Source organism: Lissotriton vulgaris, chromosome 3_1, assembly GCF_964263255.1.
Source record: "Lissotriton vulgaris chromosome 3_1, aLisVul1.2, whole genome shotgun sequence".
Classification (NCBI taxonomy): Eukaryota; Metazoa; Chordata; class Amphibia; order Caudata; family Salamandridae; genus Lissotriton; species Lissotriton vulgaris.
The window spans coordinates 257,065,979-257,210,157 of record NC_141689.1 but is presented as its reverse complement, the minus strand read 5'-3'; positions in this window follow the sequence as shown (position 1 = coordinate 257,210,157).

Here is a 144,179-nt window from a genome sequence, read left to right as displayed (position 1 = left end):
ATTGTTAGTACAAGTATTGCCAAGGTTATTAGCAACTAAAAAGGAGGATTGGGATGCAATCTCAGCCTGTAAACAGAAACCCGATGAAGACACTAGTGATTTTTATTCCCGATTTGAGAAATGTTTTATTATTAATAGTGGCCTGAAAGCAAGTAGCGAGTCATACCCACACCTTTTTGTATCTAAACTAGTCGAAAATTCTCTGCCCCAGGTTAAGAATCGTGTACTGAAAGTCGAGAGCACATGGCAAGCAAATACGCCTTCACAAATGTTACAAATGTTACAGTACCACCAGAACAGAATTAGAGAAGAACATGATCACGAACAAAGACGTATGAAAGACACGAAAATGAAAATGCTAGTTGCTCAGTCAGTTCCAGCTGACGGTCAGAAAAAGGGTATGCCACAGTCCAATAATTCAGCAGCTCCTGTTAAAGGGATATGCAACTATTGTAAACAGCCAGGTCACTACGTAAACGATTGTGCAGTTTTGAAACACAATATATCTACAGGTAAAACTAAAGAAAGACCACGTCAACCTAGACAGGACCAGGCCCAACAACACGTTCCACAGAATGTACAGCCTATGCATGCTCAACAACAGACAGTACAGACCGTAGCGGTACCACAGCCACAACCGATTGACGCAACACAACAGGCAACTCAGCAGATGTACCAGTATGCACAAACTGATTATCCCGATTATCAGCGAAACACATGAAACAGCCTAGAGAGGGAGGTTGGCTTGCCTCTTATTGAGGTTCCTGTAGATCAAGAGGGTCCTTATGTACATAGTCAAGTATTAGGAAAAGATAGAAAGTTTTTGATTGACACAGGGGCAAGCAGAACAACAATCAGTCACGACGAGGTTCCAGGGGCACCCCTCTCAGGCTCACAGAATGTTTCCCTTGGATTTTCAGGCAAGCCTATTGTAAATGAAGTATCGAAACCAGTACCCCTTTTAGTTGGTCCATTGTCTCGCACTACAGATTTATTGCTCACGAAATCATGTCCAGAAAACTTGTTAGGTATCAAAACACTGAAAGCTCTAGGAGCTGTAATTTGCTGTTCTCCGGAAGGAGTAAGATTGTTTTTGCGTGACTTTAAGGGTCACTATGTGTTGAGAGATATTGATCCCAGATTACAGAATGTTCCTGCACATTTATGGGCACAAGGCCCCACTGATGTAGGTTGTATGCACATCACTCCATATCGCGTCACACTCAAGCCAGGAGTAGTACTACCACGAATCCGACAATACAAGTTACCCCCAGATGCTGTAGTGGCTTTACTGAAAATCATTGACGAGCTCATTGCACAAGGAGTGGTTGTAGAAACCGACTCGAATCTATGTAATTCTCCTATCATTCCAATTCTTAAACATACTGATCCAAATGCACCTCCAGTTTATCGATTAGTGATCGATTTACGAGAATTGAACAAATGCATTGTCCCACAGTACCCTGTGGTTCCAGACATCTCTTCATTATTGACAGCTATTGATTCAGAGGCAACGTTCTTTACTGTAATTGATCTGAAGAACGCCTTCTTTGTGTCCCAATCGACCCGGAAAGCCAATATCTTTTCGGATTCTGTTTAAGTGGCCGAAGCTTCAAATTTGCACGCGCACCTCAAGGATTCACAGAAAGCCCCAGCATCTATAGCCAAGCACTGAAAAGACAACTTGACAGTATTCACATGCCTGATAACACTGCCCTACTGCAGTATGTCGATGATCTATTGATCACCGCCCGAAGTGAACCAGAATGTGAGCAAGCATCACTGACGGTTTTGCATTTCTTGGCTGACAAGGGACACAAGGTGTCTCCTTCGAAGCTGCAATTCTGTGTTCAGCAAGTGGTTTACCTTGGGCACTTGCTGTCCAAAGGGGGGAGACGGCTAACGCCTGACCGTATCCAGTTAATTGTAAACATGTCACAGCCCAAGACACAAAAGGAGGTACGAGCCTTTATAGGCCTCACTTCTTACTGTAGACAATGGATTCCTCAGTATGCATTTCTAGCAAAGCCACTCATACAGTTGACAACCCAGGAGGCAGCGTCTTCGACTGTCCTCCCTTGGACTCAGGAACATACACAAGCTTTTGACGAATTAAAGAAAGCCTTATGTCAAGCACCTGTTTTAGCGACACCATGTTACAGTAAGCCTTTTACACTTTTTGTCACAGAACGTGAAGGTACCGCATTGTCAGTACTCACCCAGGATCAAGCAGGTTCACACAAACCGTGTGCTTATTTGTCTAGTACATTAGACCCAGTAGCCCAGGCTCTGCCTGCGTGCTTGAAATCTGTGGCAGCAACAGCTCTAGCAATCAGACAAAGTGATTCCATAGTGTTAGGACACCAATTGACAGTACAAGTTCCACATTCCGTGGAAGTCCTTTTAAACCGAACACAGACTCAGCACTTGACTATAGCACGACTGACAGGTTATGAATTGACATTGTTTCAGCCACACATAGAAATCAGACGTTGCAATACATTGAACCCTGCTACACTTCTGCCATTAAGTGAGACAGACCCTTTGGCACATGATTGTATTGAAGTCATTACCATTACGACGAAACCCAGACAAGACTTGACAGACACTGCATTACTAGATCCAGACCTGACACTTTATGTGGATGGGTCATGTATGAGAACAAGTACAGGAGAGTTAGTGGCCACATATGCAGTCACGACAGAAACTGAAGTCATAGAAACAAATTGTATTGACACTCTGTCAGCCCAAGCAGCAGAGCTCACCTCTCTGACTCAAGCCTGTATTCGAGCAAAGAACAAGAGAGTTAACATATACACAGATTCACGTTATGCTTTCGGAGTCGTACACGACTTCGGTGTACTCTGGCGAGAGAGAGGTTTCTTGACCTCTCACGGAGCCAAGATCCAACACGGTCCCCTCATTCAAGCTCTGTTAGACGCAATACATTTGCCTACAGCGATATCCATCATGAAGTGCAAGGCACATACGAAAGTCACAGATACCATTTCCCAGGGTAACGACCTGGCAGACCGAACAGCCAAGCATACAGCTCAGACTTAGACTCACGCAACTGATCTGACAAAGACAATAGTCCAGACACCGACACATTGCATGACAGTTAGGGATCCCGCCCTAGATGTAATTGACATACAGACACATGCTACACCAGATGAAATTAAGAAATGGATTGAACTAGGAGGGATTCAGACAGAACAGGGATGGATGACGAAGGGGAAAGCCACATGGTTTCTCCCCGACTCTATGGTTCAAGTTATCATTAACACAGTACACAGTCCTGCACATTTAGGAGAAAAAGCCATGTTAGACAGTATTCAAAACCTTTGGTTCAATAAACATTTACGAGCAGCAGCCAAACAGAAAGTGCGTACTTGCATGATCTGTTGTCAGTTCAACCCAGGTAAAAGCATTTCCGTAGAGCAAGGTGGATTTCATCCTCCCGATCACCCTTTTGAAGTCCTCCAGATGGATTATATCCAGATGGAACGTTGTCGAGGATTCAAATATGTCCTCGTAGTTGTATGTGCACTCTCCCGTTGGACAGAAGCATATCCAGTCCCAGATTACACTGCTCCGACCACTGCCAAGCAGTTGGTTCGTGAATTCTTCCCCAGGTATGGCTTGCCCCGTATCGTATACTCAGATAATGGCCAGCCATTCTCGTCCGAGCTTATGAAGCAGGTATCACTCCTGCTAGGTTATCAATGGAAATTTCACTGTGTCCGACATCCCGAGGCAGCAGGTCTCGTGGAACGTCATAATCAGACCCTGAAAATTCGCCTTGCCAAGATCTGTAGAGAGAAAGGCGTTGACTGGATAGTAGCTTTACCAGTTGCACTCTTTTACATGAGAATGATAGCGCATTCAAGAACAGGGCTATCCCCGTATGAGGTGGTCTTTGGTAGGCCACCGAATATGTGGGGGACGCCTCTGCCTCGTAAAATCACAGATGTTGACTGTAATATGCTGACAGATTACCTTGCCTCCTTGATGTCTGCACTACAATCATGTCGTTCACAGGTAGCTGCAGCCTTTCCCGACAACACCGAGGTGAAGCCCCACAAGATCGTCCCTGGTGACCTGGTCCTTGTACGGAATTTCGACAGGAGGAGTCCGCTGGAGCCCCGTTGGCAGGCGCCGAAGCTCGTGTTATTAACAACAAGGACCACGGTCAAGGTGGAGGGCCGCAAGGGCTGGCTCCACTCGAGTCACGTGAAAAGACACTATGGACTGCCTACGAAACTAGACTCCCAGCCCTGCCCCCTTCCAGAGACTGATACTAAACTTCCCCCGGTAGAGAAAACTCCTTCCCAGGAATTTCGCATGAAGTTGAGGTCTAGCAAGTCAGACAGTTTAATTGTTTAAGTCCTCCCCTAGGTGAATCGGTTAGACAAGTTTCTGACATGTACCCGCTAAACCCCAATAGAGAGAGAGATAGACAGAAACAGATCAAGAAACATGAATATTGTAAATCTCTCCGTAGTCACTGCATTGTGACATTATTGATTATGTTTTTTCTGAGTCTTTTGATTATTGCTGCAAGTATACTGTTACATATATATTTTCCTATTTTCAAACGTGCACATTCTTCTTCCAATATCACTGCCGAGCATACTTTCAGTGAACTGCCCCCGCACGAGTTATCTTACCGACTTGCGCTGCGCAACAATACATTCATCAGTATGTTACATCATTCCCATCAGACCAGCAATGCTACCAATTGTTGGATATGTGGCCGACTCCCTCCCTATCAGAAATACAAGGGAGTTCTGCCCCTCTTTCCGTACCCGTTCACACACAATGGTTCCTGTGGTGCATGGTTTAGTTTAATGAACTCTTTAGATTCTGATTCCATAGTTTACCAGGGCAATTGGGTATGGGGAAATCTGAACACAGTTCTGCATGAAGTATGTTTCCCTGACAAGGAGGGTCTTCCCCAAAGGACAGGGACTGATCTAGAAAATGAAGTATATGGATTAGGTAACTTTACACTTAACCTCGTGATTCTGAATGTCCAGTCCGAAGCCGAACCAGTCTTGCCCGCTATGTCCGTATTACCAGTCAAAGGTGAATTATGTGTCAGAAAGAATGGTTCAGTACACCTGGGTCATAGTAGATGTACTACTGTGATCGAATTCAGTGATAAAGGCAAGTCTACATTTAAAGCTTCCCGTCATTCCCATTTCATTTGTGGTCATACAGCATATATACGCTTACCTCTAGATTGGGATGGTACTTGTTACATTGCATTCCTTCTGCCACCTGTTTTCCTAGCCCCTCCTGATTATCATAGGGACTCCCATCTAGTACACAATAGACCACAGAGAGATCTCCCGATTGTCGACTACACTGAAACGGCATGGGAGCAGTATACAGACTTCAATAAAGGTTTCTTTCCCTATTTAGGTGCTGTCTTTAACCCCTTCAGTGCTGATGACAAAGCCAGCTCGTCATGGGTTTTACCTGCGCTGTGCTTATGACGAGTTGGCTTTGTCATGAACAATGGGAATCTCAAGAATGCAGCACAGGATTGGAAAACCCCCTAGCAGCCAAGGTGTTAATAGTAAACTGATACGTAAATTAACCAGAACACTCGAAGCAGTAGTGAATGAAACTACTTCCGCCCTAGGCAACTTAACGGAGGAGCAGTCTGCTATGCGGATTGTTGTTCTTCAAAATCGTCTTATCCTTGACGTCATCCTGGCCGATAGGGGCGGAGCTTGTAGAGTCATCGGATCGAGTTGCTGTGTTTTCATTCCAGAAAACGCACCATCAGTATATAGAGCCATAACCCGTCTCCACAAGATTGCAAGTCAGATACACCAGAATCCAGACACCTGGACTTGGTCCGGTTGGTTCTGGAGCGTGCTATCAGCCTGGGGATGGAAAGTCCTATCCTTCGGAATAGCCCTTCTCATAGTATTCAGTTGTTGCCTATGTTTACAATGTGGGCCAGCAATTTGCGGCTAGTGCGCCACATCATGTATTCCCCATTCAAGTCCACGTTCAAAATCCCGCTAGAAAAAGGAAGAGCAAATGATGTTATATGAACAAATTGATAGACTAATGAAGATCGATATATCATGAAGGGTCCGTAGGGGACAAGGAGGGAATGAGGTAATATGAATTTTTATGGTCAATTGTGTCCCCTAACGTAGACCCCAACGGCTCCATGTACGTGCTTCAAGTACATGTATGTTCCCTCCACTTCCAGCTATGAAGACGCAAATACATTTGCGTCCAACGTTAACATGTCCTCTTTCAGATCCACCATGAATGGGTCGATAATTCTGTTCCTAAGTATGCCGTGCCACCGTCTTTACATGGTGCACTTTCACGTTTTTCTGGCTCTGGCGAGTTAGGCCCTGATTCCTGCCATCGAGCCCTTTCTGCCTTCTGTCTCTGAAAAGCTGCAACCTGGATCTGCATCCATGACCCTAACCCTACTCCCTGCGCGGCTAGCGGTGCCTGGCTCGGCCTGCTTGCCTGCCAAGACTGTATTTTGCCTTCAAGTTATCTGCTCCGCTCCTCGAAAATACATTCCTGTCTAGTGATTTAGGAAAACATCTCCCCAGCTGCAGAGCAAAGGGCCCGGCCTTTCTGTCTCCGTGCAAGTAATTCATTGCTCCTGTTACCATGGTAGGCCCATGGCCCCTCGCATCTCACGTAGACACGTAGACACATATGCACGCACTAGCAGTCAGTATAGAATAGCCTCTGCCCGAGAGACCTTTCCTTCTAGATAATACAGTTCCTCAAACACAAGATATTAGATATGATTTGGGTTTAGGTTGTTCTGATACGCCAGACTTCTGTCTCCACGTATAGTGCTAAATGTCAAGTCCCCTTCACCCTCCAGTTCCACGTCAATCACACGTCATGCTGCTGCGCGCGCATCTCTGCCATATATTTCTGCTGACACTGCAGGATTCCTCTATGGATCCACCCACCTGTGACACTTTCATGTGACGTTGTCTAGCACACACCTCCGTGTACGCCCTCGTGCACGCCTTCTGTTACGTACATGTGTTCTTATCTCTTTTCTCTCAGCTGTTAAGCCTTCTGTGTCCATCACCATTAAATGCATTTACTATTATATTGTACTCTGTTAATAAAGCATTGTCTCTCCCTTCCTGAACCTTCGTGGTGATGGAACATGATACCTGGTTCGAACCAATTCCTTTTTAAGGAATAAAACCCTTATAAACTCAGATGCCACGGACTCTGCCTCTCATTTTTTATTGAGTTATTCTTATTGAACTTTACCGCATAGAAATTCAGCATAGGTAAATTATATTTACCACAGCTATGGGCCGATAATTTTTTAGCTCGTCCTTATCCAGGAGTGTTTTTTTTAAGAGTGGTTTTAATAAGGTCTTTTTCAGTATGTCGGGGTAAGTCCCTGATCTAAACATGGAGTTACAAACTTGTGTAATAACCATGACAAGAGAGTCCATCACCGGGGGCAGGACTTTAAAAGGAGAGGGGTCCAGGGCAGATCCGGTTTTAATGGATGTAATAATATCCATTATTTGATCATCCGTGAGATCAGTGAACTGCGTCAACAGAGAGTGAGGGGGGATGTTACAGGTAGAGTTTAAGATGACATCTGCTTTGGAGGAGAAAGCTAGATATATATCATTTACTTTTGTGAAAAAGAAATTTGCGAGTGCGTCACAAAGTGATTGGGACAGTGGTGGTGCTAAATCAAGAGCATTTCCAGCAAGCTGCTTTGTGATCTCATAGAGTTGCTTACTGGAGTTTTTTGCCTTCTCAATTTGTTCGGTGAAGAACTTCTTCTTTGCCTCTGCAATCATGGATTTATAGATTGCGAGCATTTCCTTGTTACTAGCTTTACTCTCTAAGTTGTAGGATTTCCGCCAATACCTTTCCCTGTTCCTACAGAGTTGTTTCTGTTTCCTTAAGTCATCAGTAAACCATGGAGCCGAGGGAGTGGCCCTATTTCTTGACAATGTTTTAGTGGGTACTAGTGAGTGTGTCGCATGCCCTAGCCTGTCCTGGTATTGATGAGTGGCAGTGTTTGGATCAGTGGATAGGGTAGGGCGAGTACTGTCCAATAGCTCTTTTAAGTCTGCCTTGTTTATATCTTTCCAGACCTCTCATTGATTCTTGGAGACTCTCCAACCCTGACTCCTTGGACTTCTCTTTTTTTCTCTCCCCCCCCACACTTCTCTTTCTCACTTGGACTATATCTTTCTTTCTCAACCCTTATCCCAAAATCTTCTCTGTTCCTCTACAGAGCCTATTGTTATTTCTGACCATGCCCCAATAGTAACTGATGTAGATTTGCTCCCTCCACATCCCAAATTATCTAGTTGGCGGTTTAACAACTCTCTCCTCTTAGATCCTCTCTTCTCTTCTTCCTTTCATTCATTTGCAATTAAATTATTTGATCTTAATTGTACACCCAACTTATCTCGACATATCATATGGGACTCCTTTAAAGCTACTGCAAGAGGCTTCATCATTGATTTTGTCTCAAAAAAGAAGAATCGCTTTCTTCAGCAACTTAAAACCACCTTGGCACTATCAAACTTTTAGAACACAAATTTTACACTTCCTTCGAAACATTCGGTTCTTCCAGAACTCATCCTAGATAAATTTGCTTTTAATAAAACCACTACTGACAACTCGTCCTCTGTGCTTTTGCGTAGCTGCGCTCGCTATTATGGTGGTCATAACAAAGCAGGGAAGCTTTTGGCAAATTATCTCAAAACACGTAAAGACCGCACCCTCATAGATGCTATTTTTTCCTCCAACAACTCTCTTTCACACAAAGATCAAGAAATACTTAATGAATTCAAACTCTTATATTAAAATCTGTACACCCCTGAATCTCCTCCGTCTTCTTCTAGCATTCAGGAATATCTTAAGAAAATTCCTCCCCCCTCTTCATCCCATCTTAATCTTCTTGCTCTTGAATCAGACTTGTCCCTTACAGAATTATCCAACGCCCTAAATTCTCTTACTAAAGGGAAGACTTCTGGCCCAGATGGTTTTTCTGTTGAATTTTATTTACACTTTTCCGATCTTTTACTGCCAAAACTTTTAGCACTTTGTCATTCCTTTTTTTTAGCTGGTAAGACGGAAGGTACCTTTCAAGATGCAACAATTTGTTTAATTCATAAAGAGGGTCGAGATCTGAAATATTGCAAGAATTATCGCCCGATATCGTTGGTAAAAGTTGATTATAAGTTGTTTGCTAAACTGCTTGCTCTGCGTCTAGACCCTATCATGCCCCACCTTATTGGGAAAGAACAGTGTCGGTTTGTCAAAGGTAGGCACACTCTGAAAGCTCTAGACTTTTTCTTAATGTCCTAAACAAACTTCCCTCTATCTCTACTTCTCTAGCAGCTATATCAGTTGATGCCGAGACTGGTCCTTCTTATTTGCCTCGTTACAGTGGCATGGCTTTGGTCCCAAATTAATTTCACTTATCTCTCTTTTATATTCTGCACCCAAGGCCTGAGTATTAGTTAATGGTTCTATTTCATCCTATTTTCCTCTTCAACGCGGAGTTTGTCAAGGTTGCCCTTTATTTTTTGTATTCTATCCGTAATAATGACTCTATTTATGATTTGTATTTTGGGGACCAGCAACTTAAACTTTCCGCATATGTGGATGATATCCTTTTGTTTTTATCTGAACCTGACACCTCTGTCCCTCCTGTGCTTCATGAATTTGACTTTTTTTCCAAGGTCTCTGGTTACAAGATCAACTCGGACAAAACAGAAATCCTTCCCCTTACTAAATTTTGTCTTCCCCATTTTCGTCCACCAGTTTTGCCTGGAATGATTAAAAAATTAAATATTTAGGTATTTTGCCTCTTTGATTAAGTTAAACATGACTGCTGTTCTATCTCGTATTGATAAATTACTCTTCATGTAATTTCTTTGTTGGTGGGGTCGATTAGATTCAATTAAAATGATGATTGCCCCTATTTTAATTGATATACTCTCTATGCTTCCCCTCCACATTCCCGCCATATATATTAAACATATTGATTCTTGTCTTTCTAAGTTTCTTTGGAAGAATAAAAAAGCTAGAATTGCCCTTTCTTGTCTTCGAAGGACCAAATCTAATGGTGGCGTGAATTTTCCAGATTTTCGCCTTTATCATAAATCCTTTTCTCTTCATCAAGCCTCACAGTGGCTCATATCTGAGCATTCTCCTTTTACCCCTCCTTGGCTATCCATTGAGCAAACCTTATTACTAGCATTCTCTTTTAAGGAAGTAATAACATTTTCTGTTAAAACTTCTCATACATCCTTCCCCCTCTTAAGACATACGTGTCCCCTTCTGAAGCCTTTAGTTTTACCTAATCCCCTTTCTCATGAGGACTTCTTGGATTCTCATATCTCGCATAATTCTCTTATTCTTCTCAAATAACAGACCCATTTTCTGGAATTCTTGGAGGGCAAAGAACATCATTTGGGTTAAACCTCTTTTCAATGGCCTTTCGCCAAGCTCTTTTCCCTAATTTCAAGCCTTATTCCACTGTCCTCATTCCTTCTTACAGAAGTTTACCACTCTTATGACAATTATTCTAGATGTATACTATTCTCTTCCCCCTTCATCTCCTACTGAAGCCCAAAACGTGCTTCTTAATCTTCTCCTCTCCCTTTCCAAAGCTTCCATTATATATAAATATTTCTTAGCCCCTAACCCATATCGAGTCAAATCTAAATTGGAACTTTCCTGGGAGTCTGAACTGGGATGTGAATGGACTATCTGCTTCTGGGACAAACTTTGGTCTAGATCTTTAAAAAACCGCTCGCTCTGCTTCTCTTACTCAATCTATGTTTTTTCTCTATCATAGGCTTTATCTTACTCCAGTCTCCATTGCCCGTTTTTCTCCTGATTCAGATTCTAACTGTTGGTCCTGTGGTTCTGCTAATGCTAACCTTATGCATCTTCTTTTTCTCTGTTCCTCAGTTTCCAATTTTTGGAGATGGTCTTATCTTTCTCGTATCTTTCATCTCTCTATCTCTTTTTCAATACAGCTATTGTTTACTGGAAGCCTCGCTGACTGTTTATCTATACCCTCTCATAATCATGGTCTTTTTGATCTCATTCTCGCTTTAGGCTTTCAGCTCATCACCCTCAATTGGAAATCCTTCAATAATCTCTCTACACAACACTGGTGAAATATACGTTGCCACTTTCATAGACTGATGTTGCCTTCGCCTCCTCCTATAAACCAATACTTAATAGAGAGCTTTTTTGGTTACCTCTTACAACTTATTTAGATCAGATTGTTTTTAAACATAACTCTCCCTTAATTCTGAAAATGTTAAACCTCCTTGAATATCTTATCTCTGTTCTCTTTCCATATCATCCAAGATAAGTTGATGTATGTTGTTCATTGACTAATGGCCTGTTCATATTTCGTTGTGCATGCAATGTATATTATGCATTCTTCTTATATATCAATATGATAATATTTCCCCCCTCCTCCTTCCTTCCCTTCACTTCTTCCCATCCCTTCTCCATATAAAACCTTAAAATAGTTTTTATTTCCTTTATTGTACTAGCCATATATCTAGTTATCACTATGTCTCAATATTTGAATCTGTTGCTGGTATTTTTGTCTACTTCTCTGTTTACTCAATAAAGCTTTTCAAACATAAAAAAGTGTTTAGTTAGGGAAGGACTTAACACACAAAAAGGGCCATCTGCTTGACACAATATTTACAAATATATCAAATATATATATGAAAACCACCCTTCCGGTGTTATGGTCAGTCCATTATATAGTTCCTTTCCTCCTTGCTAGGGAAGGGAGGATGAATTCTCCCTTCCAGTCACAGAAACTAGGTCGCTGCTGGTCTAAATTGATTGCTACTAACTGTTAAACACCGCCTTGAATTCTATACAGAAAGTAAAGATGGAACTATCAGAGATAATTTCAACATTCAATGATTAGATTAAGACCTGTTTAAATAAGCTCATGTCTATGAGGATTCACATAACAGACCGATCGACGAACCGGGCCCCCTCCTTCAATATGTTTCTGTCAGAACTAAAAAAGAATGTTAAAGGATGGAAAGGAAGAGGAGAAGAAATTAGGATGCGACTAGTAAACTAAATTATAAGCAAGCAGTAAAAAGATATCACTATGCCATTAGGGAAGCGCTCCCCATCTACTTTGCCACTCAGATTAATATTGCCTCAAACTCAGCAAGAGAGCTTTTAAAAATAGTTAGGTTTTTCATAATTCCTGCTGAAATGCGCACTACAACCACCTCCCTCTCACTCCCCTGTAATAAATTGGCTAGGTTTTATCTCGAAAAAGTTAATGACATCTATGTCACCTTTTGCAGCTGAAGCAGAGGACTGCAAGTCTTTTGATTGAATCCTTCACAACAGTGCATTCAATGATGATCTATTGGCCTTCCCCCTGTGATGAAGGAAGATGTGGAAGGGTTGTTAAAGACAGTGAAATCGGGCTCCCGGTTGGACCAAGCCCCTCTTGCTGTACTTATGTAAGGGGAATATGTTATCTATCCTGTATTAGTAGATATTTTTAATTTACCTCTTCAAAGCGACATGGTGCCGCCATCTTGAAAACACTCTGTTGTGGGCCTCTGTTAAAGAACCGTTTGTTGGACCTGGCAATAGCTGAAAACTATAGGCCAATATCCACGCTTCTGGGTATAAGCAAAGTGTTGGAAACATTTGTTCACCAACAGTTGTCGTCGTTCTTGGAAAAACGTATGGTATTTCCCTACACCCAAACACGTCTCCATCCAGGATGTGACAGGGAGACAGCAATTTTAGCTGTTAGGGAAGAGCTGAGAAAAATTCTTGACTAAGGCGGGTCAGCTTCAGTGATATCATTAGATCTCTGCGCAGCTTTTGATACATTATCTCACCTCATCGTATTACACAGACTAGAGCAGGCTGAAGTGATTAGCCTAGTCTTGAAATGGCTGGTCTCTTTTCTTGATGGCAGAAGTTTCCAGGTCTAGTGGAACCTTTGTATTCAGAATCACATCCTCTAAAATGTGGATTACCCCAGGACTCGTGATTAAGTTCTACTTTATTCAATTTGTATGTCCATCCTTTGACAGGGATTGTGCATCCACACGGGTTCTCGATAGGGTCTCCTATGCAGATGACACGAGAGTGTCATTTTGTTTAGGCCTGACACAGCAGCAGATTCTAACAGGCTGAAATCCTGCTTGAATAAGGTGGCAGAATGGATCTCAGCCAGTTGTCTAAACCTTAATGAAGACAAAACTGAGGTATTAGTTGTCGAAAACAACCTTACTCATTGTTCCTTAATGCAATGGCCAGACTCTTTAGGAGACCATCCTATCCCAAATCAGTTGTAAATTGTTGGGAATATGGATTGATAATAAGCTTATCCTGGAGATACAAGCTAGAAAGCTAGTTGGTTTGGTCTGTTGAGGATACTCAGGAAAATTATGGAATTGTTACCTACTTCTGCACAGGAAGTGGTGAGGCAGGCATAGGTGTTATTGCGATTAGACTATGGTAACTCGCTTTACCTTGGAAGCTGTCAGTATGTCGTTAGAAGACTTCAAGTGGTACAAAATGTAACGCATTTTATGAAGTTACCTAAACATAATTCTGTCTCTGCTGCCTTAGCCACTTTTTACTGGCTGCCTGTTTCTAAGAGGATACTGTTCACGGTTCTATGCATGGCCCATCGGTTTCTACATAACAAGGACCCACCCACAGCTATTACAAAACCTGGGTTGTCCCCACGTCCCCAAGGAACATTACGTTCCTCTGCTTCTTGTTTATTAACAGTTTCCAAAATGTAAAAAAAATCAAGAAGTGGCGGAAAATCTTTTGCTTAACTGGTTCCTAAATTATGGAACTCCCTGCCTATAGAGTTGAGGAGGACTAAATGTGAGTTAAGCTTCAGGAAGCAGCTAAAGATTTTGTTGTTTATTTAAGGGTATGGGAATGATTTATTAGCGCTGGGAGGCCAAATGGGTAGCCAATGCACTTTAGAAATGACAAGAATGCCCAGCACTAGCTAATGGATGAGAATGACTCCAGGGCACACCTTAATCAATGAAGTGTAAGTTACCAGGGAAACTCTACCCACTTTTGCAGCAGCTCCTGAAGGCCGTACTGTAGGCACACCCAAAATGCCACATGTCAGGGCATTTTAAGGGTATCAAAAATCTTTGGCCATACTCAACTTGTGTTCTGAGGGCTGTGGGTATGTATGAGGAGTGTACCGTGATATTCCTAGTGTCCTCGCATAACTAATGCTAAAATTCAGTCTGAGGCAGGCACTGAACCCACAACAAACTCAGAGACAGAAGTCTGGTAGGACTAAAGCAGCTCCTCCAGCAACCAGACATTGAATACACAAGAACTGTATTGGCATCCAGTTTCCTCCCTTTCTAATGTGCCCCAAATGTTACATGTGGCTCAACTGACCTGTCAAGGAGGATTTGACATTGCATTGCCAAAAAGGATTCCAAACAGCCACCACCTTGCACATTCTGTGAAGTTCAGACATCAACTCTGTTCATTAAGAGCACTTTTAACACTTTTTACACTCCTATTAAAGCTGAGCACAGACTGAGAGCTGGCAGAGACAGCCTTCTGACAGTTCAGGTAGCTAAAGAGTACCTTTCTAAAAGTTAATTTTCTTTAATATTTAAAATAATCGGCCCTCACTATAGAACTGTTTTTTTTGTTTACTATTAGACATAGTAGTTTCATTATTTTTGTAGCTGGTCCCAAAATCAAGATACCCCTTTATTATTATAACTAGCAGCCCGTCCCGACGTTGTCCGGGTATGAATTGCTGCCGGCCAGTAGTATATTGTTTTGTAGGATGTCCTTTTGATAGCATTTCTTATCTGTGACAGGCCTGTGAAACGCTCCGAATCACAGTGCACTGCTGATGCACTTAAGAGTGCGCGTTCAGTAGTGTCTGAACTCGAGTTTCCCTACTTTATTTTTCCTTGCAATATTATATAGCGCGAACTCGACAACATGGCATGAGCACAATTTACATTACAGAAGAACACATTCATTTGTGGTAGGCACGGGGAGACAAAGCTATTTGCCTGGAATTACAGGATGTTGAGCTGATGCCGAGATTCGAACGTAGCTCCCCAGCTCTAAAGTTTGCAATTCTAGAACTTGTGGCGGAAGGTGTGTCTAAAACTGTATGTTGGTGCTGGCCATCAATGAGAGAGACCTGTGCATTTTTCAAATGGGTGATGAAAAAATATGAGTATGTTGCTGGAGATGTGGGCCGCCGTGCTACCAATGTACTTACCGGGGGAGGGTAACACCCATTATTCCGCAGCTTTCTTTCCGCATACCATCACTCCGCATAGTTTCCTCCCTTTCTAATGTGCCCCAAATGTTACATGTGGCTCAACTGACCTGTCAAGGAGGATTTGACATTGCATTGCCAAAAAGGATTCCAAACAGCCACCACCTTGCACATTCTGTGAAGTTCAGACATCAATTCTGTTCATTAAGAGCACTTTTAACACTTTTTACACTCCTATTAAAGCTGAGCACAGACTGAGAGCTGGCAGAGACAGCCTTCTGACAGTTCAGGTAGCTAAAGAGTACCTTTCTAAAAGTTAATTTTCTTTAATATTTAAAATAATCGGCCGTCACTATAGAACTGGTTTTTTTTGTTTACTATTAGACATAGTAGTTTCATTATTTTTGTAGCTGGTCCCAAAATCAAGATACCCCTTTATTATTATAACTAGCAGCCCGTCCCGACGTTGTCCGGGTATGAATTGCTGCCGGCCAGTAGTATATTGTTTTGTAGGATGTCCTTTTGATAGCATTTCTTATCTGTGACAGGCCTGTCAAACGCTCCGAATCACAGTGCACTGCTGATGTACTTAAGAGTGCGCGTTCAGTAGTGTGTGAACTCGAGTTTCCCTACTTTATTTTTCCTTGCAATATTATATAGCGCGAACTCGACAACATGGCATGAGCACAATTTACATTACAGAAGAACACATTCATTTGTGGTAGGCACGGGGAGACAAAGCGATTTGCCTGGAATTACAGGATGTTGAGCTGATGCCGAGATTCGAACGTAGCTCCCCAGCTCTAAAGTTCGCAATTCTAGAACTTGTGGCGGAAGGTGTGTCTAAAACTGTATGTTGGTGCTGGCCATCAATGAGAGAGACCTGTGCATTTTTCAAATGGGTGATGAAAAAATATGAGTATGTTGCTGGAGATGTGGGCCGCCGTGCTACCAATGTACTTACCGGGGGAGGGTAACACCCATTATTCCGCAGCTTTCTTTCCGCATACCATCACTCCGCATACTTTCATTACGAAAGTACCATGACTCCGCAATGCCATTATAACGCATGGCATTACATTTGATATGCTTTTACCACGCATACATTTACAACAAAATTAGTTGTAAATGCATGAATGGTAAAAGCATGTTTTTTTTATGTTTGGATAAGGTAAGTATGGGTATAGGGGTATATGTTTTGGGGTACTGAGGTAAATGTTTTGGGGGGTTTGGGTATTTTAAGGGTTCAGATATAGTTTTGGGTTATGGGGTGCAGGGGTATTTTTAGGGTTTAGGGATAGGTTTGGGTTTTGGGGTACAGGGTATATTTATAGGGTTAAGATGGGTTAGTGTTTAAGGGTGTTGGGGTATTTTAAGGAGTAAGGGTAGGTTATGATTATGGGGTGCAGGGGTATTTAAAGGGAGCAGGGTGGGATTAGCACATGATATGAGACATGGCATGAAGGGCGGAACGTACCACACGCCCCCAGCGTTTGTCACGCCCCCAGCACACGCCCACAGCACAACACAGACACGCCCACAAAGGACTACTTAGCTGGCACGGTTCTTTTACCTTTTAAATGTATATGGTGGGCGCCTGCATAGTCTATGTCCTTCTGCTGCAACTGCCCTTTCCAACGCTTTATTGGGTTTTGTGATTGGTGCTGTGGTTCCTGAGATTACCCGCCTCAAAGGTTTGGGCTCTCTCTTTATTATATTAGTATCGATATAGATATAGATTTGTACTCTGGTTTTCTACATAGAACAGCTACACTGTGAAAATATATTTCAGAGCCTTGTCACTGAAGGGAGATGGTAACATGAACTTTCTACATGCTCAAGTTTTAAATAACATGCAGCATACCTTGTGACCAACAAGGTATACAGAGGGGTGACTTACTAATTGTGGTCACTAGCACATATACGATGCTCAGGCCGGAAGGTTAGCATGGATACTTGTTTAATGAGAAGGAACACTGTCACAATGAAGTCACATGAAGAAAAGAGAAGGGGGAGGTGCAGACAATAAAAATAACGACAGTGCAAAGGGGGTCTATGAGGGGGGACTGGCAATACCGGATGTCCCTAGCTACTACTGGATGGCCCAACTAGTGACGGTGAACGGATGGATATTTGCAGAACGATCGGAACTGGCCTACAGAGTGAAATGACTCGCCATGAGTAAGGGAGGTCCCAAGTCACTACTCTACGCCACACGTTGGGCGAGCAATACACCGCACCACACCCGGACAGTAGCATTGGTTTGGCAGGCGGCAGCGAAGGTTCTAGGATGGGAACAGAAGCCGACGGTAATGACCCAACTCTGGGTGGGTGCTGGGCTGAAATCAGTGAGCAAATTGAAGCGTTTTGCAAAATGGGAGCTCCTGGGAATTGAAACCCTTGGGGACATATGGAGTGGCAAAGAATACATTACATTCGCTACCTTGCAAAATGAGTATGACATGAATAATGGGGAGTGGTGGCTAAGATACCTCCAGCTAGGTCACGCCATATGTACCCACATCGGGGAGGGGGAAGTGCTGGCAGAAACTGCGCCCCTAGAGGACAGAATATTGACCGAGCCATTTACTAAAAAGGCCATCTCCCTGATATACTAAAAAATTATCAATAATGCTCCAGAGAGACTGACTTTCTTGAGGGCAGCCTGGGATACAGACCTGGGCCAGCTTGAGGACGAAGAATGGACAGATGCGTTACAAGACCCCAGGAGGTGGCGATAATAGCAAGTTTCAGATTAATACATTTGAAGGTGCTACACCAAGTGTATTACACTAGCGTTGTGTAACATTTTAGGACCCTATAGTAATTTTCCCGATTCATGCCCTTATTTAGGTATAAATCACCATATCCTTATGTAGACATAAGAATCATTACCATATTTAGACATAGCTCATGCAGTCCAAATAATGCAGGGCTACTTCCACTAGTTCCGAAAATCTACAACGATTTTTTGGAAAACTCGGCTTCAGCAGCTAGGGACTTCCCCTTGCTTGAATTCTGACTTGTCCAAGAACTCATGGAGTTTTCAAAGAACTGAGACTCTTTGATGGCGTTATTATGCCCACCTTTACGTCAATCTCGGCACCTTCAAGGGATAAATATGCCCACACTTGCCTTAGCAAACACACAGTGGTTTGGAGCAGTTCAACTATCTACTTGCCCGACGCGCCCTGCTACTGCAAGTGCCGAAGGAAGCCGACCCTCCAGCAGATGCACTGAGAGAGACGCTGTCTTTTCTCCTGCCGAGAAATCCAGCTCCAGTGTTTCCAAGCTACCCTTGCAGGTTATTGGGAAATCGAGTCCTGAGCCTAACCTTCTTCATTCCAAATCAAGGTACGGAGCTGATTAGACCCTAAAAGAAACCTTAGACAGATTCTTGGCAATTGAATACTACATTTATGCTACACCTCACTTACTTCTTCCCTCGTACTAAGCTTAGGTTAGGTACATCAGTGTAGGCGTATTTTAGAAGCACCAGTCGAGTACTTTTAACCTTCGTTATTTATGTATGTATTTATCTATGGTTTAGGAACCATACAATGCTCTTACAGTATTATTTTATTCTACTCTTTTTACTGTATGCATTATATTTTGCAACCAGTCTTACGATTGTAGCAGTTCATTTCTTATGCTTGAGAAAGAAGACTGTTCAATAAATTCTTTTATTGAAAACGCCCGTCTATCTATTTCTCTGCACCTCTGGTGAAACGAAGCATGCACGATTGACTGAGTGAAATATCTATCTATTGTTACTTTGAAGATCAGTTTATTCTTGGGGAAACAAAGTTGTCATGTTTATGCGATTGTCAGAAAACGAATCCCTTCTTGTGAACTCGAGAAAGTTTCTAGTGACCTCTGAGCTAGCTGGCACTCACAATTAAGTTTCATATATTCGATAGAGACCCATTCGACATAAGTCCTACGTCACATCTGTAGGATATATTATTCCAATGCGCAGCGCCTATTGGGAATATAGGAACTACACTACATGGCGCCCAATGTTTGGTAAGGCACTAATTTAATGCTAGATACTAGAGTAACTCAGTCGTGCTTTTCACAGAGACCCCTTTATCCCGTAAAAACTCCAATAGACGTCTGGAGTGGGTTAAAGGATAAAATATCCCCCATAGCTAAGTAGGACGAAAAATCCTATGTATTAGTTTTTAGTTTTGTTCAACGTTGAAGGATACAGTGTTCCAAAAACCTTCTCTTTATTTCTTTGAAACTTTCTCTGCAAGACTTTCAACAAAATGTGGAATAGCGACACAGAGAACTGTGAAGCTGCAGGAACTGCAGCCCGACCGTGTTAGGACACCACAGGGTTTAATGAAGATGACGTGGATGGTATAATCATACAGGAAAATGTGCAGAAAGCCATAGCTATAAAGCTTATAGAAAATTTCCTATCACCAAGAGGTGGTAGAGTCATATTTGTCATAGAGGCACATGAATATCAGCAGACCGAGGTATTCTATTCATGGATTATCTTTCCACAAGCAAATCCGACAACACCTGTGTTCCACTTCTACAAGATGGAGGAACCTCCAGCGGAAAACGCTCCTTTCGAGGAAGTTGAAATTCCACTAACTTACCAAGAGCATCAGCTCTGGTTTAAAGGCGCCCTACAACATCAAAATCACATTACCAGGCTTGGTAACTAGGTAGACCAGGAGCAACATGGCCGGTACTAGCTAGCCATACACCACATCCTGCCATAGAACAAATGACAAGTCCAGAACTGTTAGCTCAACTAAAACAATTAATCAAAATACATAGACAATTGGTACAATATGTCATTCGGACTTTAGCAGTCCAACCTGCTATAAGAATTCCACAGCACATCCCTCATCAGGGGAACACAAACAAAATTACACCACAGACTATACAATCATTCATTGGTAAATTGCCCGCAAAAAGGGAACAAATTCCATTCTCGTTTCTCAAAAATTACTCAAATAGAGGCAGTATCTCCGGATAGTACACCTCATGAGAAACACAGGATTTTAACAATCTGTGTACCAATGGGGATCGCACCACACGTGGAGGACTGTGACAATTGGGGTAGAGTCTTTGCTTCAATCTACACAAAAACACATGGTGTTCTGTCTATGGCGGTAATACCTGACATCCTGAAACAGATTCAAAATGAATACGGACCAGAACCTGCCTTGAATCTTAGGATGAAATTACTAAAAGATTACAAACAGGTATCGGCTATATTATTAGCTAACATTAAAGGTGAAGCAGCATCCGTGACAATCCGCCAAAAACTAAAAAAACTTGATGTAACTGAGCAACCACATGAACTTGCCAGAATAATAGAAAAATCCTATGAAGAACTAGGTAGAGATAGTTTGGGAGGGAACCCAGTAAAGCCCGAACTAACAGAACATCCTGAAAAGGTTTGTATTAAAAACAATCTCACCACTCCCAAAAAGAAATGGAAAAATAGTAGACAGTCACTTCCTAAAGAGAAGCGTTCTCAGTCCAGAGTTAGAACTCCTCAAAAGGAGCACTCTAAAAAGAGGTATAACCTTAGAAACAGGATCATTTGAGAAAACCTGATAGATATCAAGATACTGATACACGTTCCTCTCGTACCTTCAGACTTCCTCGCAGAAATCCGAAAGAAGAGGACGATCAGAACACAAAGAAGAATGCGTGAAGTCCAAAGACGATCAACACGTTCCAAAAAATAAGAAAACTCAATTCCCCAAAAAGAAGGTAGCAAGTATTAAAATCGGACATGTAGAGGATCTTGAGGACGCAACTCAAGAATGGGGAGTGGGCACAGACAATGCTGGACAGTGCAGCAGAGGTCACCATAGCTCGCAGGATCCTGAAGGTTCATCTGGAGACAGTGGATCTGAATGAATGCATTCAAGTTGAAACAGCAGATACCAGGGTTAGTGTACCACAAAAGTTATATGAAATCACACTCCGAATAGAGGGGGACATAACTAGGAAAATAAAAGCACTCTTTTGGGAAAAACTATCAAAGGGTCGTACCATTCTTCTGGCTGAAAAAAGACTGGCCACCTGAATTTGTCAGGAAGTGCCCACATGGCAAAGAGATCATTATGCCAGCCTTCTCAAATCATATTCCTATTAATAAAAAATACTCCTATGCCAGAAAATGGGCTGTGGCTCAGGCTCCAGCATTATATAAAAATCATGTGGGATGGGATGAGGACTCTCCTCACCAAAAGATCCAGTTAAAAAATCAACCAACTGCTCAGAGGCAGTATCCAGTTAAGCAGGAAGCTAGTAAACAGGTCAGAGAGATCTTAGATCAACTTGAATACCAAGGGGTGATTGAAACATGCACCTCATCCATGAAAAATCCTTTGTTTCCTGTCTCCAAAGCAGACAATACATATTGTCTAGTCTTGGATTACAGACATTTAAACTCCTGCTGCAAAACGTTTGCAGTACAAAATTCACAGAGGGCAGCACTAATGAATAACATTGTTCGCAAAAAACATAAAACGACATTAGACATTTCAAACGGTTTCTTCTGTCAAAACATTGCACCTGAAAGCAGGTATTGGACCGCTTTCTCAATAATGGGGACACAACATCACTTTTGTCGTCTCCCCCAGGGATTCAAGAACAGTCCTGGATTATTTACAGCCAGAGTAACAGAGTTACTACAAACGTATGATGATGAGGCATTATCTTATGTCTATGTCGATGACATCTATCTTACAGATGATGATTTGAACAGGTACTTGACCAGGGTGAACACCATAATACTTGGATTCGCCGCTGAAGGGTATAAATTCAACTTTAAAAAATCAAGAATTGCCCACATCAACCTCCTATTCATAGGATACGGACTTCCAAGTGAAGGCAAGAGCGTGGCAGCCAACTTTTTAGAAAAATGTGCGCTGTTCCAACCTCCAAAAACGCGGAAAAACTTACAGTCAGTTCTAGGATTCCTGAATTTCGGAAGAACTTACATTCTAAACTACGCAGAGAGGGTTAAACCTCTACGAATTAATCAAACCCAATTTCAAACAAACTAATTGGACACAAAAACACACAAAAATTTTGCGTTCAGTGCAAACAGACATGTTAGCAACAAAACATTTGCAAACACGCGACAACGTACGCAACCATGTAATCCGAATCATCCCAGGAAGATGCGGATTCACAAACCTAACCTTTAATGAAGGTGAAAAGGTAGCAATAGCTTACAAATCACACGTGTACACATAAGCTGAAATGAAATTCACTTCAACAGAAAAAATTCTGACAGCGGTTCAGACTGCGGTGGCAAGAGAAAGAGCACTCGCACAGGGAAAACGCATAAAGATCGTTACTCCTGTACCTGACTTAGAGGCAGTAACAAAGGCAAGCATTCCGAATGCAAAAGCTTTACATCCAAGATGGATACAATGGGTTAATTCTCTTGCTGCAACAGACGTTGAATATGTTTTTGATCCTCACTTGAAGACACAAGAATGTCTCCAATACGAACAAGAATGTCCTCTGCCTCTAGAACATTACGGCTGTATAATATATACAGACGGATCAGCACAGCCCGCAGTTGGGGGAAAACAAGCTTATAGTGCAGCGTGCGTGATTGTTAAAGGTCGCTGGCGCGATGGTAAATTCCGACCTATGGTCACAAAAACTCAATCACTAGGAGACCGTACAGCTCAGGGAGCTGAACTCCAAGCTTTCAAGATTGCGCTGGAAAATACCGATCGCAACTTCCCCACACTCATAGTTTGCGATTCGTATTACTGCGTCCAGTCTTATAATGAATATTTGCAGAACTGGCTTCAAAATGGTTTTAAAGACTCAAAAGGTGGCACAATCAAGCATAAAATGCTTTGGGAACAAGTAGTTCTATTACAGAAAGAACTACAAAAGACTCACGTGATCCATACACTGAGTCATCAGCTTGATGGTGTTCACGTTTAAGGGAATTCATTGTCTGATGAAGCCGCGAAGGCAGCTATGTAAACGGCTTCCGTAGCTGCAATCACTCATTCAAAAACAAAAATAGACAGTGAAACCATGCTCGCTGTCAATGCCACGAGCAAAGGCAGGGGAGCTGCATTACCTCTAAATTATCCACTCGAGTATACATACATAATTGATGCAAACTGTGTTCCTTTTGCTCGAATCTCTGGAGTGGGGGATAGGGTAATTCCAAACAGGAACCGGAGAGGTGCTCTGATTCACGAAGCACATATGGGAGAGGGTCTGATACATCAAGAGATCTCAAAATCTCTATTAGAATTAGAAGAGATGTAGTGGTGGCCAGGGATGAAAGCTCACATATACGAATTCGGAATTAATTGCGATGACTGTTACAGAGATCACAGCTTGGAGCGCCACCAGATTCCTGACTACAGTATAGCCAGCCCAGTACAGACATCGTTGTTAGATAGCATTAGACTATCTGCGCTCAGACGTCCCCATGGACAAAAGCGGTCCCACAAATATTAGGACGAGATTCATTTGGATGTGGCCTCAGCACTGGGCTGACGCCCGAACTGTTATAAAAGATTTGCGAGTCTTTATCGGCACATACACAATCGGCACGCTACATTCATACCAGGGTCCTGCGTTTAGATCTAGGACTAACAAAGAGGCCATGGCCAGCCTGCATTGTGGTTTTCGAGTCCATTCCATCCTGAGGGAAATTTGGTTGTGGAGAGAAAAAACTGTGACATAAAGCAATCTATAACAGCTAGGGTATTAGGTTTGGGTGATGGGTGGGTTAAACATCTAATAAATGTCCAACGTAGTCTTAGTAACCTGCCAAGAAATTCTCTGGGTGGAATCCCTCCATATGAAATCCTTTTTGGTACTAGAATGTTGGTTAAAGACCTCGATCGTCATACTTCAGTGGTGGAACAAAAACCCTTTGATGTCAAAGATCGTTTGGCTGTTTTACAGGACTTAAATAAAACTAGAAGAAGTCTAAGCATGGGCGAATTTTGCGAATCTGGCGTTCGCAAATTTGCGTATTTGCGAACTCGCAATCCGCAAAATCCGCGAATTTGCAGATTTTTTTTCGTGTTCGCAAGGGTTTCTGCCAGTTCGCGAGGGTTTTGTACCAGTTCGCAATTGCGAACTTACTTGTCGGCTCGCAACGGTCGCGACTATGTTGTTTCTACGTCTGGTTCATCATCACAGGTTCACAGCACCCTCTGTTTCACCACTGCCACCCTGTTTCACCCATGCCACCCTCTGGTACATCAATGCCACCCTCTGGTTTATCACTGTAGATTATGGGGGGGGGAAAGCAAGCACACCTGCCCTGCTTCAACTGACATGAATTAATTTGGGGTTGATTTATTAATGTGTCACTGTTTTAAAATTCCAGTCTGGCACCTGCTTCCTTATCTGTAATTTGCTTTCTGTTGCAGTGCAATTTTTTTTTCCAGGACCTTTGTGGCCTACTTGTAGCTATTCTATGAGCCTGCTGTGAGGGTCAGAGCAGGGTCATAGAATTGTTGCAACTAGCAACTGAACACTGGAGGGGCCCCAGTCAGGAAGCACTACAGGGAATGGTTACTAATGATGAGTTTGAACTTTTGCACCCGCTGAGTTCTTTCAGTTTTGCAAAACTCGTTTTTCTGCAGAACAGCAACTGTAATGCCCCAAACAAACATAGGCAACTGAACTCTGGAAGGGCCCCTCAGGAAGTACTACAGGGAATGGTTACTAATGATGAGTGAACTTTTGCACCTGCTGAGTGCTTTCAGTTTTGCAAAACTCGTTTTTCTGCAGAACAGCAACTGTAATGCCCCAAACAAACTTACTTGTGAAAGTTGATTTCTAATCCAAAAGTGATCCAAAGAAAGTCAAAGGGCCTCAAATCCAAAAAGTGCAGGCAAATGTCAACCTGAGGAGTTATTCTGATAAAAATCATCATTTCCAGAAGGTCTATGCTGCTTCCTAGTGGATTTCTTGTGCAGAATTGCAAATTTTGTAATTTCACGAGTGCGAGATTGTTGCTGCCCGCCGCACCTACATGTTCCCAATTGCGAACTCTCGTGATGCGTCGCCAAACTCCCGCGGGATCCCGCAGCAAGATCCAAAATGGCGCAGCACTCGCAAAATATCGAGAAAAACAACTCGGCAAACGCTGAATGACGGTAAGTGAACGCCGCACGCCGCAATATTGAATCACCAAGAAAAAAAATCCGCTGCGTGCGAGTTTGCGGATTTTTGGTAAATTCACGAGAGTTCGCGGATTGCGAATTTACCAAAAATCCGCAAAATCCGCGAGCGGAACGGATTTTCCGCCCATGCTTAAAGAAGTCTAAGCAACACTATCGAAAAGCCAACGGCCACTGAAGAAAAACCACCTGTCCCAGCAAGACCTGTCTGGATTTCAAAGATTGGGGATTTGGTCAGAGAGAAAATAGCGGATAAGAAGGATTTTGGACCTTCTTACAGAAAACCAGTACATGTACTAGCAGTCCACGGATCAAGAACAGTGTTACTACCGCCCCTTGCTGGAAGAAAGGAGAACCGGTCCGTATCAATTGACCTGGCAAAACCACAGCATGTGGCCAATAATAAGTACTAGGCCCAGTGGACTCCCAAAATGTAGCAGACAACCAAATCTTGCAACTATCCAAGAGGTTCAAACTGAAAGACTCATCACCTTTGAAGATTCTGCAGTAAGAAAAGAAAGACTATGCAATAAAGCCATGGAACTTGTGCCTCTTGAAACCCAAAGTACAGTTTGTGAAGAAACTCCCGTCTACAATGAAGTAGCATCTGACTATACTAACATGTCAAAGAACCAAGCAGCTCCAGCGATTTCAAATAATCCAGATGCAATACCAACAATTGACAGAACTGCCTCTGGCTATTTCATCAACTTTGATACATTTTCTGAGGATTCCAGTGAGCCCGAAACGACGCCAGCAAATAAAACATTCACGGAACAATTAACGGAACTTTGTCACCAGCTTGCAAATACATATCTGGGTTCACCATGGGTTGAATTTTGGATTGGGTTAGGTGTATTTTATCTCCTGCTATGGCTCATTCTTCTTTTAAAATTGGGAAACTGATAGATGGAAAACACATTAAAATGGACACAGCAAGTAAGAACATCAACTTGCTCCTGAAACCACACAAATCATCTCATCGTGAACACCGAGACCTGTCATCAGTAAACATCACAGCGGTTCCTCTACCTGTTGGAATAGCACGGGATAGAACTGATTATGGCATTTATGGCCCTGACGAGCTGCTGAAAATTCCACACCAATGTAAGGTTTCATTGACTGATTTTGTTTCACCTAGTACATTTTCTGATGATTGGGACTTTGAAACTTTTAATAACATGATGGCAGATTTAGAAATGTCAGCAAAATTTGCAAAACATGAATACTTAGAAGGTTCATCAAATTATAAAGAAATGTATTGTTTTATTCATTTTGGTCATCATTATTTGCACAAATCTGCAAACCCTAGAAATGTTTTAACTTATAATCAATGGGAACATTGTCCAATACCTCTAAAAGGTAGCTCTAAAGCAGTTATAGAAAATTTCCATATTTTACAGGTTTTAATGTTACAAACCCAGAAAGTTTTTACTTCAAGAATGTTAATAAGACAGGCATGAAAAGTATGTTGACAAATACTAAACAGATTTATTCTGTGGCATTTTATGTTCCATTAGCCACATTAGGTTTTAACTTTTGGAAAGAAAACATTGAGACAAAAACTGTTTGAGGCACAAAAGACTGGCAGGTACAAGGTTTAGAAGCATTGTTCAGAGCCTGCATCATCCCAGAGCAAATAATGTTCTTAAATGAAACTGTTGAACAGACATCTTGTCTTGGCCTGGCTAAGATAAAAGATTTAAACAAACTGTCCATACCTAAGCCCACACCTGAAAGTAATTTAACTTCAGATGAGGAGGTAGGCATAAATTATATTCTTCTACAAAACAGAACAAATCCTAAATGGAAAAAATGTTTAATCTGGCCCACAGACACGAATATCTGTCAAGATAGATTCCTGAACAAGACACAACGGTTTACAGTAACACGGCCAGATCCAAGATATATCCAGAGACAACATCCAGGGATAATAACAACTTACAGTGTAGGAAAACTGTGCCTTGAATGGTTACAAAAATCTACACTTCCGGAGATAAAACAACACTTAACTTTACTTAAAGATGACGTTGATTTACGAGAATTCTTACTTGGTCTTCGCAAACCACGTCATAAACGGTTCTTATACGCCGGTATATACGCTGCTTACAATGAAGCATGGAAAGTCACGCAAATGGAAACAGCTGAAAGAATACGAGAAATTGATCGTATTCATTTAGAGAAAGCACTCTGTAGTTAACAATGGGTTTGCAACTCTGTCGTCCAGAATTTATTCTTTGGACAGCATTGTATCATCTGCCATAGACATAATGGAACAGGACTTGCTAATGTTACAACATGGTGAGTCTCAATATTTTCTATAATGCTGTTAAGCTGGACGTTACAAAACCTTTGTTCTGGCTATGTGCCTTGGAGTCTAATCAACACTCCGTCATTGTTTACTGTATTTAACCTTACAACAAATCTCTTTGGCACAGAGGGGAGCAGACTATACGGTGCTGAGCATAGAAAAACTGGAGAGATTACCATAGACCGTTTCTGAGAAACCATCAGTTGAATGGATAATACATGGCACCATCACAATAACAGTGACGATTTTCCAGTTTAAAGTTTGTCTAAATATATGCCAGCAGGCCTGTATGAAAGGTTGGGTGAAGATTACATAAAGTCGACATGGGAATTACCATTCACACACAAATGTTGGAGTGGGGAAAAAGAGGTATTTCTTAGTGGAAAAACTGTAAAACCACACTAAGCGGTACACTTCTGTGTCAATGCATTCATTTACATGGAGCCTGTGAGGGTTCATCAAACAACTTATCATGCCACCTGCAGGGTTCCCCGACAGCGGTGATAGATCCAATTTTTAGGCAGCTTTCCAATGGAAGCTACATAATGCTCAATGATCACAGCTGTTGAGGAATGATGGCAGGGACAGCATATCTGGTTAGTGTGTCAGCCAGGGTCACTTGTTGTATGCAAGTATTGTTTCCAAAAACTAAGACAGACGGAGAGTCACCGCTATGTCCTTCACTGAACATCTCTTCTATACGAGTTGATACTTTAAACGGAATGAAAGCCACTCTTTTACAAAAATTGTGCCACTGGCCACATCCAGAGAGACAAGTTGCAAGGTCCTCTGCAGAAATACATGTATTATTATCAACAAACTGCCCAATACATTTAGCAGAAATGTTAGGTCATATCTTAAACATGTCTGATACCAGCGGTATTGTACATGTATTTAAGATGATTGTTTCGGGACTGTTAGCACCATTTGAAGCAGTCCTGGGCATTTTTCCTAACTTTGTGCACTCTGTGTTCAGCAGCCTGCCTCTCATCTTGGGACTCGTAGCAGGGATCATATTTGTATTCCTCCTGCTCCGTTATGGCAAATCCGGCCACCAGCAGTACCCAAATTACCATGGAGAATGCTCTCCTGGCCATGCAGTATCGTGACAGAATAACACAGATCCTTGGCTTGGCTCGTTTGAGAGATCTGAATACCACATGGTGCCTGTCATTTAGACCAATCTGGCAAGATTGCATCTTACCTGTTCTACGATGCCTGCTTTGTGGAGAGGAATGCGTGTTACATGGCTGTCTAACACTTCCATTTGCAATGCCAACTGATGTTGACGCTTTACTGAGTCCGGTGACGGCTCATGTACTGTGTTGCCCCAACGGCTACCGATCCTGATGATGGCATTCATTGAGATCTCACCGGTAATTACAACTGAAGGTGAGATGCGCGGACCAACAGGCACACAGGTACCATCTGCTGCGAACATTGTTAATGCGACTGACGCTGACGGCGATGTTTCACATCTGTGTACAATTGAACTTCCTAATGAAGTGGTTCAACTTTCATCTACTGTGGTAGACGATTTCTTTGTCAGCCTTGACGACTTAATGTTTTCTCCTGACACCTAGAATAACTTTTGAAGGTAGCACACAGCATTCTTTGAATTCTGAAATTCGACCTTCACTTTTTTCAAAACAAAAGCTTCTAACTTTGGAACTGTATTTTTTCTGTGATTTAATTTGACTTTTTTCCAAAACACAATGAACTTTGGCACGATCTGCTTAAAGTAGAACTATACTTTATTTTGCCATTTTAACCGGCGCTCCGCCGAATTTAGCGCAGAGGCGCGCTTTTAACCTATGAACTTTTCATCTTGTCCTAAACTCCTTTCCGGATCCTGAGCACTACAGGACGCTCACCTGCGCACTCCTCCTGAGAGCACCGGCGGCCGGCTGGGTGCTGATCGCTTCGGCGGGCTCTCAGCGGCCGGGGGCGCCATCTTGGGCTGGGTTGCTCAAGCGAGGCGAGTGACCTCATCGCCACACCCCCCAAGTTCAGCCCCTACATAAACGGTCCCTCATGTGTCAGCGCAGCGGACAAGCGCAGCGGGCGCGACGAAGGCGCGCCGGAGTTGCGCCTGAGTTAAGCCCGTCTGCGCCCGTCCACGGCCGACCGTGACCCGGGCCCACTCCCCCTGGCCAATTTCTCAGGTACTCATCTTTGGAATTACAAACCCTGCGTTCCCACACACCCCTTGCACCTTGCCTTTATTCCTTGCCCCCGCACACATTGACACGTATCCAACAGTTAGGTCTTTCCTCCCTCCCTTTTCCGGCGGACGACGCTCAGTCTATCTCGCCATCGAATCCTGAGCGTCGGTCTGCACCTACAACAATTCACAATCTGTGTTGTTACTATCTTAACACCCGGTCCCTGATTAAAAACCAGGTCGACATTTTTCTATTCTTGAAGGATGTAAAACCTGACATCCTTTTACTATCTGAAACCTGGTTAACCCCTCACTCCCTCCCCGACATTCTTGCTGCACTTCCCTAAGAATATTATATTTTGACAGCCAATCGCACATCCGGGAAGGCGAGAGGTGGCGTAGCAGCTATCATCCTCAAGTCCCTTCACTTCAGGGAATTACCCTCTCTGACCCTCCCGGACACGGAGAATCTGGTGATCAAGTTGGACACTGAAAGTGGGGCCCTTATCCTGGTCTTGATATACCGCCCCCCCCCCCCAATATATGGCCAACTATCCATCTCTTTTGGCAGAGCAGCTGGCCTCACATGTAGTCAGCTACTCTAAAACCATTCTAATTGGGGACTTAAACTATTGGTTCGATAGCATAGATACAGACACTCAAGCTGCAGAATTAAGAGACCTGTTCACAGATCTTAATTTAACCCAGCATATCTATTCACCTACCCACCAAAAAGGTCATAGCCTTGACCAAATTTGGACACACAACATACCACTACCTAACCCTGTTATCAGTCCATGTGTTTGGTCAGACCACTTTGTCATTCAGTTCACGTTAGAAATACGAGGGAATGTCAAGGCCAGATCACTCATGGGCAAAGAATTCCGTAAATGGAAATCTATGGATCTTCCTGGATTCATTGATGTATTAAGTAAATGCATACCTTTGCCACATGACGACCTGGACTATGGCGAAAAGTTATTGTCAAACTGGCTACGCCACGCAGCTGACCTTTTTGCCCCCCTTGTACAGGTCTCTAGTATTAGAGGGAACGATGTCCATAAATGGTTCACCCAAGAACTGAGAACTCTTAAATTAGGGGTATGACAAAAGGAACGCAAGTGGAGAGTAAACTACTCCCCACAAGACATAGAAGTGTACTGCGCTGCTAGGAAGGAGTTCCAAAAAATCTTGCACCAACATAAAACTAACTACTTTTCTCAGAAAATTTTAACCTCATCCAATAAAACTAAAGATATATTTAACATAGTTAAGGAGCTTTGTGACGATGATAGGACAGCCCCTTCAATAGTCCCCACTCAGAAGTTGTGTAACTCTCTGAATGAATATTTCAGAGAAAAAATTGTCATGAAAAAAACGCAACATTGCGAGCTCCCCTACATCATCTCCCTTGGATGATATTTTTAACAAGCCTGTCACGTTAGACGCCTTCCCGGCTATAGACTCTAAAACCTTTTCCGCACTCCTGGCACGTGTCAAGTCTGGTTCACCCGACGACATTTGTCCACCCCACATCTTTATAGAAATAGGGCAAACTATACCTCAAGGGATCCTTCCACTGCTAAATGATTCACTGGATCAGGGAAAGGTACCTGTAGGTTTTAAACATGCTCTACGTATTCCCTTGATCAAAAAACCTGGCCTGGACCCCCACGATCCATCAAATTATCGTCCAATATCCTTGTTACCATTTCTTTCAAAAATTCTGGAGGCACATGCTTATAACTGTCTCTCTAGCTTTGTTGAATCCACAGGATATTTGGAACCTAATCAAGCCGGGTTTCGACCAGGCCACTCTACCGAGATGGTGACACTGGCGGTCCAGGATGTACTTAGATGCAATGCGGATAAGGATATTCATCAAGCACTAGTACTTCTGGACCTGTCGGCCGCGTTCGACACGGTCGACCACACCATCTTGGTCGACCGTGTCGAGCAGGCGGGCCTCAGAGGCTCGGCCTTGGGATGGCTGAAATTATTTATTTTGGACCGCACCCAGGCAGTGAGACTGGGAACCTTTACAGCCCCTAAAATTAAAAATGAATGCGGAGTCCCTCAGGGATCATCCTTGTCCCCACTTTTATTTAATTTGTATCTACGGCCCCTGTTGTATTCGCTGAGGAAGTTTAAAGCTTTAATTTTTAACTACGCTGATGACTTGCAATTGATTTTCCGCCTGGATTCCCCTGGCGCTGCCACCGAATTTCGGGAGGCCATGGTTCACATCCAGAGATGGATGAGTCTTAATCATCTAAAACTAAACCCAGGCAAAACTGAATTGATTTTGCCTGGGAAGATAGAACTTCACTGGGGGCCACATTTTTGGCCTCCAGAAATGGGAAATCCCCCGGCCAAGTCTCATACAGTGAAAAGCCTAGGGGTTACTTTTAATGAAGAGCTCTCTCTTAAAAGTCAGGTAGGGACGGTGGTATCCTCAAGCTTTTTCCAACTCCGTAAGATCAGGAAAATTGCCCACCTGTTAACTTACTCTGCTCTGATCCAAGTTGTGATCGCTCTCGTGCTGTCCCGACTGGACTACTCCAATAGCTTGTATTTGGGTCTTCCAGTCGGGCAGCTCAAGAGACTACAGCTGGTTCAGAACCAAGCGGCCAGGCTGATCTGCAAGCTACCCAAGTGGCAGTCCATCAGGCCGGGTCTTGCTAGTCTCCACTGGTTGCCAGTAGCGCAGAGAGCAACCTTTAAAGCTGGATGCATTATCTTTAGGGCTCTACAAGGTAAGGGCCCCGGATTTATTAGCAGCCTGCTTGTTAGGTATACCCCCTCACGTGCTCTTCGCTCGGGTCACAAGAGCTTGTTAGTTGTGCCTCGCATTAGGAAACAACGTCAGGGAGGCAGCTCTTTTCACTTTCTAGCTGCCTCCCTGTGGAACTCTCTGCCACTGACACTGAGACTCCATGAAGACATTCTGGCTTTTAGACAAGCCTTTAAAACTTGGCTTTTTAGGCAAGCCTATCCATAGTTAATTCTGTCTTTTCTTTTGTTGTGTTATGTCTCTGCAAATCTTCCAATGGCGGCATGAAGCCTACGGGCGTACGTGCGCTCAATAAATTTTATTTAACATAACATAACATAACTTAGAGAACAAGAATTCTTTGAATACTTCCTAGGAACGATATTGACCTAATCCACAGACCAAAAATAGCTTGTATATTCTGCAATGGGATGGTCTCAATTTTTTTTCCTTCTGTAACTAAGAGCCATTTCATTAATGTATTTTTCGTGATTCATTCGGTTAGCATTGCTAATATCATATCATATGCTTACAATGAAATGATTGCTTTTAAACGCGTACTGTACAAATGCTCGTTTTCTGTACACAACCATTTTTTTATGCATTTTATGTATTTTTGGGTGGTATTGTAAACACATGCTCTAGATTATATGTTTTAGTACTTGAACTTAGATGAACGTGATAACGTAGAATGGGTGTTGTGTAACATTTTAGGACCCTATTGTAATTTTCCCGATTCATGCCTTTACATAGGTATAAATCACCATATCCTTATATAGGCATAAGAATCATTACCACATTTAGACATAGCTCATGCAGTCCAAATAATGCAGGGCTACTTCCACTAGTTCCGAAAATCTACAACGATTTCTTGGAAAACTCGGCTTCAGCAGCTAGGGACTTCCCCTTGCTTGAATTCTGACTTGTCCAAGAACTCATGGAGTTTTCAAAGAACTGAGACTCTTTGATGGCGTTATTATGTCCACCTTTACGTCAATCTCGGCACCTTCAAGGGATAAGTATGCCCACACTTGCCTTAGCAAACACACAGTGGTTTGGAGCAGTTCAACTATCTACTTGCCCGACGCGCCCTGCTACTGCAAGTGCTGAAGGAAGCCGACCCTCCAGCAGACGCACTGAGAGAGACGCTGTCTTTTCTCCTGCCGAGAAATCCAGCTCCACTGTTTCAAAGCTTCCCCTGCGGGATGTTGGAAAATCGAATCCTGAGTCTGACCTTCTTCATTCTAAATCAAGGTACGGAGCTGATTAGACCCTAAGAGAAATCTTGGACAGATTCTTGGCAAAAGAATACTACATTTATGCTACACATTACTTACTTCTTCCCTCGTACTAAGCTTAGGTTAGGTACATCGGGGTAGACGTATTTTAGAAGCACCAGTTGAGTACTTTCAGCCTCTGTTATTTATGTATGTATTTATCTATGGTTTAGAAACTATACAATGCTCTTACGGTATTATTTTATTCTACTCTTTTTACTGCATGCATTATATTTTGCAACCAGCATTACGATTGTAGCAGTTCATTTCTTATGCTTGAGAAAGAAGACTGTTCAATAAATCCTTTTATTGAAAACGCTCGTCTATCTATTTCTCTTCACCTCTGGTGAAACGAAGCATGCACGATTGACTGAGTGAAATATCTATCTATTGTTTCCACGACTCTGAAGATCAGTTTATTCTTGGGGAAACAAAGTTGTCATGTTTATGCGATTGTCAGAAAATAATCCCTTCTTGTGAACTCGAGAAAGTTTCTAGTGACCTCTGAGCTAGCTGGCACTCACAATTAAGTTTAATATATTCGATAGAGACCTAGTCGACATAAGTCCTACGTCACATCTATAGGATATATTATTCCAATGTGCAGAGCCTATTGGGAATATAGGAACTACACTACACTAGAACAGCGCTGCTCCATATGAAGAGATGTGATGATGCAAATTGTCAAAGGGGCTCTTGAATGGAAGGCACATTCTACCATCTTATCTGGGATTGCCCAAAATTGAAAGCATTCTGGAAGAAAATTGGGGGGGTCCTAGCAGCGGTTATAGGAGTGAAGGTTCACCTATCGCCAAAATAGGTGCTTCTTATGATAGCCGGAGAGGAAGACTGGCATAGACGCTCAAGACAATGGGTGACACTAGCGATAGGGGTAGCAAAGTGGAACGTAGCGAGGAAATGAGGAGCGATAGAGCTACAACAAAGGAATGGAAAACCAATCTAGAATGGTGTAGACAGGTGCAACAGACAATATATAAAAGCAGGAGGTGTCCGAAGAAGTGGGAAAAAATATGGGGGGCCTGGCAGATCTACGGAAGCCTATAAGCAGGGTGGGGGAGAAACAGAATAGGTAGAGATTGCGCTGCAAACAGTACATTTATCTGTGTTCATTTGCTTGCACTGTGATATACTGTGATGCAATATAACTATCTACGGATGAATATATTGACTAAGTTGTTGTTAATAAAAAGAATTTATAAAAAAGATAACAGTCTCTTCACTATTGTTTCTGTCAGTTTTCTTCCCTCATGTAATACTCAACTTTTGAAGGGGCTTGTCTTCATGTCCAGGTCCCACCTGACAGAAGGGGGTGTCCCTCGAAACAAAAAGAATGTAACGAGAATTAAACTATAGTGAATGGCACAATAGGTGCTGCAGTCCACTAGAGGTATTTAATTTCCAGACCCTTGGATTCAATTTGTACAATATACTACAGGCTTATAGGTTAGTGAAATATGCCATAAAGAGTATGGCAATTCGTCCAGGTTTAATGGGGGAGCGCAGGTTCAGAAAGGGTAAAGTGCACAGAGTTCTAATGCCAGCAAAGCTGTAGGGCTTAGCAAAAGATCAATCAATACAATCCGAGGTGACCATACAGAAAAGGTATACTTCCTACAGAGACCATCCAGTCACTCCATTACAGGGCAGGCAAAATCAGGGCCAACACAAGCATTTTGAGTGTGTCCTTCCATATGCAGGAGGAAATAGCGAGAGTAGCAACTCTGTCCTATTTCAGAGCCCAGAGGCCACTCAATGGCTCCTTTCGTGAGTAAAACTTGCACCACTTGCAACAGAATTAGCATGTTTTGCTTTGAGAATCTCTCTGATGATGGGGCGATGGGGAATTCAGTGGGATGGAAACAAAGGGTAGTTCATAGCCACAACAAAAGATTTGAAGGACCCATCTGTCAGACAAGATGGATCGCTACCCCAGGACAAAGTATTGGATCCTGCCTCCCACAGGGTGGTTGTGTGCCACTAAGGGCAAGCACAAGCAGCTTGGTGGCTGTTGCTGCAAAAGAAGAAAACTGAGATAACTGGTTCCCTTGATGGCCTGTTTAATCCACGTTCCTAGTCTCTAAAAGATTTGGATGATTGCAACAAAGTCTGGGGAGGTTAATGCAGTTTATACACCCCTAGGTAGCCTCTGAATTCCTAAAACGTTCCATAGCAGAATCAGCTTTCCGTTGAACATGTGTGAACCATCAAAAGGCATATCCATGAAAGAGGCCTGCACATCTCCAGAGAATCCAGTGGACTCACGGTGGCAGATCACAAAACTAGTACCAACTGCCCATCCCAGACAATCAGCAGTATAAAGTACAGCAAGAATCACATATGTGTCTGCATCTTCACCATCCTGAATGGTTTGAGCCAGTGATGCCCTAAAGTCTTCGAGGACCACTGGGAAGATTTTGCTAGCCATCTATCAGATGGGTTGACTATATGTGACCAACAAACAAACTGCATTGATTGACTTCAATGTTAGGCTACCCAAAGAGAACATTTGTTTTCCAGGCGTTTCAATCCTTTTGGAGGGTAACTGTAGGTCCAAGATATCAGCTGCACTTCGAATTACCACTGCAAAGAAAGCACTTTCTTTCATTGGAGAACCAAACGGCAAATTCAAATCATTGGCCTCCTGCAAGTTTCTATAAAAATTATCATTATCATATCGAGGGGAGGAATCATCACCATTTCCATTTCTTTTTTTTTTATATATATATATTTTTTGTTTTTTTTCAACAATGACATACAATCAAGGTTTCAGCAGGTGCAGCGGATACACAGCCATATCGTGGACAGTAATACAATATCATAAATCAAAAGACACCAGTAATAAGAAGCAAAAGTGACAGCAATCAATGAGAAAAAAAGCACATTGTCAGAGATCAATCAGGAGGCATATGGAAGAGTAAGGAAGCAGTTCATAGAGTCTCCAGGACGAGCACCAGTATATGAGGGATATCAGGGGGATCGAGCACAGGTTACCTGGGGGTTGGAGAAGAGAGGGCGTGACCCACGAGGCCAGCACAAGCAAGGGCCACAGTGGGCACAAATGTGAATAAGTCAGAGGGGCAGTGTGAGCAGGTCTCAGGACCCGGCCATAGAATTGAGCAGGTGTTCTAGCAGGTATGTCTGTAACGGGCCCCAGATGTCGCGGGGACGTGAGGGAGTAATTCAGCATATGTACAGAGTTGGTCCTGCCAGAGAATCAGGTCTCCCAGCCAGTCCTTAAATTTAGGTGCCCCGGCCCCATCTGCAGGCCACTGGCTGCTTAGCTAGCACAAGGCAAAAGGACACGAATTTCCAATGTTTGGCAGGAATATGTTCAGTGTATCCAAGGAGAGTTATGAGTGGTGACCGGGAGATAGGTGCAGACGTCAGAGTCCAGGGCAGTGAGGACCTGTCCCCAATAGGGAAGTACCTCAGGACATCCCCAAGCAAGGTGTAGAAAATTGCATGTTCTGCTTTGCATCCATCGCATCTGTGTGTCCCCGTAAACCAAGATTGTGGAGCCTAACTGGAGTGTAATAACTGCGGTGCAGGAATCGATAATGAATAATACGGAGTCTGCTATTGGAGGAGTCCTGCTCCGTCTGTTTGCAGCAAAATAACCACTGTTTATCAGTAAGGTTTTGACCGAATTCCACCGCCCACTTAGCATGGGCTGTGCTCAGTGGATAGACAGCTTCCATATACAAAGCATGATAGAGTGTGGAAACTTATTAAGGAATAAGTATAAGAATTTGGGAAGTATGACCATTTTGATAAGGTATATACGACCAGCCATGATTACGGGAGTGTTAAACATCGATTGATGCAGCCTGTGACATGTTCCATTTCACACCATTGAGTTACATCAGCTACTCTCGGTCCACCACCATTTCCATCTCTGGGTGGTGGCAAACTTTGGTCAGAATCAGAGACGAAAAGATAATGGAGCATCTGAAGGCACATACACTCCAGTAGGGTAGAGATTGTGAATGAGCCTGTATGGTGACCAGTTGCGATTTAGTAATTTCATAGTGTGAGGGTTAGTTTGGGGGTTAGATATCAGAACCAGCAAGATCCTCCACTAGAGTCAGCAGAATTTGTACTGGCATTGATGAGGTTGTACGCCATAGTGGAAGTCTCTACCTGTGCTAGTACAGACCCCACTATGGATTCAGGGGGTCAGATGGTGCAGAGGATGGATTTTCTGGTGTTATCTCGACTGACAGACACACACATTTACAAGACACACACTGATGGCCCTGGCAGATTTGTTTGGCCCAAAGACACATTCAGCGACAGCCAAAAGAAGGCCAAATATCCGTAGCATGATCTCCTTAAAGGCTTTGTTCTGCTGCAGCATCATTGACCTCCCTGAGAATTCAGGGCACACTGGCACAAACTGAAGGATCGGCTGCACAACTAGAGATCCAGAAAGGGTCCATCTGACAATGTGATGCCATTGCACCTTCTCGTTGAAAAGAGAGTGCTCATTTTAGTCAAGTTCAACTATGCCTTCTTGTGTTATGTTTGGACTCCGACTTAGTAGAGGACTTAAAGCACAAAGTTGACCTATTGTACGAATACCGCAAGGGAACCCTTCCTGGCTTTCCCTGTGAAGTGTCCACTCCTGGGCACCCCCATGGTGCAGACCAGGCATCCCTCGCGTTGTGGGGGCCGTTGTGGAGACTAAGCAAGCTATTGCCCAGAGTTGCAGCGTGGGACCCATGATCAGAATAGGCACTGAGGCGAGAATATCCGGTCAGGGGAATTAATGAGCCCGAGACCCGCGGGGCAGGAATCGAACCCTGGTCCCTGGCCAGAGCTGTTGTACATGAGGCCCAATACAACTTCTTCTGTTCACCAATGTACAGCTTCTCTTCCCACTCCATGGTTGCCTTTGGGTGCATGAGAGTGCATTTGTCACAAAACATTGTGTAATTTTTTGAGCTTGAGCTGCTTCCTGATCATCTAAGGCCCTTACCTTACACAACAGTGACAATGAGATGAGCATGGTAGCCATGGGATGCCATGGAAGCTCTCACTTCAGAGGATTCAGGCATGCAGACAACTATGTATGTAAGAAGTCCCAAACTTATGATGGTGTCTGCGGTGCCTATATACATTGCGTGCACGATCACCCACCATACTTTTCTCCTTTAGTCCCAGCATCCTGAGTGCAGTGACCATATTGGACAGTTCCCACTATAGAAGTGGCTCTGACAGGATTCAATGTTCACTAGTCCAAAAAACTACACTACTTGGAGCCAACCACCAGTGTGCTTCTTGGGAATCTGGTAAGGGGCACCTAAGCCTAAGAATTAATAGTGATTGTGTTTTTGCTTAAGAAAGAATTTGAACTGTAAGGCTTGAGAGATATTTAGGCAATCCAGATCCACTATTTTGAACTATGTGTAATATTGCATGTTGCAGGTAAGGTGGACTAATTAGGAAACAAAGGAGTTGAGTCAAGGAACAATTTTAATGCCTGGCTTTTAATTAATTAATCACGGTTTTTAAAACATGCTACATGCGCCTTGAGGCCCATGAGGGTCTCAAGGCGCTGTGAGTGCAGACAGCTCCATAGGTAATTCTAAGAGCCAGGTCTTGAGGTCCCTTCTGAATTAGTGCAGTGTCGGTCTTGGGTCTTGGTTGCGAGGTAGGAGAAAGATCTGTCACCCGCTTTGGCCCTGTGGCTGCAGGGGACCATTGGTAGGATGAGGTCGGCAGAGCTGAGGTTTCTCTTGGGGGCGTGGGAGGAGATTTGTTCATTGAGGTATTGGGGTCCGGTGTTATGGAGGGGTTTGTAGTCATGTGTGAGCAGTTTGAAGGTTATTCTTCTTTCGACGGAGAGCCAGTGGAGGTCGCAGAGGTGTCGGGTGATGTGGTCATGTTGTGGGATGTCGAGGAAAAGTCCGGATGCGGAGTTCTGGATGGTCTGGAGTTTGCAGAGGAGTTTTTTTGCTGATTCTGGCATAGAGGGTGTTTTGGAAGTCCAGCCTGCTGGTGAAGAGTGCGTGGGTGATGGTCTTCCTGGCATCGGGGGATTCATTTGAAAGTCTTGCGAAGTATGCAGAGGGTGTTTAAGCAAGTGGAGGACACAGCATTGATCTGGTGATTCATGGTGAATGAAGAGTCGAGTATGATGCTGAGGTTGCGAGCGTGGTTCTTTTGGGTGGGTGGGTTTCTGAGGGTGGAGGGCCACCAGGTGTTGTCCCATGTGGAGGGGGTGGAGCCGAGGATGAGGACTTCTGTTTTCTAGAAGTTCAGCTTCAGGCAGCTGCTGCTCATCCAGGTTGCAACGTCTTTCATCCCTTCTTGGAAACTGCACCTGGTGATGTCGGGCTCCTTGGTGAGGGAGAGGATGAGCTGGGTGTCGTCGGCATATGAGACTATGTCCGTGCTTTCCGACGATGTTTGCGAGGAGGGCCATGTAGACGTTGAAGAGAGTGGGGCTAAGGGAGGATCCTTGGGATTCTCTGCATCTGATCTCTTTTGGTTTGGAGAGGAAGGGCGTGAGTCCTATCCTTTGTACTCTGACTGAGAGGAAAGATCAAATTCAGTGTAAGACTGTTCCCTGGATGCCAGTGTCGTGGAGTATGGTGGCTAGTGTGTGGTGGGAGATGGTGTCGAAGGCTGCTGAAAGGTCTAGGAGGATGAGGGCTGCTGTTTGGCCTTGGTTGAGGAGGGCATGGATCTCATCGGTGGTGGCTAAGAGGGCGGACTCAGTGCTGTGGTTGCTGCGGAATCTGAATTGAGAGGTGCCTTGGATGTTGTTAGTTTCTATGTAGAGTGCTAGCTGGATGTTGACTACTTTCTCGATTACTTTGTCGGTGAAAGGGAGTCGTGAGATGGGCCTGAAGTTGTTGAGATCAGCCGGATCTGCAGAGGGCTTCTTGAGGAGGGGTTTGACTTCGGCACATTTCCAGTAGTGGGGAATGTGGCGGTCTCTAGGGAACAGTTGATAGTTCGGCGTAGTTTGGGTACAGTGGTGGTGGCGGCCCTCTGGAAGATGGGAGACGGGCAGGGCTCAGTGGGTACTCCTGAGTGGATGCTTTTCATTGTCTTTGCGGTGTCTTCTGTGGTGAGAGGGGTTCAAGCAAGGAGGGTCTATTGGATGGTGTTGCTGGGTGGGGTGTTGGGGCTGTCCTGAGGTCTTGGCCGTTGAAGTTGTCGTAGAGCATCTTGATCTTGTGTTGTGTTAGATTTGGGGGTCTCTAGTTGGCAAAGGTTGGTACTTGTGACAAATGGGGACCCTCCCCTCTAGTCAGGATAAGGGGATTACACTCCTAAAATAACCCCAGCTCACCCCCTTGGTAGCTTGGCATGAGCAAAAGGGCTTTACTTCAGAGGCGTTGTAAGTTAAGCAATTGTAACCACATACAGTAACCCAGTGACAACACTACAAATTGACACCACAGAGGTTGTATATAAAAAAATAAGTAGACTTTATATAGAGTTACCACAATACCATAAATGACAAAAATACACACTATGTTTACTTTAAGATGGTAGATTTAAGCTTAGTTCAGTTCAGTTCAGTTCTTAGATGCAACACTCTGCGTCAATGTACCTTAAGTTGCGTTGTGCTTCCACAACAAGCAATGTCCCAGCGATGGGAAATGCGACAAAGTTCAGATACAAAGAAATAAAGACGTGAAGATCTTCCAGATGCGAGAAGTTCTGGGTTCGATGCGTGGACTGCAGCGGCGACACCCCTACGATGCAACAGTAACAGCTCCAGCGGCGACGCTCTTCTCCCACGATGCATAAAGTTTCCGCTCGATGCGACAACTACAGCGGCGACATCCAAGATGCGATGGCAGCAGCTCTGACGGTTGCGCGCTTCCAGGGGATGCAAGGTGCTATTGGTCGATGCGGTGCAGTGAGACAGTTCCAGCGCTGACACCCTCCTTCGGAATTGCCACAGCAGCGACGGCGACAAGCTTCCTCTTCGTTGCGTTGCCACTTCCAGCTCCTTGCGATACGCAGTTCCTCAGAAGGCCCAAAACAGCAGCAGGCACTTCCAAAAGAACTCAGGGAAGTGAAGTCTGTTGTCCCTGAGACTTCAGCAGGAGTCAAGCTCTTTTCCAAGCCCTTGGAGATCCTTCACAAGTTGAAAGCAAAGTACACAAAGTTCCTTTCTCCTTCCTCTGAAGACCAATCCCCCAAGCAGCACTTCAGCTTGGGAATAGTCTCTCCTCAGTTTCTGCAAGTTCCTCTTCTCAGTAAAGGTTTCTTCTTGTAGTCCAAAGCAATCTAATTTCATGGGATAAGGGTCCCAATATTTATACCCCAAAATCATTTGTTCTCTGAGGGGAGAGGGGCCTTTGCCCAGTCCAAACCAGTTCTGAAGCACTCTGTTTACTAGACTTCTCCTTTCCTTTCACAGTGCAGGGCAGGCACATCAGACGCCCCACAGGAGGAGGAGCCAGTTTTGTGGAAGGCAAGTACAGTCCTGGAGCACTTTGTTTACAGGACTCCTTCTCTTCTTTCAGTTGGCAGGGCAGAGACATCAGCTGCTCCCCAGGGGGTGGAGCTAGCATTGTGGAAGGCAAGCACAGGCCTATTCAAGGTTCTGGTGCAACTCCTCCCTCCCATCTAGATGCAGATCTCTCTATTCACCACTGGGTGACTCAGCCTGTCTCATGGAATTCCCCAGCCCTGTCACTCACAAAACCAGACAAAGGAATACACAACCTAGCAGAGGCAGGTTTGAATGGTTAGACAGCAAATACCTACTTTCTAAAAGTGGTATTTGCAAACACAGAATATTAAATCCAACTTCACTTAAATATGTATTTTATTATTCTGAGTTCAGAATGAAATGAAATGAAAGTGAGTTTTATAAAGCGCATTACTACCCGAAGGCCTCGTAGGGCTGTGGATGCGTGTCTCGGGGATTCTACTGACTTACTTAGAGAAGAGGAAGGTTTTAAGGGTTTTGCGGAATTTTAGATGATTGGACTCGCTGCGAAGCGTGGAGGGTAAAGAGTTCCAGGCCGTGGGAGCATTCAGGGAGAAGGAGCGTCCGCCCCACCTGGCTCGTTTGATCTTATATATTGTTCAGGCATACTAAACTCGGATCTCTACCATGTTCCATGGGACAGTTAGGATTATAAAATGTAATAACTCTAACAGCCCATTCTGGCCTATCGAGAACAGGTAGCCTTGCAATAGTGAAAAACGAAAATGGCTCTAATTCACTATTAGAACATGCCACACACATCAGGGATTGTCCTAACTTATACTTACAATGCACCCTGCCCTTGGGCCTACCATAGGGGTGACTGATATGGAGAAAAGGGAAGGTTTAGGGACTGGCAAGTGGAGCACTTGCCCAGTCAGCATATACCACTATTAAAGGAGAGAGAGAGGACTAGGTAGCTAGTCCGTATCCCTGGGGTTTTATATGTGAGATCAAAAAGGACTAGCCTATTTGTGAATTTACATAGACTCAAGACTGTAAGGCAGGGTACAAACCCTTTTGGTTGTTCATGAAGCCCTCAGCCACCAACCTGGTTGGTGGCATGCTTCATCATCGGGCCCACCCAGTGACACCGAGTGTGTCCCGGGTGTGCTTCGACGCCTAAATACATCGGACCAGTTATGTTTCTGAGTGTGCAGTGTAGTGACGTGAAAATTTAAAAGCTATACAGGGATCCCAGTACCCGAGGGTAAATTATATTTTAATAACTGGGTCACTGTTAGCAGTAAAAAAGGCTGTTGGATGTTATAGGAGTGTTAATTAGGGTCTCCTACATCCAGGTGTGGTCTACATGTTTCAGCCAGGCCTTTATGATGAAAACTGGCTTTCCTCAGGACCAAAGTGTGTAGGTGCAAAGTACTTAATTTTAAGTGATTGTGTAATTTTGAAAAATGTGTAGCACTCGCTAAGGTGCTTTACATGTGTGAGGGGGATTCCCTCTTAGAGCATTAGTTGGCTTGTTGCTAAATTTGCCCCATGGAGTAGTCCGGCAGAGGAGTGGACCGAAACTTTCGGTCAGTGTCTGCGTTGAACCTCTTGTCTCTGCGGCCTCCGTTCAGTACCAGACTGCACACAGGCTCTGCAATGGCAGACCTTATACAAATTTTACAAGGCTGCTTCTGTGGGTGGTACAACCAGTGCTGCAGGCCCACCAGCAGCATTTGGATTTACATGCCCTGGGCACACTCAGTGCACTAGACTAGGGTCTGATAAGTAAACCAAATAGCCAAACATGGAACCACTGATTAATACATCAATTTACAATAGGGAGCACTTGCACTGTGGCACTGGATAGCAGTGGCACAGTGCCCAAAGCATCTAACACCAACAAAAATGCATGAGGCAAACAGCAAAAAAATGGAACAGAGACCAACGCCAATGCTGCCAGGTCTAGCATGTTGGAAGAAGGAGCTAAGTTTGTTGCAGAGGATTTGGCAGGTGGTACGTCGGTTGTTTCGCTGTTGGGTCTGGTGAATTATTGTATGATGGCGAAGAGTTCCGTGGAGTTGGAGAGGATTCTTTCTTAGATGAAGTTTCTCTTTGTTGATTTGATGAGTTGGTGGTGTGCCGTGGTGGTGGCTTTGTAGGCAGAGAATGCTACCGGGGTACTGCTGTTTCTCCACATTTTCTCCAGTCATTGGCAAGTGTGCTTGGATTCTTGGAGGTCTGTGGTGGTGTTCCGGAGGGGGGCAAGAGTGTTGGTGCAGTTGGCGATCCAATGGTAGAGGTTACTTGCTGATTTATTATTGTTTATCGCAGTAGGCGGAGGAGTTCAGCTGAGGGCAGAGGTGAGGTGTTCTTTGGAGACTTTGTTCCAATTTCTGTGTGGGAGGCGGGGCGTGAGCTTGTGTGACGCGGGTTTCAAGGAGGAAAAATGGATGCAATGGTAGCCTGTCCAGAGCGGTTCTGTGGTGTGGCTAAAGCAAATGTTGTTTCCTCCGGTGAAGATGTGGTTGAGTGTGTGTCCTGCAGTAAGTGTGGGGGTGGGGACAAGTTCCTTCAGTACTATCTTGGAGAGGTTCTCCAGGAGGGCGGTGGTGTTGGGATCGCTGAGGTTGTCTAGGTGGAAGTTCAGCTCTCTGAGCAGTATGTAGCCCATGGAGGCGAGGGCGTGGGAAGCGATGAAGTCTGCAATGAAGTTGGTAAAAGGGGAGCAGGGTCCAGGAGGTCTGTAGGCAAGTGTTCCGCGGAGCGTTGTTCTAGGGTTGGGATGGTTCTGGAAGTGAATGTGTTCCATGAGGGGTGAGGCGTCGTCTGAGTTGGTGGTTGTTAGTCAGAGGGATCTTTTATGGACAATGGCAAGGCCTCCTCCTGGGAGGTCTTTCCTCAGGATCTTGCATCCCTTTGGGATGGCCGTTGCGATGTCTGGAGCGGAGCTGGCATTGGTCCAGGTCTCTGTGAGGAAGGCAACGTTGGTCGAGTGATTCCCAGATTTCTATGGCGTGTTTGTGTATGGAGCGTACGTTGAGGAGGATGCAGCTCAGGGGCTTGTGTGCAGTGGTGTCCGATGGGTTGGGGGTGGCTGCCTGGGTACAGGGGTGGGTGAAGGTGCAGAGGCAGTGTTGGCAGGAGATCAGGCCATGGGTGTTGTTTGGTGTTGAGAGCTGGCAGTTGTTGTTGCTTCCAGGGTTGAGAGCATGGAGTGTGTTGGGGTTGTAGTGGTGGGGGGAGTCAGGGAACCAAGGTCCCTAAGGCTGGTAGATGTTGGGTCATGGACAGGGACAGCCGGGCTTGTGCTTGGTATGCCTTAGGTGCGCCTGTGTCGCTGTCACATAGCGGAGCGCCATTAAGTAGGGGTCAAGGGATCATGAGTAGCAGGGAGGTGGGAGCGGGGACATGCTGAAGGTGAAGGGCCGCAGGGCCAGGGCAGAAAGAGAAAAAGGTAAAGGAGAAAAAGGAGGAAAAAGGCAGAAAAGAAAGGCAAAAGAGAAAAGGCAAAACAGAAAAGGCTGACACCCACCGAGCAGACTAGCAGAAGAGCAGGCTCTTCCACTAGACCACCAGGGATGAGGCGCAGGCAGGAGCCTGCGGGTGGAGGAGGGCCTCTAACACCTACATGGGTCACAAGAAGGCACTAAGGGCAGTGCCTTAACGGCAGAGCTGTGCGAGGGGAAAGCAGTTACTCTGACTAGATCAGAGGTCTTGCTCTCCTTGGCACGAAGCTGTCACATTAAGTAGGGGTCGGGGAGGGTGAGCAGCTGGGAGACGGGAACATGCTCAATGGGAGGGGCTGTAGGGGTAGGGAAAAAAAGAGAACGGAAAAGGAGGCAAAAAGAGAAAAGGCAAAGGAAAAAAAGGGTAGAAGAGAAAGGCAAAACAGAAAAACAGAAAAGGCTGACACCCACCGAGAAGACTAGCAGAAGAGCAGGCTGTTCCACTAGACCACCAGGGATGAGGCACAGGCAGGAGTCTGCGGGTGGAGGAGGGCCTCAAACACCTACCTGGGTCACAAGAAGGCGCTAAGTGCAGTGCCTTAATGGCGGCGCTGCGCGCAGGTAGAGCAGTTACTCTCACCATGTTGGTGTAGCTGGAATATTATTTTCCTATGTGAAAGAAAGAAAACTTGAGAAAGCCAAGGATAACACAAGCGAAATGCTACTAAGAAAAGAAAAAGGGGTTCATGACTTTCATGATCCGTGGGGAGTAAACAGAGGGTTCTTTTATTGTTGTTAACCACCTCTTTATGCAGGGTGTTGGAAAGAGGTGGTGAAGCTTCGAAAGGCCTAGACATAGTATGCTATTGTTTACAGTCTTGCATATTTAGAACAACAAGCAGGTTTGGAAATAATCTTGTGATCTGGTTAATCTGGGTCTAAGTCATAAATGGAAAAGAATCCATAATCCCTCAGTACTAGCAGTTCCAAAAGCAATAGTTTGAAAGCTCTTAAATGGTTATAATCCAAAGGTTTGAAAGCGGTGAGAGAGTTATTTAACATAAGCAAGAAGAGAAGTGCTAACTTCTCTGTTACATTTCGGGTCTCCTTGCCCTTGCTTGGCCACTCAAACAGTCCATACTACTGTGGCCAAGTGCCAAGATGTGGGCCTTAAGCGAATTGTGCTGATCATGAGGGTATATGCTCCTGACAAAATAGTGAGCCCACCAAAATGTATCCTCCCGGTCGGCACAGTCTTTAATGGTGACTTTAGATGACGTTGTCAAGTCCTTAAGATTGGTTGAGAAAGAACTGGCCGATTCCAAAGCAATCACTGCAGCCTTAGTGGACAAGGTAGTTTAGCTTCAGGTGAAAAGTGGCTCAGGGGTCAAAAGAGGATTACAAGGATGTCCTGGCCCAGACAGGTCTCCAGCCACCCACCTGCAGAGATCTGATAAATCTAACACTAGATCTCAATCATAGGTTAGTGGTGATGAGAAAAAATGAGAACGAGTGGGCCCTCATTTTGACAGCTTGAAATCTCAAAAGTCCTGACTGAGCACAGTAACAAATGGAGATCAGATCCATTAAGTCTCAACTAACAAAAGAAAGGACTTGAGGCCATATGCACGACCATATTTTGCATTCGCTAACAGGAATCGGCACGTTTGCGACCGCAAAATTGGGCTGACCCATGTACAAACCCTATTTTGTAATACGGTAATCAATTACCGACTTAAATAAATAGGGTATGTGACTCAATAATATGAAGGGGTGTGCAGAGGGCTTCCCTTACTAATAGCGGGTACAAATGGTATGAACCATTGCTTTGCGACCGCAATTGCGGTTGCAAAACACTCGCAGAATACTACCTATTTCAAGTAGGTGGTAAGCTACTTGAAAACGGGTCACCAGGGAACCCCCTCCCCTTTGGGAATGAGTGTGAAAGTATGTTTTTAAAGTGGGCAGTGGTCCCGGATACCTCTGCCTGCCCTTCAAAAATGAAACTGAAAAGTTTCATATTTCTTTTTTAAATGCATCCCATTTTCCTTAAAGAAAAGCATTTTAAAAAAAACTTAAAAAGCAGTCACAGACATGGTGGTCTACTTACCTAGCAGGCCGACATCCCTGGGAGTGCTAGCCATTCCCAACGATGTCGCAAATTGCACCTGCCTAATGAATAATAATGAGGCATGCAATTTACGACCCCATTAGGAATTGCACACAGTGTCAGAGACATTCCATTTTGCGAGTTGCAAATTGCAAGAGGTAATTCAGCGCACTTTTTTACTCGCAAAATGGAATGGTCGTACATCTGGCCACAGTAGGCATAGGGGGCAATGCCACTATTGCAAGACTAAGTGGTGTTTTGTTAAGGTGTGCCTAATCAAGCCCAAAGGAAAAAGGAAACACAGTTATTACCGAAAAGACGGTCACTAACATAGAAAGGTCATCGGAAAACTAGAACGCTCTAGAGAAAAAGAAGGGCACCACCTGAGTGAATTGAGACCCTCCGCTTCTGAGCTTCTGATAAACCAACACAAAGATTCCACTCATTTGAAGTTCTCAATGACATTAATTATAGAGTAAGTCAGAAAACCCATCTAGGTAATAACTGACTCCGTAGCCACTGAGAACTTCATTTATAAGGACTAATCAAAGCCATGAGAATGATCTGCAGAAAGAAAATTGCACCAGAAGTAGATGCACCTGTAGATTGTAGTCCACTGCCCTCTAGGTCATTCAATTCGGAACTGCAATATAGATTTAAAGAAGGAGTACAACTAAAACCATAAGGCTCAATGTCATTAATCATCCTAAATAGGGATTCATCATAGGAATGCTCTGACTAGTTAGGCATAACCCTACCATAGACTGTTGGCAATGACATATTAACTTTGACTCAGTTTTTTATTAACCACAATGCAGTTCTCACAGTCCTGCATACCTTTTGGCTGTAGTCCGTCTAGTGGTCACTGCTAAAGACAAATATACCATCCACCCTTCACAATATCTAGACTTTGTTGATGTTCTTAGCAAACTGCAGGTTGAAATTGTGTCCCCTCACAGACCACATGCTCGCCAGATTGATCTAGAGCCCTTTTGCTGAGTTGTTGCATTTATGCCTTGTCCGAGACTGAAAATGCCCATTAATGACAATATCTTGATATAAAATCTTATTTAATGGCTTTATTCTATCATCAAGATCCCCCTTTTGCATCACCTTTTTTTTGTTCCAAAAGCTAAGGGTGAACTCAGGGATTGAATTGATTATCATACTCTTAACAATTTAACGATTAAAAAAAAGTACCCACTCCAACATATTCCTGTGTTATTGAATCGAGTGGAAAAGGCTGCTATTTACAACAAAGCAAAACTAAAGTGAGCCTATCTTTTGTTTAAAATGCAGTAGGGGGATGAGTGTAAGACAGGCTTCAAGACCAGATATGGCTTAAGTACACCATTATGCCTTTCGGCAATATAATGCTCCTGCAGCATTTCAATTCTTCATTAATGATTTTCTGCATGATTATTTGGTTCCTTTCATCATTGCATATATAGATGACATCCTGATCTACTCTGAAATTGAAAAGAACCACGAGATTCATGTTAAACTGTACTCTTGGCATTATGACAAAAAAATATATTTTCCTAAATAAGCAAGTGTGAATTTAATTTTCCAAAGGTAGACTTTTTATCTCCAGGGGACCTGCAAATGGCTGACAAAAAGGTTAAAGCAATGGCAGTATGGCCAGCTCCAAAGATATTGTGTGATGTTCAATGTTTTCTGGAGTCGCAAGCTGTTACTATTGATTCAGCAATCATTTTTTCTCCTGATAGTATAACCAATTATTAAAGTACTGAGGAAAAATACTCCCTTTTTGTGTTTATCTGATGCATTTGAGCCTCTCTTTGTTTTTCTTAAAAGGGCAATTTCATCAACTCCTGCTCTGGCACACCCGAATACAAAGCAACCATTCATTGTACAGGCAGATGCCTCTGATATTGCAATAGATGTTATTCTGTCTCAACGATATGTGCAAACTGGACAACTGCCCTTCCAGCGTTCCTGTTATGGAATCTAAATGAAGCTAAACAGAAGTAGACTATTGAACAAAAAACAGCTGCAGACTACCAGGTATGCCTTTGAGGAATGGACCCATTGCCTCTGCAGAGCCCGGTACACCATCACAGCGTATATGCATCATAGAAACTTGCAATGTAAGAGTTCAGCATGAATCCCTTCAATGCGACAGTAGAGGTGGATGAAATTATTTGCTGATTACTATTTTATCGTGACCTTTAGCCCAGAAACTGAAAATCGAATACTAATGCTTAAAACTTCAAGACATTAGCTGTTCTCCACAACCAAGTCAATTGCAGGCCATTATAGATGCCAGTAACGTAGTCTTGGGACTCACTACAACACAATATTTTCTAGAAATGGTCAAAAGAGAATTTCCTGTCGCAAAACTGCAAGCCTTAATTCTGGAAGGAAAGAAACTAAAGATTGTACAAGAATTACAGATACAACAAACGTTATGTCTCACATAATGAGCTACATCAGATAGTGTACCAATGATGCCATGATAATCCAAGTGCAGGCCATCTAGGAATCAAAATGACAATTGAATTAATACAGGAAAAGTTCTGGAGGCTTACATAAAAAGGCATAGAACAACTTATTAAACACAGAGACATATGTGTGAATGCAACATAAAAAGATGATGGATGATGGGCAGAATGTTGAACATTGTCAAACATTCACCCCTAGTCACAGATCTGGGTTTAATCCATTGTTATATTGCTCGCCACACCATTCCAGTTTGGACTCAGCCATATGCAAATCAGACTTGGCCCTGTGCCCCATGGGAACAATCCAGCCCGAACTGACAGGCCAGGTGCTCCCTGGAAAAGCAAACAAGCATCCTGGGATCGGTTTCAGGGCATCACCCCTCATCAGCCAGGCTACCTTGAAACCGGTGGCTTAGTGAGCATGGTACCTACGTCTGGGCATACCCTTCCCACTTAGAGTGAAAATGCAACACAAAAAGATGATGGACGGAATGTTGAACATTGTCAAACATTCACCCCCAGTCACAGATCTGGGTTTAATCCATCGTTATTTTGCTCTCAACGCAATTCCAGTTTGGACCCAGCCATATGTAACTCAGCCTTGACCCTGTGCCCTATCGGGACAGTCCAGCCTGAACTTCCAGGCCAGGTCCTCCCTGGACTGGCAAACAAGCATCCCGGGACCGGTTTCAGGGCATCACCCCTCATCAGCCAGGCTAGCTTGAAACCGGTGGGATAGAGAGCACAGTCCCACGTCTGGGCATACCCTCCACACTTAGGGTGAAAATGCAACACAAAATGATGATGGACGGAATGTTGAACTTTTTCAAACATTCACCCCTAGTCACAGATCTGGGTTTAATCCATCGTTATTTTGCTCGCTACACCATTCCGTCCATCATCTCCTTGGGATTGATTTGTTAGCCCTAGGTTGGCAGGGTATGCCCTGACTTGGGTCCCTTGCTCACTTTGCCACTGGATTCAAGATCGCCTGGCTGAAGAGGGGTGTTCCCCGAAACCGGTCCCAGGATGCTTATTTCCGGCTCAGGGAAGACATGGCTTAGCAGTTCGAGCTGGACTGTTCTCAAGAGGTACAGGGTCAAAACTGATCTGCATATACCTGGGTCTGCCCAGAGGTGGTTGACAGAAGATTTTAAATCCCCAAAACTAGCCCTACGCCATACTGAAGGTACTTGGAGAAGGAATTACTCCCCCGAAAAGAAAGATATCTATCAAGCTCAACTTAAACAATCTAAATATTCTATTCCACAAACTTAAGCCACCTATTTCCTAAATAAGGTTTTATATTCTACAAATAAATCAAAATACATATTTGCGATTGTGACCAAGTTATCCAACAAAGATAGAGTCACAGCAAAATTAGTACCCACCCATACACTGTGCAACTCTCTGAACAACTTTTTTATTGACAAATTCAGCACCATTAAAGCAAGTATACCTGCAAATCCCTCCATTGGTGACCAGTATGTGATATCCATGAACCCTCACTTTTTACATCAGTTCCCGGTAATTAGCAGAGAAGCCTTCCCAGACCTGCTGGCCAAAGTTAAATCTGGCTCCCCTGTGGACTGCTGGCCCCCTCATATTTGGAGAGAAGTCTTCCTTGCATGCCCCAACCCTGCCCTCTCTTAAATGACTTGTTAACTCAGGGCGCGGTCCCCAAATCCTTCTAAGAAGCTATTATAGTCCCATTAATCAAGGAAATAGGTGCAGACTCTTCGTTCCCTCGAATTATCATCCCATCTCACTGCTCCCCTACCTGGCTAAGATACTGGAAGCCCATGTTGCCAACTGTCTCTGCTCTTTTATCGAACAGTCGCAATCTCTACACTCTCACCATGCAGGTTTCCGCCCCTTTCATTCTACTGAGGCTGTAATTCTGACTATATTAAATGAAATGAGGAACGAAGCAGACAAAGGCACGACCCAGGACTTAGTGCTCCTCCATCTCTCAGCGGCTTTTGACACGGTTGGCCATGACATTTTGGTGGACCGTGTCAGGGATTCAGGGACTTGCCCTTCAGTGGCTGATGTCCTTTTTTAGATGATCGCTTCCGATTAGTCAATCTTCCCAATTCAAGGCTCCCAGAGTTAAATTAATTTGTGGCGTTCCACAAGGTTCTTCCTTGTCCCTGCACTTGTTCAATTTGTACCTCCTTCCACTTAGTCAGTCCTTGGTGAAAGAAAGGTGTGTACCTTTAACTACACAGATGATCTGCAATTGAGTTTTACCATCAATAACACTCTTGATTCTATCCTAAGTTCCAAGACCACTATGCTACACACACGCAACTGGATGAATAATAATCACTTCAAACTAAATCCTGATAAAACACAACTGATCCTAATCGGCGGCTCTCGAAATCCTTGGAACTCTAATTTCTGAACGGCCGAGCTGGGAGTGCCACCACTTCCATCTTCCTCAGCCAAGAGTCTTGGTGTCAAAATGTATAGCTGCCTCACATTGAAGACCCAGATCGGGACAATAGTCTCTACCTGCTTTTTGCCAACTCCAGAAGATCAGGAAAATCAGCGGATTCCTTACGACGGAAGCTGTTATTCAGGTTGATCTTTCTTTGGTCATTTCCCATATTGACTATGCTAATTCTAGTTACTTTGGCCTCCCAGGGGACTTAATAAAAAAGATTACAAATAGAGCAAGATCAGGCGACGAGACTGATCTATCACCAGCTGAGATGGCACCATGCCCCTCCTCTCATGAGGAAGCTTCCTGTAACACAATGCTGTGCATTTAAGATCTGATGCCTCATTTTCAATCCCTCCACGGCACATGCCTGGTATTTATTTCCACTCTTATACAGAGGTATGTCTGTACCCGGAACCTGAGGTCATCCCATCAGAAATTTCGGGTCATCCCCACTTTTAAATGGAAAAGACTAGGCAGGTCCTGATTTTGGAATTTACATCCGTTTAACATCAGATCCTCAACAAGTTACTCTCAGTTCAGGAGACTACTAAAAACTTGGTTGTTCTCCTAGGCCTATGAATGAATAAATGATCTAACGACCAGCAGGCTACCTCTTATCACACAGCGCCAGGAAACCGTACGGTGAACGTGCGCTCTATAAATAGTTTTAACATACCGTAACAGAACATAACCCTGTATGTCACACTACACTCCTAAAACTAGCTAAATCAAGTTCAAGTTCAAGAATTTCTATAGCGCACTACTCACCCTGAGGGTCTCAAGGCGCTTGAGGGGATGAACAGTGCATTACTTAGCGAAAAGCCAGGTTTTTAGCTGTTTTCTGAAAGAGAGGTGGTTCTGTGTAGAATGGAGGTGAGTGGGGAGAGAATTCCAAGTCTTGGCCGCTAAGTAGGAGAAGGATCTTCCTCCCAGGGTGGATCTATGGATGCGCGGAATTGCGGCGAGGGCTTGATTGGATGATCGTAGTTGGCTGGTGGGTGTGTAGAAGGATAGTTGTTTGTTGAGGCATTCTGGTCCTAGGTCGTAGAGGGCTTTGTGTGCGTGGGTGAGGAGACGGAATGTGATTCTCTTGTTTACGGGAAGCCAATGGAGGTCTTTCAGGTGACCGGAAATGTGGGTATGACGGGGGATGTCCAGTATGAGTCTGGCTGAGGCGTTTTGGATGCGTTGGAGTTTGTTCTGTAGTTTGGCTGTGGTTCCGGTGTAAAGGGTATTTCCATAGTCCAGTCGGCTGGTGACCAGTGCGTGGGTGACTGTCTTTCTTGTTTCGGTAGGGATCCAACGGAATATTTTTTGAGCATGCGTAGGATGTTGAAGCATGAGGATGAGATGGCACCATGCCCCTCCTCTCATGAGGAAGCTTCCTGTAACACAATGCTGTGCATTTAAGATCTGATGCCTCATTTTCAATCCCTCCACGGCACATGCCTGGTATTTATTTCCACTCTTATACAGAGGTATGTCTGTACCCGGAACCTGAGGTCATCCCATCAGAAATTTCGGGTCATCCCCACTTTTAAATGGAAAAGACTAGGCAGATCCTGATTTTGGAATTTACATCCGTTTAACATCAGATCCTCAACAAGTTACTCTCAGTTCAGGAGACTACTAAAAACTTGGTTGTTCTCCTAGGCCTATGAATGAATAAATGATCTAACGACCAGCAGGCTACCTCTTATCACACAGCGCCAGGAAACCGTACGGTGAACGTGCGCTCTATAAATAGTTTTAACATACCGTAACAGAACATAACCCTGTATGTCACACTACACTCCTAAAACTAGCTAAATCAAGTTCAAGTTCAAGAATTTCTATAGCGCACTACTCACCCTGAGGGTCTCAAGGCGCTTGAGGGGATGAACAGTGCATTACTTAGCGAAAAGCCAGGTTTTTAGCTGTTTTCTGAAAGAGAGGTGGTTCTGTGTAGAATGGAGGTGAGTGGGGAGAGAATTCCAAGTCTTGGCCGCTAAGTAGGAGAAGGATCTTCCTCCCAGGGTGGATCTATGGATGTGCGGATTTGCGGCGAGGGCTTGATTGGATGATCGTAGTTGGCTGGTGGGTGTGTAGAAGGATAGTTGTTTGTTGAGGCATTCTGGTCCTAGGTCGTAGAGGGCTTTGTGTGCGTGGGTGAGGAGACGGAATGTGATTCTCTTGTTTACGGGAAGCCAATGGAGGTCTTTCAGGTGACCGGAAATGTGGGTATGACGGGGGATGTCCAGTATGAGTCTGGCTGAGGCGTTTTGGATGCGTTGGAGTTTGTTCTGTAGTTTGGCTGTGGTTCCGGTGTAAAGGGTATTTCCATAGTCCAGTCGGCTGGTGACCAGTGCGTGGGTGACTGTCTTTCTTGTTTCGGTAGGGATCCAACGGAATATTTTTTGAGCATGCGTAGGATGTTGAAGCATGAGGATGAGACGGCGTTGACTTGTCTGGTCATCGAGAGGGAGGAGTCCAGGATGAAGCCCAGGTTACGTGCGTGATCAGTAGGTATGGGTGTTGTTCCCAGGGCTGGAGGCCACCATTAATCGTCCCAGGCAGACGGGGATGATCCTAAAATGAGGACTTCCGTTTTGTCCGAGTTTAGTTTTGAACGGCTGTTCTTCATCCACTCGGCTACTTCTTTCATTCCTTCGTGTAGATTGGTTTTGGCGGTGTTAGGGTCTTTGGTGAGGGAGAGTATCAGCTGGGTGTCGTCTGCGTAGGAGATGATGTTGAGGTTGTGTTGTCGCGCGATGGATGCGAGGGGGCTCATGTATACCTTGAAGAGAGTGGGACTGAGCGATGATCCATGTGGTACGCCACAGATGACTTTGGTGGCCTCTGATTTGAATGGGGGGAGGCGGACTCTTTGGGTTCTTCCTGCGAGGAACGAGATGATCCAGTCCAGAGCTTTTCCTTGTATTCCGACGTTGCTGAGGCGTTGTATGAGGGTGCTATGACAGACTGTGTCGAAGGCTGCTGAGAGGTCAAGTAAGATGAGGGCAACTGTTTCTCCGTTGTCCGGTAGTGTTCGTATGTCGTCTGTAGCTGCGATAAGTGCGGTTTCGGTGCTGTGTTTGGCTCAGAAGCCGGATTGTGATGGGTCAAGTGATTTGTTGGATTCGAGGAAGGCGGTGAGCTGATTATTGACGGCTTTCTCAATGACTTTGGCCGGGAAAGGGAGGAGTGAGATGGGGCGGTAGTTCTTAAGTTCCGAGGGGTCTGCTGTGGGTTTCTTCAGGAGGGCGCTGAGTTCGGCATGTTTCCAGCTTTCCGGGAAGGTTGCGGAGTTGAGGGAGCAGTTGATGACATCGCGGAGATGGGGTGCGATGATGGAGTCTGCTTTGTTGAAGATGTGGTGGGGACATGGGTCGGTTGGTGAGCCTGAGTGGATGGAGTTCATCAGGCGGATGGTGTCTTCTGTAGTGATTGGGTTCCAGGCGTAAAGGTTGTGAGAGAGCTGTTCTGGTTCGGAGGTGGGTGGAGTGGTTTGTTGGTCGGTCTGGTTTCTGAAGCTGGTATGTATGTCGGCGATTTTGTTGTAGAAGAAAGAGGATAAAGAGTCGCAGAGGTCTTGGAAGGGAGTGATGTGGTTGGAGCCGGCGGTGGGGTTGGTAAATTCTTTGACGATGTTGAATAGTTCCTTGCTGTTGTGGGCGTTGTTTTCGAGTCGATCCTTGAATGAGGGTTTCTTGGAGGATCGGATCAATTGGTGGTGTTTGCGGGTGGCGTCTTTGAAGGTGGTCAGGTTGTCAGTGTTGGGTTTTTTCTCCAGGTTTTCTCGAGGGTACGGCATAACTTTTTGGATTTCTTAAGGTCATCGTTGAACCAGGGGGCATTTTTGCTACCGTGTTTGATGTGGTGGTTTTTCAAGGGTGCTAATTCATCAGCGGTGAGGGTGATCCATTGTGTGAGTTTGGTGGCAGCTTGGTTTGGGTCCGATGATATGGCAGGAGGGTTTTGGATAAGTGATGTGAAGAGTTGGTCGGTGGTGATTTTGTTCCAGTTTCTTCGAGGAATAGGTTGTGGGGGGTTGTGGGTCGAGGTCTTTTTGTAGCTGAAGTGGACGCAGCTGTGGTCCGTCCAGTGGAGAGTTGTGGTGTGATCGAAGGAGATGTGTTTGCTGGTGGTGAAGATAGGGTCGAGCGTGTGCCCGGCGTAGTGGGTGGGGGTGTCTACAAGTTGTTTGAGTCCGATGTTGGCGAGGTTGTCCTGAAGGGTGGTAGAGTTGCTGTCGTTGCTCTTTTCCAGGTGGAAATTGAGGTCACCTAGTAGGATGTATTCCTCGGAGGGGAGGGCGTGTGGGGTGATGAAGTCAATGATGTCTTCGCTGAATTGTGTGCGGGGTCCTGGTGGCCTGTAGAGGAGGGTGCCTCTGAGTGTGGTCTTGGGGTTGGTGTGGATCTGGAAGTGAAGGTGTTTGGCGATAGCGAGGTTATCGTCGGAACAGGTCGTGACGCTGATGGAGTTCTTATGGACGATGGCGATGCCTCCTCCTGTTTGGTTGGTGCGGTCCTTTCGGATGATCTTGTAGCCGTCCGGGATGGCTATGGTGATGTTGGGAGCTGAGGAGGCGTTCATCCAGGTTTCTGTTAGTAATGCGACATCAGGAGATGTGGTGTCAAGTAGGTTCCAAAGTTCAATGGCGTGTTTGTGAACCGAGCGGGTGTTGAGTAGGAAGCATTTTAGGTGGTTAGTGTCGGAGCTCTGTTTGGGGTTAGTGGATTTGGTGTGGGTCCTGATGCAGTCGGACTTGCAGAAGTGGCAGGTGAATGGTCCATGGGTGTGCCCTGGGGCGGCTTGGTGGCAGTTTGGTGGGCGGCTGGGGTTAAGGGCTGAGAGGGTTGCGGCATCGTATGTGATGCGGGTGGTGATGGGTTTGCAAGGACCAGGGGGTCTGGCACTGGGCGCGGTCCAAGCGCGGACGGGCGTAGACGGGCTTACCTTTAGCACGCCTTCGGCGCGCAATGGGCGCGTCCGCTGCGCGTGGACGCTGCACGTGGGGTGCATCTGTCATAAATGGGGAGTGGAGGGGGGCGGAGCGTAGGAGGGGCAGCTGGGAGGCCGGAGCGTGGGGGTCGGGCTGGAGGCACAACACAAAATGGCAGCAAACAACAACAGAGGTAAACAGGACGAGATTGGGGCACGATGCGCAATAAGCGCTACAGCAGCTGAGCAGGCACAAATCAAGCAGGCAAATAAATTCTACAAAACGCAGGATCGATTTTGGCAGCAGAGCTAGCGCTATGATACCCAGAGGCAGGGAGGCAGGGAGGAGCGACCGGGTCTGCAGGAGTCAGGCTGGTCAGAGGGCTTCACCGGACGGGACGTTCCAGATAGCCAGTGGGTAGGAGGGGCAGCTGGGAGGCGGGAGCGTGGGGGACGGGCTGGAGGCACAAGACAAAATGGCAGCAAACAACAACAGAGGCAAACAGGACGAGATTGGGGCACGATGCGCAATAAGCGCTACAGCAGCTGAGCAGGCACAAATTAAGCAGGCAAATAAATTCTACAAAGTATAGGATCGATTTTGGCAGCAGAGCTAGTGCTACGATACCCAGAGGCAGGGAGGCAGGGAAGAGCGACCGGGTCTGCAGGAGTCAGGCTGGTCACAGGGCTTCACCGGATGGGACGTTCCAGATAGCCAGAGTGTAGGAGGGGCAGCAGAGAGGCGGGAACGTGGGGGACGGGCTGGAGGCACAACACAAAATGGCAGCAAACAACAGAGGCAAACAGGACGAGATTGGGGCACGATGCGCAATAAGCGCTACAACAGCTGAGCAGGCACAAATTAAGCAGGCAAATAAATTCTACAAAGCACAGGATCGATTTTGGCAGCAGAGCTAGCACTACGATACCCAGAGGCAGGGAGGCAGGGAGGAGCGACCGGGCCCAGCTCCCGCCCTAGTCAAGGGAGAACAGGAGTTTGAGGTCTATAGGTTTCTGGATTCCATGCTTACCAGTGTCAGTTTGTGGTATTTTGTATTATGGAACAGGTATGGGCTAGAAGAGGATTCTTGAGTGCCTGAATCACAGTCAGGGCGAAGCCACATGGCACCACTTAGTGGTGCACACAAATATTGCTGAAATGTTTCCAGATCCCATCTGATGTTTTGGGAATATTCTAAAGTTGACGAATCTGTTAGAAGTATTCATCGGAAATATAATCTTCTTCTAAAGACTTAGAAGAGAACAATCACAGGGACAAAAAACACTAGTAGCGCCATTTAAAAGGCAACAATATATCATCTCCACTTAGTACAAGCTTACTCATCTTTATGACAATTTAACGACGAAATTGGGACAGTAGAACAAGGAATTGTGCAGTAATGGTGTCAAAGGCTTTGTAGTCTCATTTTACTTTGACTGGTTGTAATCATATATGCATACATTCCTTAGCTGTTTATTCATGTGTAGTATGTGCCAGTTGAAGCCCAAGTTCTGACCTGACTGCTGAAAGTTGCTATGTTTATCTCTCGGCAGCTTGGTATAACTTTCATTTGGTCTGTGACAATGGGCAGCTGTCCAATTATGTCTCCCTCAGCTCCTAATCTATAGATCGAAGAAAATGTGACTTTAATGAAAATGTAAGTTAATAAGGCCTCTAAAAAGTGCTCCAAGCAGGTAAAAATGTTGTAATGTGTACTGCCTTTCATTGTTCCTCTGCTTCATGTGACAGTGGTAAATGTGTCGATCCAATCCAGGCTGGACTATGGAATCTATTCTTTCCGAATCATCTTTTCTACCATTTCAATTTGTTTCAAATGCCACTGCAAGGCTTATAACACCCAAATAATCCTGCGTCACTTACACTGGCTCCCAGTGAAAATCAGTGTGGTCAATACAGTAATTTATGGTAATTATTTAAAAGACAGTACATAGGGGTCACCAAACATTTTGGCTCATAAATTTACCTTTCATGCCCCAAACAGACCTCAGCATTCATCGAATTCCTTATTGCTTAACATTCCAAGAACTCTTATGTAAAGTATTCCCAAGACTCTGTATGGGGGCATACTTTATGTATATGAGTGTTCCTGGAACTAAATGTGGGGAGAGTGTCTTCAGCTGTAGATGAGAACTGGAATACTCTGCCTGTATCCCTCAAGATGTAATCTAAACGTCTGCAACTGCTGCCTCGTCCATATACAGTTTTGTTTTAGACCCAATGTTATAATTCACAATGTACCCTAATATAGGCCTGGGTTGTCTCCTAATCTTTTACCTGCATTTACCCTGCCATTGTACTACATAACGGTTTTTGTGCTGACCTTTTACCTACTTAGGTGCTGCATAAATGTTGTGTAGTTTTTCCCCAAAACTAGCCTAGTTTATTATGCATGAAGATTCTCAGGATTACCATCTTCTGCATAACTGTGTGTAAGGTTCATCACTATTGTCATTCTCGACCCACATGACACAGCCAGGTAGAACACCTGAGGGTACTTTTTGGGTATATAAGCACCATATCTTTGCTGGGACAGGCAGAGGAGAAAGACTTCCATGCTGACATACGACGCTGAGGTCCTTGCACGCAGACGGTCCTTGAACGCAGACACTCCAGCACACAGTGGTCTGACATCCCTCGCAGGATGTCAATCTCGAGACCAAGACAAGGTCCTTCGTACTCTCCCTTCAGGTAATAGGGTTGGATAAACAACGCAATGGTCCAGCACACTTAATTTAGGTCAAAGTTTAACAAAAGTGACTGATATAGGTTGATTTTTTGTAAATCAAATATCAAAATCAAGAATGGCTATTCAGCAGGGTTGTTCTTTCAAATCCTTTATTGGTGACTTATTTTTTCAGACAACAAGATAAAAGACCGTAGCCAACGCGTGTCGTCCTCGTGGACTTCTTCAAGGCTAAAAATAACATATGTATTAAAAGAATTAATTTACATAAATTTACACATCTAAACAACATAGCAAAAAGTCATACAAATCGTCAAGGTTATTTTATAAACCATTGACATTTTGAAACTCATAGTATTTTACATTTATTTATTCACATCATAGTCCATAGAGCACATTCTCTTAAGCATCAGTAGATGTTTTACACCGTGCTCAATAAAGGTTCAGCTGATTTTACCATACCCAATTAAAATTAACATTTTATGTCACAGTACATAACATGATCCTAATAATTTCTTTTATTACTAAATGGTATCTATCAGTGGTCCGGGTGGGTGGGAACACTAGTGCCTATATAACCAACATTATGATCTTCCCTGTCATGGAAGAAAAGTTAGCAATTCTTACCAGAACAAAACACACTGTCTGGAATTCTTGTCTGTATTTATTGCCTTATGTTGTTATTCTTTCTAAAATCTGATTAAATGTATATAAAACACTTGTGTTCAGGCAGGATTAGACATTGACCGCCTAATGAAGGAACAATGTAGTACCAACTTCAAAAATGATAGCAGAGGAAGGTACACTGGGATGATTTATAGCACTGAGTATATTTCATTGAACTAATACAGTGTAACATGCTGCTGATATGCTGACCTGGTACTCACTAATGACCTGGACCTCATACTACTCACCGAAACACGGCTTAATGAATCCTCATCCCCACTCTTGACCTTCTAATTCCTCCCAGCTATTACAATATTAGATTGGACCGTTCAGGTGGACAGTGTGGGGGCGTTGCCTGTATTCATAGTAATACTATCTCAATTAAACAAACATGCACTCCCTCTCTGTCGTCATGCAATCCTTGGGCATCAATATCTTAACTAAAGACAACACATTTTGTACATGACCTACCACCCTTCCTGTGAATACCACACATTAACTGAACAAATCATGGAAGTCATCTCTACCATCAATGGATCACACAACAATTTGATTTTCCTTGGTGATTTCAATATCCTCTGCAACGACAAACAACTCTGGTAAATAGCTTAAAATCCTTCCTTCATGACCTCAACTTGGCTCAAACTTGCGACAGCCCGATGCACAATAAAGAGGCCACACCTGACCTAATAATGGCAAAGGAGCACATCATCTATATTGACTCAATCCTACCATGTGACTGGACTGACCATCACTGCACCACGTTCTTCATAGCAGAAAGGGTAGATACCTCCAAAGGTTAAACATGGGCCTGTTTACATGCTAATCTTATATGTGGAAAAGAAACCTGCTATCAATTTCAAACAACAGAACAAACAATATTGAACAATTAATCAAATGTACAGAAGAACACATATGGGGGATCAGTTTGTTCTTTTATTGTGTGCAAATGCCCATCCAACACGTGTTTAGTCAGGGGAAGACTTCTTCAGGGCTGAAATGGTGTACAAAAAGGCTTTATCCGAAATCACAGGCCCCACAAAGTGGGAAAAAGTGCTGTACATGGTGACAAAAGACAATAATGATATATCACTCTCCATGTTTAGACCCAGTAAATACAAAATCCGATGTGATCTATACATTCCCTTACTGCCAGGGTGGTGTGCGTGGTGCAAATTGCCAAACAATTTTTAGTTACGTGACTGCATAAGTGTAACATTCAATGTATTGGTGCCTATAACATCCAACCGTGAGTGTGGGCGTTGTTGAAACAATTTAAAATATCTGCACAAAAGGAGAAGGGATAGGAAAGACAAAGTAAATAAAAGGAGAGTGAGAGCAACCGTCAATAATGGAGGGAGAGAGGAATTTCAATGGAAAAAATAAACAATCGAGAAGGTCACCGCCCAGCCACAGGGGGGAAAACACCTCCAAATGTTAACCAGTGAAAACCAAATTCTAGGTCAGAGACTGCAGAAATATCAACCCACTCCCACTATCTGCCACCAGTGACTAACATTTTACCTCCAACCACTAATATATTAGACACACAAGACCTCACTGGCCATTATATTAACTGCATGTCCGAACACATGGAAACCATCACTCCCCTACAACTAAAGAGTCCGGATCAAAAAATCGAATCCATCTTTCGATAACAGCCTTAACAACGAACATCACCCACTAAGATCAGCGGTAAGAGCATAGAGACTCTCTTCCTCTTCTCCTACCCTCAATCTAATGAGACAAGGAAAGAAAGCTTACAACAGGCATATCAGAATCTCCAAAGCTTCTTTCTTCAAACAACAACTAGACACATCCTCAAACCATTTAAAAATTAAACAGGAAATGTAATCCCCTTTCTTCTACGAAATCAACATCACATAGCTGCGAGGTATTTGCCTCTTTCTTCATTGAGAAATCAAAGGTAATGAACACTGATCCCCAAAAAGCTGTAGAGCAATTTTCTACCAACAACCCTCCTCCTCTCTTCCTCTTGGTGAGAATGCCCTGAAAGGCCCTCATCCAATTCAAAATAAAATGCCCCAAGGTTCTTCTCCTGGACTATTGGCGAATCTAGCATTCTTAAACTACTACCTTCTCTAAAATACTCCAACTATTTCCAACAAACCTTTACCCTCCAAACTTCTCAACACGATCAAACACTTCCTACTTCCCTTATGGATCAACATTATCGATGCTTCCCTAACACAAGGATCCATACCAGATTGCTTAAAAAGTGGCAATTTTTCCATATATATATAACATATATATATATATATAAAAACAGGAAACGTGCAGAAAGCGGGCCTGCAACAAACGCCGCAAACGCAAATGGCAAACCGAGAAAACAGCGCACCAGAAAGCAGTGGAACAAACCGCAGGCAGCCCAACAGTAATAGCTACCTCAGAGGTTTTGCAATCCAACTCGCAAGCGGTCATCAATCTTTCAAATGTGAACTTAACACCCAAAGAAACTTCAATACTCTCGTTGGGGCTATCGTATAGTCCTGAAGAAAATTTTGATTATGCGACCACAAAAATTGATGTCTTTAAGTTTGTTAGAAAGCTTAAGTTACGGAAATACTTTGCATCACGTAATAGTTCCAATGATAATTCTGATGATGTTTGTGTGACAACAGCTCCCACTGTAAATTCAATTGGCAGTGAAGGTGATACTACAGTGTTAGGAGCAGCTTTAACACAAGAATTACTGGAACTACAACAAGAGGAATTTGGTCCCAACACTGAGAGTCAGAATGCGCTGGGGGGTGAACCTTTACCAACATCTTGTGTAACCAATTTCAAGTTGAAATCGAAATTGTGCCCCCTAATGCCCAAAGACAATATAGATATTTTTCACGACCGTGTTGTTACACAACTCAAGGAACTACAAATCAGAACTGCCAATCAAACCAAACGATATGACCACAGAGACAGAGAGTACCATTCATTAATCAAGAAACTGAGAGCGAATAAGAACTTGGTGATCAGACAATCTGACAAGGGGGGGCAACGTGGTCCTTTGGCCACGCAAAATGTACCTAGATGAAGCCCATAAACAACTCAATGATAGAGAGTGCTATCGCCGCATTTCCATGCAAGAGGCATCCAATTCCAGGAATGAAATTTACCTCAAATTATCGGCTTGGAGAAGCAAGGGCCTCATCACGATGGATGAATATAAATTCCTGAAAAAAGACATATATTTCATCCCCAAAGTACATAAAAACCTACAACAACCCCCTGGCAGGCCGATAATATCTGCGTGTAATAGCTTACTGGAGAACATGAGCAGATATATCGATTTTTTCCTACAGGAATATGTGAAGGACCTGCCGTCATTCATTCTAGACACCAGCGACTTACTGAGAAAGATCCAAGACTTCATATGGTGCCCCAACTATGTTCTAGTATCTATAGATGTTACTTCGCTATATACTAGCATATTCCATATTGATGGTTTGAGGGCTGTACAACATTTTTTGGGGAAAAGAAATCCATGCTTCAATGATCATTCTAAAATGTTGTTGGATATGAGTAATATCTGTCTTGAGAATAACATCTTTCTCTTTGCTAACCAGTTATTCATACAAACCAGGGGGGTGGCAATGGGGGCCTGCTTCTCTCCCAGTTACGCCTGCCTACACATGGGGTACTGGGAGGAGCAGGTCCTGAGGAAGCAGTTTGCTGCCACCATGAACACCAAAGTTAAACTTTTGTTAAGGTATATAGATGACCTGGTTTTTGTATGGGATGGATCTGAGTCAGAGGTGACCCACTTCATTGAAGAATTGAATAATAACAGCTTAAATATACAATTCACAAGTACTCTGAGTAGAGAATCCATTGTATTTTTGGATGTGGAATTATATGTTTGTGAGAACAGTTTAAACACTAGACTTTACCGTAAGCCCACAGCTGGGAACACATTGCTACATGCTGGGAGTCACCACCCAGCACATTTGATACGTAGCATCCCTTATGGGGAGATGCTTCGTATCAGAAGGATATGTAGTAGTGAGGATGAATGCCGGCTGGCACAATCCGCATGTAGGGCCCGATTTGTTGAGCGTGGCTACAAATCAGATACCATAGATAATGCTACCAACAGAGCCAATAGGATTGATAGAACTGCACTCCTGGGCTCAGGTAGTGCATCAATTGGCTCTGTCCCTGCGAGCACTGATGGCGAGACAAGACTTATTATGGCATACAATAAACAACACAAGAGTATCCATAAAATAGTTAAAGACAAATGGTCTTTGGTCTCCTGTGATCCAGTGATTGGATCCTCCATCAGCAAGAATCCCAGCATTACCTATCGCAAAGCACACTCAATGAAGGATAGTCTAGTGTCGAGCAGCCCTGAAGTGGTTTCAGGAACATGGCTAAATGACAGTAAAGGCTTTTTAAGATGCTCGAGCTGCAAAGCTTGTAAACATGGCATCAGCAAGACGGAGGTTTCCACCCCTCTTTCACCCTTTCCAATTAAAATCCGACAAAAATTGAACTGTAAATCAGAATTTGTTGTGTATGTTTTGGAGAGCCCGTGTGGCCTCAGATATGTCGGCAGCACTAGGCCACAGGTGCATAAGCGCATACTTCAACATCTGCAAGCAATTACTCATGCAGATGCAGCCTACCCTGTAGCCAGGCACTTCGAAAGTAACCATGGAAAGGATGCGTCTTTGTTAAGATATTTCGCGATAGATTGTGTTCCTCCCCAAAGGAGAGGCGGTGATAGAGAGTCTCTTTTAAGGAAACTTGAGACTCGCTATATAATCCTTTTAGATACCAAGGCACCGCTCGGCCTAAATATAGGGGAGGACTGCCACACCTATCTCTAAATACTTCTATGAAAGACATGTTGAGCCTGTCACCCATGTACCTTATGTTTTGAGTTGATGTTGTGTAAAGTGTACCTGTTGATCTTGAACTATGGATGATTCATTCTGTGTTAACAACTTCATCCCCTTTTTCCCCTCCATGACCAACAGAATCTTCTTAATTTTGATTTAATTAATTATCACGCACATGGTAGCACTTTCTTTTGCCATCAGTTCATGTTGCACAAATAGCATATTTGCACAATATACTGTCTACACCTCAGGCTTTGGTACTTAAAAAGCCCACTGGCTCAAATGTGTAAATAAATGAATTACAATTTTAGTTATATTTTAACTTTATATAACTATTTGTAGGCTTTTAACTTTTTTATGAATTTTAAAAGTTTATCATAGCCATTGCCTTACAACTATCTTGTATTAACATGTATTTTTCAAGAGGGTTTTATATTGTGCACATTTTCATATTGTTTTATAACTTTAACAAGAAATTATGATGTCTATTGTGTAACAATTGTAATATACGGGCATTCATGCCGTAATTGTACGTTTTGGGAAGATTAGAAACATTGATAGTATTTTGTCTGTTTCTATCCCATGTGATGGCACATTGCACTTTAAATGGGTGATCAGCCCTCGTGACGTTGTCATGTGATCAAGGCTATCTCTAGCCGAAACGCGTCATGGCGGACTGGTGCTGGGCTAAAAACTAAAATAAAACAATTGCACCACACTACGGGTCTTGCTGGTTCCTGTGTCTACTACTCGGCTGAATTGCTGTGTGTATTGCTTGCGGGAGCGCCACGTACCTCATACATATATATATATATATATATATATATATATATATATATATACATATATATATATATATATATATATTCACTGAAAAAACCATAGGTTATAGACCATATATAGTTAGGGATTAGCATTTAAAAAACCTTATTTTATTTGCACAAAACCATTGAAATTCCATATATAGTTAGTTGCACTAACTATATATCGCGGACCCGCAATCCACTGCTAATGATGTCACATATTACATCATTCATGACATGGTCAGTGACATCACTGATGACATCACTGATGACATCTCAAATGACATCACTGATGACATCACTGATGACAACACCCAGTGACTGTATGTTTCTGTAAAGTTAAAATATGTCTTACATATTGAAGAATGAGTGGATGTATAAGTGTCTGGATGAAGGATTTAGTAGGTGCATGACTGACTGTATGAGAGAATGATTAAATGTGTCTCACTGAGTGTATGGGTTAGTGATTAAAGTGTCTTAATTTGGCAATCATTATTTATGTTGTTCTGTAAACTGCTGCATGTTTAAATCAGTAGCTATATCAGTAACTATATGGGTTATTGAATGGTTGCCCAAGTATTTGTATGGGAGACTGAGTATGTGTGTGGGTGGTTGGGAGGTGTATAACTCTGTGCATAGATGTGTGAGCAGTTGATTCCCTAGGTGTATGGGTTCAAAAGTGCATGTAGAAACAGCTGTATGGACAGTTGACTGTGTGCATGAGTATATTGGTGAGTGAATGGATATCTCAGTGCTACATGTCAAAGTAAGTACATATGTAAAACACACTCCATGTGAGAGTTGACATATATAAATAACTGAACATAAGAGCCAGTGAATGTGTGAGTGGCTGTATGAATCATTGTGAACTTGTATCAAGGATTGTATAAGAGAGTAAATATGTGTTACTATATGTTTGAATAAGTAAGGTGTGTATAACTGTATAGTTGAGGAAATGGAGATGTGATTGATTCTTTGCATGACTGACTAGGTGTGTGAGTAACTCCATGGATGTGTGACAGTCTGTGAGTGCCTGTTTACACTGAGTGTATCTAAGGTTATATTAGAGTCTGAAGATGTATTATCACATAAATGATATCATCAGTGATGTAATCAGTAATGTCAAATGAGATGTCAGTGATGTCATCAGTGATGTCATTTGAGATGTCATCAGTGATGTCATCAGTGATGTCATTTGAGATGTCATCAGTGATGTCATCAGTGATGTCACTGACCATGTCATGAATGATGTAATATGTGACATCATTAGCAGTGGATTGCGGGTCCGCGATATATAGTTAGTGCAACTAACTATATATGGAATTTCAATGGTTTTGTGCAAATAAAATAAGGTTTTTTAAATGCTAATCCCTAACTATATATGGTCAGTAACCTATGGTTTTTTCAGTGAATTTTCAAGGTTTTGTAAATGCAAATTCCTAACTATATATGGTCTATAACCTATGGTTTTTTCTGTGAATTTCATTGGTTTTTTAAAAGCTAATATCTATAGCTGTAAAATATATTCTTTATTAAGTGACGTATCACGTAGCCCGTGAGACGCCTCATGATGCATCGCATAACCGTGACGTATCGTCTCTGCAGCGCAAACCAAACCCAAAACGTAAGCGCGCCAGAACACGCTTAAAGATATATATATATTTTTTTAACCTTAATTAGACAAAATCCACACGTACACATATCACAAACGTTCAAAAAACACAATATGTCGGACTCCCGTTACGCTGCCGGTTAGCTGCCCGGTTAACGTACCAGGAAGCACCTTTACCGCGAAAAATCACAATTTTTTTTTTCTTTTGCCCCGCAGGGAACTTTAATAGCCCCCTCATCAATCCTAGGGGTTCAGGAGGGGTCTGCCTTACCCCTTTCATTCATTTACACCTTTTTTTTTTCCACCTCTTGTCTCTCGATCCTACCGAGAGACAAGATGGCGGCCGCTCCGGACTGTTTACAATGTTGACAGCCAATCAGCTACTCCTCAGACTCCCGTTACACTGCCGGTTAGCTTCCCGGTTAGCTGTCTGGTTAGCTGCCCGGTTCGCGTACCAAGACGCGTCTCTACGGCGAAAAAATCGGTTTTTTTTTTTTTTTTTGGCCCCGCGTGGCTTTATAATATCCCCCTCATCAATCCTATGGGGTCAGAAGGGGTCTACCTTGCCCTCTTTCCTTCATTTCCCCCTTTGTTTTGGTCTCCTCTTGTCTCTCGATCCTACCGAGAGACAAGATGGCGGCCGCTCCGGACTGTTTACAATGTTGACAGCCAATCAGCTACTCCTCAGACTCCCGTTACACTGCCGGTTAGCTTCCCGGTTAGCTGCCCGGTTCGCTTACCAAGACGCGTCTCTACGGCGAAAAAATCGGATTTTTTTTTTTTTTTGGGGCCCCGCGTGGCTCTATAATATCCCCCTCATCAATCCTAGGGGGTCAGAAGGGGTCTACCTTGCCCCCTTTCCTTCATTTCCCCCTTTGTTTTGGCCTCCTCTTGTCTCTCGATCCTACCGAGAGACAAGATGGCGGCCGCTCCGGACTGTTTAGAATGTTGACAGACACCGGAGGGCCAATCAGCTTCGCATCGCAAAGTTCCGATACGCGAAAAGTTCGCTAACCGGATCGCTGCCCGGAGCGCTGTTACAGATATATATCTTGATTTAAACGTTAATTTCTCAAAATCCACTGAAGCACATATATTGAGACCTAGCAAAGGCACATCGGGCTAACAGTCCCTACAATTTTGCCAAGTTTCGTGGAAATCCATTCAGCCGTTCGGGCTAAAAGTGAGTCCAACCGCCCTATGGAAAAATGAATGGGAAAAACGCGTTTTGGGACCCCCCTTTTTTCTCGGCCCCCCCTTGACGACCCCCCCCCCAAATTTTCAGGAGCTGCTCAGAAACAAAATGTGCCATTTTCCTGAAAATTTCAGCCAATTCCGTCCACAAACGCCAAAGTTATTAGACATAGAATTTTCAAAAGTTCCATAGAGAAAAAATCCTAACTATATATACCTACTGGCTATCGCCAGTAGGTAATATACATACATACATACATATATATATATATATATATATATATATTTTTTTTTTTTTTTTGTGGAATCATCCAACAGGGTTGCAAAAGTGGAATGACTATTAAATCCAAAACCAAACCAAGGACACCGCATGATGGAATAGACACTTTTCAGGAAATAGTCATTGAAGAATTGAAATATCTCCAAATGGAAAGCTTCAATCGCAATAGGAAAAATCTGAGCAAGGAGGAATGGGCTGTGATCCAAAATCTCAAAGAAGATGACAACATCATCATAAAACCCAGTGACAAAGGGGGAAATATTGTCATCCTGAAACGAAGTCAATATGAGGATGAGGCCCTATCCCAACTAAACAACAAGGAACACTATGTGGAGATAAAGAGGACGAAATATACAGAAAGTATTAAAGCCTTCAATGACTTGATTGACAAATGGAAAGATAAAGGAATACTTGATATCAGAGATTGGAAAAACCTGAAGTGCGATTTCCCTCAAATTGCAACATTCTATCACCTGCCAAAGGTGCACAAGAGTAAAATTTGGCCTCCTGGTAGACCAATCGTGTCTGCTAAAGACAGCTTATTGGAAAAAACATCGAGCTACATCGATAGCTTCATTGCCCCATTCGTGAAGGACCTCAGTTCGTATCTCAAGGATACGAAGGACTTTTTGAGAATTATACAGGATGTGGTATGGGAAGAGGATCTGATCCTAATAACATTAGACATTGCCAGCTTATACACGTCCATTAAACACGAAGATGGACTTATGGCAATGAAGAACTTCCTAGAACTAAGACCCATCAAATATCGAAGCCATAACATGATGTTATTGGAACTCACAGACTTCTGTCTAAGAAATAACATTTTCTTATTTGCAGGCAAACTGTATTTACAACTGCAGGGGACCGCGATGGGCACGTGCTTCGCCCCCAGCTACGCGAACCTTTTCGTGGGCTGGTGGGAGAAGCACGTGGCCTGGGCGGGGGAGAACGACCGGTGGATGGATAACATTGTCCTGTGGACCCGCTACATCGATGACTTGTTTTTGGTGTGGCGGGGTCCTCAGAATGAGGCTGAGAAATACATTTCTGAGTTGAACAAGAATAACCTGAACCTCAGCTTCACAAGCAATATAAGTCAAAGTGAGGTATTCTACTTGGACCTTCGGGTCTTTGTGGAAAACAATAAAATACAAACCGCTGTTTACAGAAAACCTACGGCGGGCAACACTATACTACACTCACGTAGTTACCATCCCCGCAGTGTCATCAATAATATCCCCTTGGGAGAGTTTTTGCGAATCAAACGCAATTGCTCAACCTCACAGGAGTTTGAGAGAGCCAGGGAACAGTCCAAGAAAAGATTCTCTCAGAGACGCTATGGAAGAGGAATTCTAAAACAAGCAGAAGTGAGAAGTAATCTGGTAGAAAGGAAAGACCTGCTAATTGATAAACCCAGGCCCTCAGATACCAAGATTAGACTAATCACCGATTTTTCGGAAAAATCTCCAGAAGTCTTCAATATAATGCGTAAGAACTGGAAGATTCTGAAATCAGATTCCGTAATCGGAAAGTCATTATCTGACTATCCTCTGATCACTTACAGAAAGGGGAACTCTTTCAAAGATCATCTTGTAAATAGCCACTATGAAAAAAGAAGAAAGAGAAAAATAACTGTTTCAGGCTTCTTTCCTTGTATGAAGTGCAAGGCCTGTAAAAATTCCCAAAAGGTCAAGGAATACTATGTTCCAGGAAGGAAGAAGAAAGGCAAAATTACCAAATTGGTGAATTGTAATTCTGACTACACAGTCTATTGTCTGACATGTCCCTGTGGGGAGAGGTACATAGGGAGTACAGAGAAACCCACTAAACTCAGGGTCCTAGAACATATTAGGGCTATCTCGTCAAAGGATCCAAATTACCCAGTAGCCCGCCATTTCGAGCAGGTACATGACAGCAATAGCAATTTACTGACTTATTTCATCCTGGGCCAACTAGTCAGAACAGAAAGAGGGGGAAACTGGCTAAAGAGACTAAGAACACTAGAGTCAAGATTCATTATCCAGTTACAGACCAAGACCCCAGGAGGGATGAATAATGAAGAAGAGATGTGGACCCACATCTAAATAATCCCCTCGTGTTCCCTTATCTTCTTTCTTTAAAATCTGGAAAATAGACATGTATATAGCTCCCTTAATACACAGAGTAGTGCGACCCGTCACCACAAATGCAACTTGTATCATTTATTATCATGTTATCTTTTTTGACGAAGCACAGTGACAAACTGAAAAGAATAATTGTTTATATGTACATAAGCAGATCTTTATGCCCATTCAGGGCTAGATTGTAAATACTTTAACTGTGTCATTTTCTTTGGTGACCCAAAAATACTGTGAACTGAATGTGATTTTCACCAAAAGTGGGGTATGAAAATCACACACTTAGGTATCTGTGGCATAGATGCCAACTATGCATGTAAAAATAAGTATAGGGGACAAAAATTGGATGAAATGTGATTTCATGTTCGAATTGTGTCGAATTATGAATTGGTTCTCCTATTTTACTTACAAATGTATATATTAGAATGAGTAGACTATCCGTTAAAAGATGGCCGCCGCAAAAGTAATGAATTAATTATCTTGAGTACCGTTTTCTATGTTTACGTTTATTTTGGTTGAGAACACGTGACTGATGACAATCACGGCTTCTGTTTTAAATACATTTTGAAAACAGTGTCAGTTTACACTGACGAAGGCGGCAACGCCGAAACGCGTTTGTAGACTGATTGCTGAGTAGGTCTTTGATCAATAAAAGACTTGGCGAACCTACGCCGCATTGGCTTTGAGTGCTCTCATTTGTAAACCCGCGATCTAGGGGTTTCAGCGTTGTGCAATATATATATATATATATATATATATATATATATATATATTCACTGAAAAAACCATAGGTTTTAGACCATATATAGTTAGGGATTAGCATTTACAAAACCTTAATTTACTCGCACAAAACCATTGAAATTCGCATATATGGTTAGTTCCACTAACTATATATCGCGCACCCGCAATCCACTGCTGATGATGTCACATATTACATCATTCATGTCATGGTCAGTGACATCACTGATGACATCTCATTTGACATTACTGATCACATCACTGATGATATCATTCATGTGATAATACGATGAACCTCTTCAGACTCTAATATAACATTAGATACAATCAGTGTAAACAGACACTCACAGACTGTCACTCATCCATGGAGTTACTCACACACCTAGTCAGTCATGCAAAGAATCAATCACACCTCCATTTCCTCAACTATACAGTTATACACACCTTACTTATTCAAACATATACTAACACATATTTACTCTCTTATACAATCCCTGATACAAGTTCACAATGATCCATACAGCCACTCACACATTCACTGGCTCTTATGCACAGTTATTTATATATGTCAACACTCACATGGACTGTGTTTTACATATGTACTTACTTTGACATGTAGCACTGAGAAATCCATTCAATCACCAATACACCCATGCAGACAGTCAACCGCCCATACAGCTGTTTCCACATGCACTTTTGAACCCATACATATAGTGAATCAACTACTCACACATCTATGCACAGAGTCACACACCTCCCAGCCACCCACACACACACTCAGTCTCCCATACAAATACTTGGGCAACCAATCAATAACCCATATAGTTAGTCATATAGCTACTGATCAACACATGCAGCAGTTTACAGAACAACAGACATAATGATGCACAAATTAAGACAGTTTAGTCACTAACCCATGCACTCAGTGAGACACATTAAATCACTCACTCATACAGTCAGTCATGCACCTACTAAATCCTTCATCCAGACACTTATACATCCACTCATTCTTCAATATGTTAAACATATTTTAACTTTACAGAAACATACAGTCACTGGGTGTTGTCATCAGTGATGTCATTTGAGATGTCATCAGTGATGTCATCAGTGATGTCACTGACCATGTCATGAATGATGTAATATGTGACATCATCAGCAGTGGATTGCGGGTGCGCGATATATAGTTAGTGGAACTAACTATATATGCGAATTTCAATGGTTTTGTGCGAGTAAATTAAGGTTTTGTAAATGCTAATCCCTAACTATATATGGTCTAAAACCTATGGTTTTTTCAGTGAATTTTCAAGGTTTTGTAAATGCTAATTCCTAACTATATATGGTCTATAACCTATGTTTTTTTCAGTGAATTTCAATGGTTTTTTAATAGCAAATATCAAAAGCTGTAAAATGTCAAGTACGTGGTAGGTAAAAACATTTTCGTATTTATGCACGCTGATGTGCTTTGAACGCTGCCCCCCCTGCCCCCCCTCCTCTTTTCTTTTAGGAGTATTCTCTCTTTGCAGATAGTGAAGGGTAGGTAACACAGGCCTTTGCCCCCGTTGTAATCCGTCGTGCCTGCTTCCCTCTCCATTTGATTGATTGTTATCCTAGCATTTATTGTTTTGGAATTAGTTCTCTTTGGTTCATTCTCTATTTACAAACAAGCACAGAGTCGCAATACTCTGTTTAGTCTTTGCAGATAGTGAAAAATCGTTAAAAAAACAAAAGGAATCAAGCAAAATCAGTAGGCCACTAATGGGATCTCTTTTTGACCTCGCTAAAATAGAAACATTATGAACAACCCCTCATGACAAATACGAAACTAGTGAGAGGAACTGAGCTCGACACCATGATGGCTGCAAGACAGCTCGACTCCGCCGCCCACCCCACCCAAATTAACGACAAACCCTATGCAAATATTATAAATATATACAACACACCAGCAAAGTAACAGGCTAAAACGTTTTATTAAATAACTATTTACATGGCAGCCTGCTGCAACATCGATCCAAACAAGCCTTTGCATTTTGGGCTCAAAATAAACCATCAATAGTAAGATTTTCATAGGTGAGTGTAGGTTCATGGTTTTCCATCCACAGACTAAAAGCCTGGAGTGGGAGTGAAAGAACAATAACTAGGTAAGAAGGAAGGCAGAGGTTGTGGGAAGGACTCTGGATATGGTATGTTGCTTGGTCCCTGAGATGCTTCGATGTCACTGCCTTGCACAAATGGCATAAGTCCTGGATGTTGGGTGCCATAGTTAAGGGTTCCGAGCAACCCTTGTAACACTGCCTGAAGCTTATTTGCACCTGCTACAGCTTCACTATTCTCAAAGTAAATGGGGGCTGTTTGTGGACCTGACTGCATTGGAAAACAATGTGATGCGGTGCCTCCCTGAACCACTTGACGGAGGCCCCCGAGATAATTGTGCCTGCTCCACACCTTGTCCCACAATCCGTTTGACCTGAAGACACGTCCTGCGGTGCCCTGGTCCGACCATCACATATACCTGCGCCAGGAGACGGCGTGGGGTGCAGTAGAAGGGAGAGGCGGCGAGAACGAGCCTCCCCCACCTCCCCAGGTGGAGGTTTCTCAGCTACACCCCAGCGCTTCACTCGACCAGTTGACTTGCGCCCGCTCTTGCGACACAGTACCTCGCTCGGCCAGCTGAATTGCACCTTAGTTTAGTTTAGTTTAGTTTAAATGAGTTTGTAAAGCGCCTGGTGACGCCTCCCGGCGTGTCCCCGCGCTGTGGAGAGAGTGAGTTTTAAGGAGAGAGAGGATCCCATCACAGATTAAAGAGGCAAGTTTTCAACTTCTTCCTAAAAGAGGCCTCATTAACCTCTAGTCTGGTGTCCAGGGGCAGGAGGTTCCAATGCCTCGCTGCCAGCGTGCGGAAGGATCTGCCTCCCATTCTGGCCTTTTTGGGACGGGCAGTTCTGAGCAGACCTGTACCTTTGGATCTGAGGGCTCTGTTGGGTTCGTACAGAGATGCCAGATCCGACATATAGGCTGGTGCCTTGTTATGGATAATCCTGTGACACCATAGCAAAGCTTTAAAAATAATCCTTTTGTTGATAGGCAACCAATGGAGAGCTGCCAGAGAGGGTCGTGAAGGGGCTCTACGGGGAAGTCTCAACACTAAGCGCGCTGCAGAATTTTGTAGGACCTGTAATTTCTTAATGTTTTTCTCTGATGTACCCAGGAGTAATACATTCCCGTAATCAATCCGGGAAGTTATTAATGCCTGCGTCATAGTCCGTCTAGAGTTGAGAGGCAGCAAGTCAAGGGTGCGATTGAGAGTCTTCATCACTCCGAAGCACTTGCCTACAGTTCTCTTTATATGGCTATCAAAGGATAGCTTGTTGTCAACCCAGACTCCCAGATTCCTCGCCTCCCGACTAGGAGGGGGCAAAGGACCCAAGCAACTGGGCCACCATTCTTTTGTCCATTTGGTCTCATTACCTCCAATGATGATGACCTCCGTTTTGGTTCCATTTAATTTTAAACAGTGCTCTGTCATCCAAGTGGCCAGCTTGCTCATACAGTTATTAAAGTTATCAGCTTCCCTGGAGGGGGCTTGAGTCAGAGATATTAGAAGTTGCGTATCGTCGGCGTAAGAGACAAGCTCCACGCTGAACGATTGCACCACCTCTGCCAGGGGGGCCATGTATAGGTTAAACAGGGTGGGACTCAGGGCCGAGCCCTGAGGTACCCCCTGTTCAAGCAGCACGCTGTCTGAGAGGGAAGTCCCTCTTTGGACTTGGAAGCTCCTATTGATCAAAAAGGCTTTCAGCCATCCCAGTGCCTTGTTGGTTACTCCGGCTTTGTTTAGACACTGTAGCAAGATGGAATGTGCTACAGTGTCAAACGCGGCACTAAGGTCGAGCATGATGAGGGCCCTGGTCTTGCCTTCGTCTGCTCCCTCTCGTAAGGTTTCAGTGGCCCTGAGGAGAGCCGTCTCTGTGGAGAAATTGGATCTGAAACCCGACTGGGATTTATGGAAGACATCATGAGCTTCAAGGTGTTCCATGAGTTGAGTGTTAGCAATTTTCTCGGCTAGCTTAGCTAAATATGGTAGCAAAGATATAGGCCGGAGGTTGTCCATAATGTCTTGGCTGATGTTCGGCTTTTTTTTGATCGGTAGTACTACTGCCTGTTTCCAATCCACCGGCAAACAAGCAGTGAAGAAGGAGATCTGGAGTAGATGTCTGTAATGAGGTTCTAGAGCAGGGAAGGCTTCAGCTAAAATTTTCGGAGGCGCCGGGTCTCGGGGAGATCCCGATTTGATTTTATTGCACAATGTAGACAGGACTTCATACGGGGGAACTTCAAAAGATTTTAGGCACTTTGGAGTATTGATAAGACTGTCATTTTCTGTGAAGTCTGAGGCCGACTCTACATGATTGGAGAAGCTTGTATATATTGTGTTGATTTTGCCTGAGAAGTATTGTGCAACTTTATTACAAGATTCCACAGAATCATTTTGGGCAGGAGCGGTCGTATCCACTACAGATATTTCTTTGTATATCTGAAACAATTCCCTAGAGGAATTACCTGCTTCCATGATACGGGAGTGATAGTGCTCTGCCTTAGCCAGACGTACAGATTTGTAGTACTCTCTTTGTGAATTTTTATACAGCATTTTAGTTTCTGCACAGAAGTTCTGGCGCCAAGCTCTCTCAAGTTTTTTACAAGTCGTTTTCATGGTCTGCAGTTCTTGGCTAAACCAGGGAGCAGCTTTTTTTGATCTCCTGGCATTGATCATGGTACGGCTGGGGGCAGTAATATCGAGGGCCTTGATTACGATATTATTTAGGTTATTGCTAGCTGCCTCACAGTCTTCCCCTTTAGGAGGGCCTTCATCCTGGGTAATTTGAATAAAAGATTCTATTGAAAAGCTCTTCCATTTTCTGCGTTTATACCGCAGAGATTGATGTTGGAAATACTCAGTTCTGTCTAATTGAATCGTGATCGGAATGATATAGTGATCCGACCAAGGTATGGGTATGGGCTCTAAGGTGTGAACTCCCTGCCAGTTTCCGAAGATGGGATCTAGTAAATGACCTAATTGATGTGACGGTTCCTTGTTTTTTATTTCAAGTTGAACCGAAAGAAGCTCCGTTCGAATCTCAGTGGCGTCATTGTCTAATGGATCTTCAAAATGAGCATTGAGATCACCTAGCACTAGAAGTCTGGATTTCCTTAGTGCTAAGTGAGTGATAGCTTCCATTAAGGTAGAAGTAAAATCATACATTCTGCCAGGTGGCCGATATAACAGGATGCCCGATAAGGAGTGATTGGGACCGGTATTTATTGTGAAGGATCCAGCTTCACTATGATCAACCTGTATAGGAGCTAGGGAACAGACTAGAGGGGCTTTCGTAGCTATGGCAATGCCGCCCCCCCCTGCCGTCTTTCCTGTCCAATCTAGAGAGGGAGTAGCCGTGGGGCATAGCCTGGATAATGTCAGGGTCTGAGTACTCATCTAGCCAGGTTTCCGTCAAGAATAGAATGTTAAGGTTTTGGTCCTCGAGTAGATGAAACATTTCTAGGGCGTGCTTGCGGAGAGATCTGCAATTAAGTAGTGCTGCTTTAATGGTATGACCCGTGCTGGTTGTTGGAACTTGAATAATGGGTTCAAAGCTACACCATGTGCATTTATTTAACGACTGTGCGGGCATAGCATGTTTACAAGCTGCAAGCGTGTCGGGTTGAAGAGCAAGCAAAGCATGTCTGCCATACCTTATAGTAGTTTGAGTCGAAGAACCAAGGTCTGTGGCCCCGCGCCCCGTCCGGCCGCGGACGGGCGCAGACGGGCTGGACTTTGGCTCGACTTCGGCGCGCTTCCGGCGCGCCCGCTGCACGCGTCCGCTGCGCGGTCGCTGCCCAAAGCACATTTATACTAGAGGGAGGGGTCGTTAGAGCGCTGACCTCTGCTCCCTGAGCCTGGATGTGCAAGGCTCCTCCTCGCCCTCCGCATCAAACACCCATGATTGGACGCGGCGGACCGGGGCGGGAGTAGGAGAGTAACTAAACAGCTAAGGTAAATACAAAACACAGTAATTAACCCACACTGAACGTTTTTAAAAAGATAGCCTCAGTCGCTACATTAAAAACTTTCGCTGTTACAACAGCGCGAGCAGTGCAGTGGAAAACAGCAGTTATGAGCGCTAAGTGAATGGAGGCTGCCTCTGCCACCGGCAACACTCTTCTCCACAACGCGTGCTGTGTCACAGCTGACCTAAATAGACTTTTTACCTTCAGCGTCGCTAGAGCGCTGACCTCTGCTCCCTGAGCCCGGATGTGCAAGGCTCCTCCTCGCCCTCCGCATCAAACGCCCATGATTGGACGCGGCGGACCGGGGCGGGAGTAGGAGAGTAACTAAACAGCTAAGGTAAATACAAAACACAGTAATTAACCCACACTGAACGTCTTGCTATTACAACGTCTCACCCGCCATCCAACGGAATTGCACCCAATCTTGCGGTACAGTGACAGGCGGCGGCTACGGAGCTCACGAAATGGCGGTCGGCTCCACAGACTTGGGCCTGGCCTGTAAAGATGGCTCTGGGCAACCGTGAAACTCGGACGCTTGACTGCTAGGGCATAGGCCCCATTCCCAAAAGAGTCCCCTCAGCCTTGAAGATTCTACAACAGTCACCGGGACCCCCGACTCCCGTAGACTTCCGGTGGGGAGCGACTGCCATGATTGCTTGCGGAATGGCCACAACGTAGCCACGAGATGGTGGTGCTCTCATGTTGACGCCAGCTTCAGTCTGAAACATCCTGAAACACTGTAGACTACCAATTTGATCAGTTCCGGTGGAGCCCCAACGTGACCCGGTAGAGAAGAACTTGCCCTCCCCTCTTTGACTGATGGTTCTCGTTGCCTGTCCCTTCTCTTGTCATTTAACAGAACTTTTTGGACTGCTGAAAAGGGTTGTGTTCCGACCGCTGGTTGGTGGAGACATTTTGACTATATTCTGGACCTGCGTTGTCGCGTAATGCGTCATATGACGCGCCGCGTTAGTGCACCCGGAAGTGCTCCGGTGCGCGAGGCGCAGCTTCCCGGAAACGATCCAGAGCGCGGCGCGCAGCGCGTAACGTAAGCATAACAGGTCATGTGACTTGTTAATAAAACTTTTCATTGGTTCATTTTACTTTTGTTATTCTAATGATGAAAGGCTTGGTCATATGACCTAAAAATAACGCTTTTCATTGCTTTCGAACATTTTTTTTTCCCAAATGATGAAAGCCCCACCTTTTTTTTTCTCACTCTGACTTGTAACTCAAAGGACCCAGATGCATTTACAGTTTATCACTAACAATGTTCCAGGCTAATGTATTTTCCCAGGAAATTTACAACTGTCCTGCAAGTAAAATATTCCTTTTTCGAGAAAAAGGGCGTTTCTTCGTCCCATGAGGGAGCCGTTGAGCAAAAGAGGCTCGGCCTGCTGTCTTAGTCGCTGATAGGCATGAATATCAGATTCTTATCGATCACTTTATGTTGCAGGAGTAGAAAACACAACAGCCCTTGACCATTTATCTTTACTGCGTTCCTGCGTATTATACCTTTTAACCGTCATGTAATTGGACTGCTTTATTTCACTTGCCTTTTACTGATTCGAAAACAGTGGCTATTATTCAAAACTTTACCAATCTAGGTACTACTACCATGTTTTGTTTTAAAAACCTTTATTGTGAAAATGTCAGTATACAAATACGGGCCTATAACCACGTGGGCCGGCCACGGAGCAAACTGGAATCGTATATGATGAGGGAACATTTACACTGTAGAAGAACGTAAAGGGCGACCCATTAGGTTGCAAGAACTAAGGTGTCTAACATTTGCGGAATCGGTGGACGTACATTTTATAATTAAAGTACGACAGGGCCAGTTACAATAAAATTATCTAGATATACATTTGCGGGTAAGTACCATAGGTGACGTTAATTTGAACTTTCAATAGTACAGTAATCAATAACACATCAGAACTTAATATCAATAGGGATGTCCAAATGTTCAATCAATTCTCGTCCCCGCCCGCCATGTGCTTCAAAACTGCATACGTATCTCGTGATATCAAAGTTGGGCAACCAGTACACAACAAGGAGTTACGAGTCCCATTTATACCGGCGCCATTTTGGGCGAGGCCGGACAGGTCCAGGATATAGTCAAAATGTCTCCACCAACTAGCGGTCGGACCAGAACCCTTTTCGGCAGTCCAAAAAGGTTCCGTTAAATGACAACAGAAGAAATAGGCAACAAGAACAATCAGTCAAAAGAGGGGACGCTTTCGTGAATGGGGCCCATGCCCTAGCAGGCAAGCGTCCGAGTTCCAAGGTGTCCCAGAGCCATTTTAGTGGTCCAGGCCCAAATCCAAAGAGCTGGCCACCATTTTGAGAGTCCTGTTGCAGCCGACTATCGCTGCACCACAAGAGTAGCCGCAATTCAGCTAGATAGCAGGTGAGTCACTGTACCGCAAAAGCGGGCGGAACTCAGCTGAAAGGCGAGTGAAACGCTAAGAGGCGCTCCACTGCAGATAAGGTGCCTCCACCTGGGGAGGAGGGAGAGGCCCGTTTGCGCTGCCAACCCCCCTCCCCCCCCGGGCACCCCACGCCGTCTTTCGGCGCAGCATTGTAGGATGGCCACACCAGTGAAACTTGCTGGACACCACCTCGGTGCCATCCGCATCTCGGCACGTTCGAGTCACTGTACCGCAAGAGCGGGAGAAACTCAGCCAGATGGCGGGCGAGAGGCTGTACCGCAAGAGCGGGCGGAACTCAGCTGGATGGAGGGTGAGGCACTGTGCCGCAAGAGCGGGCAGAACTCTGCAGGAAGGCAAGTGAAACGCTAAGAGGCGCCACACTGCAGATGAGGTGCCTTCATCTGGGGAGGCGGAAGAGGTCCGTTTACGCCGCCTCTCCCCCCCCCGCGCACCCCACGCCGTCTTTCGGCGCAGCATTGTAGGATGGCCACACCAGTGAAACTTGCTGGACACCACCTCGGTGCCATCCGGATCTCGGCGCGTTGTGCTGCCTTCGGCGTACTGTAGCAGCAAGACTAACCGCAACTCAGCTGGACACGCCGTCTTTCGGCACAGCATTGTAGGATGGCCACACCAGTGCGGCAACTTGCTGGACACCACCTCGGTGCCATCCGGATCTCGGCGCGTTGTGCTGCCTTCGGCCTATTCGCACATCGGTCTGCTACTGACGCCGCCTCACAGGCCAACGGATTTTGTAGGCTTTTAATAGCCCAAAGCCGCATAACAGGTCATGTGACTTGTTTATAAAACTTTTCATTGGTTCATTTTACTTTTGGTTTCCTAATGATGAAATGCTTGATCTTATGACCTGGAGTTCTGGACTTTTTGGTTCCGTCCAGAGGTGTCAGGGATAACACCCGAAGACCCCGGAGTTCCACCTGTCTCGGTGCACAAATAAACAGAAACACGGGCTTCTCGATGGTGGCGTCAAAGACCAAAGGTTTATTACTGCAGGGACACAGAAGTCACAGAAACTACACACGGGCAGTATCTAGGAGCCTGTTCGATTTGTACAAAAAGGGTTGCTCCTTATATACTAAAATTTGAGCTTGAGGCAAATTCTTTACATGTAATACATTCCCAAACCTTTGTGTCCTAAACAATAAATATTTGGCGTTGCACAGGAATCGTCGACAATATCTGATGTCAAAACATTACGAACGAGGGGTTCCCACTTTTCCATCATAATCTCATGTCAGCTTTTCATTCAAGACCCGGACCGCCTCATCGTAAATTTCGTTACCTCCCCCTAATAAAGGCCCAGAAGGAAAGGAGCAGAGCCAGGTGCAGAAGATAGAAAAGCAGGATAAGGGATGTTTGTGGGTTGTAAATGGGCAAGGCTACCGGCTTCGGCCGCCTAATCATGATCAGGCCAACGAACACAAGAACCAGTATAGCAGGACTGGCCTCGGGCAGAGGAGGCAGCCTTTGTCGAGTCATGCAGCTACAGCGTGTTCTGTTCTAAGGTGCACGTGTCACTGGAAAGGTGAATCGCCGGCTAAGCCTACGTGTCCTTAATCGAAATGAAGTAATCAGAGGTTATTGCGTATGTGAGGGCAAGAAACACAAAATGGCTGCCATGATCTAAGATGGATGCCATGGGTAGATCGGAAATGTGTTTGTAACAGGAGTACTCTTGCTTGTAGCATAGCGAAAACACCAGGATATGCTAAATGGATCATTTGCGGTTCGCTGATACCAATATTATGTATTTCCGACAATATTGAAAACACGGGTTCAAATCGTCACGGAACCTCAGATCCTCCTTTTGCCCTTACATAGGCAATTACTTAGTCTATGTCAGAGTCTAATTCTATGCTCATCAGGTCAGTGACATGCTGTTGTATCATCATCCTTTCTCGTGCCTTTTCTCCAAACGCAGGTGGTTTTCTAAAACAGGTTGCAGCACAGAGACTACACAAAGCAGGACCACACTGGATAATCAGGCAGCATGAGAATAGGAATACTAAGATGACACCAATGACCATCAGAACCTTCCATCCCCACGCTGATATCAGAGTCCACAACCACTCCATGAAGGACCAGTTTCCCTTGTCTACGTGTATAGAGTCGGAAATCTTGTGTAGCTTAGAGATCGCCTCGTAGACTGTTGGAGCATTATTGGGAATAAAGACACAGCAGCTCGATTGGATCATTCTGCATACCCCACCTCGATCTGCAAGAATTACGTCTAGAACCATACGGTTCTGCAACGTCATGAGTCTATCCGCCTGAAGTTCAGCTGTCAAATTGCTAAGGGCACCAGCAGTTTCGGTAATAGTAGATTCAACTACCCGTGTTAGCTGACGTATGTTTCTACTATTGGCCATAGGCCCCCAGAACGGAAGGAAACCTTTGAAGAAGTCTCCAGCTTCCTGACCAGCGGTGTCTTCCTTGCTGAAAACACCTCTTGCTACTCTGATCTTGTGATAATCAGATGAAGCAGTGTATGTCGGAGGCAACAATCGAGCAATATAACATGAACCTGAAAAGTCAGCAGGCAGCCATGTATATGCTCTGTCTTGACAGATGAAGTAGGTACCCCTAGCAGTAAGAAACGCAGGGGAAGAGTTAGACGGAAACACATAAGTCTCAACGCACTCACTCCTCCCTAGCTGAGCTCTCGGATTTCTCCCATTACCTTGCAAACAGACCTGACCTCGGTGAGGTACGACCCATATTGGAGTGGAGCTTTTACGCTTGCTTTCTCCCAAACTAAGGCGATACTCTGTAGAGTTCCAACTCAAATATACTCGCAATTCGTCTCTAGGGTAAGATGGAGTATTATTGACGTCCTTCATCATGTCAATAATTCCCTGGACTAAAGCTTTGTTGGCAGAGTTATATTTAGTGGAACGTGGTGGACGCGGAGGATAGGTTTCAAGGACATAAGCAAAGATGGTTTGAAAGGCCTAAAATGATCCATTATAGCTAAAAGGCAAAACCAGATAGGGAATGCCTTTATCCATAGTGTGGGGTATCAAGCCACACACCCAGCAGTCTGTAGTGTTAACTACCAGTTGGTGTTGGTGCAAGAGCTGTACAAAAGTGTTATTGATAAATTCTGAGCGTCGAGCTTGCTCATGTTCAGGAAACGAGTGAAAAGAGTGTATAAAAGAAACAGTAGAGGTAGTAGGATCAAGGGGAGGTACTGTAGTTACTGGCACAAAGATTAAATTTATACCAAAAACGATTCCACCCACCAACGTTATTAAAACAATTAAAAATGTAATAGCACATTGCATCAGAAAACATTTACTATGAAGGATTCTGTAAAGTCTGTTTCTGCGAACATAAATCACATTTTCTCGTTGCAGCGCAGGAAGCTCCATCTTCTACAATCCGCTCGCGACCACTGATGATGTGTACGTAGATGAAAATGCCTTTATCAGCCCTGGGAGTTCCCAGAACCAACAGAAAGATCGACCTTGTGTCTGACCCCCGCAGATTCAACTAGGCACACAGCCACGACCCTACGGCTACCCAGACGGCAAGGCAATTTAAAAAAAAACAATGAAACAATAGCAAACTTCCTGGCTGAAGGCAAAAGTTCAAAATTTCAAATATCACAATAGGCAGTTTCCTGCTTTATTTGTCCATATTGCGAGATCGTAAGTTGTATCTTAGTTTTGCAGGAACTGTTTGATCAGGAAACAATGTCTTGTCAGCAGAGGTTGCAATGTTCAAGTTCGCAGATGGCAAAGTTTCTTCTGATGCAGAGGGCAAGTGTTCAGGAGTCAAAGAAGTAGTTTCAGGAGAGTCAGAGTTCGATGTGTCAGTTATCAGTTCGGCATCGCTGAAAGGGACAAACTTGGGTGTTCGCTCGAACTCAGAGGCACCAATTCCCTTTTTAATCCAGTTGTCATAAGGAAGTGGCAAGGGCACACGTTTGACATGTGTCGCATGGATCCAATGCTTGCGACCAGCCACACGAACAGCAGTTCTCGTTGTTAGCAGTATTTGGTAGGGGCCAACAAATCTGGGCTGAAGGTTCTTCGTCCTCGCAAAGTTCTGCACCACAATGTGGTCACCTGGTTTCAGCTGATGACCTGGACTCTCCGGAGGCTTTGGCAATGCATCGAAAACCTGTTGGTGAATAAGACTCAATTTAGCAGTCAAGTCGTAAAGGTAATCAATCAACATTGGATATTCCAGAGAACAAAATTCCTTTGGCCTTGGCACTCCCCAAATATTAGCGGGACGGCCAAAGACAATTTCATATGGACTAAGCCCTACTCTAGAATGCACAGTCGCTCTCGTGGATAACAAAGCCAAGGGTAGTGCGTCTGGCCAGGCTAAACCCGTGGATGCCTGTATTTTAGCAAGTTTTAGTTTGAGGGTGCCATTGTAACCCTCAACTAAACCAGCAGACTGGGGATGGTTTGCACTGTGGAATTTTTGTTTTATTCCTAAACCGGCACACACACTCTGCATAACTTGCCCTATAAACTCACTTCCGTTATCTGACCATACAATCCGTGGCATTCCGTATCTAGGGAAATATTCTTTGAGAAGAATTTTGGCAGTTGATAGGGCAGTGTTGTCCTTTAGTGGATATGCTTCGATCCATCTGGAGAAAGCACAAACTACCACCAGGACGTACTTTAAGTTATTGCACCGATCCATGTGAATGAAGTCTAACTGAATCACTTCAAAGGGGCAAGAGGGTGGAGCGAAGTGACCAGCAGGAGTAGGGATTCCCTTGCCAGGATTATGCATCAAGCATACCATACAATTTTTCACCACTCTTTCTGCACATTTACTAATCCCATCATTCTTCCAGAATGGAGCCAACATTTTACAGATTCCTTTAGAACTTATGTGCGCTACTCCATGTGCCATTGTCACCACAGCAAGCACATACGCATCAGGCAACATCCAACGCTGTTGTTCCGACAAGTCAATCCAACACCCACTCGAATCCAACTTGCCCGTACTTTCTTTCCATGCTCGCTTTTCCTCCTCATTTGCCTCTTTCTGAATCTCTTTCACACTTTCCACTGTATCCTCACACATTCCAGACTCAGAAATCCATCTTGCAGACGTTGCAACATACATTCTACTCATCATATTTCTAGCTGTCTGTTTAGCGGTCTCGTCAGCAAAAGCATTCCCACGACCAACATCATCCGTGATTGCTTTATGCGCACTGCATTTCACAATCGCAACTTCAGTCGGCAAGGTTAGAGATTCCAACAAGTCGTTAACTAGCTGACCATGTTGAATCTTAGTCCCATGGGACGTAATGAAATCTCTTTCTTTCCACAAACGGCCAAAATTATGGGCCACGCCGAACGCGTACTGACTATCTGTGAACACATTCACTCTCTTTCCCTTAGCTAAAACACACGCTCTCGTTAGAGCAATTAATTCTGCAGCTTGGGCAGAATTCTGACTCACTCTTGCAGTCTCCACAATCGTACTCAAAGTCGTTACTGCATAAGCAGCAGTCACATCACCATTCTCCAATTTAAAGCATGACCCATCAACATACAACGTGCCATCTGGATCTGACAATGGGGTGTCTTTTAAATCAATTCGTCCTTTTGTCTCTTCCTCGGTTCTGAAACAACAATCATGGGGTTCGGAATCACTCGACTCTTGATTAGCCGGCAACAGTGTTGCTGGATTCAATACATTGCATCTTTTGATCTGAATATGACTCGCTAACAATGTCAGCTCATAGCCTGATAATCTAGCACTGGTAAGGTGTTGTGTCTTGGTTCTGTTCATGAGTGTATCCACAGCATGAGGAACCATGACCACTAGCATGTTATTCATCACCAAACCAGCAGATTGCCGAATGGAAGCCGCAGCTGCCGCTGTAGCTCTCAAACAACTAGGCAACGCTCTAGCTACCGGATCTAATGTTGATGAAAAATACGCACAAGGGCGTTGTTTATCACCAAATCTCTGTGTCAGAACACTCAACGCGCAACCTTCTCTCTCGTGAACATAGAGTGTAAATGGTTTACTGTAATCGGGTGTACCTAATACAGGAGCTGAACATAGTGCATTTCGTAACTCAGAAAAACTCTCCTGACATTCAGCAGACCATGGCACCGGACTCGGAACATTTTTCCCAGTCAAAGCTACCAACGGTTTTGCTAAAAGAGAAAAATTTGGGATCCACTGCCTACAGTAAGAGGTAATACCTAGAAAGGCACGTACTTCTCTCTGTGTACGAGGAACACTCATCTGCGTAATTGCTTTTATTCTCTCTGGGGTCAACTTCCTTCCCTCCTTTGACAAGAGATGACCTAGGTAGGTCACTTCTTGGCAGCAGTATTGCATTTTCGAAGGTGACACCTTGTGATTCAAAATAGACAAATGATGCAATAACGAAATCGTAGCTGCTTTGCAAGTTTCCTTGTCATCGGCAGCCACTAGAAGGTCATCTACATACTGCACTAGAGCAGAACCTTGAGGAAGTACAAAGGAATCTAACTGACTTTTTAATGCCTGACTGTAAATGGATGAACTCTCACAATAGCCTTGTGGAGCGCGTTTAAACCTGAAACTTCGACCTCCTAGACAGAAGCCGAAAATATCTCTGCTTTCCTCAGCCTGTGGAATGCTGAAAAAGGCATTCTTCAAGTCGATGACTGAAAACCATGTAGCTGTTGCAGGAATCAATGTTAACAATGCAGTAATGTCTGGAACCACAGGAAACTGCGGAACCACAATTTTATTAACCTCTCTGAGGTCTATAACAAATCTATATACTGGAGGCTTAGAAGGATCGGTACGTTTCAAAATTGGTAATACAGGACTATTACAGACATTTCCTCTAGTTTCTTCAACCACCCCTTTCTTAATCAAATCTTGCACGATTAATAAAAGTGCACGTTCACCCTCGCTAGAGATCTTGTATTGAGGAATTCGTGGAAATTTTACATTTGCTTTCAAAGTGACTACATATGGTGGTATTTCTAAAAGGCCTACATCGTTAGGACCAGTCGCCCAAAGAGTATCAGGGAGTGAACGCAGCTCTGGCGGGAGTGCATCCATTGACAAGTACATTGGAGAGGTGATTCTTTTACCCAACGTAAGCCGTACTCCTTCCGGAGAACAGTACAATGTCGCATATAGGCGTTTTAACAAGTCTAAACCAAGCAGATTTTCATTACAACCTGTCGTCAAAATCAGGGGTGCTTTCAATTGGCACGGTCCAACAGAAATAGACAAAGGACCAGATACAGGGTTGTAAACAGGGGCGCCTGAAAAACCTACAGAAACATTCGTTAAGCCGGACAAAGGTGCGCCAGGGAGTTTCGCATGAATGATAGAACTTTTTGCGGCACCAGTATCCAACAGAAACGGTTCGACTACACCTGATGTTGCTACTGCGACATAAGGCCCACTCTGATCCACTGGAACTGATACTACCCCCTCTCTCTGTCCATGGCTGTCCTAGTACTCATTTTGTTGAAATCCCTCATCAACTTCACAATAGTCCTCAACATGATACTGTTGAGATCTATTTTGTTGGGCAGACTGTCCATTTCGTTGATCAAAGTGATTGGAAGGGCGATCATTTGTTTGTGGAGGCATAGTACCTCGTCCTCGACCTCTAGAATTTTGCACAAAACCACCACGACCTCTCTGAGCTGCTGCTACGTTATTTTGCGCTAAGACTGGACACTCATTCTTATAATGACCTTCTTTCTTACAATATGCACATTGATTCCACTGGTATTGTGGTCTCTGAGAACCATAATCTGTCCTTTGATACGACCCTTGCTGTGTATTATTCTGATTCATGCGAGGCGGATATGCTTGTTGCAGAAGAACTTTAGTCTTTAAGTCTTTAGTTTTCTTATCTGATTTCTCTTTTTCCTCTTTATCCCTATTTTCATAATACTGTACAGTTTCAAGTATTTGCGCAGTTGTAGAGACAGCCCACGCACTCTCTGAATCTTTTAATTTATTGCATAGCTCGGGTAACAAATTGTGTACAAATTTATCGACAAACAATCTCTGACCTCCTTCTGTGCTCATATCCTGACCACTGTAATCTACAAAAGTCTCTTCGAACCTCGTAAAAAAGTCGGAGACACTTTCGTCTTTCTTTTGCCTGCATGCGGACAACTTGTCCCAGTTAACACGCAATGCTGGCATCAGAGTCTTCATTAAGTCGATTATCCTACCTGGAAGATTAGCAATTAGAGGTTCGGGTTTGGAACCACCTATTTGCTGACCATCCGCTGCAATTATAGCTGCCCAATCACCACCTAGAGCAACTGGATGATTCTCTTTGCGAATTTTAGCCCAAATTGGTTGTGGAACTACATTCCCAAATAACATGTCAATGTCCGCTAGATTCATCACACAAGCCTCAACTGTTTGTGCTAGCTCCTTATAATATCCGGCAGGATTCTTACGCGGATCTGGCAAGGCCTGTTTCACTGCTAACACTTCAGCTCGCTTCCATGGAATGTGTATCCACACTCTCTGGAATTGCGCCGGAGCGGCTGCAATACCAAGATTCACATCAGCTTGTATAGCTTCGCGCCAAATTGGAGGAACCTCCCTCATTGGATATTGGCGATTCTGCTTCGTACTACTTTTCTCTAAGTCCCTCGGTGAACGAAGAGATGGATAATTTCTATAACTTAAAATCAGTTCCATCGCTTCTTTTATATTTTGACCTACTATCATACCTGCAGCGAACTCTTTCTGAACCTTAATTAAGTCTTCTAAATTCAATTCAGAGTCATCTTCTTCTAGTTCCTCACGTAAAAGAGAGCACATCTCGTCAAAGACATATCGTTGTGTTGGTTCATTCCATTGCATAAATGTATCTAATACATCTCTCGTACTATATCTCCTACTCTTCGAAATCCATCTGAGAGCCGTGGAATCTAATATTCCCCGTTCCTCAGTACTTGGGAGCTGACTACGTCTTTGCACAGACTCAGAAGTAGGAGTCTTAATTAAAGATTTATAGAAAGGAGACAGAATGTTAGAGACAGAATCAGTGATTCTTCGACGAACCGAAAGCGGAGTCATAATACTAGCAGATGTAGAAAACACAGTAGTAGTTGGAACAGATTGTACAGGGACAGTAGGAGTGTCAAGTAAGGTAGCTTGTGAAGCAGTAGGCGTAAGCAATATAGGTATAGGTAAAGAAGTCGGCAACCCAGGAAGAGGTGGTGCCGAAGGAACATTTACATTAACCACAGGAGGTACAGGAACTTGATTCTGAGGGGCAGGAGCAGGAATACCAGGTTGTCCAGCAACCGGCAATTGAACATTTGGTACAGGTAGAGCCGTAGCACCTTGTGCATACAGTGGTGGTGACTGTAACAAGTAAGACAACAGAGGATCGTTTTCGGGGTCCTCTACTATCTTAGTCGTACTCGATGGCAAGGCTGGGTAGCACTTATCTATCGCTAAGTTACGCTCTCTAGCAGCTATCTCCATTGCTTTCTCAGACTCGTTATCTTGCAGCTGTTTAGCCGCTTGTTCTAAAGTTAACTCTTGCTCTTTCTGTTCTTTTTTCAACCTTTTAATCTCTCTCTGTTTAGATTCTTTTCGCCAGTAACGGAAAGAATCAAACATTGCCGGCCGGGCTTTCTTTTTAAACAATTTCACTTCTAAATTGTCAAGGATTTCGGGTTCAAAACTACCATGTAGTGGCCAACTAAGGACACCATCTTTTTCAGTGTAACGGACCCACACCTCATTATAAGATATAGGACCCACACCAAACTTACAATAAAGATCATATAACGGAGTCCCAATCGGAGGAACCAGACATGAGTCCTCCAAGCGGGAATCACTGTTGCAACTAAAGCACGACAACATACAATTTTTCCGGCTTACCATTTTGCAATCCGGAACACAGAACAAACAAACACAAACAAGAATGTGCACTCGAACCAAGAACTTAGGCCTACCAAAAGCGAACAAATGTATCGATACCCAAACTAAACCAATAGATTATCGTAACCAGAACAACCAGTGATAATCTTACGAAACCAAACCAAACCAAGAACTAAAAGGATTTAAACAACCCTTACGAAGTAACCAACTAGCAATCACTAAATACTTAACTGAGGCACTGAAGACGTCACCAAGGAGAAACCCGTCACGTTTCGCCGTACTAAGGAATGCACCTCGGGTCCAAGACAGGGCGACGGTCAAGGCAACGGACCACTGCAGCCGTCCTGAACGGGAACCCTCGTGGAAGAGAACGTCGGGCCACTTTTGCGATATGCCGGGATCGATGAAGTGGGGCGCCTCCCTCAGGAATCTTCACACGAAGCTTCTCGAACTCTTCAGGCTTTTGGACCGGTACCAAATGACGTCGCCCCACGTGGGCGCCAATTGGAGTTCTGGACTTTTTGGTTCCGTCCAGAGGTGTCAGGGATAACACCCGAAGACCCCGGAGTTCCACCTGTCTCGGTGCACAAATAAACAGAAACACGGGCTTCTCGATGGTGGCGTCAAAGACCAAAGGTTTATTACTGCAGGGACACAGAAGTCACAGAAACTACACACGGGCAGTATCTAGGAGCCTGTTCGATTTGTACAAAAAGGGTTGCTCCTTATATACTAAAATTTGAGCTTGAGGCAAATTCTTTACATGTAATACATTCCCAAACCTTTGTGTCCTAAACAATAAATATTTGGCGTTGCACAGGAATCGTCGACAATATCTGATGTCAAAACATTACGAACGAGGGGTTCCCACTTTTCCATCATAATCTCATGTCAGCTTTTCATTCAAGACCCGGACCGCCTCATCGTAAATTTCGTTACCTCCCCCTAATAAAGGCCCAGAAGGAAAGGAGCAGAGCCAGGTGCAGAAGATAGAAAAGCAGGATAAGGGATGTTTGTGGGTTGTAAATGGGCAAGGCTACCGGCTTCGGCCGCCTAATCATGATCAGGCCAACGAACACAAGAACCAGTATAGCAGGACTGGCCTCGGGCAGAGGAGGCTGCCTTTGTCGAGTCATGCAGCTACAGCGTGTTCTGTTCTAAGGTGCACGTGTCACTGGAAAGGTGAATCGCCGGCTAAGCCTACGTGTCCTTAATCGAAATGAAGTAATCAGAGGTTATTGCGTATGTGAGGGCAAGAAACACAAAATGGCTGCCATGATCTAAGATGGATGCCATGGGTAGATCGGAAATGTGTTTGTAACAGGAGTACACTTGCTTGTAGCATAGCGAAAACACCAGGATATGCTAAATGGATCATTTGCGGTTCGCTGATACCAATATTATGTATTTCCGACAATATTGAAAACACGGGTTCAAATCGTCACGGAACCTCAGACCTAAAAATAACACTTTTCAGTGGATTAAAACATTTTTTTTTCCCAAACGATGAAAGCCCCACCTTTTTTTTTCTCACTCGGCAATCCAAAAAGGTTCCGTTAGATGACAACAGAGGGGATAGGCAACAAGAACCATCACTCAAAAAAGGGGAGGGCAAGTTCTTCCCTACCGGGTCACGTTGGGGCTCCACCGGAACTCATCGAATTGATAGTCTACAGTGTTTCTGGATGTTTGAGACTGAAGCTGGCGTCAGCATGAGAGCACCACCATCTCGTAGCTCCGTCGTAGCCAGTCCGCAAGCAATCATGGCAGCCGCTCCCCACCGGAAGCCTGCGGGAGTCGGGGGCCCCCAAGACTTTTGTAGAATCTTCAAGGCTGAGGGGACACTTTCGAGAATGGGGCCCAAGCCCTAGCAGACAAGCGTCCGAGTTCCAAGGTGTCCCAGAGCCATTTTAGTGGACCAGGCCCAAATCCGAAGAGCCGGCCGCCATTTTAAGAGTCCTGTGGCAGCCGCCTATCGCTGCACCGCAAGAGTGGGCGCAATTCAACTAGATGGTGAGCGAGACGCTGTAGCCGCAAGAGCGTGCGGTAAACAGCTGAATGGCGGATGAGGCACAGTGCAGCAAAAGCGGGCGGAAAACCGCTGAATGGCAAGTGAAACGCTAAAGGGGCGCCCCACTACAGCAGACGAGCCTCCACCTGGGGAGGCCCGTTCACGCCGCCTCCCCCCCCCCCCCCCGGGGCGCCCCACGCCGTTTTTCGGAGCAGCATTGTAGGATGCCAAAACCAGTGCGGCAAGTAAAGGACATCACCTGGGTGCCGTCCAGATCTCAGCGCGTTGTGCTGCCTTCGGACTATTCGCACAACAGACCGCTACTAACGAGGCACAGTGCAGCAAAAGCGGGCGGAAAACCGCTGAATGGCAAGTGAAACGCTAAAGGGGCGCCCCACTTCAGCAGACGAGCCTTCACCTGGGGAGGCCCGTTCACGCCGCCCCCCCCCCCCCCCCCCCCCCCGGGGCGCCCCACGCCGTTTTTCGGAGCAGCATTGTAGGATACCAAAACCAGTGCGGCAAGTAAATTACATCACCTGGGTGCCGTCCAGAACTCAGCACGTTGTGCTGCCTTCGGACTATTCGCACAACAGACCGCTACTGACCATTGTTGCTTCTGTTTAAAAAAATTTTTTTAACGTGTTTACTGTTTTTGGTGCGTTGTATATATTTATAAGTTATTAAAGTGTTATAATCCTACTACTTTGTTGGAGTGCTATATATTTTTAATGTGACACATAATTGTGAAGACTTTGATGTACAAAAAGGCATCCCTGGAATCTTCCGCTTCAGGCTCGGTCCCACACACCCTCAGAGTGAGAATCCCCTCCCCAATCACAATACAGGATCGTTATCAGATAGTAGGAACGCGTGTGGTGTGACGGATCTCATCGGGTGGGGGCCTTGATCTACTGTAACTCCTTTGAAGAGGGGTGATTCTTTACAGTTGAGGCCATAAACTACATCCGCAGGGCTAGGTGATAGCCTGGGACCAGCCTAGACAATCAGACACAAAGGAAGAGGAATGTCAGAGGGTGCGGTAGTGAATCGGGTGAAAGGGAGGTGTCGGGCGGGCACCGGGTGTGATTCTCAGGGAAGAGCAGCGCAGATGGGGGGAGGTTTATGGCCCATGCATAAGACAGAAAGCGGGGGTGACCAGTGCGTGGGGGAGATGCTTGCGGGGGTGGGGAGCCATGCTCAGGATCGGCGGCGTGCAGAGAGTGGGTCTGGTCAAGGCATCTAAAATGGCTGCCGTGCACTACAAAAGTGTGGCATTGGAAAAAAAGCAAGATGGCGCAGACAATGTTTATCAATACGAATTAATTTATAACAATTATTTTTAACAATATATTTACTCGCAGTGTCAAAATGGCGATCAACACTTCCTGATTTCCTTCGAATCGAACGTTAACAGACGTCACGATCGGCGGCGTGCAGAGAGTGGGTCTCGTCAAGGCATCTAAAATGGCTGTCGTGCACGACAAAAGTGTGCCATTGGAAAAAAAGCAAGATGACGCAGACAATGTTTATCAATACGGATTAATTTATAACAATTATTTTTAACAATATATTTACTCGCAGTGTCAAAATGGCGGTCAACACTTCCTGATTTCCTTCGAATCGAACGTTAACAGACGTCACACAGCAAAAAAAAAAAAAAAGCTCACGCGCAGCCGCTGGAAGACAAGTATCAACATATATGAGCATCCTCAGCCACCCTCAGAAAACATAGGGGGTCAGGATACGTCTCCCGTACCCCCTTATACCCATTTCTCACATTGTTTTTCCTCCATCTTGTAATTTAATTAAATCGAAACACAAAAGGGCGAATTCCCGTTTCGCGTCCCGGTTCACTACCCGGTTTGCGAACCGGAAAGCGCTTCTACCGCAAAAAAACAATATTTTTTTATTTGCCCCACGGGACCCTTTAATAACCCCAACATCATTCCTAGGGGGTCAAGAAGGGTCTACCTTGCCCCCTTTCATTAAATTCCCCCTTCGTTTTGTTCTCCTCCTCTTGTCTCTCGATCCTACCGAGAGACAAGATGGCGGCCGCTCCGGACTGTTTAGAATGTTGACAGACACCGGAGAGCCAATCAGCTTCGCTACGCAAAGTTCCGTTACGCGAAATGTTCGCGAACCGGAGCGCTATCCGGGACGCTGTCACAGATATATCTGTTTTTTAAAACGTTAATTTCTCAAAATCCACTGGAGCACATATATTGAGACCCAGCAAAGGTACATCGGGCTAACAGTCTCTCCAATTTTGCCAAGTTTCGTGCAAATCCATTCAGCCGTTCGAGCTAAAAGTGAGGCCAAACGCCCTATAGAAAACTCAATGTTAAAAATGCGTTTTGGAACCCCCCTTTTTTCTCGGCCCCCCCTTGACAAAACCCCCCCAAATTTTCAGGGGCTGCTCAGAAACAAAATGCCATTTTCCTGAAAATTTCAGCCAATTCCGTCCAAAAACGCCAAAGTTATTAGAAATAGAATTTTCAAAAGTCCCATAGAGAAAAAATCCGAACTATATATACCTACTGGCGACCGCCAGTAGGTAATATATATATATATATATATATATATATATATATATATAAAATATATATAAAATGTCCGGGTCCAGTCTGACGCCTGGGGGAAATTCTAAGGAATCTATACCTAACCTGTGTCTGTTACAGATATAGTTACTGAAGGCAAGTTACTAATTATTCTAGGAGGTTCTCATGTTTGACCATATCAAACGCAGCAGATAGAACAAGTAGGATTAACAGGTGGGAATCATTCTGGTTGAAAATCTTAGGGCATCATCAACGATATGTACCAGGGCAGTTCGGTCCTGTGACCAGGCCTGAAACCAGATTAGCACTGGCCAAGGAGTTGGAATTGGTCTATGGAGTTGTATAGTTGTCTATGTACACATTTTTCCAGGATCTTGGCCAGAGTTGGGATATTGGAGATAGTGCTGTAGGTGTTTGGGTCTGACTGGTTGTGGTTAGTTTTTTTAAAATATATATATATATATATATATTTTTAAAAAACTAACCACAACCAGTCAGACCCAAGATCCTGGAAAAATGTGTACATAGACAACTATACAACTCCATAGACCAATTCCAACTCCTTGACCAGTGCTAATCTGGTTTCAGGCCTGGTCACAGGACCGAACTGCCCTGGTACATATCGTTGATGATGCCCTAAGATTTTCAACCAGAATGATTCCCACCTGTTAATCCTACTTGTTCTATCTGCTGCGTTTGATATGGTCAAACATGAGAACCTCCTAGAATAATTAGTAACTTGCCTTCAGTAACTATATCTGTAACAGACACAGGTTAGGTATAGATTCCTTAGAATTTCCCCCAGGCGTCAGACTGGACCCGGACATTTTTTCCTCTTAGCAGTACCCCTGCGCTTTGGTAGGTAGCGTCAGTCGACTCTGTGTCCGTCATCGGCATCGTGGTCGTCGGGATAACGTTGCGGTGCCTACTTTGAGGCCGCCCCTGTGCACTGACGTCAGTTATGGCACGACTTTCCACGCCAGAAGCACGGAGCCATGAAAGACACTGACCACTGGTGTGCCATACTACGGCCCTGTAAGGGAGTCCCTATCCGTAGAAATCAGTTTGCAGAGTGGGTGGGGAGATAAGGAATCTATAACTAACCTATGTCTCTTACAGATACATTGTTACCAAAGGTAAGTAACTTGTTCATCAAACTTGCTCCGACAAGGCATATACTGTCTTAGGGGAGGGACGCCTGACTGCCAAGATGACATTACAGACTTTGGAAGGAAGGTCAAATGCTGTCAACTGTCTCCGCTCAATCTCCAAGCAGGTAGGTGGATGATGGACAGGTTTGGGTGGAGGGCCATCCCCTGCTACTGTGACAGAAGATCCTCTCGAAGGGGCAGTCTGTTCAAAGGATCGATGGCCATGCTCAGGAGCTCGAGTTACCAGACTCTTCGTGCCCACTCCGGAGCCATAAGAATGACTTGGGCCCGGTTGCGCTTGATCTTCTTCAGCACTCGGGGCAGAAGTGGTACAGGCGGAAAGGCGTAGAGGAGGCCGCAGTTCCACTCGCGACGAAAAGCGTAGCCGAGCGAGTGCCGCCTTGGAAAATCCCAACAGGCAGAACTATTAACACTGCGTGTTCTCTTCGGTTGGCAAATAGATTTAACCAAGAGTCTCCCCACTGCTGAAAGCGACCTTGCCTCTGAGTGAAGATGTCATTCGTGATCCACCAGGCACAGACAGCTGAGTTTGTCGACCATGGCGTTCAGAGAACCTGCCAGGTGTTGAACCACCAGGGTCATGCCCTGATGTTCCAGCCATGTCCAAAGGTGAAGAGCCTCTTGACATAGGGTCCACAATCCCACCTCACCTTGTTTGTTCTGCAGTACAACATGGCGGTGGTGTTGTCTGTGAACACCTTCACTGCCTTTCCCTTGAGGGAGGGACGGAATGCCTTCAGGGCCAGGTCGATCACCCGGAGCTCCAACAGGTTGATATGGACCCCAGACTCCGCCGGAGACCAGACTCCCCTGATCTCCACCTCTCCCAGGTGGCCGTCCCTTCCCAGGAGTGGTGCATCTGTCACCACAATGAGTTCTGGTTGGGGAAGGAAAAGGGATCTGCCTCTGACCCAATCCTGGTTTGTTAACCATGACTGTAGTTGTTGTGCAGATCCCTATGAGATCTGGACAAAGTCGAGAAGATTCCCCTGATGCAAGTAAGTAACTTTATTGTTTGATTAATAAAAATCATTACAATGGTGAACATGCGAGCACTATAAAACATATGTCATGAAGAGTTAAAATATTTACATTTATACCATCACAGTGGGATTAAAAAATAAAATTCATCAGAAAAACGATTTAAAATCCTAATAACCAGTTAATAAAAGTAGTTGTAAACCTTAGTTATCCGTTCTAGTTTTCCCATCTGATCGGATCACATGCAGATATTTGGTTATAAGAGGCAACATTTAATGACTTTAGTAATATAGTTCAGGGTTTGTGGTGAGAATCCTAGGGTTACAGTCCATTTATGTAATGAGCCCCCTGCATACAGTGTTTCAGAGGATTCACAGGAAGAGCAGGTCAGTCCATATGCCGGGGCCATTGTCAGCTGTTCTTGCAAAATGCAAGGGACTGTGGAATTCTTTCTTACAATATGCACATTGATTCCACTGGTATTGTGGTCTCTGAGAACCATAATCTGTCCTTTGATACGACCCTTGCTGTGTATTATTCTGATTCATGCGAGGCGGATATGCTTGTTGCAGAAGAACTTTAGTCTTTAAGTCTTTAGTTTTCTTATCTGATTTCTCTTTCTCCTCTTTATCCCTATTTTCATAATACTGTACAGTTTCAAGTATTTGCGCAGTTGTAGAGACAGCCCACGCACTCTCTGAATCTTTTAATTTATTGCATAGCTCGGGTAACAAATTGTGTACAAATTTATCGACAAACAATCTCTGACCTCCTTCTGTGCTCATATCCTGACCACTGTGATCTACAAAAGTCTCTTCGAACCTCGTAAAAAAGTCGGAGACACTTTCGTCTTTCTTTTGCCTGCATGCGGACAACTTGTCCCAGTTAACACGCAATGCTGGCATCAGAGTCTTCATTAAGTCGATTATCCTACCTGGAAGATTAGCAATTAGAGGTTCGGGTTTGGAACCACCTATTTGCTGACCATCCGCTGCAATTATAGCTGCCCAATCACCACCTAGAGCAACTGGATGATTCTCTTTGCGAATTTTAGCCCAAATTGGTTGTGGAACTACATTCCCAAATAACATGTCAATGTCCGCTAGATTCATCACACAAGCCTCAACTGTTTGTGCTAGCTCCTTATAATATCCGGCAGGATTCTTACGCGGATCTGGCAAGGCCTGTTTCACTGCTAACACTTCAGCTCGCTTCCATGGAATGTGTATCCACACTCTCTGGAATTGCGCCGGAGCGGCTGCAATACCAAGATTCACATCAGCTTGTATAGCTTCGCGCCAAATTGGAGGAACCTCCCTCATTGGATATTGGCGATTCTGCTTCGTACTACTTTTCTCTAAGTCCCTCGGTGAACGAAGAGATGGATCATTCCAATAACTTAAAATCAGTTCCATCGCTTCTTTTATATTTTGACCTACTATCATACCTGCAGCGAACTCTTTCTGAACCTTAATTAAGTCTTCTAAATTCAATTCAGAGTCATCTTCTTCTAGTTCCTCACGTAAAAGAGAGCACATCTCGTCAAAGACATATCGTTGTGTTGGTTCATTCCATTGCATAAATGTATCTAATACATCTCTCGTACTATATCTCCTACTCTTCGAAATCCATCTGAGAGCCGTGGAATCTAATATTCCCCGTTCCTCAGTACTTGGGAGCTGACTACGTCTTTGCACAGACTCAGAAGTAGGAGTCTTAATTAAAGATTTATAGAAAGGAGACAGAATGTTAGAGACAGAATCAGTGATTCTTCGACGAACCGAAAGCGGAGTCATAATACTAGCAGATGTAGAAAACACAGTAGTAGTTGGAACAGATTGTACAGGGACAGTAGGAGTGTCAAGTAAGGTAGCTTGTGAAGCAGTAGGCGTAAGCAATATAGGTATAGGTAAAGAAGTCGGCAACCCAGGAAGAGGTGGTGCCGAAGGAACATTTACATTAACCACAGGAGGTACAGGAACTTGATTCTGAGGGGCAGGAGCAGGAATACCAGGTTGTCCAGCAACCGGCAATTGAACATTTGGTACAGGTGGAGCCGTAGCACCTTGTGCATACGGTGGTGGTGACTGTAACAAGTAAGACAACAGAGGATCGTTTTCGGGGTCCTCTACTATCTTAGTCGTACTCGATGGCAAGGCTGGGTAGCACTTATCTATCGCTAAGTTACGCTCTCTAGCAGCTATCTCCATTGCTTTCTCAGACTCGTTATCTTGCAGCTGTTTAGCCGCTTGTTCTAAAGTTAACTCTTGCTCTTTCTGTTCTTTTTTCAACCTTTTAATCTCTCTCTGTTTAGATTCTTTTCGCCAGTAACGGAAAGAATCAAACATTGCCGGCCGGGCTTTCTTTTTAAACAATTTCACTTCTAAATTGTCAAGGATTTCGGGTTCAAAACTACCATGTAGTGGCCAACTAAGGACACCATCTTTTTCAGTGTAACGGACCCACACCTCATTATAAGATATAGGACCCACACCAAACTTACAATAAAGATCATATAACGGAGTCCCAATCGGAGGAACCAGACATGAGTCCTCCAAGCGGGAATCACTGTTGCAACTAAAGCACGTCAACATACAATTTTTCCGGCTTACCATTTTGCAATCCGGAACACAGAACAAACAAACACAAACAAGAATGTGCACTCGAACCAAGAACTTAGGCCTACCAAAAGCGAACAAATGTATCGATACCCAAACTAAACCAATAGATTATCGTAACCAGAACAACAAGTGATAATCTTACGAAACCAAACCAAACCAAGAACTAAAAGGATTTAAACAACCCTTACGAAGTAACCAACTAGCAATCACTAAATACTTAACTGAGGCACTGAAGACGTCACCAAGGAGAAACCCGTCACGTTTCGCCGTACTAAGGAATGCACCTCGGGTCCAAGACAGGGCGACGGTCAAGGCAACGGACCACTGCAGCCGTCCTGAACGGGAACCCTCGTGGAAGAGAACGTCGGGCCACTTTTGCGATATGCCGGGATCGATGAAGTGGGGCGCCTCCCTCAGGAATCTTCACACGAAGCTTCTCGAACTCTTCAGGCTTTTGGACCGGTACCAAATGACGTCGCCCCACGTGGGCGCCAATTGGAGTTCTGGACTTTTTGGTTCCGTCCAGAGGTGTCAGGGATAACACCCGAAGACCCCGGAGTTCCACCTGTCTCGGTGCACAAATAAACAGAAACACGGGCTTCTCGATGGGGGCGTCAAAGACCAAAGGTTTATTACTGCAGGGACACAGAAGTCACAGAAACTACACACGGGCAGTATCTAGGAGCCTGTTCGATTTGTACAAAAAGGGTTGCTCCTTATATACTAAAATTTGAGCTTGAGGCAAATTCTTTACATGTAATACATTCCCAAACCTTTGTGTCCTAAACAATAAATATTTGGCGTTGCACAGGAATCGTCGACAATATCTGATGTCAAAACATTACGAACGAGGGGTTCCCACTTTTCCATCATAATCTCATGTCAGCTTTTCATTCAAGACCCGGACCGCCTCATCGTAAATTTCGTTACCTCCCCCTAATAAAGGCCCAGAAGGAAAGGAGCAGAGCCAGGTGCAGAAGATAGAAAAGCAGGATAAGGGATGTTTGTGGGTTGTAAATGGGCAAGGCTACCGGCTTCGGCCGCCTAATCATGATCAGGCCAACGAACACAAGAACCAGTATAGCAGGACTGGCCTCGGGCAGAGGAGGCTGCCTTTGTCGAGTCATGCAGCTACAGCGTGTTCTGTTCTAAGGTGCACGTGTCACTGGAAAGGTGAATCGCCGGCTAAGCCTACGTGTCCTTAATCGAAATGAAGTAATCAGAGGTTATTGCGTATGTGAGGGCAAGAAACACAAAATGGCTGCCATGATCTAAGATGGATGCCATGGGTAGATCGGAAATGTGTTTGTAACAGGAGTACACTTGCTTGTAGCATAGCGAAAACACCAGGATATGCTAAATGGATCATTTGCGGTTCGCTGATACCAATATTATGTATTTCCGACAATATTGAAAACACGGGTTCAAATCGTCACGGAACCTCAGACCTAAAAATAACACTTTTCAGTGGATTAAAACATTTTTTTTTCCCAAACGATGAAAGCCCCACCTTTTTTTTTCTCACTCGGCAATCCAAAAAGGTTCCGTTAGATGACAACAGAGGGGATAGGCAACAAGAACCATCACTCAAAAAAGGGGAGGGCAAGTTCTTCCCTACCGGGTCACGTTGGGGCTCCACCGGAACTCATCGAATTGATAGTCTACAGTGTTTCTGGATGTTTGAGACTGAAGCTGGCGTCAGCATGAGAGCACCACCATCTCGTAGCTCCGTCGTAGCCAGTCCGCAAGCAATCATGGCAGCCGCTCCCCACCGGAAGCCTGCGGGAGTCGGGGGCCCCCAAGACTTTTGTAGAATCTTCAAGGCTGAGGGGACACTTTCGAGAATGGGGCCCAAGCCCTAGCAGACAAGCGTCCGAGTTCCAAGGTGTCCCAGAGCCATTTTAGTGGACCAGGCCCAAATCCGAAGAGCCGGCCGCCATTTTAAGAGTCCTGTGGCAGCCGCCTATCACTGCACCGCAAGAGTGGGCGCAATTCAACTAGATGGTGAGCGAGACGCTGTAGCCGCAAGAGCGGGCGGTAAACAGCTGAATGGCGGATGAGGCACAGTGCAGCAAAAGCGGGCGGAAAACCACTGAATGGCAAGTGAAACGCTAAAGGGGCGCCCCACTACAGCAGACGAGCCTCCACCTGGGGAGGCCCGTTCACGCCGCCTCCCCCCCCCCCCCCCCGGGGCGCCCCACGCCGTTTTTCGGAGCAGCATTGTAGGATGCCAAAACCAGTGCGGCAAGTAAAGGACATCACCTGGGTGCCGTCCAGATCTCAGCGCGTTGTGCTGCCTTCGGACTATTCGCACAACAGACCGCTACTAACGAGGCACAGTGCAGCAAAAGCGGGCGGAAAACCGCTGAATGGCAAGTGAAACGCTAAAGGGGCGCCCCACTTCAGCAGACGAGCCTTCACCTGGGGAGGCCCGTTCACGCCGCAACCCCCCCCCCCCCCCCCGGGGCGCCCCACGCCGTTTTTCGGAGAAGCATTGTAGGATACCAAAACCAGTGCGGCAAGTAAATGACATCACCACGTTGTGCTGCCTTCGGACTATTCGCACAACAGACCGCTACTGACCATTGTTGCTTCTGTTTAAAAAAATTTTTTTAACGTGTTTACTGTTTTTGGTGCATTGTATATATTTATAAGTTATTAAAGTGTTATAATCCTACTACTTTGTTGGAGTGCTATATATTTTTAATGTGACACATAATTGTGAAGACTTTGATGTACAAAAAGGCATCCCTGGAATCTTCCGCTTCAGGCTCGGTCCCACACACCCTCAGAGTGAGAATCCCCTCCCCAATCACAATACAGGATCGTTATCAGATAGTAGGAACGCGTGTGGTGTGACGGATCTCATCGGGTGGGGGCCTTGATCTACTGTAACTCCTTTGAAGAGGGGTGATTCTTTACAGTTGAGGCCATAAACTACATCCGCAGGGCTAGGTGATAGCCTGGGACCAGCCTAGACAATCAGACACAAAGGAAGAGGAATGTCAGAGGGTGCGGTAGTGAATCGGGTGAAAGGGAGGTGTCGGGCGGGCACAGGGTGTGATTCTCAGGGAAGAGCAGCGCAGATGGGGGGAGGTTTATGGCCCATGCATAAGACAGAAAGCGGGGGTGACCAGTGCGTGGGGGAGATGCTTGCGGGGGTGGGGAGCCATGCTCAGGATCGGCGGCGTGCAGAGAGTGGGTCTGGTCAAGGCATCTAAAATGGCTGCCGTGCACTATAAAAGTGTGGCATTGGAAAAAAAGCAAGATGGCACAGACAATGTTTATCAATACGAATTAATTTATAACAATTATTTTTAACAATATATTTACTCGCAGTGTCAAAATGGCGATCAACACTTCCTGATTTCCTTCGAATCGAACGTTAACAGACGTCACGATCGGCGGCGTGCAGAGAGTGGGTCTCGTCAAGGCATCTAAAATGGCTGTCGTGCACGACAAAAGTGTGCCATTGGAAAAAAAGCAAGATGACGCAGACAATGTTTATCAATACGGATTAATTTATAACAATTATTTTTAACAATATATTTACTCGCAGTGTCAAAATGGCGGTCAACACTTCCTGATTTCCTTCGAATCGAACGTTAACAGACGTCACACAGCAAAAAAAAAAATAAAAAAAAACGCTCACGCGCAGCCGCTGGAAGACAAGTATCAACATATATGAGCATCCTCAGCCACCCTCAGAAAACATAGGGGGTCAGGATACGTCTCCCGTACCCCCTTATACCCATTTCTCACATTGTTTTTCCTCCATCTTGTAATTTAATTAAATCGAAACACAAAAGGGCGAATTCCCGTTTCGCGTCCCGGTTCACTACCCGGTTCGCGAACCGGAAAGCGCTTCTACCGCAAAAAAACAATATTTTTTTATTTGCCCCACGGGACCCTTTAATAACCCCAACATCATTCCTAGGGGGTCAAGAAGGGTCTACCTTGCCCCCTTTCATTAAATTCCCCCTTCGTTTTGTTCTCCTCCTCTTGTCTCTCGATCCTACCGAGAGACAAGATGGCGGCCGCTCCAGACTGTTTAGAATGTTGACAGACACCGGAGAGCCAATCAGCTTCGCTACGCAAAGTTCCGTTACGCGAAATGTTCGCGAACCGGAGCGCTATCCGGGACGCTGTCACAGATATATCTGTTTTTTAAAACGTTAATTTCTCAAAATCCACTGGAGCACATATATTGAGACCCAGCAAAGGTACATCGGGCTAACAGTCTCTCCAATTTTGCCAAGTTTCGTGCAAATCCATTCAGCCGTTCGAGCTAAAAGTGAGGCCAAACGCCCTATAGAAAACTCAATGTTAAAAATGCGTTTTGGAACCCCCCTTTTTTCTCGGCCCCCCCTTGACAAAACCCCCCCAAATTTTCAGGGGCTGCTCAGAAACAAAATGCCATTTTCCTGAAAATTTCAGCCAATTCCGTCCAAAAACGCCAAAGTTATTAGAAATAGAATTTTCAAAAGTCCCATAGAGAAAAAATCCTAACTATATATACCTACTGGCGACCGCCAGTAGGTAATATATATATATATATATATATATATATATATATATATAAAATATATATAAAATGTCCGGGTCCAGTCTGACGCCTGGGGGAAATTCTAAGGAATCTATACCTAACCTGTGTCTGTTACAGATATAGTTACTGAAGGCAAGTTACTAATTATTCTAGGAGGTTCTCATGTTTGACCATATCAAACGCAGCAGATAGAACAAGTAGGATTAACAGGTGGGAATCATTCTGGTTGAAAATCTTAGGGCATCATCAACGATATGTACCAGGGCAGTTCGGTCCTGTGACCAGGCCTGAAACCAGATTAGCACTGGTCAAGGAGTTGGAATTGGTCTATGGAGTTGTATAGTTGTCTATGTACACATTTTTCCAGGATCTTGGCCAGAGTTGGGATATTGGAGATAGTGCTGTAGGTGTTTGGGTCTGACTGGTTGTGGTTAGTTTTTTTTAAATATATATATATATATATATATATATATATTTTAAAAAAACTAACCACAACCAGTCAGACCCAAGATCCTGGAAAAATGTGTACATAGACAACTATACAACTCCATAGACCAATTCCAACTCCTTGACCAGTGCTAATCTGGTTTCAGGCCTGGTCACAGGACCGAACTGCCCTGGTACATATCGTTGATGATGCCCTAAGATTTTCAACCAGAATGATTCCCACCTGTTAATCCTACTTGTTCTATCTGCTGCGTTTGATATGGTCAAACATGAGAACCTCCTAGAATAATTAGTAACTTGCCTTCAGTAACTATATCTGTAACAGACACAGGTTAGGTATAGATTCCTTAGAATTTCCCCCAGGCGTCAGACTGGACCCGGACATTTTTTCCTCTTAGCAGTACCCCTGCGCTTTGGTAGGTAGCGTCAGTCGACTCTGCGTCCGTCATCGGCATCGTGGTCGTCGGGATAACGTTGCGGTGCCTACTTTGAGGCCGCCCCTGTGCACTGACGTCAGTTATGGCACGACTTTCCACGCCAGAAGCACGGAGCCATGAAAGACACTGACCACTGGTGTGCCATACTACGGCCCTGTAAGGGAGTCCCTATCCGTAGAAATCAGTTTGCAGAGTGGGTGGGGAGATAAGGAATCTATAACTAACCTATGTCTCTTACAGATACATTGTTACCAAAGGTAAGTAACTTGTTCATCAAACTTGCTCCGACAAGGCATATACTGTCTTAGGGGAGGGACGCCTGACTGCCAAGATGACATTACAGACTTTGGAAGGAAGGTCAAATGCTGTCAACTGTCTCCGCTCAATCTCCAAGCAGGTAGGTGGATGATGGACAGGTTTGGGTGGAGGGCCATCCCCTGCTACTGTGACAGAAGATCCTCTCGAAGGGGCAGTCTGTTCAAAGGATCGATGGCCATGCTCAGGAGCTCGAGTTACCAGACTCTTCGTGCCCACTCCGGAGCCATAAGAATGACTTGGGCCCGGTTGCGCTTGATCTTCTTCAGCACTCGGGGCAGAAGTGGTACAGGCGGAAAGGCGTAGAGGAGGCCGCAGTTCCACTCGCGACGAAAAGCGTAGCCGAGCGAGTGCCGCCTTGGAAAATCCCAACAGGCAGAACTATTAACACTGCGTGTTCTCTTCGGTTGGCAAATAGATTTAACCAAGAGTCTCCCCACTGCTGAAAGCGACCTTGCCTCTGAGTGAAGATGTCATTCGTGATCCACCAGGCACAGACAGCTGAGTTTGTCGACCATGGCGTTCAGAGAACCTGCCAGGTGTTGAACCACCAGGGTCATGCCCTGATGTTCCAGCCATGTCCAAAGGTGAAGAGCCTCTTGACATAGGGTCCACAATCCCACCTCACCTTGTTTGTTCTGCAGTACAACATGGCGGTGGTGTTGTCTGTGAACACCTTCACTGCCTTTCCCTTGAGGGAGGGACGGAATGCCTTCAGGGCCAGGTCGATCACCCGGAGCTCCAACAGGTTGATATGGACCCCAGACTCCGCCGGAGACCAGACTCCCCTGATCTCCACCTCTCCCAGGTGGCCGTCCCTTCCCAGGAGTGGTGCATCTGTCACCACAATGAGTTCTGGTTGGGGAAGGAAAAGGGATCTGCCTCTGACCCAATCCTGGTTTGTTAACCATGACTGTAGTTGTTGTGCAGATCCCTATGAGATCTGGACAAAGTCGAGAAGATTCCCCTGATGCAAGTAAGTAACTTTATTGTTTGATTAATAAAAATCATTACAATGGTGAACATGCGAGCACTATAAAACATATGTCATGAAGAGTTAAAATATTTACATTTATACCATCACAGTGGGATTAAAAAATAAAATTCATCAGAAAAACGATTTAAAATCCTAATAACCAGTTAATAAAAGTAGTTGTAAACCTTAGTTATCCGTTCTAGTTTTCCCATCTGATCGGATCACATGCAGATATTTGGTTATAAGAGGCAACATTTAATGACTTTAGTAATATAGTTCAGGGTTTGTGGTGAGAATCCTAGGGTTACAGTCCATTTATGTAATGAGCCCCCTGCATACAGTGTTTCAGAGGATTCACAGGAAGAGCAGGTCAGTCCATATGCCGGGGCCATTGTCAGCTGTTCTTGCAAAATGCAAGGGACTGTGGAAATCAGGTGATAGTACAACATGGGCGCTTCGTCTGTTTTTTAATGGTTAACCATTGGTGGCTTACAGGGTCTCGTGGTTTGTAAATTTTCTTGCTGTTGCTGTAACAAACTTGGTGAACCTGATGTTAAGCTGCGGATTATCTGGGTTCATTGATACAAGAATAGCCTGACGGCGTGTACGAATTCCAAGTTTGTTCCATTCGCCCTTTAACAATTTCCTTCGGTCATCTTGAGCTGCAGCACAAAGACATCCCATGTGCTCGATTGTTTCTGTACTGCTCCCGCAGCCTCTGCACGTTACATTTGGATTTGCACGTTGCCATCCCGGCAGGTGATCCCATAATGGCCATTCACCCATTCTAAGGGCCAAAAATCTTTTTTTCCACAGCAATGAGTAGGTACATGACAGATGTGGCCCCATAATCCCTGGCTTAAATCCTGATACAACTGTCCAGGCGTGCTTACGTTGAACCAGTTGAGCTCTGTCAGAATGGAAGGACCAGAGACGGGTGTTTCTTTTAATGTGGGTTTTAAGTACCTGTTGAGGTGGATTAGAAGTCCAGATTTCTTCTATATTGAAGAGTTGTAGGGAATCCTGCAAGTAACGCCGATATGAACTACCGATTTGACCAGCTGAGATCTCCAGCCACAAGAGGGCCTCCAGGCTTCCCTCTCTGGAGCTGCGCAGCTTGTTGCACAGCCTGATGTACGCTCCACACCCTATTGCTTGGTGGTCTTGAAGGCCAAATTCAAGACGTACTTAGGCGGGGGAGGAGGGCTTAGGTAGGCCCAGTACCTGTTTAAATACTCTTATTATTATTTTGTTCACATACCTGTTGTCTTTCCCTTGCATGATCTCCTGGCTGTAAGGGAGGAAATTGAAGATTTTTGCCTTCATTAAAGTTATAAGTGGGGTTAGACTAGGGCCTGACAGATGTCTTGCAAGGGTCTTAACAGCCATTTGGATTGTCAGGGCTTTAGCTTCCACTTTGTCTCTATGTTTAGAGAATGTTCCCCTTCTGTCCAGGTGAACCCCCAGGTACTTATACCGTTATGTCAACGTTTTTGCCATTGTATTGCTATGCGCCACCTTGATAATTCCTTTGCCCAAAGGTGATTTCCTTTGTCTTGGTTAGATTCAGTTCCAGATCGTTTTCGATAGTATATAGGGACAGCTGATCAAGAAGTCTCTGCAAGCCCACCCTGGAGTGACTGAGCAGTACCAGATCGTCCGCGTACAGTAGGTTACTGACTTTTGTCCCAGCCAGTTTTGGAGGATGGGAGTTGACTTTGTCAAGTAATTCTAACAGATCGGAAATGAAGAGATTGAAGATTAGGGGTGCCAACACACACCCCTGCTTCACTCCAGAAGTTGTTTCTATTTTCCTTGAAATGTGTGACCCATCCCCAAGTTTTATACGAATCCATGTGCTGGAATGTAGCGAGATTATGGCTTGTAGTAACGTTGGTGGAATCCCCCATTTCTGCAGTTTGAGCCATAATCTGTTTCTGGGAACGCGGGCGAAGACGGCCTTGAAATCAACAAAACAGCCATGCATCAGCATTCTTGAGGTGGACACTTTATCTAACAGAACGGAGATTGCGAGCAAATTTGTTATGGTACCTGATTTTTGCACGAATCCTGTCTGGTTGAAGGGTATAAGATGTTTTTATTTCGGCCCAGGATGCCAGATCTTGAAGTACAGTTTAGCGTAGTATTTTGATTCCATGTCCAATAGGGTGATCATCCTATAGTTTTTCAGGTCCGATCTCTTGCCACCTTTATAGATTGGGTGTATAATAGCTCCTTGCCACGATTCTGGTAAAACCGAATTATTCCGGCAATGGGAAAAAAGAGGTGCCAACTTGTTTGCCCAGAATTCTATGTCCTGTTTGAACAGAGACTGGGATAAACCGTTTGGCCCTGGCGCTCCGTGTGAGCGGCCCTCTGTTATAGTTCGGGTGATTTTTTCTGCAATTATTTCTAGGGTTATTGGGGCATCATGTGATGTTTCTATGGGCTGAGGCGGGGATTTCAAATCGGTAGTCGTTGGTGCCCTTATGTATGATTCGGTGTAGATTCCTGGAATCTTCACATCCATTATGCCTGATGATTGGCATATTTTGGGTTGTAAAGCCATGGCTAATGGTCTAACCAATAGGGCTTCTTTTTCTGGTTCATCAAAATGAGTTGTTAGGTACGATACCCATTCGGTGTCAGAGATGTTAGCGCTGCTTTGTCCTCCTTGTTTGTGTATTTTAGAGTTAACAAGTGACGAAAAAGACTTTGAATTATCGTTTTTGCTTGCGTATATCAGTTTTAGCCAAAACTGCTCCGATCGGTTCTTTTTCTCGATGAATATTGCATTTCTGAGGGCTTTTTGAGCTTGCTTAAAATTGTTTTGATTATGGTCTTTCCCTGGGTGCCTGCGGGCCTGTCTTAAGGCACTGTAATGTGTTAATTTTAAATTACTAATTTCACCAGCTGTTATTACCTGATTTCCTTTTTCAGTTTTCGTGTAATACGTGGAAATTTCTTAAGAAGTGCCCGGGAGAAGACCTCCCATGATGTAATGGGCCGAGGTGTGTCAATACTCATAGAATATTGCTGGACTCTGCATTGGCTCATTATTGCTGGTATGGCTGAATCAGTCCATTTCAACCTTTTGAGGTTTTCAGTATGGTTACCTTCTGTAGTCTGGCTGGCCGTAGAGTGATGTGCTAAGAGAAATGAAAGGGTGGTTACTTGGGGACTGCTATGGTGTAGTTCTCGATAAAAGGGAGGATTACCTTACTACAAATAGTGTAGTAAGGTATGACCACTTATTCTTATCCAATTAGGGGGATTATCCTTGGGGAAGGGACCATTTAAGATTGTATAACCCAAAGCGGTGAGTTGTAACTTTGGTTCCTTGTTTCTTGAAGAAGTCTCTGAGGGTCCTCTTTTTTACGTCACTTGTTGTTTCATCCGGCATGTTATGCTTTTGGGTTGGGGGCGGATGAGTCTTTTCAACCTTAGTAATATATTCTATAAAGCCGGGTCTGTGTTCAAAATCCTGCAGATGGGTTGGTGATAGGGGTGACACCGGGAGATGGGGTTGCACTATCTCCAATTCCTCATCCTTATTCAACTTTTTAGCGTTTTTTTACGAACTCTTTTTTCAGCTTCCAGACCGCATTACAACTTAACCGGGGAGGGGTAGAGCAGAGGAGTGGAAGTAACTACTCTTAGTTTTTGACTCTCTATTTTTTCCCCTCCTTCGCTTGGTATCCTTAAGGTGCGAGGGGGGGGGGGAAACAAGGGAGGGTCCTCCCTAAACCCTGCTCAACCCCTCTGGTCTATCCGCACTGCCCCCAGTCACCCCTTTGCACTTACTCACTTGTGGCACGTACCTGAATCACGGTGTCCACCGGCGGTTCCACAGGGGCGGCACTTGCTATTAGTTGACTGGCTGGTTGTGGGTTGAACGCCTCTTGGTCCCCACAAGCGGCACCCTCGCTTGGGCTACAGGTGACTGTTGCTGTGGAAGTGTGGCACCGATTTGAGTGGCCGGAACACCATGCTCGCCACTTGCTGTTCTCTCCTCACCCGCCTTAGCTGCAGGTCTTATGCCGCTCTCTCCCGCGGTCCGGCTGCGGGTCTCGGATCTCGGGCATGGCTCCCCATGATGCTGTGCCCACTGGAACTTCAGGTCCCACTGCAAAGCCTGCAAACTCCACTGTGTCCAGAACAGCTCATATGAAAAGGAGCAACTGAGAGGGAGTCTGGTGTGACTTTGGCATATTTATAGTAATCCCCAGAAAGTGCAGGAGGTCTGCCATAGTCTGGAGGTGGAAGACGACAGCCTGTGGCGAGCCCGCCTTCAACAGCCAGTCGTCGAGATATTGGAAGATTGGAACCCCTGAACTGAGCAGATGAGCTGCGACCACAGCCATCACATTTGTGAACACCCGAGGGGCACTGGTAAGGCTGAAGGGGAGCATTGTGAACTGAAAATGCTTGTGGCCTTCTGTGAACCGTAGGTAGCATCTATGGGATGGCAGGAAGGGGATATGGAAATAGGCTTCACGCAAGTCCAATGCTAGCATCCAGTCTTCAGGGTCAAGGGCAGACGGGACTTGAGCCAACGCAAGCATTTTGAACTTCTCCTTCAGGAGGAAGCAGTTGAGGGCCTTGCGGTCTAGGATACGACACAGTCCCTTGTCATTCTTGGGCACCAGAATGTAGTGGGAATAGCACCCATGACCTACTTCTGGCCCAGGGACCCATTCAATAGCTCCCTTGGCCAAGAGAGCTGAAACTTCCTAGCTGAGAAGCGCCAAATGATCCTCTGACATGCGATTAAAAGACGGTGGCATGAAGGGAGGAGTAGTCTTGAAGGGGAGGGAGTAGCCCTTTCGTACTATCTGCAAAACCCACAGGTGTTGGCAAATCCTGCTGCCCACTGGCTGTTGATGGCCCTTAAGGGTCAGACAAGGAGTGTTTGGAGGCCGCTGCAGGGAGGGAAAGGGTAGACTGAGGAGCTTGCTGGCTCCTGGACCCGCAGGAACGCTGGGTCCCACGTCCGCAGCCATGCTTAGGCTGGACAGCTTGCGTGAACCAGTGGCTGAAGTGGGCCGGACGTGGTGGGTTGCCCCTTCCGTAGCCACAAAAGGAGTGAAAGGCAGACTATGGTGGACGAGAGGACACAGCGAGGCCCAAAGATCTGGCTGTAGCTCGAGAATCCTTGAAGCGCTCCAGCGCAGAGTCTGCCTTGTCATCAATAAGGTGACGGTCATCGAAGGGCATGTGCAGCAGAGTTGCTTGAACATCCCCTGCAAAACCAGACGTTCTCAACCAGGCGTATCACTGAAGGAACACCAACGTGGCAATCGTTCTGGCCATCTGCAACTGCTTGGGATCGAACAGCCCAGGCCTCTTCCAGGAGGCAGCACTTGCGCAACCGTATCCCAGATTGTATGGTAGTATCGGCCCAAGATGCATGCAGTATTCACAGACTGCAGTACCAATCTGGAGGAGAGAACATGCATTCCCCAAGATGATCCAGCTTCTTGTATTCCCTGTCTGGGGGAGCAGAAGTGAATGCACCCTTGGAAGAAGAGGCTTGGACCACCACACTCTCAACGGGAAGGGTGTTGGGTGTGGAAAATGGGCTCGCCCGGAGCCATACAGGGGGCAATCGTCCGTCCCACATGAGCCCCTGTGCTTGGCTTGGACCAAGTGCCCAGAAGGACGTCAGTGAGGGCTTCGTTGAAGGGCAAGAATGATTCAGAGGAGGATGCCACAGGTTGAAGCATCTCTGTCAGGAGGTTTGTCCTGACTGACACTGTAGGGAGCTCTAGGTCCAAAGCCTCAGCTGCTCTACGCACCACTACAGCACAGGACGATCCCTCCTCCGTAGCCAAGGTAGGGGGAGAAAGCATGCCATGGTCTGGGGAAGTGTCCAGACCACAGGCATCACCCAATTCCTCTCTCCAGTCTGGCTCTTCAAGCTGGTGTGCCTAAGGGTCAAGCGGCCCCTCCCAATCCTCCTCACCACCTTAAGGGGATTAGGGAACACCTGGGATGAATAAAGGAACAAAAATACCCTCTGGTGTCGGATCTCATATCGGCCGATGTTGGTCCGGCTCTGGGTCCATCTCGGGGGAGAGGTGTCAGCCAGGGGCACAGTCGACCCGGGGGAATCGGCAATGGGGAAGGTTGCGTAAGGACAACTGGCGCACATCCGGATCCAGGGCTGGAGCCTCAGTTGCCCTCCGGCACCAAAGCCACCGGCTTCGTAGGCCCAGGACCTTCGACCGACTCTACGGGGACCGATCGCACCCCGGCGGAGTCAGACTACCCAACGATGCCATGAAAGGCTTCGTAAAATGCACAAAGCTTGTCAGGGTATGCCCCAGCTCCCGGTAATGGAGGGAGGCGTGGAGACGTCCCTGAAGGAGGCTTTTAAGACAGAACCGTAGAGCAATGATGCTCAGAATCCCGCATCGCATCAACCGATCGACGGGGAGCAGGCGAAGAAAGACAATGCTTATTCGCCTTCTTCTAGTGCTTTCACTTAACTGAGGAGTGTGAGGACTTGGACGAGGTGTGATGGCTCTGCGAGTAGTTTTGAAACCTTCCCCTTGATCGAGACCGGGAACGACTCGTAGCCGATTGCTGGGCCTCCAAGAGCTTTTAGGACCGCTTCCACAAAGACTTCGGGTTCATGGCCCGGCAGTCAGAGCAGGACTTTGGGTCATGGTCGCGCTCCAGTCACCAGAGGGTGTCTGTCACAGACATTAGTTTGTGGCAGACCGTGCAGGGCTTGAAGCCGGTCCAATGATGGGACATCCCTCGCGCATCGGGAGTCGATGACTCGAAAAAACGAATTGACAAAAGTTGAAAAAACTTAGTCAAGAAGTGGCTAAAGGGGTAAGCTCTCTCCGGATCTGCACTAGGCTGGTGTGGAAAAAGAAAGAACAGACGTCAACGCCCGGGGCAGCGTCTAAGTAGGCACCGCAATGTCACTTCAGCAACCATGAGGCCGACAACAAACACAGAGTCGACCAACGCCACTTATCTACGCTTAGGGGTACTGCTAAGAGAAAATATTCTCTGGATCCAGTCTGACGCCAGGGGAAAATTCTTAGGTAAGGAATATATAACTGACTGTCTCTTTCAGATTGCAGGATGAGTCTCTACAGTATTGTGTTAAAATGGTTCTCCTCATTCTTACACAACAGACCTCAAAGAGTTATGACCAATCACACTCTATCCACCCAGACGCTATCCCTCAAGGATCTTAACTCTCCTTCACCCTGCTCAACCTGCTCATGGAACCCTTGACGGAAATCCTCAAACTCTCCAACATCTCCTACCATATGTATGCTGATGATACTCAGCTCTACATGAAACCCACCTCTCCAGAAGACATTAGCACCATCAACAACACGCTGACAAAAACTCAACATTGGTTGACTCACAACCACCCCAAACTGAACGCCATCAAAACTGAATTCCTATTAATCTCTCCACTAAGCCACATTACTCACATCAAAGAAAGGCTCACACTCATAACAGCCTTAAACTGTAACCCACATATCAATACCTCATCAAACTCTCCAGGAATAACGGTGGAAAATAACCTTTCAAGGATCACATAAGTACCTCCACCAGGGGCACCAACTTCTATCTACAAGTGCTAAGGAAATGAAAACCTTTCATTCCGATGGCAGAGCAAGACAGCGGTTCAAGCGCTAGTGATCTCTAAACTTGATCACTGCAGCACCACCCTCATGGGACTACCTAAGGCAAAACTGCCACCTCTAAAAATAACCTTTAACGCAGCGGCTCAACTCATCACAGGCAAAAAAAAAAAAAAATCACATCACCCCAGACCTGAAAACGCTGAACTGGTTACCCTAGGAGGCAAAAATCCATCTAAAAATTGCCTGCTCGACTCATAAAGCTGTTCACCGCAACACTCCAACTTACCTGGCTGAGATACTCATCCTATCAGGTGAGAACTGAACTTTGTGAATCACTGGCTCCCTCCTGCTGAAACCCTAAAAATTACATTTAAAGAAAAAAAGAGAAAATCTAAAAGCATTCCTTCTCCAGAAGCGCCCTCACAATCTTCCTCCTTAGACCAGAACATATCCCTCAACTGCCATTTTCAGACGAAAAGTAATGAACAGATTCCTTCCCCATTGTAGATCCATCTGTCCCAGAATTTAACCTCCATGGCCTGCCCCTCCACAAGATTTACTGGTCTTTCTACATACCCACTGTTACCGTGTTCTATGATGACACCGTACACATTATTTAATGGACCTCCCCTAATCCAGACTTTATGGATGCCAATATTGTTTTAGATGTTTTTTTTTCAATTCAATACTCCTATCTGTGCGTCTTTCTGCGTTCCTGATGCACAGCGCTCTGATGCTCAATAGGGTCATTATTGAGCTATATAAAACTCACTAAAACAAAACAATGCCATTAGTTGGCTGCTTGCAACTTGGGTAGGGATATATGATGAATTAAGATTGGTGCTACTTCCCACTAATTTTAGTAGGTATTGCCGAGTTGTTCATAATATGTACCGCCATTCTACTGTTCAAAATAGTTTATTAAATTTTAAAATACTAAACAATGACATTACAAAAAAGAGCACTGTATAGAGGACCCTTGAAGAAACTTATCTATAAAGAACAATAATTAAATATAAAAGTGGTACAATTTATTATGAATGTAATTATCATAAAAATAACAAGCATTGGCATAGCCAATAGGTCTCGCCTTTGGGACTATACAAGTGCTTAGCCAGAGCTAATGGCTTGTTTTTGAGCTATTGGCTTATTTTTAAGCCATGTGACCCAACCAGTGCCTAAGAAGAAATGAGAGTTTGATGTATCCAATGATTGGAGATCTTGTAAGTGGAGATTAAAACAATACAACGACCATAATGTTTTAGTAAATTGTATGGTGTTTTCAATAAATCATGTTTAGAAGGCTGAGGGACTTAGATGGTCCAAATAGCAATGTATGCAACGTTTGGCTGAAGCAAAGTACTGTGTTTTCATTGTGTAGTTTAAAAATGTTTTAATAACCTTTCACATTTCCAGCACCCATGTGCGTTGTGCCTATTTTAACATATTGCTTTCACCATAAACTCCTGTTTGTTAAGGTCCTGCAATGCACACTAGTGGGCATTTTGTGATAGCATATTGTTGCTGAAAACGGGAACTTTAAAATGGATTACTGCTGGCCAAAGACATAGGAGACAATGTGTTCTAGCCGTGGACCACAATACCGCACTAGGCCAATCACCAGGAAGTGCCATAAATATCATCTGTTTGCAGCACGTGGGCCCCTTCAATTAGGAGATGCGAGAGTGCTGTGTTTATGTTGTGCTGGCACCGGCTGAGCTCCTGGCTGACAACAGTTTGCAGCAATGACACAAGGTACTCTGCGCACCGGCAGACTGGGCCTCTCGTGGCTTTATTTGATTCTGTATCCGACAGGCTCTGATCAACTTCCACGTTAAAGATGTTACTAATGGACCTGAGGATTCATTTTAAGAGATTTAATATCCAATTGTATTTCTTCTTCAGTAATAGACAAATCTAATTTATCCTTGGTGAACTGTGAAACTTTAGGTAATCCACAGGTATATAAAAAATGATCAATCAGGGAAGGATCATTGAATTGCGGTTTTAAATATAGGTTAGAGTAATAATTTAGAAATTCATTAACAAGATCTTTTAGCAACAATGCAATTTTTCCACTGGAACCATGAATGGAATTTGAGTTTTATCCTTTTTAATAAGTAAATAGATGGCCATAAGTGGACCAGATCTGTTAGCATTAAAACAAAATGTGGCTTTAGAATTAGAAAGTTGTATACCAGCTCTTTTATTTAAAATTGAATTACCCTGGACGCATTAAAATGTTTTTTGGGGATGTATTGCAATATCTCTGAACCATGAACTGTGAAAATCTGTTTGTCAATGTTATATTGTACATGAACTTCTCCCTTTTATGACCGAAATAAAGTCTGTTGAAATGAAATTAATTAAATTCAAAGTAATTTTTGTAATTTTATTTTAAATTGGGGATCCTAAGAAGTAAATAAAAAGTCTCTCGAACTTTGCAATTTGTTTGTCCAAATGTTTAATTTTGGAATTTAAAGTTTTGTTTTAATGCAGCATAAGAGAAATGGAAATCCCTCTAATATAGGTTTTGAAAGCATCCCGTTGATTCACCATAGACATAGAGCCTTCTCGGTTAAGCTGAAAGTAATTTTGAAGTGCAGCTAAAAGTTTTTATTTATTTTGTTCATTCAGAACAGTGCTAGTATTCATGCGCTATCTGGATTGAGCTTTAAAATTTGAGCTAAGTAGTCATATCATAGAGATCAGAGCATGATCCGAAATATCAATATTATAGATATTAGGGGTAACAACTGAATCAATTAATTGTTGAGAAACTAATAGATAATCTGATCTAGAATAAGAATATTGAAGGTTTGAGCAAAAAGTGAACGCTTTTGCAATAAGATAATGTAATCGCAAAATATCCACCAACTTAGTTGCTTTAAAAAAGATTTTAGAGTAAAAAATGCTCTAGGTCGACGAAATTTGGTGTGAGATGATCTATCTAATAAAGGATCATATACAAGGTTGAAATCTCCTCCAACTATAAGTGGGACATTACCCAACTTGAGAACTTCAGTAGTTAAAATAGACCAAAAATGAGGGTCATCAGCTGTTGGTCCATATACATTAATTAAAAACATGAAACAGGGAGGGAGCACACTCCTGACCTCTTAACCGGGTCGCCCCATCGCATTGTGGTCAATGCAGTTCATACACCTCAGGATACAATTCGTGGGTATAGCACCAAGTTGGTGCAAGCAGGTGCTAGTACATGTTGTCTCTAGACGCGAGACATGGCTCGCGTTTCTGGATAATATCCGTCATCAGTAGAGATAAATCCGGGGTGGTTAAGAGGCTGCAAACAATCCAGGCTTCGTTGCCTCTCGGGCGCGGAGGTGCATCGCCTACGGCTCGTCAGCCAAGGAGACTCAAGGGAGCCCCAGAAACAGGAAACAGGGAGGGAGCACACTCCTGACCTCTTAACCGGGTCGCCCCATCGCATTGTGGTCAATGCAGTTCATACACCTCAGGATACAATTCGTGGGGATAGCACCAAGTTGGTGCAAGCAGGTGCTAGTACATGTTGTCTCTAGACGCGAGACATGGCTCGCGTTTCTGGATAATATCCGTCATCAGTAGAGATAAATCCGGGGTGGTTAAGAGGCTGCAAACAATCCAGGCTTCGTTGCCTCTCGGGCGCGGAGGTGCATCGCCTACGGCTCGTCAGCCAAGGAGACTCAAGGGAGCCCCAGAAACAGGAAACAGGGAGGGAGCACACTCCTGACCTCTTAACCGGGTCGCCCCATCGCATTGTGGTCAATGCAGTTCATACACCTCAGGATACAATTCGTGGGTATAGCACCAAGTTGGTGCAAGCAGGTGCTAGTACATGTTGTCTCTAGACGCGAGACATGGCTCGCGTTTCTGGATAATATCCGTCATCAGTAGAGATAAATCCGGGGTGGTTAAGAGGCTGCAAACAATCCAGGCTTCGTTGCCTCTTGGGCGCTGAGGTGCATCGCCTACGGCTCGTCAGCCAAGGAGACTCAAGGGAGCCCCAGAAACAGGAAACAGGGAGGGAGCACACTCCTGACCTCTTAACCGGGTCGCCCCATTGCATTGTGGTCAATGCAGTTCATACACCTCAGGATACAATTCGTGGGTATAGCACCAAGTTGGTGCAAGCAGGTGCTAGTACATGTTGTCTCTAGACGCGAGACATGGCTCGCGTTTCTGGATAATATCCGTCATCAGTAGAGATAAATCCGGGGTGGTTAAGAGGCTGCAAACAATCCAGGCTTCATTGCCTCTCGGGCGCGGAGGTGCATCGCCTACGGCTCGTCAGCCAAGGAGACTCAAGGGAGCCCCAGAAACAGGAAACAGGGAGGGAGCACACTCCTGACCTCTTAACCGGGTCGCCCCATCGCATTGTGGTCAATGCAGTTCATACACCTCAGGATACAATTCGTGGGTATAGCACCAAGTTGGTGCAAGCAGGTGCTAGTACATGTTGTCTCTAGACGCGAGACATGGCTCGCGTTTCTGGATAATATCCGTCATCAGTAGAGATAAATCCGGGGTGGTTAAGAGGCTGCAAACAATCCAGGCTTCGTTGCCTCTCGGGCGCGGAGGTGCATCGCCTACGGCTCATCAGCCAAGGAGACTCAAGGGAGCCCCAGAAACAGGAAACAGGGAGGGAGCACACTCCTGACCTCTTAACCGGGTCGCCCCATCGCATTGTGGTCAATGCAGTTCATACACCTCAGGATACAATTCGTGGGTATAGCACCAAGTTGGTGCAAGCAGGTGCTAGTACATGTTGTCTCTAGACGCGAGACATGGCTCGCGTTTCTGGATAATATCCGTCATCAGTAGAGATAAATCCGGGGTGGTTAAGAGGCTGCAAACAATCCAGGCTTCGTTGCCTCTCGGGCGCGGAGGTGCATCGCCTACGGCTCGTCAGCCAAGGAGACTCAAGGGAGCCCCAGAAACAGGAAACAGGGAGGGAGCACACTCCTGACCTCTTAACCGGGTCGCCCCATTGCATTGTGGTCAATGCAGTTCATACACCTCAGGATACAATTCGTGGGTATAGCACCAAGTTGGTGCAAGCAGGTGCTAGTACATGTTGTCTCTAGACGCGAGACATGGCTCGCGTTTCTGGATAATATCCGTCATCAGTAGAGATAAATCCGGGGTGGTTAAGAGGCTGCAAACAATCCAGGCTTCGTTGCCTCTCGGGCGCGGAGGTGCATCGCCTACGGCTCGTCAGCCAAGGAGACTCAAGGGAGCCCCAGAAACAGGAAACAGGGAGGGAGCACACTCCTGACCTCTTAACCGGGTCGCCCCATCGCATTGTGGTCAATGCAGTTCATACACCTCAGGATACAATTCGTGGGTATAGCACCAAGTTGGTGCAAGCAGGTGCTAGTACATGTTGTCTCTAGACGCGAGACATGGCTCGCGTTTCTGGATAATATCCGTCATCAGTAGAGATAAATCCGGGGTGGTTAAGAGGCTGCAAACAATCCAGGCTTCGTTGCCTCTCGGGCGCGGAGGTGCATCGCCGCCGGCTCGTCAGCCAAGGAGACTCAAGGGAGCCCCAGAAACAGGAAACAGGGAGGGAGCACACTCCTGACCTCTTAACCGGGTCGCCCCATCACATTGTGGTCAATGCAGTTCATACACCTCAGGATACAATTCGTGGGTATAGCACCAAGTTGGTGCAAGCAGGTGCTAGTACATGTTGTCTCTAGACGCGAGACATGGCTCGCGTTTCTGGATAATATCCGTCATCAGTAGAGATAAATCCGGGGTGGTTAAGAGGCTGCAAACAATCCAGGCTTCGTTGCCTCCCGGGCGCGGAGGTGCATCGCCTACGGCTCGTCAGCCAAGGAGACTCAAGGGAGCCCCAGAAACAGGAAACAGGGAAGGAGCACACTCCTGACCTCTTAACCGGGTCGCCCCATCGCATTGTGGTCAATGCAGTTCATACACCTCAGGATACAATTCGTGGGTATAGCACCAAGTTGGTGCAAGCAGGTGCTAGTACATGTTGTCTCTAGACGCGAGACATGGCTCGCGTTTCTGGATAATATCCGTCATCAGTAGAGATAAATCCGGGGTGGTTAAGAGGCTGCAAACAATCCAGGCTTTCGACCAATTGGACTGTAACTTTTATTCAAGCTCCTTGGAGCTGGTGGGGCTGACGAGCCGGGTTACGCACCTGCCTGCCACGAGTGGTACCGAACCTGAAGACATTTTTTGGCAGCCTATGCAGCACCCCTTCATACATTCCTACTCCCTGCTGACGAGAGGCAACAACCTCGAAACACGTGTCCAGGGATGGCCAACGCGACTTTGATTTTTCACTCAAGACCCTGGCAGAAGCGCACCCGCTGATGCTGACTACATGCACCACGGTGCTTTGGGGCAACACGCTGATAGGACAAGCAGTGTGCGACCAATTGGACTGTAACTTTTATTCAAGCTCCTTGGAGCTGGTGGGGCTGACGAGCCGGGTTACGCACCTGCGTGCCACGAGTGGTACCGAACCTGAAGACATTTTTTGGCAGCCTATGCAGCACCCCTTCATACATTCCTACTCCCTGCTGACGAGAGGCAACAACCTCGAAACACGTGTCCAGGGATGGCCAACGCGACTTTGATTTTTCACTCAAGACCCTGGCAGAAGCGCACCCGCTGATGCTGACTACATGGACCACGGTGCTTTGGGGCAACACGCTGATAGGACAAGCAGTGTGCGACCAATTGGACTGTAACTTTTATTCAAGCTCCTTGGAGCTGGTGGGGCTGACGAGCCGGGTTACGCACCTGCGTGCCACGAGTGGTACCGAACCTGAAGACATTTTTTGGCAGCCTATGCAGCACCCCTTCATACATTCCTACTCCCTGCTGACGAGAGGCAACAACCTCGAAACACGTGTCCAGGGATGGCCAACGCGACTTTGATTTTTCACTCAAGACCCTGGCAGAAGCGCACCCGCTGATGCTGACTACATGGACCACGGTGCTTTGGGGCAACACGCTGATAGGACAAGCAGTGTGCGACCAATTGGACTATTAATTAAAAACATAACTGTTTCTTGAATTTTAACTTTCACTACAGTATATCTACCTTCTGTGTCTGAAGATTTACTTAATATTGGACAATGCAACCTTTTTCCAAAAAGGATAGCAGTGCCATTTTTCTTACCTACAGCAGGAGAAGAAATAATAGAATCAACCCACTTTTTCTTCATAGAAGCCAAAACTTTGTCTTCAATATGTGTCTCTTGTATGAAGCAAATATCTGCTTTATGGCTTCCTAAATAATCTCAAATTTGTGTACGCTTCATGGGATACCTTAGATCCTTAACATTCAATAAAACAATTTTAATATTGTTAACGTTAGCCATAGTAAGTTAGGGAACATAGAAACAAGAAGAAATAAAGTTTGAAGCATAAAAGAAAAAGAAATAGCTCTATAAAAGGCCAGTAGGGAGAAAAGGAAAAGAAAAATACGTATGAAACAAAGAGAACAACAACATATAAACATATATAACAATCTTGAAACGCACACATGCTTTGCAAGCATGACCGAACTATTGGAGCCCTGTAAGGAATTAAACAATTAGGATAGCCAGAAAAATAATGCAATAATGTTCAAGTAGCAGTCTCATGTGTATCCATAGGAAGCTGAGAATGTTGATCCAAAAACATTCGCAGGTCTTCAGGGCGTTGAACGGATTTTGAAAAACCATCTTTCCAGATTTGCATTGTCAAAGGATCAAAAAGACCATACTTGAATCCAAGACTTAGCAACCGTTGACGAATCTCAGTGAATTCTTTGCGAGTCTTACGTTTATTTGGCAAAGTCTTGGTGAATAAAAATGTTATTACAGTTTACCATTAATGGGGGAATCTCTCATGCCGCCTTTCTTATCAAGACTAAATGATGGTGACCTAAAACTTTAAAAATCATTTGTCTCGGTTTAGTATGATGTGGATTACGATGAGAAGGAATCCTGTGAGCTTTATCAATTTCAAAATTTTCAGGAAATTTTATACGTAAAAGACCAGGTACTAGGTTCTCCAAATATATCCTGCAATCATTACCTTCTACATCTTCAGGCAAATTAAAAATACGCAGGTTATATGGTGTGTTAAGATTTTCCAAATCAAGTAGAAGATTAGACATAGGAGATATCTTAGCCGCAAGCGCTGAGAAAGAATCAATTTTGAATTTGTCTTGAATTTTAATTGCATTGTCAGATATTTTCATCAACATACTAGCCATATCTTTCATAAGTTCTAAATTTCTGATGCATTAATATCAGTAGTAGAGCGAATAGCCTGAATCTCATCAAATAGTAAAGACAAAGAAGGTTCAGTAGATTCCACCACTTTGGATTTAGAGCAAGACAGCGGTTCAAGCGCTAGTGATCTCTAAACTTGATCACTGCAGCACCACCCTCATGGGACTACCTAAGGCAAAACTGGCACCTCTAAAAATAACCTTTAACGCAGCGGCTCAACTCATCACAGGCAAAAAAAAAAAAAAAAATCATATCACCCCAGACCTGAAAACACTGAACTGGTTACCCTAGGAGGCAAAAATCCATCTAAAAATTGCCTGCTCGACTCATAAAGCTGTTCACCGCAACACTCCAACTTACCTGGCTGAGATACTCATCCTATCAGGTGAGAACTGAACTTTGCGAATCACTGGTTCCCTCCTGCTGAAACCCTATAAATTACATGTAAAGAAAAAAAGAGAAAATCTAAAAGCATTCCTTCTCCAGAAGCGCCCTCACAATCTTCCTCCTTAGACCAGAACAAATCCCTCAACTGCCATCTTCAAACGAAAAGTAATGAACAGATTCCTTCCCCATTGTAGATCCATCTGTCCCAGAATTTAACCTCCATGGCCTGCCCCTCCACAAGATTTACTGGTCTTTCTACATACCCACTGTTACCGTGTTCTATGATGACACCGTACACATTATTTAATGGACCTCCCCTAATCCAGACTTTATGAATGCCAATATTGTTTTAGATGTTTTTTTTCAATTCAATACTCCTATCTGTGCGTCTTTCTGCGTTCCTGATGCACAGCGCTCTGATACTCAATAGGGTCATTATTGAGCTATATAAAACTCACTAAAACAAAACAATGCCATTAGTTGGCTGCTTGCAACTTGGGTAGGGATATATGATGAATTAAGATTGGTGCTACTTCCCACTAATTTTAGTAGGTATTGCAGAGTTGTTCATAATATGTACCGCCATTCTACTGTTCAAAATAGTTTATTAAATTTTAAAATACTAAACAATGACATTACAAAAAAGAGCACTGTATAGAGGACCCTGGAAGAAACTTATCTATAAAGAACAATAATTAAATATAAAAGTGGTACAATTTATTATGAATGTAATTATCATAAAAATAACAAGCATTGGCATAGCCAATAGGTCTCGCCTTTGGGACTATACAAATGCTTAGCCAGAGCTAATGGCTTGTTTTTGAGCTATTGGCTTATTTTTAAGCCATGTGACCCAACCAGTGCCTAAGAAGAAATAAGAGTTTGATGTATCCAATGATTGGAGATCTTGTAAGTGGAGATTAAAACAATACAACGACCATAATGTTTTAGTAAATTGTATGGTGTTTTCAATAAATCATGTTTAGAAGGCTGAGGGACTTAGATGGTCCAAATAGCAATGTACGCAACGTTTGGCTGAAGCAAAGTACTGTGTTTTCATTGTGTAGTTTAAAAATGTTTTAATAACCTTTCACATTTCCAGCACCCATGTGCGTTGTGCCTATTTTAACATATTGCTTTCACCATAAACTCCTGTTTGTTAAGGTCCTGCAATGCACACTAGTGGGCATTTTGTGATAGCATATTGTTGCTGAAAACGGGAACTTTAAAATGGATTACTGCTGGCCAAAGACATAGGAGACAATGTGTTCTAGCCGTGGACCACAATACCGCACTAGGCCAATCACCGGGAAGTGCCATGAATATCATCTGTTTGCAGCATGTGGGCCCCTTCAATTAGGAGATGCGAGAGTGCTGTGTTTATGTTGTGCTGGCACCGGCTGAGCTCCTGGCTGACAACAGTTTGCAGCAATGACACAAGGTACTCTGCGCACCGGCAGACTGGGCCTCTCGTGGCTTTATTTGATTCTGTATCCGACAGGCTCTGATCAACTTCCACGTTAAAGATGTTACTAATGGACCTGAGGATTCATTTTAAGAGATTTAATATCCAATTGTATTTCTTCTTCAGTAATAGACAAATCTAATTTATCCTTGGTGAACTGTGAAACTTTAGGTAATCCACAGGTATATAAAAAATGATCAATCAGGGAAGGATCATTGAATTGCGGTTTAATATATAGGTTAGAGTAATAATTTAGAAATTCATTACCAAGATCTTTTAGCAACAATGCAATTTTTCCACTGGAACCATGAATGGAATTTGAGTTTTATCCTTTTTAATAAGTAAATAGATGGCCATAAGTGGACCAGATCTGTTAGCATTAAAACAAAATGTGGCTTTAGAATTAGAAAGTTGTATACCAGCTCTTTTACTTAAAATTTAATTACCTTGGACGCATTAAAATGTTTTTTGGGGATGTATTGCAATATCTCTGAACCATGAACTGTCAAAATCTGTTTGTCAATGTTATATTGTACATGAACTTCTACCTTTTATGACCGAAATAAAGTCTGTTGAAATAAAATTAATTAAACTCAAAGTAATTTTTGTAATTTTATTTTAAATTGGGGATCCTAAGAAGTAAATAAAAAGTCTCTCGAACTTTGCAATTTGTTTGTCCAAATGTTTAATTTTGGAAATTAAAGTTTTGTTTTAATGCAGCATAAGAGAAATGGAAATCCCTCTAATATAGGTTTTGAAAGCATCCCGTTGATTCACCATAGACATAGAGCCTTCTCGGTTAAGCTGAAAGTAATTTTGAAGTGCAGCTAAAAGTTTTTATTTATTTTGTTCATTCAGAACAGTGCTAGTATTCATGCGCTATCTGGATTGATCTTTAAAATTTGCGCTAAGTAGTCATATCATAGAGATCTGAGCATGATCCGAAATATCAATATTATAGATATTAGGGGTAACAACTGAATTAATTAACTGTTGAGAAACTAATAGATAATCTGATCTAGAATAAGAATATTGAAGGTTTGAGCAAAAAGCGAACGCTTTTGCAATAGGATAATGTAATCGCAAAATATCCACCAACTTAGTTGCTTTAAAAAAGATTTTAGAGTAAAAAATGCTCTAGGTCGACGAAATTTGGTGTGAGATGATCTATCTAATAAAGGATCATATACAAGGTTGAAATCTTCTCCAACTATTAGTGGGACATTACCCAACTTGAGAACTTCAGTAGTTAAAATAGACCAAAAATGAGGGTCATCAGCTGTTGGTCCATATACATTAATTAAAAACATAACTGTTTCTTGAATTGTAACTTTCACTACAGTATATCTACCTTCTGTGTCTGAAGATTTACTTAATATTGGACAATGCAACCTTTTTCCAAAAAGGATAGCAGTGCCATTTTTCTTACCTACAGCAGGAGAAGAAATAATAGAATCAACCCACTTTTTCTTCATAGAAGCCAAAACTTTGTCTTCAATATGTGTCTCTTGTATGAAGCAAATATCTGCTTTATGGCTTCCTAAATAATCTCAAATTTGTGTACGCTTCATGGGATACCTTAGATCCTTAACATTCAATAAAACAATTTTAATATTATTAACGTTAGCCATAGTAAGTTAGGGAACATAGAAACAAGAAGAAATAAAGTTTGAAGCATAAAAGAAAAAGAAATAGCTCTATAAAAGGACAGTAGGGAGAAAAGGAAAAGAAAAATACGTATGAAACAAAGAGAACGACAACATATAAACATATATAACAATCTTGAAACGCACACATGCTTTGCAAGCATGACCGAACTTTTGGAGCCCTGTAAGGAATTAAACAATTAGGTTAGCCAGAAAAATAATGCAATAATGTTCAAGTAGCAGTCTCATGTGTATCCATAGGAAGCTGAGAATGTTGATCCAAAAACATTCGCAGGTCTTCAGGGCGTTGAACGGATTTTGAAAAACCATCTTTCCAGATTTGCATTGTCAAAGGATCAAAAAGACCATACTTGAATCCAAGACTTAGCAACCGTTGACGAATCTCAGTAAATTCTTTGCGAGTCTTACGTTTATTTGGCAAAATCTTGGTGAATAAAAATGTTATTACAGTTTACCATTAATGGGGGAATCTCTCATGCCGCCTTTCTTATCAAGACTAAATGATGGTGACCTAAAACTTTAAAAATCATTTGTCTCGGTTTAGTATGATGTGGATTACGATGAGAAGGAATCCTGTGAGCTTTATCAATTTCAAAATTTTCAGGAAATTTTATACGTAAAAGACCAGGTACTAGGTTCTCCAAATATATCCTGCAATCATTACCTTCTACATCTTCAGGCAAATTAAAAATACGCAGGTTATATGGTGTGTTAAGATTTTCCAAATCAAGTAGAAGATTAGACATAGGAGATATCTTAGCCACAAGCGCTGAGAAAGAATCAATTTTGAATTTGTCTTGAATTTTAATTGCATTGTCAGATATTTTCATCAACATACTAGCCATATCTTTCATAAGTTCTAAATTTCTGATGCATTAATATCAGTAGTAGAGCGAATAGCCTGAATCTCATCAAATAGTAAAGACAAAGAAGGTTCAGTAGATTCCACCACTTTAGATTTAACAGGAGGATTCTGCACATTTTTGGTCTCCTTGTGTCTTAAAATAAATGTCAGCAGCCAAAAAGAATCAAATATGTAGGAGAGAATTAATAATAAGAAAATTCTTCAATAAAGAGAGGTGCAGCAGCTAAAACAGACTGTGGGAGTGACTAGGCAGAAGCCTCGCCCTTTCCAGAGTATCACTCCGCCCTCCTGACTGGAATGCAGGGCTGTACCTGAAAGAGGTCGAGGCAGAACCAGAAAGCAAGAAATACTGCCTCTGATGACCTGCAGGACCGGAAATAATTCTAACCAGTTGGTTGGTCCTGGTAAGGACATGGCTTTTGTAGTTCGGACTGGACTGTTCCCATGGGGCACAGGGTCAGAGCTGATTTGCATATCGCCATTGTTTAACCCAGGGTGGTGTGGAGTGCAAAAAAACGATGGATTTGGGCCCAGATCTTTTGACTGGGGTGAATGTGTGACATTGATCCACATTCGGTCCATCACCTGTTTTGTTTGCAATACCGCCATAAGTGTGCTGGGGATGCTCAGACGTGGGTCCCAGGCACTCCACACCACTGGAGTCAAGCTAGACGGGCTGATGAGAGGTGTTACCTCGAAACCGGTCCGGTCCTCGGATGCTTGATTCCGTTCTGGGAAGGACATGGCTTTTGTAGTTCGGACTGGACTGTTTCCATGGGGCACAGGGTCAGAGCTGATTTGCATATCGCCATTGTCTAACCCAGGGTGGTGTGGAGTGCAAAAAAACGATGGATTTGGGTCCAGATCTTTTGACTGGGGTGAATGTGTGACATTGATCCACATTCGGTCCATCACCTGTTTTGTTTGCAATACCGCCATAAGTGCGCTGGGGATGCTCAGACGTGGGTCCCAGGCACTCCACACCACTGGAGTCAAGCTAGACGGGCTGATGAGAGGTGTTACCTCGAAACCGGTCCGGTCCTCGGATGCTTGATTCCGTTCTGGGAAGGACATGGCTTTTGTAGTTCGGACTGGACTGTTCCCATGGGGCACAGGGTCAGAGCTGATTTGCATATCGCCATTGTCTAACCCAGGGTGGTGTGGAGTGCAAAAAAACAATGGATTTGGGCCCAGATCTTTTGACTGGGGTGAATGTGTGACATTGATCCACATTCGGTCCATCACCTGTTTTGTTCAAAATAAATGTCAGCAGCCAAAAAGAATCAAATATGTAGGAGAGAATTAATAATAAGAAAATTCTTCAATAAAGAGAGGTGCAGCAGCTAAAACAGATTGTGGGAGTGACTAGGCAGAAGTCTCGCCCTTTCCAGAGTACTACTCCGCCCCCCTGACTGGAATGCAAGGCTGTACCTGAAAGAGGTCGAGGCAGAACCAGAAAGCAAGAAATACTGCCTCTGATGACACGCAGGACCGGAAATAATTCTAACCGGTTGGTAAAAGGCTCCAAACGTTACTGCCTATAATATTTTTATAACCTTCTGGGTACTAACTGCCAAAAAACGTTGTAAAAGGGCTGACATGGTGAGGGCTCACCGGGGCGCGGCCATCTTGAATCGCTTGCGCGTCTCCTCTATGTACAGCCATTCTAATGCACAATTTGTGGACGAATAGTGTATAATAAATAACCATCTAGGCTAAACTACCCACTACTCTGTGTGCACATGGATTTGACAGTGAGGGGATTAAACTCTATACCTATCACCAGCAGATGGAAGATAATTTCACTGGTTTGTCAGACTCATAATATCCCTACCTAAAACAGCTTAACTCTGCAGAGAAAGAGTGAGTTAAAGGTTGCAGTTTCCTTCTTGGGCGTAGGGGAATCTACAATAATTTGGGGGTAACACCATGCTGGGTGGAAAGATTGCCAATTTTAGTTGACCTACACGACTAACACTAACCCCAGAATCCTAACCCTCATTCAACCTTTCGGACACACCCTTTCCTTACGACACACTATTCTTACCACCTTAAGAGAGGTGGTCATGAAGTTTCAATCTTCTATCACATTGGATTACTACAATGATGTACGTACAAATGTAGTATTGCGGTTTTTCAATAATTTTCTCCTGCAATTTAGCCATGGCTTAGAGAGCTCTCTAATCACTGGCAAGGTATTAAAAGTGGAAACTGTAAAACCTTGACTCACTAAAACCAACCTTGAAAGCATAGCCAAGGAGAATTATAGGCCCATCACCTTACTACATATGCTATACACACTCGTGGAGATAATTATTGCAAAGCAGTTGGCTACTTACTTCGATAATGCAAAGAGTTTATATACATGGAAACAGGGACAGGACACACACTTCTTTAGCAATAGTTTTTATTGCAGGAAGAAGCCTCATGCATGACTGAGATTTAGCAGGCATTATTTGATATGAAATGCCTGTAGCATTTAACCTGGTAGACGATTCCATTTAAAGTTCTGGGCTTAAGGACACTGTTATATATGATACGATGTAGCCCGGTTCTCTTCTCTTTTTTAAAAGATTCGACAATACTCTTATTTACAATTCAGCGAATTTTTTATATATGATACGATGTAGCCCGGTTCTCTTCTCTTTTTTAAAAGATTCGACAATACTCTTATTTACAATTCAGCGAGGACATCGCCGACTTAGTCAGCCCGCATGCCCTCCCCTCCGCTGATTACATCCTCCTGGGGGACCTAAACTTCCACCTGGAGAACAACAGCGACCGCAACACCATCACCCTGCTCGACAACCTCGCCAAACTTGGACTCAAGCAGCTGGTGTCCACCCCCACCCACCTCGCCGGACACACACTCGACGCCGTCTTCTCATCCAGCAAAGACATCGCCTTCAGCCACGCCACAGAACTCCACTGGACGGACCACAGCTGCGTCCACTTCACCTTCAAAAGAACGACGATCCACCACCACCAGCAACAGGTTGCCCGAAGAAGCTGGAACAAGATCACAGCCGACCAGCTCGCCGCTTCCCTGAGCCAGCACCCTCCTGCCAGCTCAGTGAACCCCAGCCAGGCCGCCGACAACCTCTTGAAGTGGATCAGCAACTGCGCGGACGAACTCGCCCCTCTGAGGACCCCGCCCAGCAGACCCGGCAGCAAGAAAGCCCCATGGTTCACCGACGAACTCGAGAGCTCCAAGAAGAACTGCTGAGCCCTCGAGAAAGTCTGGAGAAGGGAACCAACACCGGACAACATGACCACCCTCAAGCTCGCCACCCGGAAGCACCACCAACTGATCCGCGCCGCCAAGAAAACTGCATTCAAGGACCGGCTGGACAACAACGCACACAACTGCAAGGAACTCTTCAACATCGTGAAAGAGCTCTCCAACCCCAACGCCGGAAACAACGACATCACCCCATCGCAAGACCTCTGCAACTCCCTCGCCTCCTACTTCCACAACAAGATCGCGGACATACACAACAGCTTCAGCATTCAACCGACGCACGCCACGACCGCCGCAGCAACGCCGCCCACCACCACCCTCCGCGCCTGGACTTCGATCAGCACCGAAGACACCGTCCGCATGATGAACTCCGTCCACTCCGGATCTCCGACCGACCCCTGCCCTCACCACATCTTCAACAAGGCCGACGCTGTCATTGCACCCCACCTGCGGGACATTATCAACACCTCCTTCAACACCGCCACCTTCCCTGAGAGCTAGAAGCACGCCGAACTCAGCGCTCTACTCAAGAAACCCACAGCGGACCCCACCGAACTCAAGAACTACCGCCCCATCTCGCTCCTCCCGTTTCCAGCCAAAGTCATCGAGAAGACCGTCAACAAACAGCTGGCCGCCTTCCTCGAGACGAATGGACCCCTCGACCCCTCACAGTCTGGCTTCCGAGCCAACCACAGCACCGAGACCGCCCTCATCGCTGCCACCGACGACATCCGAGCCCTGATGGACAACGGAGATACAGCGGCCCTCATCCTCCTAGACCTCTCCACGGCATTCGACACGGTCTGCCACCGCACCCTAGTGCAGCGCCTCAGCAACGTCGGAATCCAGGAGAAGGCACTGGAATGGATCATCTCCTTCCTCGACGGAAGAACACAGAGAGTCCGCCTACCACCGTACAAGTCAGAGGCCACCGAAGTCATCTGCGGCGTCCCTCAAGGATCCTCGCTGAGCCCCACCCTCTTCAACGTCTACATGAGCCCCCTCGCGGCCATCGCACGCCAACACAACCTCAACATAATCTCCTACGCCGACGACACCCAGCTGATCCTCTCCCTGACCAACGACCCCGCCGCCGCCAGAGCCAATCTGCACGAAGGGATGAAAGATGTAGCCGAGTGGATGACGACCAGCCGCCTGAAACTGAACTCAGACAAGACGAAGGTCCTCATCCTGGGCTCCTCGCCCTCCGCCTGGGTCGACTCCTGGTGGCCCCCCGCCCTGGGCACCACACCCAAACCGACGGACCACGCACGCAACCTGGGCTTCATCCTGGACTCCTCCCTCTCCATGACCAGACAAGTTAACGCCGTCTCCTCGTCGTGCTTCAACATCCTACGCATGCTACGGAAGATCTTCTGGTGGATCCCCACCGAGACCAAGAAGACCCTCACCCAGGCCCTCGTCACCAGCCGACTGGACTACGGCAACGCCCTCTACGCCGGAACCACCGCCAAGCTCCAGAAGAGACTCCAGCGGATCCAGAACGCCTCAGCCAGACTCATCCTCGACATCCCACGAAACAGCCACATCTCCAGACATCTGAGAGACCTGCATTGGCTCCCCGTCAACGAAAGAATCACCTTCCGTCTCCTCACCCACGCACACAAAGCCCTACACGATCAAGGCCCGAGCTACCTCAACAACCGAATCAACTTCTACGCTCCCAAACGCCACCTCCGATCAGCTAGCCACGCCCTCGCCGCCGTCCCCCGCATGCGAAGAGCGACAACAGGAGGAAGGTCCTTCTCCTACCTGGCCGCCAAGACCTGGAACTCCCTCCCAACCGACCTGCGCCTGACCCAAGACCACCTCTCCTTCAGGAAGAAGCTCAAGACCTGGCTGTTCGAGCAGTAACGGCAACCCCCCCCCCCCCCCCCCCCACAAGCGCCTTGAGACCCTACGGGTAAGTAGTGCGCTCTATAAATGTCTTTGATTGATTGATTGATTGATTATTTTCCAACCGCATTTTACTCACAGATTTTTTTGTATAAATCTGGCGAGCCAGAGGATTCGTCGCTTTCACCCACCATTTTCACCATCTACTTCCAACGCAAAGCCAAGCTCATCAGATCTTATGGCTACAATATGCAGATAACACAGCTGATTGGCGCTAGCATCACTATATAAACTCACAGATTGCCGTTCAAGCATTGCAAAGTGGATGAGGGAGGACTTTCTTGAACCAAATGGTAAAAAGCAGCGATTGCTGGTAAGAAGCAAGCTCGCTGGCATGCTTCTATCGGGCTCCTCCAGCTTGGGGATCTTCCCACTCTTCCTGATGTTAAATGCCTCAGTGCCCTACTCCATGAGCAATTACCATTTTAACTCCAGATCGTCTCCATCACTTCATCTTATCTGTTTGGAAACTTTCTCATATTTCTACCCAAACCTAGACTCTGGTACTACTTCTCTGCACTTGTGTCTCTCAGAAGCAGCATTGTCCAAACTAAAAGAAATCATTTCCAAGGTCCTCTGTGTGATGCACATGGGTGTGAACAATCTGTTGTGAAATACAAACTTCAGAAGTATAGCAGTTAGGCCCGTCTGCTCCAACTCCCACCTGATGTTGCAGGTACCTGTATTTTGACTATCACATGCAGGTTGCGGCTGGGGTCATTTACTACTTGGGACCAAATATCTGGAATCAACTTTTTCAAGCTATCTAGGTCTAACTTGCTTTTAGAGGATCTTAAAAACTCACCGAATTTGTTCATCTTAGTCTTTCTCATGTTTTCTCTTTTTAGGTTAGTTGGACTCAGCACCAAGATGCTCTGAGTGTATAAGAACTTTATGAATGATAAAGGATGAGAAAGATGGTCCACTGCTAATAGTGTGCTGTTACTTTTACTGAATAGTTTTATGTATTGTCTTATAGTTATAAAGTAAAGTAATTCCATTTTGGGGGAAGGACTGCCAATTCTCTGCATAGTAGTGTACTTAATCACGCCAGTCTGTGACTTCGATCATTGCATTTTCTACAAACTGTACTTGATCCTTTATACTGTTCCATAACTGCATTGCAGTGACATTTATTTTGTTGCAGTACTGTATTGTTTATACAACAGGGTACATAGCCAGACGGCCCTTGCTTTACTGGTATATTCTTTCACATTAGCGAATCTGTACAAATTGTGTATACTTTCGATCATTTGATAGATTATATTCAAGCACTTCCGAAATTATATGTTTATGCGATTCATCCAATAGCTTTAAATTAAGCACATAACGATTCAAACAGCCTAGACATGCTTGCTATAAAACTGGTACCGATATCCAGCTAGATTGTGCATATTAGAACGTTTTTTGCCTTCTTTCTAGGCAGTTTCAAGGTCCTGCCAATATAATTGGTGACAAAAACTTTCAGTAAAGTTACAACAGCATACCTCCTATCAGATTTCAAGCTACTGCAACAAAGACTTTAAATAACATGGATAAAAAAATGAATCTGTTCTTCAATGATGTTACAAGCAGGGCAGACATTCGTACTTCCTGGGCCACCTTTGCTGGCAAAATCACCTAAACGTAGACACCTCCAACCTGAATCTCCAAAATACATTTAATCTCGAAGACTCTGCTGTGAGGATTGTGGTGTATTATACGGTGTGGTTGTGTGACCTTTCTGTGTAATACACTCACAAATCCGTCTTCGGTCTGGTCAGGTTCACTTGTTTAACCTTTAGCTCAGCTCTGGGTAGTTGTGACTTCAAGTAGCAGGGCTTAAACAATGCAACTGATGTATTGCATTTAGAAGCACCAAACAAACAACAAAGTCACACAACAGCAAATAAATCCAACACCAATGTATAAAACTGGAATATAGTTTTATGAATTTTTAGACTCCATGATGAGCAAAATCCACTGGATGGTTTCGGAGGTATAGATATTTAAGTATAACATAAATGTCTGCTGGCCAGCAACTGTGAAATACCACAGGATAAACTGGGCAAGAGAGTGGTAACTATATAAAAGTTGGTTTTCCATAATTGTGACATTAAATTCAACTTGAGCATCAAATCAAGCCTGGTTAAATGCCGCGAAAAATGTGATACCTTTAATGACCCTAAATATCAGTCCCATTCAGAAGTCAGCAGGACTGAGATGCCAGCCTGTATTTCTGTTGTAGTCAATAGGGCTACTAGCTTTTCCACAGTAAAAAATGACAATTTGGAGATTTTACTGTTAAGACACATTAAAGTATAAGTCTCACTTAATTTTATACAGCTTCTTGCCTTAGGGCTCCATAGGTCTTCCTTAGGAGAAACATATATTTTTAAGGGAAGTGGGAGCTTTGCTATTGGTTTAAATGGCTATGTCAAGCTAGTTGTCTTAAAACTGCTCTTCCAGGCTGCAGTGGTAGGTTGGGAGCCATTTTGTACTTTGTCACAGGCAGGGTACCACAATCAGTGCCACAACCCTGGTCGGACACTAACCTACATGCCTTGTGTACCCTTGTACCACAAACTATTATGGGTCAGCTTATGCCAACTGGGAGTAGCCAAATCAACATACATTTTGTAAGGGGTTAGAACACTGGCAATTAAGTCTGGTCAGCAGTTCCCCATGCACTTCGATTCGAGGAACAAGCAGGTAGTAGCCCAAATGGGGGCAAAGTGGGAGGAAAAACTTGGTTCTTCACAACTTCCATAAGAACAGGTTCAATCTGACCCTCAAACCAATCTGAAACACATATTTAGGGCCAAGGGCAGACTCAGAGATAGTTTTAAGATCTTTTCAATTTTTTAACCCAGGACCTGGCATTTGAGATATATATATATATATATATATATATATATATATATATATATATATATATATATATATATATATATATATATATATTATCACACAAGAGTTGCCTCAAAAGATGGAGCCCACACGGGTGAAGTTCTCTGCATTTTTTAATGTGGACTGCAGCAAAGTAAAAAGCACCGCCAGCAGCACAGGTTTAAGCAAAGTCAAACGCCGACGCGTTTCGGGCTCCTGCCCTTCGTCTCAGGCTGACTTGAACCAATGAGCACATACCCTCATAGTGCACCTAAATACGACAGTACCGGCCCGGTTGGGCGTGGCTGCTCCTGCAGCCTCATGGTACTTGTGGTGCATGTATTCCTCCAGTGAGTTCGGCATGTGTTCAATTAAATAAAGTATTTTGTCAAAATTCCCCAGTGGGTTGCCAACAGCACGGTGTAGTTCACGATGTATATATATATATATTCAGCTCCGAAATTCCCCTCAACAAAGAAGGAAGTGGCCGCACTCGCGTGGTGTCATATAAGAATTTATTTACACTTAAAGAGGACGCGTTTTGGCAAACGTGCCTTTTTCCCCTGTGTTAATAGAAATAAGGAGGCTCCCACCATTTTAAACAAACAAGGAGGTAACATTTTTTTCATTTACCTCGTTACTTTCCCCTTCCGTTTGCGAAGGTTCATTTCATAGACGTAGAGAGCAGACAAAAACATGAATCCCAATCTGGGGGCCATTTTAGAGATTGAATATATGCATTATTTACATAGAGCATATGTTTAGATATCTATATACCAACGAGAGAGATAGGGCTCGAGTAAACACTCCTGTACCCCAAAAAGTATATCAGAAACAAATATGGAGTGCTTAAGTGAAACGTAACATACGTGAAAAAACAAAATCAAAGTGCCAGGTTATTCCAGGACCCCTATCTGGTTCAGGCAAAACTGGGATTTAGCATGTCCAATCCTAACAATCAGGAGGCAACCACCCTGTGGACAAGAATGACTGAATACAACAGGGCAAGGCAAGTAACCTCTTGTTTAGAAGGACCCTCACTCACCACTAGTTGGTGACATGCTTCATCATCGGGTCCCCGCTGGGGTGGCCGAATGCCGCCCCAGCGTGATACAAAGCCTGAGTTACAGCGGAGCGGGTTGATGGTGAGTGTAATAGTGCAAGGTTAAAAAATACAAGGTTGGAAACCAAACAAAATATTTAATGCGGGCCAACCCGTAGGGTTAAAAAGCGTGAAAGTCAGACAACGAAGGGTTCTTTATTAGGAGACCTGTGTCCTTAGTTACAATATCTGGTCAACATGTTTCTGCTGTCAAAAAGCGGCATCGCACAGCATTCGTCAGGACCACACCTAAATGGCACTCTGGTGGTATGTACGCACTAAGGTACACCCTCCCGTGAGGCACTTAATGTGAAAAATATAAAAATAGAATAGTGAAAAGGTAGTTACTCACGGATATTACCCGTGCCGGCACACTGTGGAGTACAGTAGCCAAAGATACCTGTAGAGGGAAGAAAGAGAACAAACTGGCACTTAAAACACACACAACAATAAACATGTAATCCATATGAGTCACATGTAATGAGAAAACAATAAGGCTCGATAATGCCTCTGTTTCATTGACCCCATCGTGTAGTTACAAGGTTGTTGTACCTTTTAAGTGAGGAGTTAATAGATAGTGCTTTGTTTAGATATTTTACAAAGCAAGGACTAGTGAAACAAGCGTTCCCAAGAATGCAGCAAATGTGATTATATCTGCGTGTCCAGACTTAAACCGATTAAGTGGTTGGGAACTCCTTGCTGGTACCTAACCTATATTAGATCTGGGTAGGGCAAGGAAATCGTTTTATCAATTTGAAAGACTTACGAGAAATTAATAAGGACCTCAGTGAGGAAAAACACCTTTGGCAAACTGTATAAATACAGCAGGATTAACTGTGCCAAGCAGAGGGAGGGAGGGAGGCACTTACAGGTTCGAGGAAAAACTTTGACTTCCTGGGTCAGAGCGGCATGGGAAATATTCACGCGGTGTCCTCTGTGAATGAGTCAGGAGGAAGGTGAAAAGTTAGAAACTCCTCCGTAAAACTGTTGTCTCACCAAAGGAACGAGCCAACAGATGGAAACCCTGGACCTGTACTTACTTCTACGCTCGCGACTCCCCGCCCAGCACCTATGTTCAGGGACTGCCGTCCGCCCGAAAAGTAGATTGAAAATGGAGCCGGGCTGTTTACATATTCTGTGTTAAGCCAGGTCACCTGTCCGACGTGCCAGAACGTCGATGACGTGAACCTGCCGTGGGCGCTGTAAAAAGATTTAAAGGGGCCAAGTAGAAATACGAGGATTCAGGGTTCGAGACGCCATGGCTTACCGGAGATTACCCACAGATTTAAAATTGAATACCATGGGAGGAAAAAATACAAAAACAATGAACTAATAGGCCAACACTAAGAAAGTCTTACTGCCTATACCAGAATAGTGTCAATCATTGATGCAATAGTCAAAATCACAGGGTTAACATCGCTTGAACCCATGTTGGTCACGAACAGGAAGACCAGTCAATAAGTATTGTTATATGTGCCAACAAAGTATGAATACTTGTTATGGAAAGACCTCCCGCAGCATAACAGGGTCAACATCGTTTGGATTCAATGAACAATAAATAGGTGTGTGTAATTCCCCGGTATCTAATTCATCCAGATAGATTTTTGGCGACTACTGTGTGTACATATACTGTAATGCGACCAAACTTGGTGGGAGCCCCTGTTGTTTATTAATGGAATCCGTAAGAACCCAACCACAACAGTGTCAACTACTATAAGAGGTTACATAAGCCAATGTTCGGGGTTAATGGGTGGTAACGATGACCCACTCTCACGCAATGTATGTGTACAAATAACAAGGTGCAGGAATTAGCCTACAAGACTGGATGATAAACGAGTCAGTTTCGTCTCAGACTGTGCCCCACAGGATTTCATCATTACGTCCAGACTTATTATTTGACAAACGATACAACTATCATTGTTCTAGATGATGAATGAGTCAGTTTCGTCTCAACACTGATCCCCACTGGATCTCCTCATTAAGTCCAGACTTATTAGTTGACAGACGATAAATCCATCGTTGTTCTTTTTCAAACAACTTTGCTTCAGATCCCAACGTCACTTGTTCCAGAATTGTCCCGCGCATATCATTAGGAGTATGTTGATGAATATGTAAACAGCCTGGCTCCATTTCCAATCTACTTTTCGGGCAGACGGCAGTCCCTGAACATAGGTGCTGGGCGGGGAGTCGCGAGCATAGAAGTAAGTACGGGTCCAGCGTTTCCATCTGTTGGCTCGTTCCTTTGGTGAGACAACAGTTTTACGGAGGAGTTTCTAACTTTTCACCTTCCTCCTGACTCATTCACAGAGGACGCCGGGTGAATATTTCCCACGCCGCTCTGAACCAGGAAGTCAAAGTTTTTCCTCGAACCTGTAAGTGCCTCATTCCCTCCCCCTGCTTGGCACAGTTAATCCTGCTGTATTTATACAGTTTGCCACGGGTGTTTTTCCTCACTGACGTCCTTATTAATTTCTCGTAAGTCTTTCAAATTGATAAAACTATTTCCTTGCCCTACCCAGATTTAATATAGGTTAGGTACCAGCAAGGAGTTCCCAACCACTTAATCGGTTTAAGTCTGGACACGCAGATATAATCACATTTGCTGCATTCTTGGGAACGCGTGTTTCACTAGTCCTTGCTTTGTAAAATATCTAAACAAGGCACTATCTATTAACTCCTCACTAAAAAGGTACAACAACCTTGTAACTACACGATGGGGTCAATGAAACAGAGGCATTATCGAGCCTTATTGTTGTCTCATTACATGTGACTCATATGGATTACATGTTCATTGTTGTGTGTGTTTTAAGTGTCAGTTTGTTCTCTTTCTTCCCTCTACAGGTATCTTTAGCCACTGTACTCCACAGTGTGCCGGCACGGGTAATATCCGTGAGTAACTACCTTTTCACTATTTTATTTTTATATTTTTCACATTAAGTGCCTCATGGGAGGGTGTACCTTAGCACGTACATACCACCGGAGTGCCATTTAGGTGTGGTCCTGACGAATGCTATGCGATCCCGCTTTTTGATAGCAGAAACATGTTGACCAGATATTGTAACTAAGGACACAGGTCTCCTAATAAAGAACCCTTGGTTGTCCGACTTTCACGCTTTTTAACCCTAATACGGGTTGGCCCGCATTAAATATTTTGTTTGGGTTCCAACCTTGTATTTTTTAACCTTGCACTCACATATTTTGCACATTCTTTTGAGTTGAATCACTATTACACTCACCATCAACCCGCTCCGCTGTAACTCCGGCGTTGTAGCACGCTGGGGCGTCATTCGGCCACCCCAGCGGGGACCCGATGATGAAGCATGTCACCAACTAGTGGTGAGTGAGGGTCCTTCTAAACAAGAGGTTACTGGCCTTGCCCTGTTGGATTCAGTCATTCTTGTCCACATGGTGGTTGCCTCCTGATTGTTAGGATTGGACATGCTAAATCCAAGTTTTGCCTGAACCAGGTAGGGGTCCTGGAATAACCTGGCACTTTGATTTTGTTTTTTCACGTATGTTACGTTTCACTTAAGCACTCCTTAGTTGTTTCTGACATGTGTTTATAAAGTCCATTCAAATCAAGTGAATAAAACTTCATTAATTCATGATTTCAAATTAATGTACTAGCTCTCAGTCCTATTATACATATATACAATTATATAACATAATTGAGCCCTGGATGGGCATTATTGATACCAGTGAGAAAGTATTAAAGCGAAACAAAATTGAGCCCTGGATGGGCATTGGGCAGTAACTGCATATTTTGCACATTCTTGGTTTACACAGGTTTAATTGCACTTTTTTGGCACATTTGCACATTGCTATAGATAAACTCAGTTCGTTGTAACTGGTGAACTGCCAATTGACATAAACGGCAGCAGTCGTGCCTATTAATGTTATATTATGGACTGACTATTGAGTGGTATAAAGTATATTGCATTTTCTTAGTAATTGTATTTTACAATTATGTCCATATACAACTAAAACAGGCATGTAATCTTACATGACAGAATGATAAAAGTGGTTTTAATTGCTATTTTAGCGGCAATTGTGATGAATTTTTATCTACCAACCTGTTTTTACTCATGATTATATTTTATCATTTGTAAAAGGGCTCAACATTTTTAACAGTATTCGTTTTTAATTGTAATACGACTGAGCTGCTGAATATTTATTTCTTTTATGTCTATGATAATGATCACCATTGCAACATGCACTGTCACTTTAAATTGTTTGTAATCTTCCATAATGTGTCATGTGATCAAGGGGGCCCCAAATACGTCATGGCAGAGGTGCGGGTAATTTGCACAAATAAATAATATTGCACCTTGAAGACATGGGTCCGCTGTTGTCCTTTTTAAAGCATAAGGTATCGACTTTCTGTTATATATACTGTCACATCCCTCCATGAAAGAAGAATCAGAGGCCAGAGAGGAATCCACGGAAAATAGCATGCTTTATTGGGCAGTACAAACAGTGGCGGCGAATGCATTTCGACATCTAGCCTTCCTCAACGCCCTGCACTGCGTGGTATTCTTCATCTTAATGTTAAAGTCCTGCTTTTCTTTCTATAATGACCAATGTGCTCCTCCCCCTTGCTGAATCAGCTCACCTGTTGGCTGTAGTGTAAAATACACGAACTCCAACTCCCAAGATGCAATATGCTGATGCATCTGGGTCGACGGTATGGGGGAGGTGTGACGAATTGAAGCAGGATTGTCCGGATTGTGCAGGTAGGTGATGAAGCTATACCAGGGGTAATGCCAAAGTCCATATGGCCTTCCTTGGGTCCCCTCGGACTGCTGCCGCCCATAAGTCCTAAATAGCAATCCAGCAGGGGATGTGTTTCGAGGCAAGGACACCGGATTGCATTTGGAAGATTTACACTGTGCTGGGGTCGAAGTTCCTTCCTTGTACCACCCGTTTGTCTTTTTTGTATGATGTAATCCGCTGATGTGTTCCCCTAGATTCTGATTTAATTGTGGGTGCTGCTCGCAAGCAGTTTGCTGGACATTGGTGCTTCTTTCCTTGGGACCATCACCGCCGCAGGATTGCGAGGACGGGCAGCCCCGGTAATAGATAGCAGCTGGGCCCTCTTCCCGCCTGCCTGCCTGCCTGCCTGCCTGCCGCATATAACTGCTCGCAGCCCCCACTCCGCGGGCGCCACTCGCAAGCAGTTTGCTGGACATTGGTGTTTCTTTTCTTGGGACCATTACCGCTGCGGGACTGCGAGGAACAGCAGCCTCAGTAATCGATAGCAACTGGGTCCTCTTCCCGCCTACCTGCCTGCCGCATATAACCACGCCCATCTCACACTCCGCGGGACGTGCGCGGGCGCGCCCCGGGCGAAGCCCAGGCCAAGGGCGGGCCCATTTGAACCCGTTCAAGAACGTCGAGGACGGGGCGGGCCCCCCCCCTCATAAGATCTGCCACCAAGGTTAGAGTACGTGGGTGTTGTAAACGACTGATCTGAAATTGAAGCGTCACCATTAGCTATCCCCAGGGGGTGTTAGATTTACCTTCATTAATATCATGTCTATCTCGACTAGCGGAATCGCTAGAAAATCTACAACTGGAGGGTCAATTATAGGTACCTTGGACCAGTTTCTCGTAAGAGCTTCGTCAGTCTTAGTGCATGAGATCGAGCAGACGGAAAAAAGATTATCGTTGGACATTGCTTTTAGTAAAAGATCTTTTATGGGAAGTTTGGCCAAGGCTTGTTCTCCAATCCCTCCATTGGCGTCTGCCTCCTCTATATCGGCAACTTTTGAAGAGGGTGAGGGGAACCAGCCATTGCAATCTGCCGGGTGCCTGCCATGCCCCTCGATAAGTGATGCCCCCCTAACGGGTATTAGTAATATCATTCCTAACAACATATGTCCTAGGTCACCGACATTTAGTGTCAAGACTCGATCTGCCTACAGTGCTAAAGCAGGGGCACTTCAACCAGTGTAGAGCATGATGCAAAAAAGGAAGCGGAGCGGGGGACAAATGCAGAAAAAAAGGAAGGAAAGCCAAAAATTATGAAAGTTAATGGGAGCTCGGTCCAATATCCCTAAATAGTTCTACCACGTGCCATCCCATCGCTGAAGCAGATATTCAATCACCGAGTCCAATACTGGACGCATTACCTGCTGAGTTGAGATCCGCTTTTTGGTCCAAGTTGGAAGCTATCTTTAGAAAGACATGACTCCCAATTTATGATAGATTGGATACTATAGAAAGTAGACTTGTATTCTGTATGTATCGCTTGCATCGGGGCAGCTGCGGGGTGGTGCTCGGGCCAATGGGATAATTGGTACACAAATGAATCTGTCAAGGAAAACTGGGGTTGTTGTTGACCTTACTATCCCTCAGAATGGAAATAATATCGATAATGCCATTTCCCTGGTCCCCCCGCCCAACCCATTTCTAAGCCACTAGCAGTAGCTACTAATCTAGCGCCCCAGACTGGCGGGGTAAGGTCAACAGAAGCTTGTGGCCCAGTAGCTCAACTCCACCTGGCGAAGGATTCCCCTCCTGTGCCTGCCCCATAAAATCTACCATGTATTTATCTCCCACATGATTCTACCCCATATGTGGTGGTCCTCGCGGGTGTTCCTCAATTGAGTCAGGATATAGGGGAGACGTACATGGAGCTCAAGAACAAATGTCTTTTTTGGCTAAATTCCAATCGCCCACCATGTATCTGCTGTAATTTTGTTTGCTAGAAGAGTAGATTGGGTGGGGGCACAGAACAAGACAATAGATGGGGATTGTGTAATTATTAATTTTAAGGACAGGAGGGCTGTTAATTATATCTGTAATTGGTCCTCTGTAGGTACAAATACTGTAATTCAGTCATTGCCCTTGACCTATTTTTACCCATTAGTATTCCCAGCCCCTAGGAAAATGTTATTAGATGGGGTGTACCGAATTGAGTTCTGCAGGGGGTTCTAGGATGTACAATAGGTTTGATGTATTGTCGGGGATGGAAGACTGCGATTGACGTCGATCCCTGGAAGGTTGTCGGAGGCTTAAAGTGCCAAATGAAGTTAAATTCAAAAAGGGCCCAAAACTATTTGTTGACAAAGCTAGCTTACAGGGTGGAACACAACCTAGAATCGAGAATGTAGTCCCACACCAACAGGATTGTGAGGTAATATCGATTCATGCCCAGAGTGTTATAAATTCATCTTTTTCAAATGAGCTGAATATAGTAACAGGGGGGCCTGATAACGTTGGTAGCTCACCTACTAGAAATTGTTCGCCGTCATTGATATCTTGGAATGTGGCGGGTCTTTGATCAAAATTGACCTCGCCTGACTGGTCCATTTTTGTTGATAAATTTGATATTTGCCTCTTTCAAGAGACTTGGTTGGTTGATCCTGTTTTTCGTGAGGACAGAGGAATATAATTGGTTTCTACAAAAGGGGGGGGTGCAAATCTCTCCACGATATGAGTTCCATTGACCCCATATCCTCCCCCATTTCTTAGGTCTTCCACGGGCGATGTACACAGTTTTTTCTCTGAACATGCAC